The 144,179-nt window shown below is 38.4% G+C and overlaps 2 protein-coding genes across 6 annotated transcripts; one reads left to right on the top strand and one right to left on the bottom strand.

The window, feature by feature from the left end:
* The first annotated feature begins 37,858 nt into the window (after nt 1-37,858).
* RNF146 (ring finger protein 146) lies at nt 37,859-54,490 on the top strand. 3 transcript variants are annotated; one of them, XM_047759114.1, is made up of 4 exons: nt 37,859-37,967; nt 44,668-44,775; nt 50,032-50,106; nt 52,734-54,490. In XM_047759114.1, the coding sequence occupies exon 4, from the start codon at nt 52,735-52,737 to the stop codon at nt 53,812-53,814; it is 1,080 nt and encodes a 359-aa protein (XP_047615070.1). In that variant the 5' UTR covers nt 37,859-37,967; nt 44,668-44,775; nt 50,032-50,106; nt 52,734; the 3' UTR covers nt 53,815-54,490. The 3 variants fall into 3 exon arrangements, with proteins under 3 accessions (XP_047615070.1, XP_047615054.1, XP_047615061.1); XM_047759098.1 differs by lacking the exon at nt 50,032-50,106; XM_047759105.1 differs by lacking the exon at nt 50,032-50,106 and having other exon boundaries at nt 37,861-37,967; nt 44,673-44,775.
* A 2,053-nt stretch (nt 54,491-56,543) lies between these two features.
* On the bottom strand, nt 56,544-121,288 carry ECHDC1 (ethylmalonyl-CoA decarboxylase 1). Of its 3 annotated transcripts, XM_047759069.1 has the most exons (7): nt 121,063-121,288; nt 112,625-113,177; nt 84,898-85,116; nt 82,135-82,277; nt 74,605-74,657; nt 70,403-70,483; nt 56,544-57,034 (listed from the first exon to the last, which is right to left on the bottom strand). In XM_047759069.1, exons 2-7 carry the CDS (start codon nt 112,641-112,643, stop codon nt 56,626-56,628), a joined length of 924 nt encoding a protein of 307 aa, XP_047615025.1. In that variant the 5' UTR covers nt 112,644-113,177; nt 121,063-121,288; the 3' UTR covers nt 56,544-56,625. The 3 variants fall into 3 exon arrangements, with proteins under 3 accessions (XP_047615025.1, XP_047615033.1, XP_047615042.1); XM_047759077.1 differs by lacking the exons at nt 112,625-113,177; nt 121,063-121,288 and adding an exon at nt 102,485-102,546; XM_047759086.1 differs by lacking the exons at nt 74,605-74,657; nt 121,063-121,288 and having other exon boundaries at nt 56,906-57,034; nt 112,625-112,852.
* Nucleotides 121,289-144,179: the final 22,891 nt, after the last annotated feature.

Raw genomic sequence — 144,179 nt, 5'->3', positions numbered from 1 at the left:
AATATAGAATAATATTTATATGTTCTTTATTTTATTTATTTATTCCTATTTATTCTTTCTTACTTTTATACATATGTATTTATGGGGCCCTTTGCCCAGAAGCCTCTGGAGAGTCTCTGTGTGAGACATCCCTAATCATGCAACTCAGTCCAAGTACTGCCCAATAAAGCTTGTTCTGTGTTACTGTCTCTTGAGGGCATATTTTTTTTTCCTTGAGGAGCCACCAATTCCTTTTAATCTGGGCAATGGCCCTATAATACTTCTTTCAGGATAAAACTCAATCTTTTTAGCAGAGCATAAAAGAGAATTCACCATCTGGTCTATTTCTCCAGCCTCACTTCTTGCAGATACTTTTCTTTGTACCTGCTACAATCCAATAGAACCTTATTAATTGCATTTTTCAAATGGCCATATTCTGTCTCATGTTTGTCCTATGATAACTTCTTTATAGGAATAATAAAATAATAGCCCAAATCAATAGAAAAATTTAAGTCCACCAAGGTTAAGAAAAGATTAGTTGACTGTTTATGCTGTATTTCTCAGAGGCTCATCAACAATCATTCATTTATTCCTTCAACAAATATTTAGCATGTACATATTCTATGCTTGGCATTATTCTAGGTAGATCAGTGAATAAAATTAACACACACACTTTTACTTGTGAAGCTTCATTCCAGAGGGGGATGGGATGGCATTTGGTAATTTTAAATAGATTTCAGAGAGGATTTCAGGGAAGTAACACTTGAGTGAGTTTGAGATTTTACTCAAGGGTGAATGGGGAGCCATTGGAAGAGTAGAGCAGAGAAGTGCCATGATCTAACCAATATGTCAGCAGAATCACTCTAACTTCTGCGTTGAGAATAGACTTCACAGGACCAAGAAAAGGGGAGGCAGCTGAGAAAAGATGTCTTAGAAGAGAGTGATAGCAGCAGAGCCAGTGATAGAAGGAAAGATCCTGGAGTATTTTCAAACCAGAGTTACCAGATTTGCTCGTAGGCTGTAAGTGGGGTGTGAAAGAAACAAAGAAGTTAAGAATGACTCCACTACGTTTTGGTCAGAGCAACTAGAAAATTGGGGCTATTAACTGTGATGGGGAAGACTATGAGGAATGTCTTAGCATTTACTCTCTCTCTCTTTGAGTTTAACCTTTCTCCTTAATGAACAGTGATTTTTTTATTGTATATCAAAGCTTTGAAAACATACACTGCTCTCTGGAGAAAAAAAAAATCCAAACCAAGCAAACTCTTCTCAAATTGTACAGTGAAATAATGACAAGTTGGGTGGATCAGTGTGTTCTAGATACTCTGATATTCCATATGGTCTAAAAGTACAGTACAATCCAAATTGCATCCATAATAAGTGAGTCACACACAGGAACTGTTTTGCAAAAAAAAAAAAAAAAGATTTGCAAAAATACAACATAAATACCAGGGTGGAGTTTAAGATTTATTTTTTAAAAAATCTACTTTTCTTTAGTTTTGTTTTCCTCTTCATCCTCTCCTCTATTAACTGCTCTTCTGTCATTCTTTTCTCTTTTCTCAAACTACTTTTTTTCTTGATTTCTCTTTTACCTATTAAATTTTCAAGGCATTGGTTTTATGCTTAAGTTAAAATGTGATTTCTCGAGTATGTGTGGATTAAAGCTCATCCAAATTCATCATTTTATTTTCATCAGCTTCTTTCTATTAGCAATGCAAAAAGACTCAATTCTACTACAAAGCTTACCTAGTAACAGAGGGGCACTGGTGATTCTTTTCTTTGAGCATAGGTAGAATAGATATCTGCCTTACTATTTGCTCAAGCAAAATACACACACTGTTTTAAAAATAGTCTCAGGATGAGGATAATCAAATATTTATGTTAGGTTGAGAAAAAACATAAATTTTAAAGGCAGAAAATTTGAAAACTGCACATTACATCCTGTAAACTGAGTTGGGGCAAGTCATTTAACCTTTCTGAGTCAGTTTCCTCAGTTGCAAGGCATCATTCTGTAGTTTTTGTCTTTTTGTTTTCCCTTTCATCTTACCTTCTTCCACTTTCTCTCTCCACCTCTTCTCTCTTTCCCTTCTTTCCTTCTTTCTCTCTTCTTTTCCTCCTTCCATTATTCCTATTATACTTCATACCATATAGAATTTCGGAGTGATTTCAATAAATACATGCCCAATAAAAAAACAGAAAAATGAAAATAGGAATAGAAAGCCAAGGTTAGCAATAAGCAATCTAAAGAGCACCAACAGGGCTGTAGCAGTTGATCTCTAAGCAATTAAATGTTGAAAAGATTTACCTTAGGTTACTATACTTTGATTAGAATTAAGATATCCCATCAGGAGTTCCCGTCGTGGCGCAGTGGTTAACGAATCCGACTAGGAACCATGAGGTTGCGGGTTCGGTCCCTGCCCTTGCTCAGTGGGTTAACGATCCGGCGTTGCCGTGAGCTGTGGTGTAGGTTGCAGATGCGGCTCGGATCCCGCGTTGCTGTGGCTCTGGCGTAGGCCGGTGGCTACAGCTCCAATTCAACCCCTAGCCTGGGAACCTCCATATGCCGAGGGAGCGGCCCAAGAAATAGCAACAACAACAACAACAAAAAAGATATCCCATCAACACTGTCAGCTGGATAAAAGCAAATACACCACTTTAGGGAAGTGTTTGCATCCTCAATTCTTAACCAACTCTATCATTTGCACGCACAATGGAGATATTTCCAGTCCTAATACAGTCTTTCTAAAACTCTCCTTATTCTTCTATGCATTTCTTAGATGGGTTAACAATGGTAAGTTGTTTAACCTCTCTGAAATCAGTTTCATTATCTGTAAACACAAAATAAAAATAAATAAATCATGCATTGCTGTAAGAATGAAATAATATATATGAAAGTGTTTGTAATAGTTCTCGATTACTATCTAATGATATTGCCACAAAACTAGAGGCTTAAAACAACCCACATTTATTACCTCAAACTCTCCAGGGTGAAATGTCTGGGCATGCCTTAACTGGATCTACTTCTCAGGGTCTCTCATAAAAGTGCAGTCAGGGTGCAGGTCATGATGCTGGTCATGATGCTGTTCTCGTTTGGAGCTCAGAGTTCTCTTCCAAGCTTATCCATTGTTGGGAGAATTCAGTTCCTTGCAGTTGTAGGACTGAGGTACCCATTTTCTTTTTGGCTATTGGCTGTGAATCAAGAGCTGCCCAAAGTTCCTTGACATGTGGCTCCCATAATTAGTTCACAATGTAGACGTTTGCTTTCTTCTAGGCCAGTAGGAATGTATCTATTGATGTTTCTTATCTATTTCAAAAGCCCACCTAATTAGGTGAAGCTCATTGAGGGTAATCTCCATTTTGGGATTGATAAATCAACTGGTGAGGAACCTAATCATTACAGTGATATGCGGAGTTGCTGTCTTGGCGAAGTGGAAATGAATCCGACTAGGAACCATGAGGTTGTGGGTTCAATCCCTGGCCTCACTCATCGGGTTAAGGATCCGGTGTTGCCTTGAGCTGTGGTGTAGGTTGCAGAGGCGGCTCGGATCCTGCGTTGCTTGTGGCTGTGATGTAGGGAGGCAGCTGTAGCTCTGATTAGACCCCTAGCCTGGGAACATCCCTATGCCGCAGGTGCAGCCCTAAAAAGACCAAAAAAAAAAAAAAAAGGGGTGTGATATGCCATCATATTCACAGTTTCACCCACAGTCATGAGGTGGGAGTTTTACAAGGTCATTGGTCATTTGGTTTATCCTAGAATTCTGCCTGTTGTAGCATACCATAACACCACCCACAAAAGAAACTACTAAAACAAGATCTTATAAAATGTGCAACTTGGTGTACTCTCTTTGGCACTTACACTAGAATTTGACTATAATAATCAGTTCAGCCTGGATACTGCTATAGAACAGTATTACCTTAATTATTTCACAGATTCATAAATTTTTGCTTTCTTCATTTATCTCTTTCATTCATTTAGCAAATATCTGTTGACTACCCACTGTAGGTGAGGAAAAGTGCAAGGTACTGGTGACATAGGAAGATAGGCATAGTCTCAGCCTTCACAGAACTTAGAGAATGAGACAAACAAAAGCCCCAAACAATAAGGAAACAAGTAGATATAATATTTGCTAATCATGGTAAGAGCTTTTAGTCATTAAAGGGCTTTTAGCAGGTCAGTGACATTATCCAGATGGTATTTAAAGAAAATGGCATCGAATATTATTAAAAGATCGAAGTTCATCCAGCTTGACTGGCCCATTCATGACATGAGAATTTGGAACTTTTCACAACACATAAAAATAAATATGTTGGCATTAGGAAGAACTCAAGCCTCTTTCATAAGCCTTCCTTAAATTCTACTCACAATGAAGAATAACTCCAGTCTAATTTAATTCAAGCCTCAGAACTCTATATAGGGCCACAGTCCTAATGGGGAAACAAAGATATGCCTCCCCCAGTTCTTTCACTCAAGTCCCTTCTTTAATCTCTGGATATCCTTTCCAGTAGATATGATCTCAATTGGAATTTTCTCCAACTGGAATGGCTCATCATTTAAGATTAGTTTGGTTGCACATAACACAATAACATTGACTTAAACAAGAAATAAGTCTTTTTTTCAGTCTTCTGTTTTTAAAAAAAAAAAGCCTGAGAATATGTTCCAGGGCTGGTATGGAGGTCCATGATGTCATAGACCCATGTTTCATCAACTTCAGCTCATATCTTCCATCTCATGGTCCAAGGGAATGGATCAAGTTCCCCGGGACAAGGGAACAGTCATTTGAAAAGAAGGAGGCTTGAAGAATAAATGGGGCAAAGAGCATATGCCAATTGGCCATTGAGGAAGGTTTTTTAGAAGCTGTAAAAACAAAAACAAAAAACAAACCTACCAGAAAATCTTCTGCTTATATATCATTCACCTCAATCACATGCCATACTTAACGGCCAGGAAGATTATAAAGTGGAGCCTTTTCTCCAGGTAGCCATATTTCCAACTAAAATCCAGGGTTTCCATTATAAAAAAGACAAAAGGGAATGAAAACTGGAGTAGGCAACTAACAGTCTCTGCCATGTGGTCTAAGCCAAGACACAAATTTGAGTGGAGCAGGCAAAGTCCTCAACTTTTGGCCAGTTTTTTGGGGGCCCACTCAGGGTAAACCAGTCTAGATAAAATAGGTGCTCCACCTGGGCCAGTCCCATCTACTAGCATTACCAATATAGAATTTGAAGTTGAAGCCCCAATGAAGACTGGTAGAACAATTTTTTACATGTTAAAAAAAAAAAAAAAAGAACGATTGAAAGTCAGTGTATCAGTCAGGATTCTATCACATAAAAGTAACAGAAATCCACCTTGAACTAATTTAAGCAAAAAGGAAGGTTTTATTGCAAGGATATCTGTCTAATGTTCAGAACTTAGAAAAATACTGACCATCAAAGACTTTGGAAGAATAGAGGTTGAACTAGCCTCAGGAATAAACCAGATACTGAAGGAGTCTACTGTACCTGGAAATACTCTCAGAACATTTTCCCTACTTCTCACCTCTGTTTTAGAAGGTGGGGGTCAGCTTTATTTTCCTAGGTTTCTCATTATTGTCAATATGTAGAATGTCTCCTGACGACTTAGTTGCGTCACACTGTTTCTGACCAGAGAGGAGATAGAAAGAGATTAAATTCTTAGAAAAAGACTCTGATTTTCCAGTTTGAGAAACATTCCCATCCAGGGACCAATCACTGTCAGCCCTCAAGAGAACCAGGTAGATGAAAGCAGGAATGAAGAGGAGCCGGACATGAAGAAGGAGGAAAGCTACTGGACAAATAAACTCAACAGAAGTCTACTAGACTTGGAGCTGATATACTAAAGCTTTGGAAGTCCTGCACATCATTTCCAACAGTAGAGTGAGAGGCAAAAAGGGAATAGATGTTTCTGTATATATTTTAGAATTTTAATATTTACTCAGGAACAATTTGTGAATAAGATCCATTTAAGGGACTTTTCATTTCTCTCGGGTAAAAAAAAAAAAAGGATGTTCTCAATTAAGAAAAGAGGTTGATTTTGCTTAGTTTTATAGAAAGAAAACAACTTTCAGAAGCTATATTTCTGGCCTCATAATTGAACTAGGTTATTAACTGGTGTATGTTGCATAACCCTCGCTACTTCTTCCACCAGTTGCATAAGGAAAGCCAAGGGAGCTCCCTTGAGTGCATCTCCCAGCCAACCCCAAAAACACAGAGTAAGGAATCTAACCAGCTCTGCCCTGTGCCTTGGGCCAAATGCTTTCTTGGTTTTCTGTGCTTTCTTCCAAATTGTTGCTAGATGGTATGCTTTCCTTGACTCCAAGAGTGCTGACATTCAAAATTCAGATTTAAACTTTGGAGTAAAAGCAAAGAAAGCAAGTAGGTCTTCCACTGGACTTGGTCCTAGGCCATTTAGGAAAAATTAGCCAAGTCAAAAGAATTAGGGTATGGTCTAAGCTAGTCCAGCCACTGAAGCTTTCCGAGGGAGTTTGGAACCAACCCCAGATAACAAGAAATAAAGTGTTCCTTTGTTTGTTTGTTTCTGTGCTCATTTTTTGTTTATTTGTTTGTGGGTGTGGGTACCTGTTAAGAATAGAATGAAAGTGCTTGGGATGCTCTGTCCTGGCTAGCCATATCTCTTTTCATAAAAATCACTTGCAGGTCACACATACATATATATTCACATTCACATATACATGTACTTTTTTTCCCCCCTGCTTTTCAGGGCTGTACCCATGGCATATGGAGGTTCCCAGGCTAGGGGTCTAATTGGAGCTACAGTCGCCAGCCTGCACCACAGCCACAGCAATGAAGGATCCAAGCTACCTTTGTGACCTACACCACAGCTCACAGCAACACAAGATCCTTAACCCACTGACCGAGGCCAGGAATCAACCCCGAAACCATATGGTTCCTAGTTGGATTCGTTTCCACAGCACCACCACGGGACTCCCACACAGTCATACATTTTATTTCAACTAAATATATATGGGATTCTGATGTACTAATATCATGAAGTTCTAAAACAGACATTTAGTTTTTTTATTTTTTTTACTTTTTAAATTTTTTATTATAGTTGACTTACAATGTTCTGTCAATTTCTGCTTCACAGCAAAGCAACCCAGCCATATATCCATATGCATTCTTTTTTTCACATTATCCTCCATCATGTTCCATCACAAGGGATCAGATACCGTTCCCTGGGCTACACAGCAGAATCTCATTGCTGACATTTAGTTTCTTTTCACTAAGGAGGTTATGAGATGCCCTTAGCCACTGTAGATGAGGATATACAGTATATTACTGCTTAAATCAGAGATCCTCTTATATTCTCTTCTGTGGCTGTGATAGTTTTATGAGGTCACCTACATTGGGATTTTTGTCTTTCTTATTTAAAAGCCCTCATTACTATTTTCAGAGTATCTTCATTTTTTTAATATCTACATGTTCAAATTTTACTATCAGTGGATTTCTATGGAGAATTGACTCCTCTAATTTGTTCCAGAAAATAGTTTCAGCCCGCTTTACTTCTTAACCTTGAAATACTCTCTCTCTCTCTTTTCTTTTGCTTTCCTTGTCTATTTCTTTTTTGGATGGATGGTTGCATGGATCGATGGATGGATGGATAGCTAGTGGACGACTAGGAAGGTAGAGAAGGAAGGAAGGAGGAAAAGACTGAGACTGAGAGAGAAAAAGAAGAAAGAAGGAAGGAAGGAAGGAAGGAAGGCAGAAGGGAGGAAGGAAGGGAAGGAAGTTCTCAGAGAGCCTTAGCATTATGTTCCACAAACATTGGCAAGAAGGATTATCTCCAGATGGGTTGGTAACAACTTTGATATTGACTAAAACCTGAATATTATGTATGACCTGCCCTGTGTCAACACTAACCCAGAAGTTGAAGACGTATCTACTTAACAGTTTCACACACAACAATGTAGAAGTTAAGCATAGTTAAGGAGTTCCCGTCGTGGCGCAGTGGTTAACGAATCTGACTAGGAACCATGAGGTTGCGGGTTCGGTCCCTGCCCTTGCTCAGTGGGTTAACGATCCGGCGTTGCCGTGAGCTGTGGTGTAGGTTGCAGATGCGGCTCGGATCCCTCGTTGCTGTGGCTCTGGCGTAGGCAGGTGGCTACAGCTCTGATTAGACCCCTAGCCTGGGAACCTCCATATGCCGCAGGAGAGGCCCAAGAAATAGCAACAACAACAAAAAAAGACAAAAGACAAAAAAAAAAGAAGTTAAGCATAGTTAAAACTCAGCTTCCTTCTCTTTTGTCAGAGGATAAGCACAAAGGCAACAGATTTACAGGAGCCCCAGAAATGACAAAAAGAGGCTCAGAAAAGAGAGACTGAAGCTGCCAGGTACAAACTTTACTGCCTTATTGCTTGGCTTTTTCTGTGATTTAGGGATGATTCACCGAAATGTTTTGCAGGGACTTTGAGGTTAATGGTCCATTTGGCACCTCTGAAATCAAGGAATCAGTAAGAGATGGCACCTCCCTTAATTCCCATTTTTTCACAGCAGCCTGGCTCATGTCAGTGTTGACGTAAAAAAAAAAAAAGAGTACAACATAAAATTTGAACATTCTGTTTTACTCAGTTGATTTTCTGAGGACTTAAGCCCCTCCTGGATCACTGTGAGGGACAGCTCCAAAGAGGTAGGGGAGCAGCCAGGATATACAGGAGTTTTGCAACAAAAACCAGGTGGCCAGGACCTCCAAAGATTACTGTTTATTAAAGAAAACAGACCTCTCAAGTTAATGAATTTATTGCTTTTCTTTGTATGGGAAGATGGGAGAGTCTGGGCTCACTGAAATCATTCCTTTGATATGCATCTTAGCTCTCTAGGGCCAGTATCCTATTCTTGCCCATCCTGACTCCCCTCCGGTGCACCTTGGGGGGTGGCCGCAGTGGCTGAGGGCTCCACAGTGGCCACCCCCATTTGTCTCCCTGTTGAGTTCCCTCAGAGCTCACCACTGGGGAGTGATATTGGCTAGTGGCTTGATGGTTGCAGCATCCTTTGTTGGAGTGACAGGCAACAGTTTTCATTCACATCATAGAGCCCATTACCATCAGAAGTTAGCATCTCATTTAGAAGTCTCGTTGACCTGAAACTATTAATGAGCCTGTGATAAGTGTTAACCTTGAGGTGACTCCTCCTCTCTTCCTTACACATCATTACTTGTGCCAACTTCTGCATATAATTATAAACACATGTCTCAATTGAGTTGCAAATAGACTGTAGTTACTATTCTTAGAAAACTGGAACTAGTGTCTAATTTAATCAGCTATAAACTGTGTTGTCATGACACAAGACATATAGCATCCAGATGTAGAAAATGCCACCTGCTGTGTGTTGAAGCCAACACTTACGAGGAACTAAAATTTCAAAGTAAATTCGAAACAACCCAAATTTTATCACTAAAATGTTGTCACTCCCATTTCCTGCATGTTGATATGTGTAGGGCTGAGGACATTCTTAGTGCTCTGCCTAGATCTCCTTGGATCCCCACTACCATCCCTGAATGGCCCTCTGCCCATTTCTGGCCTGTACCTTTGACTCTTTTGAAAACCTTCTGATGCCAGCTGAAGCCTTTTTGCCCAGACGCTTGGAGCAAAGGAGTCGAAAGTGTCTGAGAACTTATGTACCTCCCACGGCCCCAGCCCTTGGCCAATTACTTACTGACACAGAAATATGAAGACCGAGCTCTTTCCCCCTCTAGGCAGGACAAAGGTTGAGGTGAATTTTATATTTTGGAGAATTTGACCATCCCCCAAATCAGCCTGAGGCTCCTCCCTGGCTTCTTTTGAATCCCTGTCCTGCTAACATTGCTCCCTTCCTGGAGTCTCCTGAGTACTTCCTTTATGAATCACATGTCTGGGAGCTGCTTTGCTTCTGAAACACCTGACAATATACTGTCTTGGATAGAAGAGAAAATGATGAAATTGGAAATGGCCTGTCAGAAAATGCACAGGGCTCCATGTATATACACAGATCCATCCTTCAAAGGAACACAGTCTGTCAGATGTGTCACTCCAAAAAAAAAAAAAAAAAACAAAAAAAAGGATTGAAATTTCTCCACAAACAAGGCCTGAGTAGGGAATCGGTTTTTTTTGTAGGAGGGGATTCTTTTTTATTTTTTGCTTTTTAGGGCCACACCTGTGGCTTATGCAAGTTCCCAGGCTAGGAGCCAAATCAGAGCTGCAGCTGCCATACCTATACCATAGCCACAGCAACAAGGGATCCAAGCCACCTCTGTGACCTATACTGAAGCCCACAGCAAGACTGGATCCTTAACCCACTGAGCAAGGCAAGGGATCAAATTCGCATCCTCATGGATATTAGTCAGGTTCTTAACCCTATGAGCAGCAATGGCCACTCCTGGGAATCTTGTTTATATTCTGTCACAATTTGTGCCTTAGAAGAGAGATAAAAAAAGTCAAAGTCCATATGAGCTTAAAAATTCATATATAAATTGAATTTTTGAAGAGAGAAATATATAGCAATCTACTGATCTTTTAAAATTATTAATTGGAATACTGAACTCTATGGATTTATTCTGCAAATAATAAAATTGCTACTTCAGGAGTTCCCGTCATAGCTCAGCAGTTAACAAACCTGACTAGCATCTACAAGGATGCAGGTTCAATCCCTGGCCTTGCACAGTGGGTTAAGGACCCTGCATTGCTGTGCCTGTGGTGTAGGTTGGCAGCTGCAGCTCTGATTCGACCCCTAGCCTGGAAATCTCCATATGCCACAGGTGCGGCCCTAAAAAGGTAGAAAAGAAAAAAATTGCTGCTTCAATTACTTTCCAGAGAAAGGTGAAAAGCAGAGCAGGAGAAAAACAGGGGACAGGGAGTGGAGACAAGGAGAGATAGTGAAAGTCAAAACTTACAATCATGCATATGTAGAGAGTGTTTCTTATGGGTCAAATATCATTTGATGTGCCTACATATTTGTATATGTACGCAGATATACATACACAGATACGTGTGTGTATGTAGGTATGTATTTATCCACCCAACAATTCTATGATTGGTACTATTATTATCTTCATCCTTCAAATGGGAAAACTGCAACTCTGAGATGCTAAGATATTCGTCCAAGATCTTTCCACAGTAGGGGCAAAGCTGAGATCTGGTCCCAGGCAATCTATCTCCAGTGTCTGTACTCTAATCCACTATGCTATACTACCTAGGAGAGGGTGAGACAAATAACTAGAAAGTCGCAGAGACAGAAAAGGAAAAAATGGAAAGTTAATTAAACATGTAAAACCTGACTCATTCATAAAGATAAAGGGTTGGGCAGAAAGGTATCAGCAGAGAGAAACACACACATCCCACAGTGGCAATGGGAAATTGATATAAAAAGATTCACCTTGTAACACAATCACAGTGAGGGTCATACACACTGAAAAGGTATGGGAGTTCCCTGGTAGCTCCGTGGGTTAAGGATTCAACGTTGTCACTGCTGTGGCAAAGGTTGCATCCCTGGCCCAGGAACTTCCACATACTGCAGGTACAGCCAAAACAAACAAACAACAAACAAACAAACAAAAAAACGCATGTACACTTTCTAAAGACAGACCAATACACAAAAAAAAAGGCAGAAGAGGATGTACAGTTAAACAATTATACAGACTCAGGAAGAATGGGATGGGCCAGTTAAAGGAGACTGAAAACATAATTCAGGCAGATGTGCCTTTACCTAATGCTGGAATGGCCATTCCATTAGGGTAGCTAATGTCCATTCTCCTCTCTCTATCTGAGAAGAGAGATGGTCCCTTCAAATCACACCCTAAATGGGAAAATGAAGTTCAAGATTCAGAATATCCATTTGTTTCCATGATCTACTGCTGTGTGAAAATGACTCCAAAATTTAAAACTTAAATGGCTTAAATAGTAACTATGTTATTAGATGTCATCATTTTGTGAGTCAGGAATTGGCGCCTACTCAACCGAGCAAGTGTTTTGCTCCACAGGGTGCTGAGTCACTGTTTTTCATCTGGTGATGGGGCTGGGCTGCACTGTGTAAGGTGGCTTTGCTGTCATGCTTCACATCTTACACAGTCAGCTGGAGGGCTGGGCTCAGCTGGACCTCTCTGTCCCTCTCCATGCATTCTCAGCCTTTCCCACGTGGTCTCTCGGGCCGTGTAGTCTGGCTTCTTATTTTGTGGTTTGTGGCTTCAGGAGACCAAAGCTGAAGCTGCTAGTCTCCTGAAAGCAAGGTCTAGAACTGCCATAGTCTATTTCACTGCCCTCCATGAGTCAAAATAACCTCATGCCAGCCCAGATTCCAGAAGAAGGCAGGTAGACTCTACCTCCTAATAGAAGGAGTGTCAAAGAATTTGTGACGGTCATTCATCTGCCACCACATTCAAGCCGAAATAGGCCAGTAAGGCATAGACGTCTGAGAATCTAGCAAAGGCTCAAGCCTTGGACATTTTCCAGAGGGAATTGTTACGGGAAGCTAGAGTTTAAGAGCAGAAAATGTCTCTGAGATAACTAGTGAACCCAAAGGTTAAATAAATATGGAAAAGAAAAGAAACAAAAGTGTGGTTACAGTCACATGCTTTGTTTAGAACTAACTAACCACACTGCATTACTTGGTCCCCAAAGTGGTCTTCACGCTCTAGGTCATATTATCTGTTTGCTTATCCATTCTTCATGCATAAGAAAATTTAAAAAGTATTATTGTTAAAGAGAATAAATAGATTTAAAGGTGCCTTTTTGTGACTGTAATGACTGCTTAGTGTCATTTCTTTTTTTCTTTTTTTTTTTTTGTCTTTTTGCTATTTCTAGGGCCACTCCTGCGGCATATGCAGGTTCCCAGGCTAGGGGTCTAATCGGAGCTTTAGCCACCGGCCTACGCCAGAGCCACAGCAATGCAGGATCCGAGCCATGTCTGCGACCTACACCACAGCTCATGGCAACGCCAGATCCTTAACCCACTGAGCAAGGCCAGGGATCGAACCCGCAACCTCATGGTTCCTAGTCGGATTCGTCAACCACGGTGCCACGACAGGAACTCCCACTGCACCATGACAGGAACTCCAGCTTAGTGTCATTTCTTAATTATTCTCAGTGTGTTTAAAAGTAATACACTTTAAAAATGTGTGTAGTACTGCTAAAGAAAGTTCTAATAGGTAAGTTGTCTTCTAACACAGAAGAGAATTTAAAATAGGTCCCCATATCTATTTTGTATGTTCCCTTAGTCTGGCATTTTCTATTTCCTTTAGTACCAGAATCTGGTCACCAAATTATAACATATTGTTTCCTCCTCTTCTCTGTACCCTCAAGTTAGAATTAATCTCTTCCTCATCCGCCTCTGTTTTTAAATGGGTTATACTGTGTTTCTCTTTCTTCCTTCCTTCCTTCCTTCCTCCTTTTCTTTCTTTCCTTCCTTCCTTCCTGTTTTCTTTTTGTCTTTTTAGGGCCTCACCTGCGGCATATGGAGGTTCCTAGGCTAGGAGTTGAATAGGAGCTGCAGCTGCCAGCCTATGCCACAGCCACGGTAATATCAGATCTGAGCCCCATCTGCAACCTACACCACAGCTCATGGTAATGCCGGATCCTTAACCCACTGAGCGAAGCCAGGGATCAAACCCATGTCCCCATGGATACTAGCTGGGTTCATTACCACTGAGCCAGGAGAGAAACTTCCATGTGTTTTTCCAAGAAATATTTTAACATCTTTATTTGACACCTTATTTAAAGTTCTTTGTGTTTATGCCTGCCTCTTTCACTTGGTAATGAGTACATGAAAGACAGAAGACCCTGAACTTATGTTCAAAATACAAACAAAATGCAAATCAAGAGACTTTGTACATAAAAGTTACTCAATGAAAGGGATTAAATTTGCTAATGCATGCACATAAACCAATCATGCACTTCATTAACCAACCAAAACCAGATGATAATATAGAAGAATAACTACTAGCTTTTTATAGCAACAGAAATAATTTTTATGATGGGCTATTTAAAAGACTGGGGTATTTCTGACTAGTTTAAATCCAAAAATAACATCATCTAGTGTCCTATAACATAGTTGCGGCTAGTACAATTTCTAGAATTTAGACCAGAACTTCTCCAAGTGTAATCTGAGGATCAACAATAGCATCCTGACCTCAGAACTTGTCAGGAATGCAGATTACCTGGCTTTACCTCTGATCTACTGAACCAGTGTCTCTGGATACAGGAATCAGGAATCTATGTTTTAACAAATCCACGGGGTGATTTTGATGCACACTAAATTTTGAGAGCTACCATTCTTGGTGTTATTAAAGACAAAATTCTCAGGAGTTCCCTTCGTGGCTCAGTGGTTAACGAATCTGACTAGAAATGATGAGGTTGCGGGTTCGATCCCTGGTCTTGCTCAGAGGGTTAAGGATCCGGCTTTGCCGTGAGCTGTGGTGTAGGTTGCAGACGCGGCTCGGATCCCGCATTGCTGTGGCTGTGGTGTAGCTGGAAGAGAATTAAAAGTTCTTTTAGTTTAGCCCTTTATTTTTGGAATGAGAAATTGGGGCAACACAAAATAGGTAATTGGTTAAAATGGAAGAAACAAGATCACAATCAGAACTTTTTATTCCAGACCACCGGTTTTTTGTTGTTTTTCACTTTAACCTCCCTAAAAAAAAATAAAATAATTAAAACAATTAAAAATGTGTGTATGTGTATGTGTGTGTGTATATATATATATATATATATATATATATATATATATATATCTTAAAGTGAAAGAAAACAAAATGGCTTGGGGTTAACAATGCGTGGAATGTGAATTAATACTACGTAGAATTTGACATCCAAAATATAGTCATCATTTGTTACAAATTGTCAAATTAACTGAAAGTTATTAATTAAAAAGAAGCATGGAAAGTTTGTTTCTTTTGGTTGCTGTGAAGGAATCCTCTAGTATATGACTTTCTAATTCATTCTATCACTGAGCGATAAACAATTAGGCACTTGCAAGTACACACACAGTTAAAAACAAGGGAAATATCACTCCGGATATGCAGAGTAGCTCTTTCTCCCAATGATAGATTTTAGAAGGGCCAACATTAATGTCCTGTTCCTGACCTTAGGGGGAAATCATTTGTTCTTTTACCATTAAGTCTTAGGTTAGCTGTAGGTTTTTACAGATTTCCTTTTTCAGGTTGTGGGATTATGCTTGTGTTATTTCCTTGCTGAATATTTTTATCAGGAATAGATGCAGAATTTTGTCAAGTGTTTTTTCCATTTGCTGAAATGTTTTCAATGTGATTTTTCTTTTTTTAGCTTGTAATTTGGGGAATACATTGATTTATTTTCTGTTAAACTAGCTTTATATTCCTGAGATAAGGCCCACTTGATTATGATGTGTTATGTGTTTAATATCTTTAGGAGCTCAATTTGCTCATATTTTGTTTGCAATTTTTGTATGGAGGCATATTGATCAGTATTTTTTCTTATCCGTTTGTTTTCTTTTGTTTCTTGGAATGCTTTTGCTTAGTTTTGATATCATTTAATGATTTCTTTTGCTTTCTGGGGCCACACCCAAGGCATATGAGAGTTCTCAGGCTAGGGGTCGAATCCAGCATACAACACAGCCACATCAACACCAGATTCAAGCCATATCTGCAACGTAGATGTGAGGAAATGCCAGATCCTTAACCCACTAAGTGAGGTCAGGAATCAGACCTTCATCCTCATGGACACTATATTGGGTTCTTAATCCACTGAGCCACAACAGAAACTCCCTGGTATAACAAATGGTAGCTTCATAGAACAAGTTGGGAAGTATTCCTTACTCATTAATTTTTGAAACAGTTTGTGTGGAATTAATGCTGCTTTTACCTCATCAGCAACTGAGCCTGCATTATCTTTGTGGAAAGTGTTATAACTACAATTCCTATCTCTTGAACAGATATAAGGGTATTCAGATTATCTATTCCTGCTTGAGGGAACTTTGGTAAATAATTATCTTTCAATTCAACAATTTCCTCCCTTCCTCGTGGACTGGAATACTACATTAATGCAATCATAGGACTCACCTCACTTGTCTCCCATCTGTCAGAAATCACTGTCCCTATAGCCTTGTATACAGAGTTTTGAAAATTTGTTTCATATTACTTATACTTTTTTTCTTTGTTTCATCTGTGTGGGTAAACCCCATCCTTGTTTCTTTACCTTGGCCACAAGTAAAAGATATCCACCATCCATTTTATTAGCCTTTTCAGTGTGTACCTTTTTCTATGCTTGTATTTTAACTTATCTGCCCTTTTCTATTTAAAGCCCATTTCTTGTAGGCAGCATATAGTCAAGTTTCTCTATTAAAAAGATGTCCAGTCTGATCATCTCTGCACTTTAATTGGTGTGTTTGGTCGTTTAAACTGTGTTGAATTTTGTCCTGGCATGGTATTTGAAACATGTAAATTATATAACAGTTAAGTTACTTATAATTAGATTATTTTGAGTCTTCCCTTACACTTTATTACAGTGTGTCTATAGCGTAAAAACCAACATTTCAAGTGCTGCCTTGATATCTTTGAGCCTCTCAGGGCCCCAGAGGCCTAGCTGTGAGTTTTCCTGTTCTTATCAGGTATATCCTCCCCCCCACTGAGAAAGGCTGCCCATCTGGTTAGTTTTCCTATCAGCTCAACCAGGTGCACCGCCCAACCTAACATGTTTTACGTCATTGTCAGCCCACAAAATTATCAAATAAGCCAGTCACAACATCTCATTAAAAGCAAGGGCACCTCTTGTTACTACAAAGCTTGCTGTCCATGGCCCTTTGGGGTTACTTTGCTTCCTAGGTGTCCCTGCATGGCATATGGTATTCACTCTTGCACTGTGGGTATATGCGGCCAATAAACCTTTGCCAGTCTCCTCTGTCCATCATTTAGGGCCATGTTTTTGGCCACCTCATACTATTTAGGGTGGGGGACACCCCTCCTTCATCAACAGGATGAAAAGGAGGTCATCAGACAGTGTTCAAAACAGCCTTCAGTCTTTTTAAAAGATTTGCTTTGAAACTCTGGAAACTGTTGATTTTCAGCAAGATGTATGTGTTATTCCTTGGCTAATGTAATCCCACTAAAGTGATAATCTTCTGAGAAGTCTATCTGATGAACTTTGTATTATATGATCTTTACACGTTTGCTGTCAAGAATATGAACAATTCCCAACCCTAAGTTTTTCCTAGGAATTATTCTGCCTACTTCTTCATGGTAGTTCTTTCTATGACCCTTAGATAGTTTTTCTCTTATTTATGTGTAGATTACTTCTCAGCTAAAGCCCAAGAGATCCCTCTGAAAATCTCTGGAAATCTTTTCCTGCAGTTTTTTTTTTTTTTCCCCTCTCCAGAAATCTCACAATTCTGGCCAATTCAGCCTCCCCAAGGTCTGACTTTTTTCTCTTCAACTTAGCAAGTCTCTCAGGCTGTTCAAGTTCTTCTAATTGTTCTGTAGCATAACAATTATCTCTAGGTAATAAACTGATAAAAACATAGGTCTTGAATTGTTTATTTCCATTCTCTCAGGGGTCATAGTCTTGTGCTATTTGCTGTCCAACGTCTGAAAACTTTTATTTCCCGTGTGTCTCTTTTTGTAGTTAAGGCAATGGATGTAGGTCAAATCTGGTCCCTATTAGTTCATCTTGACTGGAAGAGAAAGTTCTAGTTAAATTTTTTAAAGTGTATTTTTAAACAAAAATTATGTGCTCATAAATTTTTAAGTAAAAGCTCATTTCCCCTTTAAAAATTCAGAGAATTTATAGATGAGTAAGGACTTAGTTTTTAAAGATTTGTTTTGAAACTCTGGAAACTGTTGATTTTCAGCAAGATGTATGTGTTATTCCTTGGCAGTGTTTCCCATCTTTTCTCAAATCTGCCTTTCAGATCTCTTGTCTTCCTGTATCTCTGGATTAAAATAAGCTCAGATCTCTTGCCCATCAGTGCCAAGTACATTGTTTTCTACCACAATCTTCACCATATTATCCTACTCAAAACTGTAAGCATTTTTCTAATGATTACATAATTATATCAAAACTTTAAAAATTCAAAATATCTCATAAACTATACCACAAAACAAATGTTATCATTAGTAGAACTATATTCTGCCTAAATTTTAAAACCCTAACTTATTTCCACTAAGAGTATGAGTCACACACTCAAAGGCATTAAACTGGGATATCTTTAGCTTCCTGTTTTTTAAGAAATTGTCAATAATTTTCTTCATTTTTTTGAATGTTGACATTTTCCAAGTGCTGTATTACATATGCTTGATACATACATAGAGAGATGATAAGTGACATAGGTTTATATATAATATAATGGCTAGGCACTTTGCATATAATACAGTGTTTGAATCTAATATAACCCTGTAAAGTACCCTCTCTTCCTTTTATAGTTAAGGAAATAGACAAAGAGATACAGTTACGTATCACAGATCTGAGATGTATATATGGTGTCTCTGTTTTCAGAATTGATCATCTTATATAAATATTTATCATATTATATAAATCATATATATAAATGGAAAATTAGAAAATATAAAATATGCATTTTTAATTTATGGAATCTTGGAAAAACAAATCACAATTCAAGCAAAAAACTTATGAATAGGAAAAGAGCTATATAACTATATATATATAGTTATAAAAACAGTCGTGAGACATCTACCATTACATCTCTTACATATTACATCACTTTTTAAACTAGTTTATTTAACTATCACTTGAATCAATACCATTTACTTAAATACCATTAGAAATATAACACAAATTGTTAAAGAAAAAATCTTCAGAAGCACAAAAGGAGTAATTAAATGCACCATGTCATTCTCAATCATGAATGGTCAATTAGATGAAAATTATAAATATAGGGTATAACTGAATAATCTCATTAATAAAATTTACATAATAGCTGTGTACTGACTAAATTCTGTAGAAATTACATGACCTTTTTAAGCACCTGTCCAATAGGAAAAAAGTTTTTGATTGAATAATTTTGCACAAGCAAAAAACTCAATAAGTGAAAACAAAAACTGATACAGAAGAACAAAGAGCAATGTTACAACTGGAAACTAAGAAAATGACATTCAAGATATATACTTCTCCTTAAAAAAAATTCTTCATAGAGAAATAAAGTCCTGAGTGCTTTCACAAAATTAGTGCAAAATAATGACAAGAAAATAGGGAGTTGAATACAATAGGCTGGATATAGATAAAAGAGATTAATAAGGCTAAAAGTTGGACTTTTTATCTTAGTTAAAAGAAATTAATGGCAGAACTAGAAAGCAGAAGAGCATGCGCAAACACGGCAAACTGAGCTGGGATGGATGTTTTCCCTCTGACTATAAAGAAAATTCTAAAGGAAACCTTGTTTAAACGACTTAGCACAACTCTCAGCTTAAAAAGAATACTCCAGGAGACATAAATATAGCAATAAAGCAATAATAGAGAGGGAAAGTGAAGCTATGTCTTGGCCCATGGAGTAGCCAACGAGATATATCTGTAGAGACTGGGATTCAAAGGCAGAGAGGAAAACTGAAATGTGATAGAGTATCTGCACAGTGGAAAACTTCCACACACTTCTCTCAGAAACTGACAGTTAATGCATAGTTACTGATAGTTAATGTTTAAATTTTTTTAAAGATGTGAGCGACAAAATTAATTAGGAACACATAGGGAATGCACATTCTTTTCAAGCTCAAATGAGACATTTTCAAAAGTTGATTAGGCTCTAGACCACAAAGTAGTCTAACAAATGCCCCCAAATGAATAACATATACAGCATTCTGTAACTACTCTGCTACAAAATAAAAAAACAAAGTTAAGCTTAAAAAATAAACATAAATCAAAATCATAATAACAAATATCTGGACATTTAAAAGAGCACAATTCTAGATAAGTCAGAATTCAAAGAAGAAATCATAATGGACAGTGTTTATTATTAATTATTCACTCATGGATTATAACTAGATTCCCATATAGCAAAACTTGTGTAATACAACCAAAACAATTTTCAGAGGAGAATGTATGGGGTTAAAATGCATATATTACAAAACAAGAAAAACTAAGAATTAATGAACCAATCATCCATTTAAGAACTTAGAAAAATAGGAGTTCCCATCATGGCTCAGCGGCAAGGAATCTGACTAGTATCCATGAGGACTCAGGTTGGATCCCTGGCCTCACTCAGTGGATTAAGGATCCAGCATTGCCATGAGCTGTGGTATAGGTCGCAGACAAGGCTCGGATCTGGCATTGCTGAGGCTGTAGCATCAGCCAGCAGCTACAGCTCTGATTCAACCCCTAGCCTGGGAACCTCCATATGCCACAGATGTGCGCCCCCTCCCCAAAAAAAGACAAGGAAACAAACAAAAAAGGAATTTAGAAAAATAATAACAGGATAAATACTAGAAATAGATAAGGAGAATAATAAAAACTAACTTCAAATATATATTGACATAAGAAACAAAGATACAAACCAAAGAATCAAATAATCCCAATTATTTCTTTGAAAAAAACTAATAAAATAGAAAAATATACAGGAAGATTAATGGAGGAGAAAGAAGATGAGTGGGAAAAGGGAGAGAAAGAGGTGGTAAGAGACAGAAAGAGAGGGAGATAGAGACATGCTGGTAAATCAACTCTCCCTGGTGAAGTAGACCCCAATTTGTAAGATTTCTGATTTTCAGAGTGTAAACATTCCCACTATTGATGATTTTAATCTACTGACCTGATGTCACCGTGTGTATGTCACATATTGGAAAGAGATGCTTCTGAGCAGGTGGTACAAGCCAGCTCCAGCACACCACTGGAGAGAAGTCACAAATAATATTAGAATTGAAAAACAGAGGAGTTCCTGTCATGGCGCAGTGGTTAACGAATCCGACTAGGAACCATGAGGTTGCGGGTTCGATCCCTGCCTTTGCTCAGTGGGTCAGGGTTCCGGCGCTGCCGTGACCTGTGGTGTAGGTTGCAGATGCGGCTCGGATCCTCCGTTGCTGTGGCTCTGGCGTAGGCTGGCAGCTACAGCTCCGATTCGACCCCTAGCCTGGGAACCTCCATATGCCGCAGCAGCGGCCCAAGAAATGGCAAAAAAAAAAAAAAAAAAGAAAAAAAAAGAATTGAAAAACATAGCACAATGTACTTTAGTGCATTTTAAATATTTAGATTTAAAACATTATAATAGCATATCCTGCATAATTCTGTCTACATAAGTGAAAATGTGGACAATTTCTTTTCTTTTTTTTTTTTTTGTCTTTTTGCCATTTCTTGGGCCGCTCCTGCGCATATGGAGGTTCCCAGGCTAGGGGGCCAATCGGAGCTGTAGCTGCCAGCCTACGCCAGAGCCACAGCAACGCAGGATCCGAGCCGTGTCTGCGACCTACACCACAGCTCACGGCAATGCTGGATCGTTAACCCACTGAGCAAGGGCAGGGATCAAACCTGCAACCTCATGGTTCCTAGTCAGATTCGTTAACCACTTCACCACAACGGGAAGTCCTGGACAATTTCTTAGAGAACTAACATTTACTAAATTGACCCCAAAGGAAACTAGACTAGAACTAGGTCATTAAGACAGTGAATTAATTGTTTCAAATTCACTTATTACTTAAGAAAACAAAATAAAACAACTTGGCCCATAAGATTTTAAAAATGAATTTTACCAAATACTTAAAGCAGTAGTTTTTAAAGTAGAGCCCTCAGAACACAAGCATCAGCATCACCTGAGAACTTGTTAGAACTGCGAATTCTCAAGTTCCACTTCGTAGCTACTAAATTAGCAATTCCGGGTGTGAGGCCAATGAATCTGTCTGTATACAATGCATGCTGAAGTTTGAGAATTTTGTTTCAAGGAAAAGATCAACCTAAAATTGTACAAACTCTTTTAGAGGACAATAAAAACAAAAATTCCTCTCTAAGTGATTTTGTTTTATAAAGCCAGTAAAGCCTCCAAAATCAGACGTAAAGACTAGAAGAAAGAAAAGTTACAAGCTAATGTCACTTGGGATAAAAATCCTCTAAACAATTAACAAATGGAATCCATGAATGCTTGTGTGTGTTTGTCTCTGCATGCCTTGACTAATTCGAGAATAACAGGAAATCTCCTTACTGCATTTGCCACACTAATAAATTAAAAAAGTACCACACGATGATCTCTATAGGTACAGAAAGTATTTCTGCTAAGCTTAAATATTCATTCATGATAATAATAATGAGCTCAGCAAACTAGGAATAGAGATTTTTTAACCATATTGGAATTATCTATTAAAAACCTTCAATAAACAAAATAGTTTGAGAAAATCATAGATTTTTTAAAAAGCTAAGAACAAGAGGAGTTCCCATCATGGCTCAGTAGAAATGAATCTGACCCATGAGGTCACAGTTTCGATCCCTGGTACCGCTCAGTGGGTAAGGATCCAACAGTGCCATGAGCTGTGGTGTAGGTTGCAGACATGGCTCAGATCTGGCATTGCTGTGGCTCTGGTGTAGGCCGGTGGCTATAGCTCCAATTCAGCCCCTAGCCTGGGAACTTCCACATGCCACAGGTACAACCCAAAAAGCAAAGCAAAACAAAACAAAAAAATAATAAAGAGAACAAGACAAAGACACCTGCTATTACCACTCTTATTCAGTATTGTACTGGAGACTGTATCTATGCAATAGAATAATAAAAGAGATAAGAGGAGATCAATTAGAAAGAAAGAAACAAAGGTCATTTTTAAGTGATGTTATTATAAATACAAAATTTTAAGACACTTCATAGACTAATCAATAAATTTCAACGATGCTATTAAGTATGAGATCACAGTGCAATCAATAGGATTCCTCTGCAATTACAAATTTTCTTATTTATAGTAACTTAAAAAATTTTAAGCCACTCAAGAATAAATCTAACAAAATAAGCAAGATATACAACCCTAAGGATATGGTAATGTAAACACTAAATAGATGGAGAAGATAGAATGTGAAAAGGATAAAAGATATATATATATATATAATATGTGTGTATATATAGTATGTATATTTGTTGTTTATCTGAACTTCAAAATTAACTGAGCATCTTGGGTTTTAGGGGTAACCCTATGTTAATTCATCTACTGATCCATTATAACTCAAAACAATCCCAATAGGATTTTTAATAGAATTTAGAAATAATCCTAGAAGTCATATGGAAGAGTAAAACATGCAATATATATAAATACGAAAATGGTTTTTCCAAGAATAGTGAGTAAAGAAAACCTAGGAGTTCTCGTCATGGCTCAGGGGTTAACGAATCTGACTAGGAACCATGAGGTTGCCGGTTCCATCCCCAGCCTTGCTCAGTGGGTTAAGGATCCAGCGTTGCCGTGAGCTGTGGTATAGGTTGCAGACGTGGCTCGGATCCTGCATTGCTGTGGCTCTGTTGTAGGCCGGTGGCTACAGCTCCAATTCTACCCCTAGCCTGGGAACCTCCATATGCCTCAAGAAGCAGCCCTAGAAAAGGCAAAAAGAGAAAGAGAGAAAGAAAGAAAGGAAGGAAGGTAGGAAGGAAGGAAGGAAGGTAGGAAGGAAGGAAGGAAGGAAGGAAGGAAGGAAGGAAGGAAGGAAGGAAGGAAAAAGAAAGAAAAGAAAGAAAGAAAGAAAGAAAGAAAGAAAGAAAGAAAGAAAGAAAGAAAGAAAGAAAGAAAGAAAGAGAAAGAAAAGACAGAAAGAAAGAAAGAAAAAGAAAAGAAAGGAAACCTATACTGCTCCTGTGTTTCTCCTTTACTCTCACATTACTATCATACTCACAATAGTTCTGACACCAGCTATGTGGAGGTTTTCCGCACACCAAGCAATTTTGTGGCACCACCTGAGTGTCCTACAATTTAACTCAATTCTGACACTATCTATGGAGAGAGCATCTTATGCCACAGGTTAAGGGCTCAGTCTCACAAGGCTACCCTCCTTCTCAGATGCCAATAGCAAGTCCAGGATCCAAATTGTCACCTGTACTTCTGACTGATCAGCTATAAATTGGAGTTCCTATCACCACCTCCCCAGGTTCAATGGCTTTTCTAGAGCATCTCGCAGAATTCAGGAAACAATTTACTTACTGCTTACCAGTTTGTTATAGAAGAATAGGATAAAGAATACAGATGAGCAGCCAGATGGAGGAGCGGCATAAGGAAAGACAGTGGGAAAGAGTTTGGAGCTTCCAAGCTCTATATAGGCACACCACTTTCCCAGCACCTCCACTTTGTCCAGTGATCCAGAAACTCCCTGAAACTGATAGCTTTGGGAGTTTTATGGACACTTCATCAGGTAGCCATGATTATCAATAATTTAATTCCAGGCCCTCTCCCTTTCCTAGGAGACAGTGGATGGGGATGAAAGTTCCAAGCTTCTAATCATATCTTGGTCTTTCCAGTGACCGGCCTGCATTGATGACCCCACCAAGAGTCACTGCATTAGAATGAAAGACAACTGCTATCACCTAGGAAATTCCAAGGGATTTAGGAACTCTGTGTCAGGAACAGGGGTCAAATACCAGATGTTAGAACAAAGGATGCTCCTAATTCTCTTATCATTTAGAAAGTTATAAGAATTTAGGAGATCTGTGCCAGGAACCTGGGAAAATTGTGCTATATATTTCATCTCCTACTCTACTATTGAGTAGGAAATTGTATATATGTACATATACATGTATATGTGTTGTATTATCTCATAGATAGGTTTTTGCTTTAGACCTGTGATTAAAGAGAGTAAAGAGATACAGAGACATTTTAAAGAAGTCTAACACAAAAAGGAGTGTCTTTCCCAAAGATAAACAAAAAATTTTCACCCAAAACCCAAAAAAAAACTCAGCCCTGATTATACGTGCATTCACCTATTCATTCCTACTAGGTGATAAAGATAGGGGAAAATAGGAGTTCCCATCATGGCACAGCGGTTAACGAATCCAACTAGGAACCATGAGGTTTCGGGTTCGATCCCTGGCCTTGCTCAGTGGGTTAAGGATCCAGCATTGCCGTGAGCTGTGGTGTAGGTTGCAGACGCGGCTCGGATCCTGCGTTGCTGTGGCTCTGGCGTAGGCCGGTGGCTACAGCTCCGATTCGACCCCTAGCCTGGGAACCTCCATATGCCACAGGAGTGGCTCAAGAAAAGGCAAAAATACAAAAAAAAAAGGAAAAGAGACACTCCAGAGCACTGGTCATTACTTTCACTCATATTCTTCTCTGTCCATCAGGAACGCAAAAAGTGCTTTCAATGTGAGGCAATAGAAAGCAAAAATGAAAGCACTATAATTTGAAAATGAATCATGACCATCATTTCACCTCAGTAACAATGTTCTGGGGCTGATCTAATCATAGCCTTGTCCTGTGGATACATCCAGCATCTCTAGAGAAAAGCAGACCAGATGGGTGTTGGTAAGATCAGTGTAGGATTCTATGTTCGAGATAGATGCAATTGAATCACAAGAAACTTAAAGGAAAAAAAGCATACTTTCATAAAAATGCAATCATGTGTAGAATTTGTATCACTTAGGATTCTTTAGGTCCAAGAAACAAAAGTCAGCCTAGCCTAACGAGCACAGAGGAATATTTTGGAGGACTGAAGAATGTGACATCTTTACACAATCTCAGAGTCAGTCTCAGAGAAGTCAGAGGCCAAAGTTTCTATGGGGAAAATGAAGAAGAATGGACAGTCACAGCCAGATGGAATTGATCCATTCCAACTGTTTTTTCCACCTTTTTCCACATTCTGCATGAGCTTCAAATTCCAAGGAGAGGAAAGGATCTGATTGCTATAGCTTGGGCTGCATGTCCATTCCTTGGCCAGGGAAAATGGGACATCTTGATTGATAATTCCATGGTTGCATCCAATAGTAAAGGAGTGGTTTTCCCAATGTAAGTTCAGGGCACCATTTCAAAAGAAGGGGAAATGCATTTTTGGCAGCCGTAAACAACAGATGTCCACTGCATGACTGAATAACACAGGTTTTGGGAAATGTACCAACCTAGAACAACATCGTGATTGCAAGTCAAACCTTGGTGGAAGACCATGACTTTCTTTTTTTTCTTTTTTTCTTATTTTTTTTTAGAGCCGTGCCTGCGGCATATGGAAGTTTCCAGTCTAGGAGTCAAATTGGAGCTGCTGCAGCTGCTGGCCTAAACCACAGCCACAGCAACACCAGATCACCAGAGCTATGTCTTCAACCTATACCGCAGCTAGCAAAAGGCTGGATTCTTAACCCACTGAGTGAGGCCACAGATCAAAACCACATTCTCATGAATACTAGTTGGATTCGTTTTCCCTGAACTGCAATGGAAGCTCCAAGACCATGATATTTTTAGTGAGAGAAAGGATTTTTTTCAAGATCTGTCATTTTAGAAAGTGGCTAATAGTCGAGTAGGAAATGAAATAAGCCTTGGTCTGTGAGAGGAAGGGTCTTTCTTCACTCTCTGGAGCTGAAGGCATGATGTTGACACCAAGATGGTATCCTAGAACTACTCCAGCCTTCGGTGGCTGCTGGGAAATCTCTGTTGTGTGAAGTGCAACAGCAACAAAAACAGAAACAGATAAGCTGCTTTTTGGAGCTTCCTGTATCCATGACGTAGCTGCAGAATTCTTCCATGTTATGGAACTTACCCCTGAGCTAGTGATGGATAATAGGTGCATGGCAAAAAAAAAAAAAGCAAAAAGAAAACAACCATTCCCCTGCCACGACTGCCCTCTCCCACAACAAAACAAAGCAAAAAAAAAGTCGCTAGTCATTAGGACTGCAGAAGTTTTTTCTTTCTTTTCTTTTTTTTTTTTTGGCTTTGTTTGTTTGTTTGTTTGTTTCTTTCTTTAGGGCCACACATATGCGGCATATGGAGATTCCCAGACTAGGGCTTGAGTCAGAGCTGCAGCTGCCTGCCTATGCCACAGCCACAGTACCAGATCCCAGCCCGTTCTTTGACCTACACCACAGCTCACAGCAACGCCAGATACTCAACCCACTGCGTGAGGCCAGGGATCCAACCTGCGTCCTCATGGATGCTAGTCAGATTCAGTTCTGCTGAGCCATGATGAGAACATGCAGAAGTTTTTTCTTTGCTTAAGATCAGGATGGGGTTTCCTCAGTGGTGACCAACAGACTGTCTGTGGCCAGCAGAGCTACACTCAAGAGAATTATCAGCTGTAACAGCATAGAAACCAGATGAGAACGCTCTAGTGAAAGAAACTACTTAGTCCAAAGCAAGCATTAAGTGAAAATCCATGTAACCATTCTTTCAAAATTAGATACATATAAAAGACTATAAACACGCTAGAAACTAGAAACACACATTTAAGTAAAATATAAATATGTGCATTTAAGTATTTGTATAGATAATAAAGAGAATACATATGTCACATAGGAAATAATTGCTGCTAATATTTCCAACAGTTTTTCATTCCCCCTTTAAGATATTTTTGATGTTACAGAAGAGTGCCATTGTTATGGCATCAAAATTGTTCTTTTCCTGTGTAATTTCTTCCATTTCGTTTATGCTTAGAAAGTGCTTCTCTGCAAAAGACCAGTGTTGTGGTGTCTATAATTCACTTTAAAGAACTTGAGCTTAGACAGTTTGCTATTATGTATGTGCTACTTGGCTTAATATACTCATTATGTGAAGTTATTTGCCCTAATTAGAATTTCCCATCCAAATGATGATCAGTTAGCACTCAATCGGAAAGGCCGCACTCCAAAGACTCCGAGTGCTTCAGCTAGTTTGTCTCTAATCACCACCAGAATTTTCGCTAATCCATGTATGAATGGTAAAAAAGAGTTTTTGTTGGTGAGATGGATTTTTATTGATGAAAATAATGGCATTAGAGATATGTACATTGGATAAAAATTTCAGGGATACTTCCTACACTTGCTTAAACAGTATATAAGAATTTAGGGAGTCCTATATCCTGTTGGCTTAGGGATGACACCAAGACTTGATCCCTAATGAGATGTTGTGTCCACTTTCTAATAAAAACTGAATAGATGGCTATTTGTGGGGAAGAATTGGGTCTGAGAACTGCTTTCTCTATAATCTGATATTACAGAGGTTATGAGGAAGCAATTAATCTTCACTCACTTTTAACCCTTGGAGGTTACAATTTATTAACAAGAATAATCTAAGAGTTAGGACAACCTGTGTTTTCTTCTAATTTATTTCATGATTTCATCATTCATATCTAACTCTTGATCCATCTGGAGTTTTTAATCTCAAATGGCTACAGGACTGGAGCCCCTTGTACAAATGTGGGAGGCCAGCTGGTGTAAAACAGGAGGTAGGAAGAACTGTGCCAAATTGCTGAGCACCAGGAGGGCCACCGGTCCTCTGTTCCTGCCAATTGCTGCCATCTGGGAATGTGGTTCCAGTGTTGCTATATCTCCCGATTTCTTTTTTCTTCCCAAGTGTTTTTTCTTTTTTGAACATTTATATTTTGGTGTAAATTTTTCTGATTTTTAAAACATGATGCAACAAACAGTATACATTTGTGGCCCAATTATGGTACAAGGGTGGCCAGTTTTCAATCTTCGCTTTAATCTAAGAGGTGGGGAGTTCCCATTGTGGCGCAGTGGTTAACGAATCCAACTAGGAACCATGAGGTTGTGGGTTTGGTCCCTGCCCATGCTCAGTGGGTGAAGGATCCGGCATTGCCATGAGCTGTGGTGTAGGTCGCAGACGCGGCTCTGGCGTAGGCTGGCAGCTACAGCTCCGGTTGGACCCCTAGCCTGGGAAATTCCATATGCTGCGGGAGCGGCCCAAGACATGGCAAAAAAAAAAAAAAAAAAAAAAGATAAAATAAATAAAAAAAATAAAAGTCTAAGAGGTGGAGAGATGATTTTTTTTTCTCCAAGTATGCAATTTTCCCCCAAACTGTTGATAACTCAGGCTTTCATTTTAAAATCATATTCTTCCTTCAGCAAACACTGTACACTTGTCTACTAGTAGCTATTATTTCCTGCATATTTGGGTAAATTTAAGACTAATTTGTCCATCTTCAACATCCTTCAGGTTTTGACTTAAAATTTTAATTTCAAAGTAAATCCTCATTAATTCAAAATTGTAAATAATATCAATGAAATAAGTAATTTTTAATATTTTAATAAAATATTAATTTAACATATTTATTTTGTATCTACATATTTGACTTAAGGTTTTTCTAGTTTTAAGAATTTTATAATTTATTCCTTTTATTCTTTCTAAATGTATAACTGAATAAGCGGCCATCATTTTCTGGGCTATAAAATATCTTATATAACATGGAGAATTGCTATTTGTTGAAAGTTTTAAAGAGTTCAACATTGAAAATATCATGTCTTGGAACGACTTTCTGAAGTTCATTGGATGTATCCATGATCATTGGATACATGTCTTGTGATTCTCATCATTTTTATTTTCCTAAAAAAGTGTTTTATTTATTTAAGATTTTTGTTGTTACCAACTATGTGCCTCTGTTCTATAAGCTTTAGGCTGTAAAGACACACAAGGCCCCTCTTCTCAAGGAACAGACATTCTCAGAAGCAAAAAAAGACAAGACATAAAATTTTTAAACATCTAGTAATGAAAAATACCTCTGTGATATAAAGAATGACAGGCTGAGGAATGTTGGAGAATTATGAGAAGTTAAGGCTCTTAGGAAGTGACAGTTAAGGCTGAGACATCATTGACAAGAAGGAATCACCAAAGATCTAGGGGAAGAAATTTGTCCTAATCCATTTGGGCTGCTATCCCAAAATACCATGGACTCAGTAGCTCATACAAACAACAGAAATTTATTGCTCACAGTTCTGGAGGCTCTAAGTCCAAGATCAGAGCACCAGCATGGGTGGGTGAGAGCCCTCTTCCAGACTGCAGACTCTCCTTGCAGCCTCACAAAGTGGAAGGGTTAGAAAGCTCTCTGGGGTTTCTTTTGTAAGGGCACCAATCCCTCTGACAAAGGCTCCACCTTCATGAGCTAGTCTCCTCCCAAAGGCCCCATCTACTAATAACACCTTAGTGAATTTAGGATTTCAGCATGAATTTTGGGAAGGATGCAAACATTCAAACCATAGCAAGAGTTTATGTGGAAAGCACAGTTAATCCAATGAGTAGGAAGAATTTCCACATGTGCAAAGATGGTATGTTCCAAGTTATTCATGTCACTGAAATTTTCAAATGTATTATCATAATGTTAGTAATAACTTCATTATATACGGCTGCTTTTCTTTCTTATTCTTGATAATAATGCTTATTTACATTTTACAACTTTCCTTAATAAAATTTGCCCAAGATTTATCTATTATATTGTGAATTTGTTTTTAAAAAATAAAAACTTTTGAATTATAATTCTACTTTGATTTTTATATATAAGATTTTATCCCTCTAGTTTTATGTCCTTTCAAAAATTCTTGGAGTTCCCATTATGGCTCAGTGATTGGCCAGTCCGACTGGGAACCATGAGGTTGGGGGTTCAATCACTGGCCTCATTCAGTGGGTTATGGATCCCGCGTTGCTGTGGCTGTGGTGTAGGCCGGTAGCTACAGCTCTGATTAGACCCCTAGTCTGGGAACTGCCACATGCTGCCAGTGTGGCACTAGAAGAGATAGAAAGACCCCCCAAAATTCTTTGTTTTGTTCTTTACATTTATTTATTTATTTATTTATTTTCTTTTTAGGGCCACACCCACAGCCTATGGAGGTTTCCAGGCTAGTGGTTGAATCAGAGCTGTAGCTGCTGGGCTATGCCACAGCCACAGCAACACAGGATCAGAGCTGCATCTGTAACCTAACACCACAGCTCATGGCAATGCCAGATCTTTAACTCACTAATCTAGCCTAGGGGTTGAATCTGTGTCCTCATGGATGCTAGTCAGACTTGTTTCTGCTGAACCACCACAGAAACTCCCTGTCCTTTACTTTTATTAATAAAAAATTTTAAGTACATGAAATTTTCTGAGTTTGGTTTTGCCCACGTTCAAAAAAAATGCTAAAACATTGTGTTCCTGTTTTAAGACTGTTACTCTTGTTTCAAGATTTAGCAATTTTACTTTGAACTTTGAAATGATACAAATTTTTCCCATTTAATACTATGTTATTAATACTGTTTAATTACATTATTATCAGGAAAATATGGTCAACAAATTTTTGATTTGAGAAATTTATTGAAATTATACTTTGTAGTCAAAGTATACCAATTTTTTTTCTTCTTTCTCTGTTTGGTAATTATTATATGGATATTTGGATATAAGGGATATCTTCTCTTGCCAATATAAATTTTATTGTATATCCATAGATTCAGCCTATCTTGTAATTTCTCTTTGTCATTATCTTTTTTTAATCTATGTACTCTTTGGAAGATTGAGAGACGTGTCGATTTTGCAAAAAACAGGTTGTTTTTTTTTTTCACATTTGCCTTATATTTCTATCAGTTTAGAAGGGCTGTGAAAGTGTGAGAGCCATACGAAAGTTTGTAGCTAGAGTATGGGACTGTATGTTGCCAAATCTAAGAGCCATAGCATGTATCGAGTTGTTTCTTGTTTGAAATACTGCAGGAAAAAATAACTCATACTTAAAATATAGGGCCTATATATGAGCTCACATAATTGAGAAGTTCAGAGAAAAGATAGGCTTTCAATGTGCTTCAGTGTGTTTCAGTGAGGTCTCTGCCATTCTCAGTCCTGTTGTCCTCCATCTATTATTTCACCATCAGGCTGGTTTTCCTCATGGTAACAGTATGGATGAGGCAGCTCAAGTGAGAGCTGCACTTGGTGCCACTGAAAGGAGCAGAGGGTCTGTATTTTAAACCTCTCCGTTAAAGTCCCAGAATTTCACGAGATAGCACTGACTTGGGTCAAATGCCTACATCTTCCTTCATATTAGCCTGAGGCTGCTATGTCTTCACTGATTTCATCTAGTTTACATGCTCCACTTATAAGAATGGAATAGAATTTCCCAGAATCTCACGAAGTCTCTATGGATATCAAGGACAATGTGGAAGAACAAAAGAGGAAGTTCAATTCTTTCTTTTTTTCTAAGATTTTTAATTTTCTAGGAGTTCCCTTCATGGCTCAGTGGTTAATGATCCGACTAGGATCCATGAGAATGCGGGTTTGATCCCTGGCCTCACTCAGTGGGTTAAGGACCCAGCATTGCCATGAGCTGAGGTGTAGACAGCAGATACGGCTCAGATCCCTCATTTCTGCGGCTGTGGTGTAGGCCAGTAGTTGTAGCTCTGATTCAACCCCTAGCCTGGGAACTTCCATATGCTGCAGGTGTGGCCCTAAAAAGCCGAAAAGGAAAAGATTTTTATTTTTTTAAATTATAGTTGATTTACAATGTTGTGTTGATCTGCTCTACAACAAAGTGACCCAGTCATATATAAATATATATCTATATGCATATACATATACGTTGTTTTCTCACATTATCCTCCATTATGTTCCATCACAAGTGACTAGATATAGTTCCCTGTGCTGTATAGCAGGTGGGAAGTGCATTTCTAGTCGGAGTAGCAGCTAATTCCTTGTCTGTTGATGTCCAGCCTCTGGCATTTCTATATTCTGCTTTGTATCCAAGGGAGTTGGAAAAGTCATTTTCCAGAATCCATTGACCCTTGTTTCCTACCCAGTGGGAGGTACCTATATGAAAGTGGAAGGAGGGAGGGAGAATATGATTCTTTTCTTGTCCCTGGCTGTGGCAGTGGTGGGATAAGCTACTGCTGGTGGCCATGAGTTCTTGGATTCTGTAGCATCAGTGAGCATATGGGCTCCTGGCTTCCTACTGCAGCAGTTCATACAGAAGGGCTCTAGCAGCCTCCAGGAGTATATGAATAGGCTCCTGGGAACATCAATAGCCCTTTGTTCCTCTAACCTTAGGAGAGTTAGTGAGTTTCTGCGGTTACTGATTTCAGAGTCTCCTCATCTTCCTTTTTTAGGTCTTCAAAAGACATTTTGCAGCCAATTCACTGCATTAAATTCCATTTGTTTGAAATACTTAAAGAGGTTTCTGCTTTCCAAACAGGACTCTAACATGTTTTACACCACTGTAAAAAATATGTCAAGTTTCTAGGTTATAACAATATTAACTAATATCATTGATAGGCACATAATATCATAAATAAATAAATAAAAATTCAAATATATGTAATTATAAAACCATTTAACATTGATTTCCTAAATCCTAACCCATTCGAGGAAATGTGGCATTGCAAAACGTATTTGCTGCCTGTATAACTGTAAGTTATTTCCTTTATGTAAGAGGATACACTGTCAGTTTTTATTAAAATAATAATCTTGCTTTAAAATAATAAACAATTCTGTCAATAAATTAAATAGGCATTTCTTCTTACCTTTCAATACTACACTCAATGAGGTCATGTCTAATGAAACAAGCATGGTCTTTGGAGATAACATGGTAGCTAATATCATCAACAGAAGACATCTAAAAATCAATACGTCTATCATATAGATATACAATCAGGGTTAGGAAAGTCATGTTTGCCTTTATAGTCAAACTATAAAATCTGACTCAGTGACTGTTTTATGTCAGACTATTTCTCAGGCACACAATTGTCATAATTCTGTTGTAGCTTCTGGGGCTGCAATAGAAAAATAAAAATTAGTCAAAGAGAGAACACTGATTATCACATTAGATAAAAGAAAAACATAAGAAAATCTGTCTAACTAATATTTACAAGTAAATTTTTTTTCTTTTTTTTTTTTGTCTTTTTTAGGACTGCGGTCATGACACATGGAGGTTCCCAGACTAGGGGTTGAATCAGAACTGTAGCTGCTGGCCTACACCACAGCCATAGCAACGTGAGATCTGAGCTGTGTCTGTGACCCACACCACAGCTCAGGGCAACACTGGATCCTTAACCCCCTGAGCAAGGCCAGGGACTGAACCTGCATCCTCTTGGATCCTAGTCAGATTCGTTTCCTCTGAGCCATGACGGGAACTCCTATAAAGAAGTTCTACTAGGAGTTCCCCTCGTGGCTCAGAGGAAGTGCACCCGACTAGTATCCATGAGGATGTGGGTTTGATCTCTGGCCTGGCTCAGTGGGTTAAGGATCCGGTGTTGCCGTGAGCTGTGGTGTTGTTTGCAGATGTGGCTCTGTTCCTGCCTTGCTCTGACTGTAGCATAGGCTGGCAGCTGCAGCTCAGATTTGACCCCTAGCCTGGGGAACTTCCATATGCCACATGTGCATAAAAAGCAAAAAAAAAAAAAAAAAAAAAAAGCAAAAAAGAAAAACACAAAAAAGAAAAGAAAAAGAAATTCTACCAAAAAAGTATATATATAACTTGATTACTGTAAGTACAATATCAAATGGTAGGACAGAGACCAAGCTATGTAGCAGCTCTTGGAGCAAAATCTTCAGCTGAAAGATTGTTTTCCAAAACTTCCCCTTGGATTTATTTTTATCATCTGCTAGCTATAATCACTGGTGCATTCCTGAATCTGGTTTGTTCTGTTTCCAGAAACATGAGAAAGTTGTGTCCACAGTGATTAGATGATTGCTGGCATGTGGGAAGAAATCTAGCTTAGGGTTGGTGCATGAAACTGTCCCAGACTATTCTGGACTATTCTAGAACTATATCTCTCAAACTTTTTGGTCTCAGGACCACTTTATACTCTTAAAAATTAGAAAAGGCTCAAAAGAATTGTTATTTATAGATGTTAACCCACCAATATTTACCAAACTAAAACTGAGAACTGTTTGAAATATTTAATTTGTTAAATTCATAAAATTAATACATCAATTAAAATTAATTCATAAAAATCATCACATTAATGTTAAGCACATAAATATTTTCTGAAAAATAACTATATTTTTCAAAACAAAGTTAACTTGGAAGTATTATTTTATGTTTGTTTTTTTTTGGGTTTTTTGCTTTTTAGGGATGCACCTGCGGCATATGGAGGTTCCCAGGCTAGGGGTCAAATCGGAGCTGTTGCTGCTGGCCTACATCACAGCCACAGCAACGCAGGATCTGAGCAGCATCTTCGACCTACACCACAGCTCGTGGCAATGCCGAATCCTTAACCCACTAAGCAAGGCCAGGGATGGAATCTGCGTCCTCATGGGATGCTAGTCAGATTCGTTAACCACTGAGCCACGACGGGAACTCCCAGTATTATTTTATGTTTTGCAAATCTATTTAATAGCTGGCCTAATTAATATGGCCAAATTCTAAAATCTGTCTCTACATTCAATCTCTTGGTATATCATGCATCATGTAGCCTCTGGAAAACTCCACTGTACTAAAAAGAAAGAGGGAAAAATGGCGGGGGGGGGGGGGACAAAGAAGCTAAAGTCTTTGTAGGTATTATTATCCAAATCATTTTTACCTCTGGGATCTTCTAAATGGATCTCAAGGACCCGCAGGGAACACAATGAAACACTCTGAAAACAACTGCCCTAGACTTGCTACATCAATGGCTTTCAAAACATTTTCCACTGTAACACATGATGTTTTTTCATGCACGTTTTCATAGATGCTTTCAGATACTAACTAAACAGAAAAAATATTTGATTATTCAATTAACAAATAACATCAAACATTTTTATATCTTGGGAGAATAGTATGGGAAGGAGGGGGTGCCTGGAGGAGATGTGTGGTATTCACAAACACATTTTATATGCTTTTAGGAAATAGGCAGTAAGTTATGATTTTTTTCCTCCTTTTTTTTTTTTTCTTTTTGGGGCTGCACATGCGGCCTATGGAAGTTCCTAGTCTAGGGGTCAAATCAGAGCTGCAGCTGCCAGCCTATGCCACAGCCACAGTAATGCAGGAGGATCCAAGCCAAGTCTGTGTCCTACACCATAGCTCACGGCAACACCCAACCCTTAACCCACTGAGCGAGGTCAGGAATCAAACCTGAATCCTCATGGAGATTAGGTGGGTTCATCATCGAGCCACAATAGCAACTCCCAGACAGTAGGTTATGATCAATGAGCAATTCCTAGCAGTCTGTTGTTAACTCCTGTATCTTTGAAAATAGAATGCCAATGACAGTAACACTGTTACAAAGATGACTTGAATCTGTTAGGCTCCTATTTATTTCTTTAAGTAAACCATTTGGAAGTTTGGGTGTTTTAACAATTACTGGAAACCAATTGCTTTTCAGACAATTCTGTCAGTATGGAGAGGTGCCCTCCTCTCTCATAGAGAGCAGCTCATCCTATCTTTCAGGTGGCCGTTGCAGTGGGGTGCATAACATTCCATACACTTGATTCTCCTCTTTTTGTATAAATTGCTGACAAATAACATTTTTATTCATTTCTATATTATTTAGTAAACAAAGGTATGTGCACATATTCATTCAATCATTCAGGATATTTACAGAGAGCCTCTCTGTGTCAGATACTATTATGGAAGTTGGAATACAAAATAGAACCAAAATCTTGACACTGAGAGATTTATATTCCAGTGTGGAGAAACACACAATAAAGTTAAATAAAGTAAGTCATCCCCTACATTGTGCTAAGTATTAAAGAGAAAAAGGGGAGGAAAGTCAGAAATGTTGGGAATGTGGAAATGTCATGATTTAAAATAGAGTGTCAAAGAAAGGCCTGAGTGAAAAGATGGCATTTGAGCCCAGGGGGAGGAAGCCACTATCAGGAAGAGCGTTCCAAGCAGGAGAAACACTGCAGAGACTGAGGTTGAGAAGGTATGTAGAGTTTTCTTTGAACGCGAAGCTAAGCAAACACTTTGTGAAGTCAAGGAGGTAATGGAGGGGAGTCGCCATTGTTAAGGACTTTGTTTTTGGCTTTGTTTTGGGAAGCCATGGGAGACTTCGAACAGAGATGTATATGATCTGTTTTTTTTTTTTAAGTTTACTCTGCCCTCTGGGTTAGTAATAGAATCAAAGGAAAGCAAAGACAGAGGCAAGAAAACCAGTCCCTGGGCCATTGCAATAATCCAAACGAGAATTAATGTAGATTGTAGTCAGATGTTCAATGTGTTTTGAAGGAAGAGCCAACAGATTCCTTGCAAAGTGAATATGAGACGTAAGAGAAAGAGAGAAATTAAAGATAGGTTTGACCAAGGAAAGATGGAGCCATTCACTGAAATGACTAAGATTATGAGGTCTGGCTGAGAGTGAGAAGCCTGGAAGGGCATTTTAGTGGGATTCCTGTTAATTCCATTCTTGCACTCTGATGGAGAGATATGCAGATAGATAGGTAGACAGAAAGAATAAAAGAAAATGTACATATTTCCCCACATATTTCTACATATATAAGAATGCTGAACATTTCCCAACCTTGAATAACCAGCTAATGAGAGGTCAAAATGCAACAGCATTGCAACTAAGAAGATACTGGCAAGGAATGTCGAAAAAGATATTCTTTTAAAGATAAAAGGCATGCTCTTCTACATTTTTCATTTTACGACTAAGAAAATACAATCAGTTCTTCCAGCTTCCTATGACCTAGTCTAAGAAAAAGAGGCCCTAAAGGAAAGATTGCTCAACCACTCAGACGAATAAATTGGAACTTCCTAAAGGACTTTTTTAAAAAAAATTATTTATTTATTTTTGGAAAAAGAAGAAGCAGTTTTGCCAAGAACTCATCACCCCCACATCCAGTTAGGCACCCAAGGGTTTCTTCTGGGTCTTGAAGTTGGGTTTCTCAGCAGCACCACCTACTGGTCCAGCATCTTACTGCCTCGGCCCCAAATCTCTCTGGTGGTCCTTCGTCCTTTCAGAGTTCTTCAGCACCTAACTACATGAAAAGCAAAATATAAAGCAGTCAAAAAGATCCAAGCAGCAAAACTGCAAGGCCCCGAAGGTAGCATAAGGGAGGAACGAACCCTGCTGAAAGCTTCAGGGCTCGCACTTGGGGAAATAAGCCGGGGCGGGGCTGGCGCGAGCTCCCCGGTGCGCGGCGCTGCTTCCGCCTCGCGCGTCCCCGCCCCCCGCGACGCGACCAGCGGTCACGTGACGGCCGCGCGCGTCCCCGGCCGCTGCGGGATCCGAGGCCGAAGAGAAAGGACTGCGAGGCGGCCGGCTGTGGCCAGAGAGGTGGGAGTCGGGGAGGAAACCCTCGCGGGGGGTTAGGGTGAAAGTCAGCCACTCTGGGATCCTAACTCGGGGAGACTAGTGATAGCTCGCGGTGTCACTTCCAACCGCGACGCACTCCGGGTCTGCCCTGCGCTTAGGGCCTGAGAGGGGCGGCGTTGGGGTCAGGGGCCGGTACGTGGGTGGACGCCCTTGGGCCGGCGCGGCCGCGGCTGTTGCGCCGAGGCAGGATGGGACAGCTCATCGCTTCCCGCCGCCCCCACCTTGGCCGCTGTCACAGGCAGGAAGACAGTGACGAGCTCTGCGTTGCCCGCGGCTGCCGCAGCCCCTGCCCTGGGCGACCGCCGGTAGCTGGTCGCGGCCGGGGTGCGAGAGGCGGAGCAGCGGCCATTACTGCGCAGCCTCTTCCTTGTCGCTGCCTTGTCGCTGTCTCTCCTCAGCGGTGGTGTCAGACTCCTACCCGAGGACTTTATGGCTTTAAGATTTAGGGGCGGCCATGGTTTGAGGGGTATCCTACTTCCTGTTTCCCATGCAGAGGCCTCTACCCGGGCCTTGGGTCAGGGCGTATAGTTCCTGCATTTTGTCTTTTTCTGGAGCATGTTTGGCTGCTTTTTCTTCTCTCTTTCCCTCCTTCTCCTGCTGAGTTTCTGGGTCTTGCCTAATACGACAAGCAGTTCCTTGCCTTATCCTGGTTAAGCCCAGCGCTGTTACTAAAGCATCGGAACTGTTAAGACATCTCTAAGTACCCGTTGGGCCTCCAAAACCTTAGTACATTTTAAAAGCGGAGGCTGTTGCTTTGTTCTTCTGGTTGCTGGGTGCGGAATTCTCTCCCTACCCCCCATCCTGTCTGAAAGAGTACGAATCTTCCATTGTTGTTCTATTTTATTTTCCTTGGGCGTCTAGAGAAAGGCAGAAAAATTGTTTTGAGTTTACATCCACAACTGGCAACTAGATCTTTTTTTCCTTGATATCTCTTTTAGTATATTTTTATTTCTTTTCCTAAGTGCCATTTTAGTAAGCACTTCTCAAGTTTCAGTAATATTTTTGTAATATTCAAACTGTGGAATTGAGAAAAGCTATCCAGGAAATGATAGAAAAACAGTTTGTCTATGTATGATTGACATTTCAGGTGCCCCGGTGGACCCCTTCCCCTGCGATGTGTGTACTTATAAAACAAGATGTGAAAGTATGACATTCGCATTGAAAGCAGTATGTACTTAAAGAAACTGGAAGACTTAAGACTTTTCGGGTTTTTTTAATAAGGAAATCTGTATTTAGACTTTTTAAAAGACATAGCATATAGGACAGAGGAAGACATTGACCTACACAAACGACAGGATTTATGATGTTGGCTTTGCTGTTTTTTTGAGCAGCAAATGTTTGTATTGAGTGTCTGGTGCTTTAAAAGCACATGAAAATAGGTCAAATAAATCTAATTTTAAAGGGAAAACAGAAAGAAAAACCACTCTAGGAATAGATTTCGGATGTGTTTAAGTTGTACACCTTAAATTGGAGCATTTGGTTAAGCCCAGTCTTTGATTTAGAATTTATGCTTCAAATAGGCCAATGTAAGTAGTGGGCAAAATGAAAATAATAGTAAACATTCGTGGGATTTTGATATCTACTGATTAAAAACTTGGTAGAATTGTAATCATCAGGGAAACAAACTTTTTTTCTATTAGCTGGTCATAAGACAAGAGGAAGAAAAGAAGAAATGGGTTGGGGGGAGTTTTTTTAGAGGACATATGTCAACTGGTAAAGTATTTTGTTTCAGCTTTCATCAACTTGAATTAACAGAAGCAGGGGGCAGTTTTTTTTTTATTTATTTTTTATTTTTTTGAAAGGATCTAAAAATTATTTCTTGACTTAATAAAAGAAAAGATAGTATTAAATCTTTTCACAATATTGGCTTGCTTAGAGAATATTGTTTTATGAGTTAGCAGTTTACTAGCATGAAACACCTGACACACTGTTGAGTATTTGAAATGCTTTTTCCCCCCAGTGTTGGTAGCAGCAGACACTGAACCCTTTCCATTCTCTTGCCTGGTTTCTTATTGAGCCTGAATTTATGCAACCAGCTGGATTAGAAACAGTCTTTGTGAATATAGATACCACCTTATTTACATTCTGCTACCTGCACTTATTTATGGACTGTTTAGTGTTCATGGCTTATTACTTTCTGGGTTAATTAAAATAAAACCTGTTGTTAAATGGCTGTTAGTTAAAGTATTTAGGACTATGAAAGTGTGGAGTAGGGTGAAATAACTAAGACATGGAGTTTTGACTTGACCAAGGTCACACAGATAATTGGCAGCAGAGCCTTTCTTATTTACAAAATGGTTTCAGTCTGTGCAGCTTCTGTTTGATGTGATTAAAAGACAGCATTTGTTCACATTTGCCTTTAATGTTTTGTTCAAATGCAAAGCCCACGTTTTGGTACGGAAATGTAAAGGTTTAATGCTTATGTATGAAGGTTGTGAAGCCCAGAGATTGCCATACAGTGATTTTTTTTTTTTACGAGTTCTATGGAGCGATGGAAATAATTCTTTAAATTCCTTAAAGTATTGGACCCCTTTTAGTTGAAATGAGTTCTGTCTGAAGACATTTGTTTCACAGTATGACGTATGCTTTCTGTAAGCTGAGTTTTAACAGAAGATGAGAAGGAAAACTGAAAATGCAGACTTTAAGGCATTTAGTTACATCGCTCAATTTGGGGCTCTTAAGAAATAATAAAGATGTATTTGCTACATTATACCTGAGCTCTCTCTCTCTCTCTCTGTCCCTTCTTTTACTGGTCCTTTCTTTTTCTTTTTTTTTTTTTTAATTTTTTCTTTTTGGACTTTGTACACCAAAAGTTGTAAGGTTTGTAGAATTTTTTCTATTCTATCACTGAGGTCTTTTATATAGAACAGTCTGTTTTATGTATTTTGAGTAAAATAAGGACTTTTTATCAAACGTTAGCTGTTAATAATTGGGAAAATACTGAAAATCTTCAAATCTTTATAACTTGTTATTTTAACTGTTATATGCTTATCTTTTTCCTTGATTAGTTCTTTTAAAAGATAATAACTTATTTGAATCTATAATCTAAAAAAAATAATCTTGGTTTTCTGTAACTGACTTGAAAAATGGAATTGTAATTAATCCTAGATATTTTCAGAGAAAGTAACAGTAGGTGAAAATAATAGGAGTGTGAATTCATTGAGTTGCCACAAATTATAAATAATACCGTGTTACTTCATTTTCATGTATACTTATTTAATTAGTTGAGTGGGTAAATGATTTAAATTCACTGATAATCTCTAAAACCTTATATGTTTTAGAATTTAGTCTGCCATTTTTCTTTAGAATTGTTAAGAGGCAGAATTATCTAGTTTGAAGTCTCTTCTCTTTTTATGTTAGCTTCCCAATAGGTTGTTTCTGTATAAACTGCCCCTTAAGAAGCAGCCTTAACCTATTAAACTTAATTGGTATTTGCATGTTAGAATATATATTGAGTTTGGTGTATAGTTTATAAATCGTTGAGACAGGAGTTATGTATGTTTGAATTATTTATGTTTGCCAAGTTAATTCTGGCCTGTAGTTAGGATTACACTATTCTTTTATCTTTGGTTAAAAGTTAAAAGCCTCCCCCTCCTGCCATTTTTAAAAAAAATCTTTTGTTTCAAACATAGACGTTTTCTGGGGGCTTCTTAAAACATGACTGTTCTATTATGTGCCATCCCTTATGTTGTGCCCAATTGGCATTATAATTCTCAGAGGCTGTAATTGATGGACCTGTTGGGTAAAATATGGACCTAAACCATCATTTTTGATCACAGCAGAATGTGCAATTTTCTTTTTTATCTGTGCCAGCAAAGATGTGAGTAAAGTAATGTAGAGTTCATTTTCTTTATTAATTCTTGTAGTAAATTTGTTGTCGTTGGGAAAAAAAAATTCTCCATATGCAAGACATGCTAAACCTGCATTGTGCCCTATGGTAGTCACCAGCCACGATGGAGCTATTGAGCAAGTTATGTGGCTAGTCTGAATTGAGTTGTGCTGTAAGTAAAATACACACTAGACTTCAAAGAGTGTACACACACATATGGGAGTGTAAAATAGCACATAAATAATTTATATTAAATACATGTAGAAAGGTAATGTTTTGAATATATTGGGTTAAGTAAAACTGTTCTTCAAATTAAATGTGCCTGTTTCTTTTTATTATTGTTAATGTGACTAATAGAAAATTTAAAATTACGTATGTTAGCTTGCATCATGTTTCTATTAGATATGCTATTCTAGATCTTTTCTTTTAGATACAGAGCACATTGAGGAAAATTTTTTTAGAGATATACTTGAATTTGAATCCCATTTCCCAGTATTGATAGCTTTATGATTTGGGAGTTAAATCCTTGTGGGCTTGGTTTTCCTCATTTATAAAATAAATGAGTCATTTTGTAAATGAGTCATTTTGAGGATTCGGTGATATCATGGGTCTACTAGTGCTTCCTAAACTTTATTATACATGTGAAGTACCTGGGAGATCTGATTCTGTTGATAGGGAGTCGGACTTCATATACTTTGTAAGGAACTCTCAGGTAATGTTGATGTTGCTGGTTGGAGACCACAGTTGTCATAGGTAGGAACTAGATTACTACATAGGTTTTAGTTCATTTTCCTCCCCCCAACATTACCCATTTAGAGTCAGCTTTAATATTTAGCCGTGGGGTATAGGAATTGGAAAATCTCCTTAGCTTGCAAGATTTACTAAAATTGGTTTTATTCTTGGATTTTTATCTGCATTCTGGATAATTCATTGCCAATGAATAATAGCTGGGTAAATGATGTGCTTGTCAAAAGATATAGCATGAATTTTATATTTGTAAATGTAGTAACTCCTGTAAGATTTTAGGTTGTTTATAGACAGAATTTAGAACTTAGATATCTTTATATCTTTTATGGATGGGTGGTGCCTGTTCACAGTCAGAACTCAAATGTTGTGTTATGTGAGTAAATAAATTTAGTTTTTAATATTTTACTTCTCTCAGCAGTTATTTTAGGTTAGTTTTTTTTTTCATTCGTCCAAGAAATATCAATTCATCAGCAATACTTGATTGGCAGTTTACTAGCCACTTAGAGATATAAGGAGTCCTTATCTTCAGGGAGTTTATGGTTGCAGTGCATGTGATAAATTCAGTAATAGAAAATTTATAAAAATATAGAGGAGGGAACAACTTTTTGGAGCTAGAGAAAGGTGGTATCATTCATAAGCCTTAAAAGAGAGGGAGACTGTACCAGACAGGAGGAAGTACAGAACTACAAAGGGAAATTTGGAGAACTGAGTAATTTACTATGACTAGAGTATTAATCTGTGAGAGTGGCTGTGGGAAATAAATAAGACTAGAGAGCTATTTAGGTTTCAGGTCCTTAAGGCTTTTGGATATTGTCCTAATGAGCTCTACCTTTATAGGCTGGAAAGCTCATATAGGGCTTCAAATATGGAAGGTTCAGTTTTCTTTTTAAGTGTATCACACTCACAGACTTAGTTTATTTTCAAAGTGGATGATACTGAAGCAAGATAATCTGTCTGAACTGTAGTCCAAGAGATGATAAAAGTCTAAACTAGGGCACCAGCAATGGCAAGAGAGTGTAGGATTTGGGGATTAATAGATGCAAACTCTTACATTTAGAATGGATAAACAGGAGGGTCCTACTCTATAGCGCAGGGATCTATATCTAATCTCCTGGGATAGACAATGATGGAAAAGAATATTAAAGAATGAGTGTGTGTGTGTGTGTGTGTGTATATAACGTATGTATATATATGCATACCTGAGTCACTTTGCTGTACAGCAGAAATTGGCACAACATTGTGAATCAACTAAATTTTAGTTATTTTCTTTTTACCACCACACCTGTGGCACATGGAAGTTCCTGGGCCAGGGGTGCAAGAAATGTGAATTCACCAACTTTGTTCTTTTTCCAGATTGTTTTGACTGTTTGGGGCTATTCACAATTCCGTATGAATTTGAGAATTGGTTTCTTCATTTCTGGAAAAGAAAAAAGGCTATTTGGAATTTTGATAAGAGTTATGTTGAATCTGTAGATCATTTTGGATAGTTCTGTCATCTTCATAGTCTTAATAGCCTTCAATGCATGCGCACCAGTTGTCTTTCCGGTTTTCTTTCAGCCATGTTTTAAGTTTTCAATATACAAGTCTTTCACCTCCTTGTTTAAGTTGATATCTTATATTTTATTCTTTTAGATGCTATTATAAATGGAATTTTTTTCTTAATTTCCTGTTTGGATTGTTGACTGCTAAATATAGAAACAACTGACTTTTGTGCATTGAACTTAAAACTCGCAGCTTTGCTAAATTTATTAGCTTTAGTAGCTTTCTTGGGGGTTCTTTGGGATTTTCTATATAAAGAATAGAGAAAACTTTACTATCTCTGAAAATAGATTTGGCTTTACTTCTTCCTTACCAGTTTGTTTGCCTTTCATATCTTTTTCTGGTATAAAGTGAGCTGGCCAGAACTTCCAGTAAAGTGTTGAATAGCAGTGGTGAAAACAGGCTTCCTTGTTTTGTAATTTTTCCACTTTTAAGATAAAATCTGCCACTGAATTTTGTTAAATGAAAGAACCATACTAATTGACTGATTTTCGTGATCTTAATTAGTCTGTAGGAAAGCTGATTCTGAAATTTTTTCTTTTGCAGCACAGGATGATCCAGCAATGGAAGAGAAAATACTGCAAACTGACTGGTTGCTCATGAACATGATGGTTTATTTTTGTGACAGGCATCTGTGGGATCTGTAATAGAAATGTAAGTATGGCATCATGATTTTTCCAAAGCTTCAGTAAATTGAGAAGATTGGCATAAATCAAGTATCTGTCTTTTTTAGTTCTAATTATTCAAAATGAGCATTTTGTATTGACTTTTAGATCTTTGCATTGTCAGTTTTATTCACATTAAAATATTATCAATGTAGATTTCCAAAATTCTCTTCATAGGGAAAGATTTTTATAAAAAATGAAGCTGAAGACAGAAATTTACTCATGGAAAGCTAACTTGAAAAGATCTCCAGGTCTTCTAGGTTCTACTTTCTCTTTACATAGTAATTTATTTAAGTAATCAAGTTAAGCAGACAGTACCAGCCTTTATAAATAGGAAGGACTTATGGGTTATAAAACATTAGTTATTAAAATTTTGTTTCACTAAATTGATTTTTTTAATTTAGTACATTTTTGCATTTTAATTCATATTAGATTCACTTTAGTACCCAGCTTTACTAGTTTTGTTTTCTTATCAGTTATTCTTTGTGAAATATGTTTTAAAATGTTAAGACTATCTTGATCTTGCCCATATTGAACTTCGTTTTGTTATTGAAGAAGCTTTTTTACGTGATGAACATCATACTTCCATCTTCCATGTTGATAGGAACAGTATCCAACTTGACATCACTCATGAAAAATGCAGTGAACGTTTACTTTTAGAGTCTTGGTGATTACACTGTTTAAAATACTTGACCAAAGAGTGACCCTTGTAGATACTATTTCACATGTTCTCCCAGTTTCACATGTAGCTATTGTTGTCTACTTTTCCAATATGATGCTTTGATTATATGCTCCCATTAAAAGCATAATCATATCATTCTTAGTGTTGAGAATGAGACCAATAAGCACTTTTCTTTAAAATCCTGTCCATATGTGGGTTTTTTTGTTTCGTTTTGTTTTGTTTTTGCTTTTTAGGGCCACACCCAGGGCATATGGAGGTTCCCAGGCTAGGGGTCAAATCGGAGGTATAGCTGCTGGCTTACACTACAGCCACAGCAAACCAGGATCCTAGCTGAATCTGCAACCTACACCGTATCTCACTGCAACACCAGATGCTTAACCTACTGAGTGAGGCCAGGGGTCAAACATGCAACCTCATGGTTCCTAGTTGGATGTTTCCACTGTGCCACAATGCACCCTGTTCATATGTTATCTATTATATACATGTAGATCAATACACACACACACGCACATATATATATACACATGTTATAAAGATAGACAAACTTGTATATAAATATATATACTTTTAAATCCTATAGGTCAGATAGTCTAGGTGCTGGCCATCAAGAAACTAGACTATAGATTAGAAAGACACATTTATAATAATTATAAAGGAGCAGAAATACTATATTTGAGGCATCAATAAAATGCTTTAGGATTTATTCCATTTGAAGGCTTTAGAGTGAACAGGAAACCTTTTGGTTTGGTCTCAAAGAATGAATAGAATTTTAACAATCTGAGAAAATTGGGACTTATTTTTCAAGCCAAAGGAATGGGGAAGGACACAGCTGCCTAAATATCAAGGTATCTTAGGGAAGTCAGGGAGTAATCCTGTGTATGGAGTAGGAAATAGAGACTTCAAAGTTGGTAAAGGGAATGGGTATTTCTTTAGTACCTACTATATTGCCAGGTACTTACTGGGTATTTTACTTGGATTATTGAATTTAATCACAATAGTAGTAATCATTTACTGATGAAGAAACAGAACTAGAGGGATGAAGTCATTTTCCCTGGATTACTGTTTACCAAATTTCTCTGAGAATAATCTGCTAGGACACTTGTTAAAAATAGATTGAACAAGTCTCTTAAAGACTTTAACCCAGATGTGTCCAGATTTCCAGGGGAGAGCACACCAGCTAATTCTTAGCTTCAGAGAATTTTTTTTCTTTTTTGCTTTTTAGGGCCGCTCCTGTGGCACATGGTAGTTCCCAGGCTAGGGGTCAAATCAGAGCTATAGTTGCCAGCCTACCCCACAGCCACAGCCATGTGGGATCTGAGCCAAGTCTGTGACCCACACCACAGCTCATGGTAACACTGGATCCTTAACCCACAGAGGGAGACCAGGGATCAAACCCATATCCTCATGGATACTGGTCAGATTCATTTCTACTGCGCCGCAACAGAAATTCTCAGAGAAATTTTTTTTTTTTCTTTTAAAAAATGGTCAAAGTTTTGAGGAAGATGATTTTTTTTATTTGTTTTGGTGACACCCATGGCATTAGAAAGTTCCCTGGGCCAGGAATCGAACCTACACCATGGCAGTGACCCAAGCTGTTGCAGTGACAATGCTGGATCCTTAACCTGCTGTACCATGAGGGAACTCAACTTTGGTTTTTTTTTTTTTTTTTTTTTTTGGGAAGATCTGTACTTACCAAAAGGTGTTGTGGCATTCATTTTTAATGTTTGTAATTTTTATTGTTGTCAAAAAGTTCTTTCGTACTATGTAAGCTGAATATCTTTTTCATTTATAATAATTTTATCTTTCCTTTACTTAGATGTCTTTAAGATTAAACAAAATCTGAATACTTGGAGATTTCCACTAAATCTGCCCATATCTGTCTATGTTTTGTCTTGTTGAAGAGAAGGCTTAGCATTAGTGGACATTTATTTGTCTTTCAGAAATATTTTACATAGTTTAGAAGAAGAAAAGGATTTATGATTAAAAGTTATAATATCACATTGAGTTCAGTTAGTAAAAAAAAGTCGGAAAATGAGTGATATATTTATTATGTTCTTTAGCATAGCTGTACTAACTTTATTACAGATTCTTATATAATAAATTATTCTTATTTATGAACAATAAGAATAATCATGAAATAAACTCCTTTTTTCAAAACAACTTCTGAGGCTTCCTAAGACATTTATTAGTTGGGGAATACCTCTCTCATTAGCATTCTCTTTATTAAATCTTTGCTCTATAAAAAGGAAAGAAAAAAAGCATTTCTTTACTCACATATTGGTATGATCCTCTGTATACATTTGGTCTCCAACCTATTTGAGGATCATTGACATTATGCAAAACAAATTGTTTTATAGATTAAAATTTTAATAAAAATAACCTTGAAGTGTGTCTTATAGATAGGCAGGCTAGTGGTTTGGGTTGCTTTGCCTTTATCTTGTTGTATATCTTGATGGTATCTTGTCCACTGTATTTACCTCAGAATTAAGTAAGAAGTATTTACTAAGTTTTTCTCCCCATTTCTTAGTTGGTAATAGACTAGGAGTATACTTGATGGGCTAAACAGAATCAGAATTTGAAATTTGCTATGGCAAATTGATAGTTAAACGTGCTTCAGGTGAAATATTGAAGCTTTAATTGTCTTGTGTCTGTTTTCTGATGAAGGTTATCCAACTTGTCTTCATTCTAATGAAGGAAAATAACCTGCCCAAAATGAATTGTTTTGCCTTTTTAAGTGTGTTGGTTTTTATAATTCATGTCTTCCCTTGGGATGGCTATAATTGCTTTTTTTTTAATTTAAAAATTGTATGTTTAGGTTTATTTAAGCATGCAAGAGTAAGTCAGATAATACATTGATCATATTGAACAGGGTGGAGAGTAATTTTTTAGGTTGAAAACTTTGTAGATAACTGCATCTAATGGAAAAATTGACTTTTGGGGTCAATTTTATTTAAAACAATTACAACAGGGTTTGGGTTTAAAAGTGTGTTGTTCATCTAACTTCCCTGTTGGATATTTTATTTACATATCACGAGACTTTTTATTTTCCTTCTTTAAATTTGAAATGTATTGGCCTTTCCTTTGCCCAGAACATACTGAGGTAGTTTAGGATGTGGACTTACCGTAATGAGATGTTGCTTTTGTTTTTCCAAAGTAGTGATGAGCATTAGCCCATTTCAGCATTTTGCCTTATGGTTAGAATCAGATATCTCTTTACTCAGTTGAATTATTACTTTACTCAGTTAAATTATTATTATTATTATTATTATTGGATGGAGGGCTTTCCTATTTTCTTTCTCTTAATTGGGCCTTAAATAAATATGGAAATTTTTTAAAAAAGATTTTCAAGAATTTCATTGACAACTGATTTCTTTAACTTAATTTGAAAGAGATGACAATATATGTATTAATTGTTCTCCCTTTCTACAGCTAATTTTAGTTCTTTATGTTACCAAAGTGTTTAAAGTTATATTGAGATTTAAATGTAGCAATAGGACCTGACAAATTAAAAGTAGGTCCCTTACAACTGTTTTCAGAGTTGTTCTTTTCCTGAGAATGATCTGTATGTATGTAGCTTTTGCCATTAAACAGAAAAATGAGAAGCAAAATTCAGTCAACAAGTGTTTCTTATGTACTCTGTGGCAAACATGTATTAGATCTCTTGGAAGAGGTAAGTGTGAGTCAAAACATGAATTTTTCTCATTTTACTGATGAGTCCCAGAAGCATGGTGTGAGAGTGATTTTTTTTTTTCTTTTAAATATCTTAAAGATATAGTGAGCACTGCTTATAGTATTCGGCTGAATTTGAAAGTAGTATATATATAGGAGTTCCCATAGTGGCTCAATGGAAACGAATCTGACTAGCATCCATGAGGACACGGGTTCAATCCCTGGCCTTGCTCAGTGGGTTAAGGATCGGGCGATGCCGTGAGTTGTGTAGGTCGCAGACATGGCTCGGATCTGGGATTGCTGTGGCTGTGGTGTAGGCCGGCAGCTACAGCTCTGATTCAGCCCCTAGCCTGGGAACATCCATATGCCATGAGTCCCGCCCTTAAAAAAAGGAAAGGAAGAAAGTAGTATACATAAACTTTTACCACAGTGTAAGATTACCTGGGGTAGACATAATTACGCTGTGTCTTTTGCTAAATGACAAGTGAAATATGTGGTATTCTTCCTCTTGCAGTTTTAGAAAGTACTAAGATTTTGTATTTAAATACCTATGAGTTTTGAGAGCCTAACAAAATTTGTTGTGCCCAGCCAGTTCTTTCTAGAGGATATGAATTGACCAGTTGAGAAGCATATGCTTTCCAGTTTTAACTTAGATCTTTGAAGGCAAAAATTTATCTCAAAATACTTTGAAGCTCCTGTAATGCCTTATATCAAGAGGTCATATGGGTTGCCTTAAGGCTCATCTTAGGTTATGAAAAAGTTGTATTTTACTAGGTTCTGTAACCTAAAGTTTCTGGTAAAGGAGATGATTGGAAATGAAATTAAAAGTCGAAAAAAAGAGCATTTCATAGAGATCAGTTCTTTCCATTGAGACTATGTTGCTTCCTTTTCTAGATAAGTGCAGTCTTTTCAGAAACTTATATCATTTTGAACCTTGTCTAACGAGGAACCAAGGACACAGAAAAAGCAGTAAGAGAATGGATTGTTGTTTGATTGGATGTGCTGTGATAAAAGCCTGAGAGATAAGCATAATCATTTTTACTGATTACACTTTTTTAACCATTGGACAAATTTTTGAGTGCCTGATCTTGGGGGGGGGGGGAGGGCGGAGCAAAGATCCTTATGGTGATTAAATTCTAAATATTCCATATTTTAAATGGTAGAATCAACTAGAGAGATTGACACCCATTTTAAGCAGCAGTTAATTAATGGTTTCCAGTCTCTGTGAGATCTTCACCTCCATTCTCAATCTTTCATTTTTCACTGGTCTATCCCTCTAGTGTTTTCTCCCCCTTTAAAATATCTGTGGTTTCCTATTACTATGGAATAAAACCAAATCAGATGTTTCTTTACAAGGGCACGCACAATAAAGCTTTCAGTATTTGGCACCTGGTTGCCTTTTCAGCTTTATTTCCTGCTCTTTCTTTTGCTTATGTGACTCAGTGTTTTGCACATGTCTCTGACTTGAATCTCTACTCCCCAGCCTCCTGCACCCCACATTTTCCTTTTCAAACCTAGGTCCATCCTCTCATCTTTCTCATCATTTTTACTTGTAATAAGTATCATAACACATTTTGATTATTGCAGAAATCAGGTCACATTATGATTATTTGTTTGCTTGTATGTTTCCTTATTTAACAGACTAGGTATGTATCTTACTCATCTTTAGATCCATCAATACTCAGCATTGTATATGGGCCTTAGTAGTACTTTAATCTGTGTTTATCTGAATCTGTATGGTGGAAGTTCCAAATTTTATGTCAGTGTTTAAATTTCCATACATTCAGTTTAATAAATTTTGTCTTTTTTCCTCTCTCCTTCCTTTTCCGGGCACCTTCAATATTTGTGTCATTTTCTCCTCTGATCTTATATGATTATAACATTTGTTGAGCTTTAGTGATTATAGAGCTTTTTCTTTTTGGGGGGTGAGGGGAGTGAGTGGCTCTTCCCACCTAAGTTTTATGAAGTCATGGAAGCTTTCTCAAGAGAGATGTAGGATGGGTAGTAGTTTGTCCATGGGGAGTGTGAGAGGTAAGAAGTGAAGAAATGTTGCTTATAGAGAAAACCTATTGTTAAAGGGAGTTGCCAGTGTGGCCGGCAGCCTGCCTGATCAAGGGCAAGTTTGGTGTGAGGTAAGGCTGGCATGGGAGCTGGCATCCAGACCATGCAAGGCACTTAGATCCTTGTCTTTAACCTGAAATTAACTTTTTAAGCAAGGGGTAAGGCTGGACCAATTAAAAGGCATATGCAGTAGTTTGATAAACAGTGTTTACTTGGTGACTATGGAAGGGTAGAGGTGGACAGTTAGAAGGACTCATGGGATATTTAGGAGATGAAATGTAAGACTTGCTGTGTTTTTTTGTTTTGTTTTTTGTCTTCTTGCCTTTTCTAGGGCTGCTCCTGCAGCACATGGAGATTCCTAGGCTAGGGGTCTAATTGGAGCTGTAGCTGCCAGCCTACACCAGAACCACAGCAATGCCGGATCTGAGCTGTGTCTGCGACCTACACCACAGTTCACGGCAATGCAGGATCCTTAACCCACTGAGCAAGGCCAGGGATTGAACCCGCAACCTCATGGTTCCTAGTCGGATTTGTTAACCATTGATCCATGACAGGAACTCTTGCTGATGTTTTGGATGGAGAAGGGGATAGGAGAAGGACAGTTTCAGTAATGGATTTTTGGCTTGAAAAAGCAGATGAATAGTGGTGTCTCGGGGAGGGCATTTAGGGAGTAAGAAAGAAGGAAAGAGATCATAAATGCCATTTGTGCCTTCAAGACATCCAAGAAGAGATCTGAAATAGGGAATTAGAAGGTATACATCTGGGCTAAAAGATGAGACCTGGGCTGGTGATTATCAACTTGTGAATCAGTAGCAATTGAAAAATAGATAACAGTTGAAACCCTGAGTATAGATGAGATTATCTTGAAAGAGTATAGCAAGAAGGGTACATATATGGTTTAGAAAAAGGCAGCAACAACAACAAAAAAGGCCATTAGAAGTGTTTCACAGACAGGGAACAAGAAGACTAACCAGTGTTTTTAGATTACACAGCAGGGAAAGGGAACTTCGGGTATTTCAGCTTTAGTCTTGACTTCATATGGTCTACTTGTCAGGTACCAAAAGTACATTAATACATTTGCAGAACTGCACTTGGTAATACCCTAAAGGGCTACAAAATCTGTCACTTTGTGCAATTGTAATCTGAATTACTTTTAGTCATTTTCTGTTTCTCTAACTACTTTCTGATTGTAAAAGTCTGTCTAGGTGGACTACATAAAGTCTTTTCATTTAGTTCTTATAGATTCTGTGAGTGAATAGAAATGGTATATTTATTTCAAATCTATAGTTTGGTTGTATCTTTATTTTTGGCTTGAATTTTCATGCCTCATTGCTTGCATAAGTTAAAACTAACACAAATCAAAAAGGTTTTTCTATACAACTTAAGAGTTTTTTCTCTAATTTTCATATCCTCATTGACTAGGACGTGACTTGCATACAACAGGTGCTTAATAGTGTTTTCTGAATTGTTGAATTAAGATATTAGAGAAGATGAAAGAAGATTTTAATGTTGTGTGTATTTTCTCATTTTCTCAGGATGGCTGGCTGTGGTGAAATTGATCACTCAATAAACATGCTTCCTACCAACAGGAAAGCAAACGAGTCCTGTTCTAATACTGCACCTTCTCTAACGGTCCCTGAATGTGCCATTTGTCTGCAAACATGTGTTCACCCAGTCAGTCTACCCTGTAAGCATGTCTTCTGCTATCTGTGTGTGAAGGGAGCTTCATGGCTTGGAAAACGATGTGCCCTCTGCCGACAAGAAATTCCTGAGGATTTCCTTGATAAGCCAACCTTATTGTCACCAGAAGAACTCAAGGCAGCAAGTAGAGGAAATGGTGAATATGCATGGTATTATGAAGGAAGAAATGGGTGGTGGCAGTATGATGAGCGTACTAGTAGAGAGCTGGAAGATGCTTTTTCCAAAGGTAAAAAGAGCACTGAAATGTTAATTGCCGGGTTTCTGTATGTTGCTGATCTTGAAAATATGGTTCAATATAGGAGAAACGAACATGGACGTCGCAGGAAGATTAAGCGGGATATAATAGATATACCAAAGAAGGGAGTCGCTGGACTTAGGCTGGACTGTGATGCTAATACCGTAAACCTAGCAAGAGAGAGCTCTGCTGATGGAGCGGACAGTGTATCAGCACAGAGTGGAGCTTCTGTTCAGCCTCTAGTGTCATCATCTGTCAGGCCCCTGACGTCAGTAGATGGCCAGTTAACAAGCCCTGCAACACCATCCCCTGATGCAAGCACTTCTCTAGAAGACTCTTTTGCTCATTTACAACTCACTGGAGACAGCACAGCTGAAAGGAGTCATAGGGGGGAAGGAGAAGAAGATCACGAATCACCATCTTCAGGCAGGGTACCAGCACCAGACACTTCCATTGAAGAAACCGAATCAGATGCCAGTAGTGATAATGAGGATGTATCTGCGCCTGTTGCACAACACGCCTTGACCCAACAGAGACTTTTGGTTCCTAATGCAAACCAGACAGTATCTGATCGATCTGATAGATCAGGAACTGATCGATCCATAGCAGGGGGTGGAACAGTGAGTGTCAGTGTCAGATCTAGAAGGCCTGATGGACAGTGCACAGTAACCGAAGTTTAAATTTTAAGTTTTCAGATCCACACTCAAGGTAAAAATGATTATCTGTAAATTTCTGCCCACGTAACATTATACTCATCCCTAGTAGTGCATTTTGGGAGTTGGGGTGGGAAGGGGTGTGGGAATGATAGACCTGTAATTAAAATGTCTAACATGTCTCTGTTGAGAAATTTATTTAATATAAGGAACTTGGGTGTTAATAGTTGAGAGCTGTTTAGTAATAACCCAGTTTTCTTGAGGTCTGTTTATTTTTTAGTTTTTTAAAATATCTTCATTCTTTTGGCCAGCGTGTGTATATTATCTGTGCATTAACAGTCCTCATCTGACTCGTGCATTGTGTCATATTTTTCTGCATGGACTGACATAAGACCATTACTAAAATTTGGCACTATGAGATGTCTGATATCAGTATGAACAGGAAGCTTAATTAATGTGAGAATAGATGTGAACTTGGGATTTTTAAAATAGATGAATAACAACTATGTAATAGTAAAGTTACTGAAATGGAAATGTAAAGAACACAGCTTATAATTTATGTTTCGGAATCTTGTCTGTAACACACTTCATGGCGTTCCCATAGGCTTTGCTGTCTAGTCCTTGTAGTTTGAGGTTTCTTTTGATCCACATTTTTTTTGATTACAGACTTTATAATTTAATAAATACTAGAGTTTATCAAAAATAATCTGTCTCTTGTTTGAGTCTGGAAGTGGATGGAAACATTTTGACATTTGTAACTAAAAGGTACTGAAAAGGTTCGTGGTTTTAATTAGTGGTGTATTCAGCTTTAATACTCACCTTCTCAGAAAAGTTTGATTTCTTCATAGAGAATATTTAAACAGTCTACAGGCAATGTTCATGGAATAAATATGTATGGAAATAAACCTAAAGCCTGTGAGACCTAAATGTCTTAAATAACTGAGTAGATGCCATATATATTTTAGATTTGCCTTGCCAGTCTTCACTAATGGCCTAACACTAATGTGAATTAAATGGTAGGCTTATTTCTTTTTCTTTTTTTTTTGTCTTTTGTTTTTGTTGTTGCTATTTCTTGGGCCGCTCCCGAGGCATATGGAGGTTCCCAGGCTAGGGGTCAAATCGGAGCTGTAGCCACTGGCCTACGCCAGAGCCACAGCAACGCGGGATCCGAGCCGCGTCTGCAACCTACACCACAGCTCACGGCAACGCCCGGATCGTTAACCGACTGAGCAAGGGCAGGGACCGAACCCGCAACCTCATGGCTCCTAGTCGGATTCGTTAACCACTGCGCCACAATGGGAACTCCATTATTTCTAAACAGCATTAGTAGACACAAATTGACAAAAAATGTTGTAGAATCTATGGCAAGGTAGGAAGCGTTGGGTTAACTTGGTAATCCAGAATTTGGTTCTGAAGAAAAGTAATGAGTTTGTCTTCCATATTAAGTCAAAACAGCAGGCTCATGTTGATGAAGCATATGCAGGTTATTTTAATATGATTTTCAAATTGAATGTTATAACAACATATAAACTGTCACTACTTAAAAGTTATATTTTACCTCTTGTGATAGGTTAGCATTATAACTTACTTTTTTGACTTATGCTTTTTAAAGTCTGAATTATAGAGATCCATAAAAGTTTGAGTTGTACATTTTTATTTATTTATTTTTGTCTCTTTAGGGCTGCTACCACGGCATATGGAGATTCCCAGGCTAGGGGTCCAGTCGGAGCCATAGCTGCCCAGCCTACGCCAGAGCCACACCAACACCAGATCCGAGCCCTGTCTGCAACCTACACCACAGCTCATGGCAACGCTAGAACTTTAACCCACTGAGCGAGGCCAAGGATGGAACCCGCAACCTCATGGTTCCTAGTCAGATTTGTTTCCACTGCGCCACAACAGGAATTCCTGTGCATTTTTATTAAATTTACTTTTAAAAGACAGCTAGTTATAAAAGAAGGCTAGCCACTCTTCAGAAAAAAATAGAAATTTGGTGTAAAATGCAAATGTATGTTATAGGATGCTTCATGAATCTTTGAAGTCTTAGGCAGTTTTTATGTAAAGTTAAACTGAATTACTACATGAATTATAGTACATTACTAGTTTGGAAATTATGGAGCAAACAAATGGACTGGTTAATTTTGGAGACTTTCCATATGGAGGCTATCATTGTTTAGTAGATAATTTTAAATAGAAATCTAGTAATTATTTAAAAGAAGGGCCATCCTCCATGAATTGTGTGTGTGTGTGGCCACAGCTGCAGCATGTGGAAGTTCTCTAGGCCAAGGATCAAACCACCACAGCAGCAGCCTAAGCTACTCCAGGGACAACACTGGGTCTTTCATTGCCATGCCACAAGAGAACCCCATGACTTTTCTACTCCAGCTGCTTAGAGCAGAAGATCAGATCTTTGCATATTTGCTTATCCCCTGAACCATCTCCACTTTTGTTTTCTAAGTGTCATGAAGTTATTTTTGTAAAGTATTTCCAGGTAAGATAAGACAAAGACTTTATTAAAAATAACACCAGGAATAAGTTTTGTGTAGTTTTTCCTTTTAAAAACTGGTCTTTGGTTATAGCTTAAGAACTATTACGGGAATTTGGGAATTGATCATTTTTAAGCCAAAAGTGTTTTACAGTTTAGATAGATGTTTCACATTACTTGGTAAGTGCCCAAATATACTGAAAATTAGGCCAGTGAGCTCAGACATTAATACAGTTGTTAAAAACCCAAATACTAATAGTAGCCTTCAAAGTAGTTGTGACATTCACATTTAATATTAACTTCTATACGTATTAATCATTGGAGTTTTACTTAGAGTACATATTTTTTTAAAACTATTTCTTAAACTTTCCTCTCCTAGCAATAGCCTCTAAATTGGCAGGTCCACCCCAAACTGTACCTAAAAGATCTCTTTCCATCTGCAATGCCTCCTCTAAACAAAGCTCTCTGCCTGAAGAAATGGATTTTTTCAGAGCTCTAATTACTTCTGGTGGCCCTTTGATAAACTGCTGTAGCCACTCTCGTGCCTCTCTGAGACACTCAGTTTCATCTGAAGATTGCAAGACCTCGTCAGCAATTCCTATGTGTAAAGCTTTTTCTGAATCAAGTCTGAGGGCCCCGCTTAACACTTTAAGAGCTTGTCTACTGCCGATTATTTCAGCCAGTCGTGCAGCACCGCCCCAGCTTGGTATTATGCCCATCTCCCTGTGGACAAATCTGATTTCACTCTCGGTAGTCATTAATCTGCAAAAGAGGAAAGAAAAAAATTATATATGCTTTAGTCATAAAGTACCTATTCATAATCTGATCTGAAGTCTCCATAGATCTTTATGTTACATTAAAAACAATGTTAAAAATCTGGCTAAGTATAGAAATCACTTTACTACGCAGTACTTAGGATGTCCTCTTGAAAACAAAATAGTCTTTCTGTGCTTGTTTATCTTTTACTAATATTTACCTTATATTTCTAAAAACCCAAAATGTATCTTTTTTTTTTTTTTTTTTTGCTTTTTGCCATTTCTTGGGCCACTGCTGTGGCATATGGAGGTTCCCAGGCAAGGGGTGGAATCGGAGCTGTAGCTGCTGGCCTATGCCAGAAGCACAGCCATGTGGGATCAGAGCCGGGTCTTCGACCTACACTGCAGCTGATGGCAACGCCAGACCCTTAACCCAGTGAGTGAGGCCAGGGGTGGAACAGGTTGATTAAGGTGCTGAGCCATGACAGGAACTCCCCCAAAGTGTATCTTTCTAAAAGTGAATGGTGGCCTAATGAGAAAACCTGGATTAAAGTGAAAATGTGGGAATAGGAAATGTTAGGGGATGTGTGTGGATGTGTGGCTGGGGGTGGGGGAGGGCGGCAGGGGAAACATAGTTAAGGTCAGTAGTCCTCGGGAAGGAGTTCCCGTTGTGGCTCTGTGGACATGAATCTGTTTAGTATCCATGAGGATGCAGGTTTGATCGCTGCCCTTGCTCAGTGGGTTAAGGGCTGTGATATAGGTCACAACAGTGGCTCAGATCTGGCATTGCTGTGGCTGTGGTGCAGGCCTGTGGCACAGCTCTGATTCAACCCCTAGTCTGGGGACCTCCATATGTCCTGGGTGCAGCCATAAAAAGGCAAAAGAGAAAAAAAGAAATAGTCCTCGGGGGGAAAAATCTTTTTTAACTCAGGATTGATTATCCAATCTTCCAACAAACATTTACTAAGTGCTACCAATGCCAGGCAGTCAAGGTGCAGGACTATAATAGCAGTGACCAAAATAAAATCCCTATGTTCAATTTACATTCCTATTAGGAGAGAAAGACACTAAACAATATAATGTCAGTGGTGATAAATGTGATGAAAAAACGTCGAGTCAAGGGACTAGAGAATGAGGGAATGTGTGTTCAGGGCATGCTATTTTTGATGGAGATGAAGGCCTCAATATTTTAGTGGCTACCCAAGTGAGTGAGCAATGCAAAATTTTGGGAGGAAATTCCAGGAAGAGGGAATTGCACGCGCAAAGGTCATGAAACAACTGCTCAGTATCTCTGAGGAACAGGCTAATGTAGCTGAAATAGAGCCAGCAAACTAATGGGGGATGAAATCAAAGTCTTATAGGCACTTAGTTGGAGGTAAGATTTTATTTTTAAGCTATTTAGGAAGAGGTTGACCAAAGGAGGAGTAGTTATTTTGTAAAAGTTGCTCTAGCACTGTATTACAAAGACTATTTAGCATTTAATAGCATACCAACTGCTTAAGGAACTTTGGTGTTAACTAATCCTCAGAACAACCTTAGGAGGTACAGTAGTATGTTCATTTTATGGAGGGAAACAGAGGCAACAGAGATTGAATAGCTCACTCAAGGCCATGCAGCTATAGCAAGGACAGAATTTTAAACTTAGCTTCATTGTGTGTGCTCTTTACATACAATCTTTAACTAGACTAGCGTGGAAGCAGGGATACCCTTAAGAAAGTTGATAATGGTTTGAGTTGGACTTAAAAGGAGTAATTTCCTAAAGCAGGGATTCATTTTCCCCCAATTTGGGACTTTTATGAATAGGCTGATGAGTAAGCAAGGTGGAACAAAAAAAGAAACACAGATTAGTGGGCATAGCCATCGCATTTGCCAGTTAAATGTTTGTGTACTATTAATGGCCTGCATAAAGCTATGCTGTTTAGGGAATGCAGCCTATAAGCTTTATTTTGGCTGCAGGCTTCAATGCATTCACTGTTAAAACCTCCAATTTGAACCAAAGGGCAGGTGTGAATTTTAATTTTTTAAGAAAAATCATGGCTTTCAAACTACTCATTACAAAAATGAAGACCTAAAGTTAGTTCTGGTTTTCCAAAGTGTTCAGTGCTCAGCTGCAGGTGGTTTGGCTTTTCTTTTTTTTTCTTTTTCTTTTTTTTAATCACCAAAAACAGCAGACTCTGAGTCTTTGACCCTTTAATCAAGAGAAATATTCCAGTAGAGAATTCTCACAAAAGCCTATTTATTAACCCACTGGGAAAGAGAATTTTCTCTTCACAGCTGTGAATTCCTATAAGGAAAAATCTGCCTTAATTATGGACATTTGCTTCTAGATAACCATGAAATAGTATTTTTCAATAAATACTTTTTAAATGGGAGGGGAGAAAGAATGAGTGTCTTAAGAATCTGAATCTAGCCCCAAATTGTGAAAGGAGTTATAATAAACAAAAAACAAGGTCAAAAATAAGTAGAATAGAAATTACAGTAATGTCTTAATAGAGTTGGAAATATGAGTATTGTTATACTGAACACAATCCTATAAAACTTCACACAGAATAGATGTGTCACAGTTCCTATTTATATCCTGGAATTGACACTGATCGCTCAGAGCTGTGCCTACAATATAGAAAAGGATTATGTCAGGATAAATTCATTTAAAATCAACTGAATACGTTTGGTAAAGTCTTGATGGTGGGATAATGTAGATTAGCTTATGACAAAAGTTGAATATATAAGCCTTTTTATATTTGCAATTATTTTCTTCTAAAGAATGCTTATCATTTTTATGTGTTTTTTTTCCTTTTGCCATATTTTACAAGGTGAGGTATGACTTTATGAATCATATTTTATAACCCTAAAAAATCCTGAGGTAATCTTTGTAAAAATACCTGTTGTGATCAAACTGACATTCATTCTTTATATGTTATGCCAAGGGTGTACCTGTGTACTGATACACATAAACTAATATAACCAAAAAATGTATTAAGTGACCAAAAAACACAAGATAGTTTAGTCTAACAATGGGAGAACTATGCACTGTTCATGTGGTAACCTTTAACAAGACTTTTTATTAATCTAAAAGTTAAAGTTTAAATGTAAAATTTTCAGTGGTGATAACGAGAATTTATGAAGAAAACATTGTATCAAGATATATACAAAAATAGAAACTGCTTCCTGATAGCCCTTTTAGATAATTTTTTTGTCCTTTGTCTTTTTATTTTTATTTATTTATTTATTTTTGCTTTTTCGGGCTGTACCCATGGCATATGAAAGTTCCCAGGTTAAGGGTCCAGTTGGAGCTACAGCTGCTGGCCTATGTCACAGCCACAGCAACAACAGATCTGAGTCATGTCTGTGACCTACAACACAGCTCAGGGCAACACAGGATCCTTAACCCAGTGAGCAAGGCCAGGGATCGAACCCACAACCTCATGGTTCCCAGTCGGATTCATTTCCACTGTGCCACGACAGGAACTCCCATTTTAGAATTATACACTAATTACTGCTAGAATTTAGATGCCTTTACCTGGCACCACCTGAAATGTAGTTTATTGCAAGGGATAATCTATTAGTCTATGTAGAAAACTAGAAGACCTAAATCTTAAGACTCTGAAGCCTTATAGCAGACTCATTTATAGAGCCATGTTAAACTGTTATTTTGACAAGTAAAAGAATTATTAAGGGTCTTATGACTATTAATAAGTGTCATTATTCGCAAGGTTGAAAATTTCCTGTGACACTTTAGGAGAGCAAAGAAAAGGAAATTAATCAAATGTGGATATACGCAGTGTTCTGGTATGGATGCATCAGTGTTGTAGGAAAAACAACTCATAACTTAGGAGAGAGTATCACCTTTGCGAGATGTTGCAAAGTCAATGTTGGTACCTGAAGGGATGGTTCACGATGCTACTACTAGCTAAGTCATCAGATTTAGCTATAAGTTGTAGGACTTTGAACAAATGTATTCAAGAAAAATAACTTTAAAAATTATTACAAATTTTACTAAAATAGGCAACATTTTGGCAAAAGATTACAAAAAGATTTTTAAAATGTGTATCATAAAAGAAAGGATACTTTTAGTGAACTCTGGTGAAGTTAGAAACATAAATAATTACATTGGAAGAGAGTACAGCTTTGATGTGAAATGCATGGATATAAACTAGACTGTCTGGCTTGGTCACTAGACTGGCTTCATTTTACACCTTGTAAAACACATAAAAAAAGAGATACATGGTATAAAGAGGAGGAGGAAGAGTAGATGACTTAACATCTCTGGGCCTCAGTATGAGCTTGTTTATAAAGCAGATGTAATGATAGTACTTATGCCATAGAATTATGAGTATTAAATGAGTTAATATATGAAAGTTTGCTTAGAACATATATATACACACCACTGTTCCTTTAAATAGAATCCTAGAGGAATCGTGTTTATGTATGTTTTTAATAAAACAGTTTGAAATCTTCTACTTCAGCCACATCTATAGAACACAGTATGTATACCTTAATTTGGAATATATACATTGTATGTATTTGTAGTCTCACAGTACCTGACATATTAAACTCTTATGTGTACTAGCTTTTATTATTATCAGGTTGGCTGCATTAATAGGTAACTCACTACAAATAACAGTAGTGTTTCTGCTAGAAAGACATTATAAAGTTATTTCCTGGACTAATAAGCTCACTCAGTCCTTAAAGTTTGAATGTATAAAGAGCTATATTTTCAGTGAAAGCCCAGCAAGTAATGGTATACCATCCTTCCCTAATATCTGTCAATGAAGACTACAAAATAATACACAATTTTTAATTTCCAAATAAAGGTAGGAATAATACTGTGGTCTGTTATAGATCTGGCTGAAGCAGAAGATTCCAAGTTGATTAAAAAAAGCCACATACTTCTCTAAGACTAACTCAAGGAATATAGTGCAATATAACTAAAAGCATAAATATTTTAAAATTTTAAAGCATTCCTGTTACAAAATTAAATAACATGATACATAAATTTAAAGTCTGGAATCATTGATTTAAATAAACTTCAGGATCAGGCACTGCTGGTTCCTTTACATGGTGTAAGAACAAAGCAAATATAACAATGCAAACTGTGGTGACATGAGGAAATATGGTACATAAAATTCTATAATAGCAACAGCATCTCTGACCACAAACAATACTTTAAAATCATGCCTTGGAGTTCCTGTCATGGTGCAGTGGAAATGAATCCGACTAGGAACCATGACATTGTGGGTTCGATCCCTGGCCTCGATCAGTGGATTAAGGATCTGGTGTTGCCCTGAGCTGTGGTGTAGGTTGAAGACGCGGCTCAGATCCCGCATTGCTGTGGCTGTGGAGTAGCTCCGATTCGACCCCTAGCCTGGGAACCTACATATGCCACAGGCGTGGCCCTAAAAAGCTAATTAAATAAATAAATAAATAAATAAATAATAAAATCATGCCTTGAAAACAGACATTTATTTGCACATGTACTTTCCTGGTACCTTCTTCCTCCAGCTTTCTATCTGCCATCACATCACAAGACAAATTATAAAAAATTGCAAGAGCCAAAGTTTCTACCCATGGGTCACCTTTCTGATTTCCTATGGTAGTACAGTGAGGGAGAGTCAGACAGGAAAATCTTTTGAGAATATCAAGTCTGATTTTAATATTCAGTTAATAATCTTAGTATGCTCAGAGGTGGATTTTCTTGATATCACAGGCTCTAAAGTAAGAATTTCCACATCACACAGTGATAACTACTAAACAAAAGCAACATGCATGGGCAATGTGAATGCTTCCTGAGGTGGATATCTCATATTCAGAGTACAGGCACTGCCACAGCAAAAATGGAATTTGTCTTTTAGTAACTCTGAGATATGTTGATTTGTGTGTGTGTGCACATGCATGTGTATATGTGTCTATGTGTCTATGTGCAAGTGTGTGTTATGTATATTTTGTATTTTATTTATTAAGTTGGTATTTTAAGAGAAGGGAGACCTATAGTAGCTCCCTTGGGACAAATATGTTTACAGCTCCCTTTCTTTGTAATACACTTTGAACGAATGGGTAGCATCTGGAAATGCTAATACCTTTGGCTGAGGGTTATTTATACTCATGAAAACAATGTTAGAGACTGAAAACAAATTAGGTAGGCAGGTTTTAAATTGCATAATTGAGAATTTTATTTCTCTAGGGAGACAGAGGAATAAAAATGTGTTTTTCATCCAGTGTATAAACAGCTAAATCCTTGATACTCCAAAGAAAAACAAAAAGAAAGGACAGACAGTTCACACATACACACGCACTCAATGAACATATAAAAACATATGCCTCTCCATATACTTCTAAACTTTTAAAAATACAAATTAAACAATTTTTGATTATTAAAATTAGAAAAGATCTTTTAAAAGAGTAAGAAAGGATGCTCTCAAAAAGATACTGATATACTGCTGGTGGTAATATAAATTGGAAGAATCTTTCCTGGAGGATGACTTGGTACCATATATCAAAAACCTTGAACATTTTCACCGTCTTTGACTAAATCCTTTAACTACTTAATAAGTAGTAGGATTTGTTCTAAGGAAATAATCCAAAAAAAACAAAGCCTTATGTAAAAAGCAGTTATCAGAGCATTAATCATAATAGAGAAAAATTAGAAACAACCAAAGGAGGATATTTTAGTATATCCATACTGATGAAATATTTTAACTTATAAAATTCATGTTTTCCAAGTGCATTTAATAATATGAAAACACTCATTAAATATAAACTATGTCACATAATCCTACTTTTTAAAAAATAGAAAATTATACATCTTTTCTTTCTTTCTTTTTTTTTTCCTTTTTTTAGGGCCACATCCGTGGCACATGGAACTTCCCAGGCTAGGGGTTGAATCCAAGCTGTAGCTGCCAGCCTACACCACAGCCGTAGCAACGCAGGATTTGAGTCAGATCTTGCAACCTACACCACAGCTCATGGCAACACTGAACTCTTATGTGTCTATTTTTAAAAAGTGAAGAAAGCACACCATAATGCTAATGCTAATTATGTTTGGATGATAACAACTTTAATTTTTACTCTATACCTACCTGTATATTTTTTAATGATTAATAGTAAGGCAGGCTTTATTTTTATAATACTTAAAATATTTTTTAAAATAAATATTTTCAAAATAATCTAGAACCTTGTTTTTCAATGTGTGGTCTGTGGACCAGCTATATAGCATCATCTCAGGCTTCACCCCAGACCTATAAAATAAGAACTGCAATTTAATAAAATCCCCAGGTGATTCATATTCACCCAAATGAGCACATATCCTCTTAAAATCAGAAATCACAATATATATTTTAAAAATAACATCACCTGTATTATTTACTATTGATGTTATAATACAAACTTAATAGCTTAAAAAACATTATCTCAGTTCTGAATGTAAAGAGCTCTGACAAGTAAGTGCAATGATCCTGCGGTGGAGGAAAACACTGCTATAATGGACATTATTGCCAAACTGACACAATTAAAATGTGGGTAATATACAGATAAAAGAATGACATCAATGTTAAATTTCCTGCATTTGACAGCTGTGCTGTGGTTATGTAGAGTACTCTGGTTATTAAAAAAGAATATATATATTTGTGTGTGTATTTAAAGGAACAAAAAGGTAATAAGATATATGCAACCTACTCTCGAATTTCTCAGAAAAAAATATTATTATATATTACACACACAAACAAACACACACATGACAAGCCAAAAACAAAAACAAAATAGCAAAATGTTGGCGTTCCTGCTGTGGTGCATCAGGTTAAGGATCTGGGGTTGTCTCTGATCCCCAGCCTGTCACAGTGGGTTAAGGATCTGGCATTGCTGCAGCTGTGGCTCAGATTCAATCCCAGGCTCCGGAACTTTCACGTGCAAGTGTGGCCAACAAAGAAAAAAAAAAAAAGGAAAATATTAAAAATTAGTAAATTTAAGTGAATGGTATAGGGAAATTCTCTGTCCATTCCAGGATTGGTTCCAGGACCCTCCTGCAGATATCAGATCCTCATATAATGGTGTAATATTCCTATGTAACCTACACACATCTTCCCATGTACTTTAAATTATCTTTAGATTACTTATAATACCCAATACAATGTAAATGCTATGTAAATAGTTGCCGGCATGTGACAAATTCAGGTTCTGCCTTTTGAAACTTTCTGGAATTTTTTCCCCAAGTATTTTCAATCTTTGGTTGAATCCTGGTGAATGTGGAACTCACAGATACAGAGGACTGATGGTACTTCCAAATGAAAAATGCAATTCTAGTTTCTCTCTTATACCAAATTTGGCAGCCAAAACCTATTAGACATTTAATTAAACTGTTTAAATGTTTTTGATTGCCAAAAGTTGATGCTGAAAAACCAAGCAGTCTGAGTTTGTCATTTTCTACTTTCTAGGGTAATTCTAAGATACTTTCTTTTCTCTCCCCTTTCCCCTACTCCTCCCCTTTTTTTTTAAGTGATTTGACATAAGACAGAAAGTAGAAGCAAAGAATGGGTGCTCTAAGTACCTCGTAAAGCACATTCTGGAATCTCAATAATTACTCGATAATACTATAATTACACTTAAAATAATGTTTGTATCAGTGAACATTTATAAATTTGGTGTATACGGGAACTACTATTAATGTTTTCTAAAAAGTAAACAAAAATTGCAAAAGATACCATTTACAAAATGTAACTACTATTAATGTTTTCTAAAAGAAACAAGTTTATAAAAGGTAACTTAGAATAACAAAGTTGTCAATTTTCATCAATGATCAAATAGGAATATAAAAGTTAGTGAAAAATATGGCAACTATCTTCTCTATGTCAAGCCCACATGTGGTAGGTAGCATGGCCATTAAGATGTCCATGCCTGGAGTTCCCGTCATGGCACAGTGGAAATGAATTCAACTAGGAACCATGAGGTTGCAAGTTTGATCCCTGGCCTCACTCAGTGGGTTAAGGATCTGGTGTTGCCGTGAGCTGTGCTGTAGGTCTCAAGATCTGGCTTGAATCCTGTGTTGCTGTGGCTGTGGTGTAGGCCAACAGCTGTAGCTGATTGGACCCCTCGCTTGGGAACCTCCATATGCCATGGGCTGTGGCCCTAAAAAGATAGAAAGACCAAAAAAAAAAATGTCCAGGCCTTAATCCCCGGAAGTTGTGCATATGTCACTTTTTATAGCAAGAGGGATTGTGCAGATATAATTAAGGTTATATACATCAAAATAGGGGGATTATCCCAGATTATCTGAGTGGGCCCACTTGAAGCACATGCGCTCTTAAAATCAGAAAACTTTCTCCAGTTGGAGTCAGAGAGATGCAGCAGAGGGTGAGTTAAGAAAGATTCAAAGTATGAAAGGAACTTAACCCACTGTGCTGAAGGCGGCCACATGGGGCCACACGGTAAACATGAGAAGGAATGCAGGCAAAGACTGGCCCTGACTGACCGGCTCATAGAAAAACAGGGACCTCAGACTTAGAACTGCGTGGGACTGAGCTCTGCCAGCTGTAACCAGGATAAACCTGGAAGTAGATGCTCCCTCAGAGTCCTCCGAGCTCCATCCCGCCAGCATACCAATTTTGGCCTTTAGTTTAGAGAAGCCAGTTGAGGCCAGCCAGACTTCCAACCTACACATCTGTGAGATAAACTGATTTTGTTTTAAGCCACTAAATTTGTGGTAATTTGTTATGGCTGCACTAGAAAACTAACACTCAGATATTTTCTTAATTTATATTTTATTCTAGACATTTTAATTAATCAAGATAAATTTTAAAATTAGAAGCAAATGATTTTATGACAGTTCTAGCTTTTTATTTCCTCATCAGTTTTGTCACTAAAGGGAAACATAATGTTTGAGTGACTAGATTCTGAGCCCTATGGAATGCCAATTTTTAATTTCTAAGATAATGTTTTACATTAGAAATGTTTTTAAAAAGCTATTTTCTCTAAGAATGTTTCACATGAATATTATGACTCAATTGAAGGCAGTTTAGTACAAGGGCCTATATGTGCCAAGTAGACCTAAGTGTTTCTGACATATTAATTCATTACATGTTTTATCAGCTGGTGCTCAAACAGTTTGGGGGCAGGGAGTTGGGTGATGCTAGATAGAATGTTGCATGAGCTCATTTCTTTGGAATATTTATACAAAGAGTATTTCTCATCTTCTGAAATAGTTTTCACTGGTAATAAAAGAGCAGCAGGAATGAAAATGTCAGTTGAGTGAATTCCAGGCCATTCTCTAAGGTAAGAAATTTAAACAAGCTAAAAAGAGCCAACAACCTAAGATAGGAACTTATCCTTTCAACAGAATGCTATGAAAGCTTTTGGTGTTCTTTGGAACAAGAAGATATTTTCAGAATATAGTTTGTCACAGAAGCTAACTGAGGGTACTGATAAAGCTGGGGGAAAACCAGCTAGAGTAACTTGTATTAATTTATCACTACCTTGGTTGTAACTGTGGCTAGTAATGTAGTTCAGTATACAATCCTATTAGCCTTTAATTTTTAATCCCTTTGCATTTAATATATAGATTTAAAAAGGGTGAATAGTCTAGGACAAAGTTTTTCTCACTTCTGTTGCAAAGTATCAGTTTCAATTTTTTAAAAATTTCTCATCAGTTGTAAACCAATAATTTCTAAAATATAATAAAACTGTAATACTAAAAAAAAAAAAAAAAAAAACAAGAAAAAACCCAAGACATAGAAGTTCCTTGAATGGAATGCCTAGCACAAATAGGTAGTAAACATAGGTTTAATGAATGACTCTCCTGAATGCAATATGAGGGTCTGTAGATGCCAAATAGTTGGTCCATAAATGAATACATCTTCATTGGGAAAGTGAATGTATCTGCTATGTTACTGAATATAACTGATGAGACCGGTACCCTCAGACATCTCCTAATCGAAAGAACTAAGTATTCTATGATGTTCTAGGACACATCATACTTCTTTCATCTAGAGAACAATACAGGAAGGTAAATTAGCAGTATTAAAAAACTAAGGAGTTCCCATTGTGGTGCAGTGGTTAACGAATCCGACTAGGAACCATGAGGTTGCGGGTTCGATCCCTGCCCTTACTCAGTGGGTTAAGGATCCGGCGTGGCCGTGAGCTGTGGTGTAGGTTGCAAAAGCGGCTCGGATCCCGAGTTGCTGTGGCTCTGGCGTAGGCCAGTGGCTACAGCTCCGATTCGACCCCTAGCTTGGGAACCTCCATATGCTGAGGGAGCAGCCCAAGAAATGGCAAAAAGACAAAAAAAAAAAAAACTAAATAAACTCTAATTTTTTTTGTGATTTTGCCTTTGTCCTATACCCTAACTACACCTAAACACAGGTCAGGAATGAATATAAAGAATGATGGAAAAGTCTACTAAATGCTTAAAGATAAAAACCAGACTTTATGTTAAAGGGGAGGGTACACTTTCTCCAGAGTACATTTATAAAGTTTTAATTTGCACTTTTATGCACAGGATTTTTAAGTGTAATAATGTACATTCATATATAGCTTAGAATTCTTTATAAATATATTTAAATATATACCATATATGTGTGTGTAAATGTGTGTATGTGTGTGTACACATGTATTAATTTTTAGGGCCACACTTGTAGCATATGAAGTTCCCAGACTAGAGGTCAAAGGGGAGCTGCAGGTGCTGGCCTATACCACATCTTGTGGCAACACTGGATCCTTAACCCATTGAGCGAGGCAGGGATCAAACCCTTATCTTCATATTGTTGGGTTCTTAACCCATTGGGAACTCCCATATTTTATATATTATATATATAATTACATATAAATTATAAATTCCATAATTACCTGTATTTCAGGGTAACGTAAGAAAAGCATTTAATCTTTTCACACAGAGAACATTTTATGTTTAGTCTCATACTGTCCATAAAGCCAATGACTGCTTCCTCCTTACAAAATAAAATAGCTTCCTAATGCAATTTGCAGTGATGACAGCAGAGGGCATTATCAGTGAAATGGCCATTTTTCTTCATGTACAAGAATCTTCCTCAGTTAGTATTAATTTTCCAAAAGGCTGCAATCTTTGTAAATTGTCTTATACACCAAAATTATTTTAAAATCTTGATTTATGTGAATATAAAGTGATATATTTCAACTTATAAATTGAAACCTGAGTCAAAGAAATTTTTAAAAAGAAAAAAATAATATAAAATGTTACTACTCTGCATGAATTAGTTTACTGAATCTTTCTTTATAGTATTTCTAATATCATATGATATCATTCATATGAAGTTCAAGAAGAAAAAATAGAGTATATTGGCTATAGAATAGTTATCTTATAAAACTATAAATCGGAGTTCCCTTCGTGGCTCAGTGGTTAACGAATCCGACTGGGAACCATGAGGTTGCAGGTTCGATCCCTGACCCTGCTCAGTGGGTTAAGGATTCAGCGTTGCCGTGAGCTGTGGTGTAGGTCGAAGACTCAGCTCGGATCCCGTGTTGCTGTGGCTCTGGCGTAGGCCAGCAGCTGCAGCTCCAATTAGACCTGTAGCCTGGGAACCTCCATATGCCGCAGGAGTGGCCCAAGAAATGGCAAAAAGGCAAATAAATAAATAAATAAGTAAATAAAACTATAAATGAAAGTGAGAAAGTAATTATAAAATTCAGAGTAACAGTTTCCTATGGATGGAAATAAAGGGGCCTGTGGGGGGCTCAGGAGTGCTAATAATGTTCCAATGCGTGACCTACAGCATGGTTACATAAGTTCCTATTTTGCAGCAAGTCATTAAACTGAACATTTATGTTTTATACACATAAAACCAAAATGCAGAAAGCCTTATCAAAATTACATTATTCCTGCAAAATACTGCTATCCAATACTAAAAAGAATTCTAGGGATTGAAGGGTTAATTAGTCCTAAATAACCTTCTCTAATATTATTCCCTAATCAGCCCAAAATCTCCACAAAGTTATTACAAATCTCAGTAAAGATAGGAAGTGTATCTCAGAAAAACTTATTAGTAAGAGGACAACGATAGCAGTCTCTTTCTCTATTTTATTTCTTCGTCTTTTTAGTTGTTTACTTTTCTTCATATAATTCTTCTGAACCTTAAAGTTTCATATATTTCCTTGGTTTCCCTCCCAGGGACTTTGCTAATATGGATTTGATTTATCCAAAATCATTTTGTATTAACTTTTTGAAATGCATAGTAATGAAGTAATGATGGAGTTATTCTAGACTAAAATTACCTACTTTAATGATTAGCAAAAAGAAAATATTCACTAATTGATTATACTGTTTAAGAATATATAAAATATTTATATTCATGCAAAAAATAAATTTGAGCATATATTAATTTCATTCATGCAAGGAGTAATAGAATTTTCATCCTACCTGAAATCACATGCTGTAGTAAATTCTGCTCCTCCACCCAGTGCCCAACCTTGAACCAGTGCAACACTTATTAAAGGAAGTCTGCATATTGAAAAAGGAAAAATGGATATTAATATTTTTAATGTGCAAATGTTATTTAAAAACTTAAGAATGCAGTAGAAACAAAACTACTGAACTATGTAATAACAATCAAACTTCATAGTAGAACCATTAGCCTGTATGTCATGAGAAGCAAAACAATGTAATAATGAAGATATAATAATTCTTCATTTAAATTTATCAATACCCCCCCAAATCACTACATATTTTTAAAACTATAGCCATTTTAATTTTCTTCCAAATAAACAGATGCTATTTTACAATGCAGGTGTACCTCATTTCACTGCACTTCACTTCATTGTGCTGGATTACTAGGCTTTGGCTAATAGCTAAGTTGTGAATGCAAAAAAAAGTTTGCGAATGAAATTACGTGTTACTCCAGTGACCACAAGAATGATAAGAAAGCAAAATGACCTTATGGCTAATAGGAGGAAAGTTTATTGGTCTGTATACAAGATCAAACCAGCCACATTTCCTTAGTCCAAAGCCGAATCCACAGTGAGGTCCTAACTCACTCTCTTCAATTCTCTAAAGGCTAAGAGAAGTGCAGAAAATGCAGAAGAAACATTTGAAGCTATCAGAGGATGGCTCATGAGGCTTCAGGAAAGAAGCCATCTCCATAATATAAAAGTGCAGGAGAAGCAGTAAGTGCTGATGTGGAAGCTGCAGCAAGTTATCTAAAAGATCTAGCTAAAATCATTCATGAAGATGGCTACACCAAACAGCAGATTTTTGAAGTAGATAAAACAGCTTTACACTGGAAAAAGATGCCACCTAGGACATTCATGGCTAGAAATAAGTTAATGCCTGGCTTCAGAGCTTCAAAGGACAGGCTGACTCTCTTGTTAGGGGGTGATGCAGCTGGTAGTTGGTTGAAGCCAATGCTCATTTACCATTCTGAAAATCCTAGAGCTCTTAAGAATTATGCTCAATCTACTTGCCTGTGCTCTATAAATGGGATAACAAAGCCTGGATGACACCACATCTGTTTACAACATGGTTTACTGAATATTTTAAGCCCACTAGTGATCTACTGCTCAGAAAAAAAAAAAAAAAAAAAAAGATTCCTTTCAAAATATTACTGCCCATTGACAATACCCCTGGGTCATTCAAGAGTTCTGATGGACAAGTACAAGGAGCTTCATGTTGTTTTCAACATCCATTCTGTAGCTTGTGGATCAAATAGTAATTATGACTCTCAAGTCTTATTATTTAATAGATACATTTCAGAGTTCCACTGTGGCACAACATGGACAGCATCTTGGAAGCGCTGTGATGAGTGTTTGATCCCCAGCCCAGCACAGTGGATTCAGGATCTGGCATTGCCACAGCTGCAGCTGTGGCTTGGGTCACAAAGGTGGTTTGGATCTGATTCCTGGACTAGGAACTCCATATGCCGTTGGGCGGCCAAAAAAGAAAAACAAAACAACAACAAAAAAGAAATACATTTCATGAGACTGTAGCTGCCATGGACAGTTATTCCTCTGATGGACTGGGGCAAAGTAAATCAAAAACATCCTGGAAAGGATTCACCGTTCTAGATGCCATCAAGGACATTCATGATTTATGGGAAGAGAGCAAAAAACATCAACATTAATAGGCATTCGGAAGATGATTCCAAACTTCTTGGGTAACTTTAAGGGGTTCAAGACATCAGTGGAGGAATTAACTGCAGATGTGTTGGAAACAGCAAGAGAGCTAGAATTAGAAGTGGCACCTGAAAATGTGACTGAGTTGTAGCAATTACATGATAAACCTTAAGAGATAAGGAGTTGCTTCTTATGGATGAGCAAAGCTAGTGGTTCTTTTGAGATGGCATCTACTCCTGGTGGAGTTGTTATGAAGACTCTTGAAATAACAAAAAAATATTTAAAATAGTAAATAAACTTATTCAATAGAGCAGCAGCATGGTTTGAGAAGATTGACTCCAATTTTGAAAGAAATTCTGCTATGGGTAAAATGCTATCAAACAGCAGTCTTATGTTACACAGAAATCATTCAAGAAAGAGTCATTGAGAGTTCCTGCTGTGGTGCAGTGGGTTAATGATCCAGCTTGTCTCTGTGGAGGTGCAGGTTCAATCTCAGGCTCAGTGCAGTAGGTTAAAGGATCCAGTGTTGCTGCAGTTGTGGCATGGGTTGCAACTCTGGCTCAGATTCAGTCCCTGGCTCAGGAACTTCCATGTGCTATGGGTGAGGCTGGAAAAAAAAAAAGAGTCAATTGACACAACAAACTTTACTATTCTTATTTTAAGAAATTGCCATAGCTACCCCAGCCTCCAGCAACCACCACCCTGATCAGTCAGCAGCCATCAACAATGAGAAGAGACTTTCCACCAGCAAAAAGATTACAGTTCACGGGAGTTACAGATGATGGTTAGCATTTTTTAGCAATAAAGTATTTTTTTAATTAAGGTATGTACATTGGTTTTTAGATATAATGCTATCACATACTTAATAGATTATCATATAGTGTAAACATAACTTTTATATGTGCTCGGAAACCAAAAAATTTATGTGACTAGCTCATTTCAGTATCACTTTACTGCAGTGGTCTGGAACCCAACCCACAGTATCTCCAAGGTAGGCCTATATACAGCTCCTAGAACTTCTCAGCAGCTGGCAATCAAGAAAAATTCAATGTGATATTGTCTTAGTCCATTTTTACTGGTTTCAAATTACAGATGGAAAAATTAAGGCTGTATCCAAAAGGAAGAAATGTGGTACAGAAGATTGAGCTCTAAAACTGTGTTTTTATAAAGGTGCCTATCAAAAATCTTTTCATTACTTTGTGAAATGATCCAGAGACTAAACCTATACAAAATAATGGTTCTGAAGTAAAAGTAAGTATTCACTTTTTGTGTTTGAAGACCCGCTTTGCAGATGTATGTATTAAAGGGTAAATCTAAAATGTTTTGAAAGTATAGAATTTTTTCATAGGTCTAACCAAAATGAAAAGGTACAGGTCTAAAGTAACTGAAAATTTCATAACACACAATGGCTTCCAATAAAAAGGATTGTTTAAAAAAAAATTTAAAGATTTCCTAGAGTTCCTATCATGGCTCAGTGGTTAACGAATCCCACTAAGAACCATGATTTTGTGGCCTTGCTCAGTGGGTTAAGGATCTGGTGTTGCCATGAGCTGTGGTGTAGGTTGCAGACACGGCTCAGATCCCACATTGCTGTGGCTGTGGCGTAGGCCGGCGGCTACAGCTCTGATTGAACCCCTAGCCTGGGAACCTCCATATGCCGCAGGTGCGGCCCTAAAAAAAAAAAAAAAATTTAAAAAAAATTAAAATTTAAAGATTTCCTTAAGAAAAAGTCAGATGTAGTAGGGAGAGGCAGGTGAACAGCAGCTAAGACAATGAAAAAAAATTTTAGAATAATAATGTTGATTCCATTTTTCTTTCTAGACTCTTACATACAATGTGCACCAAAATATGGTGGTGTCCAGTTAATAAATAAATAAATAGGAAATATGAATTTCCTCAGTTGTCATAATTTTAAAATCATTTACATTTTGAAAATGAAATATGGGCTAATCAGCCCAATCATGTCATAGTTTGTAACCCCAACTGCATAATGACAGGTCAAGAAGAATTTTCTCCCTTTTCTTCCTCTTCCAGGTGCTATGTAAATCCATCCTCAGAAATCCATAAAATCCTTCTCTAATAGGTAATTATTTTTCTTTCTCCTACGGATACAGACCACTTCACTATACATTCTTCTAATTTTGAATATTAGATAATCTTTATGTGTCATCTCTTGGTCAGTGTTATTTTGCTCTAGTATCAGTATTTAACTTTATCATGTCTATACCTAAATACAGCTAGCTTATACTGAAATATAATATAAGTTCTTTAGGGCAAAGTGCTACGTCTCAACTTCTTTTATCTCTCATGTCTCTTATTTTTAAAGTAATTGTATATACTTCACTAACATTTAACGATGAGCTGTCCTTCATGGCACAAATAAACAGTTCACCATTAGAATAAATATAATTAGAAAATAAGTGACTATTTTTTTTAACTACTGCAAAACACAGAATAATGAAGTTCTGTTTTTTGTTTTTTAGAAATTTTATCTTAAAAATAAAGATACATTACCTCATAAATCTTGTTAAGGTGTTTTGCATGAACATGCATACAGCCATTCCATCCTTTAAATATGAATAAACACATAGATATAATGCAAATACATAAAAAATTTTAAAGAAACATTTCCACATTTTCAGGACTTAAAAAGTAATAATGCCAAAAATATAACAAACTTTAAAATTATGTTTTCATTTAAAACTTTTAATATAATAAGATTTTAAGAAATGCTTGAACAAGCTGAGAACAGTGGCAAGTAATTCATTTTTGTTGGGTTGGGGTAGTTGAGAGGGCTTCATAGAGGAGAAGGGGAGATGGCATTTGCTAGGTCTAGATAATAAGGTCACTGAGGCTAACAAAATGCCTCCCTTATCCTCAGAATGGAGTATAATGTTTTGCATATAGTATGTGCTTGTTGAAGTTAACTGAATCAGATGAATTTGAGATGGAGAACTATAAAAGCAGTCAATGAATGGTAGAAGCCAATATGTTGCAAACTTCCTAACTGAAAGCCTTTATCAGGAAGATCAGTCTACATTATAAAATTGATGAGAAAACTAATACAAGCACAAAGAGGAGGTTTAAAACTAGACTAATTTATATTCTATTAAAAATTTGCCCTGTAAAGCCTGTTAAATTATCTCAATAAAGTTACTTTAATGGGCCTATTTTCTTTTTTCTTTCTTTCTTTTTTTTTCTTTTGAGGGCCGCACCTGCAGCATATGGCAGTTCCCAGGCTAAGGGTCAAATTGGAGCTGCAGCCGCAGGCCTATGCCACAGCCACAGCAATGTGGGATCCCAGCCGCATTTGCAACCTACACCATAGCTCATGGCAAACCCAGGAGCCGGGCCAGGGATCAAAACCGCATCCTCATGGATACTGGTTGGGCTGGTTACCACCAAGCCACAATAGGTACTCCCAAAAGGCCTATTTTCTATTACTAAATTTTAGAGTACTTAAAATACTGATGGAATTATCTAGAATTACAGAAATGAAAGTGAAGCAGGTATTAACCAGTATATTATTATAATTGTCATTCAAAAGATAAAATTCACACTAAATTTGTCTAAAAGCAGTATGGAATAATGGTAAACACAAATTCTAGAGCTAAACTGCCTAGGTTTGAATCTGGGCTCCACAGCTTAACAGCTAGTTTGAATGTGGGCAAGATATTTAACCTCTCCTTTCTGTGCTTCAGCCTCCTCACCTGTAAAATGGTGCTAATAATAGTATCTATATCTCATTAGGGGAGTTAGGAAAAATTAAGTTAGAACATGGAAGAGCTTAGAACAGTGCCTGACAAACAGTAATAGAACAAGAATGTTATCTATCATTATTATCATCAATATCAATAATAGCAAACAGATAAGTATGGCTTGGCTTTAAATGTGTCATAGACATTAAAGCATACTAGTCAACATGATCTAGGGAGAAGAAAGAATTAATTTATTAAATTTGTTCCCTAAAGCCATGAACCACCAATGATTAAATGCTCAGGCCCCTTCCTGGGTTACAGAAAGAAAATTGTCCAGTGACAGAGAAACCCTGACTTGTGATAGAATAAACTAAGAGAAAGGAACCAATGAAAAGCTAGACCTGCTCTGATGAATGAAAGCTGGGAGCTGAGAACTTAAAAGAAGTTTTGAGAGCTGTTGCAAACAAACAAAAAAAAGAGCTGTTGCTTCCATCCTATCTGAATGATCCCATGAGACCCAACCCTCCTTCTCCAACTCCTCAGAATAAAAAAGGTGAGACACATGATGCCCAGCCTAAGTGCCAAAGGGAACTATCAACATCATAGTCACTCTAAGCCCTATTTATCCCTCGTGGAAAAATGCCCGCCTGCGAACACATATTATCCTAGAACCATAAATGAGCCTTTTTCCCAAGTGCTTGTATGCATTTATTAATTTCCTTAAACTACATGGAAGGTTTTAGAGAAAATTAATACACCTTGTCTATAAATTAATAAGGCTAAAATGGAACTGTACAATAGTAGTAGCAAAAGCAAAGAAGTTAGACAAAAACTTTGAGGTTGATGTGGAAATTTAGGCGACGAGAAATAGGGGGGCAACAGATTGGCAGAAAAGTAACCTGGGAGGTCAATGGACAAAGGAGGATATCATCTGCAAGCTAGATTAAGGGTATTTAGGTTCCTAAAATGCCAGACTTTTCCTTGAGGCATTCACTGAAGAGTAAGCAGGTTTTTACTTCCCCATATCTTGAAGCTTCTAATTGGATTTTGATTATTTCTGCATTCTGAAAAAAAGACTTCTTGTAGTTGGCAAAACATCTGTAACATCAAATTCAAATCTTATAAATGGGTTAATACCTACACTAGACTTTTTCCTATTTTATTCTTTTTTCTCTCCCATAACTTTTCAGGGCTAATGCTTGTGTTATGCTAATTTATCTCCCTCCTTGAACCTTCTCAACCAAGCCTGGTAGGAACAGCTGGAGCTCTTTTCCTGCTCATTAAACAAAGGATACCAAACTGACACCAACCTTCCAAAAGACCAGGTACATAAAGAAGAAAAAAAAGTAAAGGAGTTCTTTTGAGGCACCCTGGGTTAGGATCTGGCATTGTTACTGCAGCAGCTCAAGTCACTGCTGTAGTGTGGTTTGATCCCTGGCACAGTAACTTTTATATGCTGCAGGCACAGCCAAAACAAACAAACAAAAAGTGGAAAGATAAGCAAATATAATACTGATGGCTGTTGATAGTATTATGAGTATATGAGGGTTTCACCATATTAGTCTCTCCACTTTTGTTTGTATTTAGTAATTTTCATTAATAAAATATTTTTCAAAACTTTGAAAAAGTGGAATTCCCTCCATGACGCAATGGGTTAAGAATCCGACTGCAGTGGCTCAAGTCACTACAAGTTGTGGGTTCGATCCCCTGCATGGCATAGTGGGTTAAAGAATCCAGCATTCAAAGCCCAAATGGATAAAATAACCTCAGAGAAATATGTGATGAAAATCACAGCAGTGCAATAAATTTGTACTGCAATGAAAAACCATGAAATAAAATACGATCTTCATATAAAAAAAAAAAAAGAATCCAGCATTGCTGCAGCTGTAGCTCAGACTCAGTCCCTGGCCTAGGAACTTTCATATGCCATGGGTGCAGCCATTAAAGTACAAAAAAAAAAAAACAAAAGAAAAAAAAACTTTGAAGTATAATGGCAAAAACATCAACATAATTAATTATCTTTCTTTAAAAAGCCATTTTTTGTTGTTGTCTTTTTAGGGTTGCACCTGTGGCATATGGAGGTTCCTAGGCTAGGGGTCCTAGCTGGCCTACACCACAGCCACAGCAACTCAGGATCCGAGCTGGGTCTGTGACCTACACCACAGTTCACAGCAACACCAGATCCTTAACCCACTGAGCAAGGTCAGGGATCAAACCTGCAACCTGTGGCTCCTAGTCGGATTCGTTTCCACTGCACCATGACAGGAACTCCTAAAAAGCCCTTTAAGAGTCACTTTCAAATATCTTATAATTAGAAGAGACAGTAATCCAATTACTAAAATCATCTTTTCTTCAAGTTATCTCATCATCCTCAGAAAAACAAATTCACCAAATAAGTAAATGCTATGATGCATCTGCAACAATAAAGAGTAAGATAAAGAAGAGCCTTGTAGGAGTTCCCGTCATGGCTTAGCAATAAGGAACCCAAATATTATCCATGAGGACGAGGGTTTGATCACTGACCTTGGTCAATGGGTTAAGAATCTGGCATTGCTGTGAGCTGTGGTGTAGGCTGGGAGCTACGGCTCTGATTTGATCCCTAGCCTGGAAACTTCCATATGCTGTGGGTGCAGCCCTAAAAAGACAACTAAATAAATAAATAAATAAAGGTCAGGCAGACAGACAGAAAGAGAAACAAAGAGAAAAAATGAAAGAAGAGCCTTGTAGAAAGGCTGTTTGTAACTTAAAATCACGTCAAGCATCTCAGAGAATCGCTCAGCTGTGAAGGACAGATAGATGTGTTTATATGTGCAGCTGCAACTCATACGCATGTATGAGCCTTAAGAGTTCTGAGGACATTAAAATTTCAGTTTTGACATATTTATAGTTATTTATCAGGCATATGTACTCTATATGAGAAATGGAAACAGTTATCAGGAACTTTATGTCAACTGTTTCTAGTTCTTGCTAATTTTAAAATCATATGACAAATACACCCCAAACTTTATACATATTACTATTTCTTAATATTTTCCAAAAGACAGTTGACTCAAATTGTTTAATGCTACATATTTCCTAAAACCATGACTAGGGAGATTTCATAAAAGTACAATAAAGGATCCATCTACCCAAGAAAATGCTTTAAATAAATAAGGAATTTTATAATTCAATGGTGTTCGGTATATTCACAATCACCACCACCATTTTTTTTCTTTTCCTTTTTTTTTTTGTCTTTTTGCTATTTCTTGGGCCGCTCCCACGGCATATGGAGGTTCCCAGGCTAGGGGTCAAATCGGAGCTATAGCCACTGGCCTACGCCAGAGCCACAGCAACGCGGGATCCGAGCCGTGTCTGCAACCTACACCGCAGCTCACGGCAAAGCCGGATCATTAACCCACTGAGCAAGGGCAGAGACCGAACCCGCAACCTCATGGTTCCTAGTCGGATTCATTAACCACTGCGCCATGACGGGAACTCCTAAATAAGGAATTTTAAACACCAATCTGGGCTCTAAGCATACACATTGTAAAGCAGAATCACAATTCCAGTTTTATTTTTAATGAGACTGGCAGATGTTCATAACTACAAATGATAGACACCTGCAGGGCTATTTAAGCATTGGGGCCATACCACCCAAGTTCTCAGCTGTTGATCAAAAGTCAATCTAAGGAGTTTGGGATTAACATACATGCCACTATACATGAAATAGATAAGCAACAAGGACGTACTATACAGCCAGCGAGCTATATTCCATATTTTATAATAACCTATAAGGGAAAAGATTAAAAAAATATATCTTTGTGTGTGTGTTAACTGAATAACTTTGCTGTACATCTAAAACTAACACAGCATTGTAAGTCAACTATACTTCAATTAAAAAAAAAAATTTGTTTTTAAAGTCAGTCTTGGAGTTCCCATAGTGGTGCAGCAGAAATGAATCTGACCAGGAACCATGAGGTTGTGAGTTTGATACCTGGCCTTGCTCAGCGAATTAAGGATCCAGCGTTGCCATGAGCTATGGTGTAGGTTGCAGACATGGCTCGGATCCCGCATTGCTATGGCTCTGGTGTAGGCCGGCAGCTACAGCTCTGATTAGACCCCTAGCCTGGGAAACTCCATATGCCACAGGTGCAGCCCTGAAAAGACAAAAAGACAAAAAAAAAAAAAAGAAGTCAGTCTTACTCTATTGCAGGCATTAAGATAGCAGATTACTTGGAGAACCCAAACTGGGAAGAATAAACTTTACTAAGTGATCCCTTATCTGAAGTCTGAATAAAAATGACACATAATTTCCCACACGATTTATATTAGACCCACAATATCTATATGAAACAATTAAGCATGTTTCCACTCTTAGCTTTCACATATATAGGGAAAAAAATCCTGGCCACATGATCTAAAGAGATAGAAACAACCTTTTAACCAGAAGAAAGCAAAATAACCTTTCACATTTTTAGGAATTTTTTTTCTTTTCTTTTCTTTTTTTTCCCGCTGTTTAGGGCTGTGCCCGCGGCCTATAGAGGTTCCCAGGCTAGGGGTCCAATCCTAGGTATGGCTGCTGGCCTATGTCACAGCCACAGCAACTTGGGATTCAAGCTGGTCTGCAACCTACACCACAGCTCCATGGCAACACTGGATCCTTAAACCACTGATCGAGGCCAGGGATTGAACCCACAACCTCATGGTTCCCAGTTGGATTTGTTTCCACTTCGCCACAACGGGAACTCCTAGGGATATTTTCTTATCTGACTCTATGGTCAGACCACTCAGGATGGCTAGCCTCCTGCTCTCTGTACATCCCTGATCACCAGTGTCTGTTTCACCTACACCCTGATCACCAGTGTCTGTTTCACCTACACTCAGGATGGCTAGCCTCCTGCTCTCTGTACATCCCTGATCACCAGTGTCTGTTTCACCTACACCCTACTCACCTGACTGACCTTACTACATACTTACCCCAGGCCACCGCTACTATTTGTTCTCATCTAAGGGTTGGTGAGAGCCGTACCCCTCTGCTAGTTTCCCCATTAACTGATAAGCCCTATAACTGATAGTTTCCCCTTCTCCCTGGAGAAGACTGCTGCTATGTTCTGCCCACCAGTCCAGGACCTTGCTTCAGACATTTAAGTTCCCCTCATCCAATAAACTGCTGGTGTCTCTCACTGACTCTGGGCTCTTTCTTAGGTCTTGAAGCTGGGTCAATACAGGCCTTGCAGGCCTGCAGGGTACAGCCCAACACTAACTTATACAGACCTACAATAATTTATTATCTCATTCTATCTTTATAGTGCCTTCTGTGAACAAAGTAAGGTGCCTTGCAATATAATCATTCTAGAGATTGATTACATAGAAAATTACAATCAAATGACTTGCAGGTCATGTAGCTAATTGTTAGTAAAGCTTGGGCAGGAATCCATGTATAAAGACATGCAAGTTCTCTAGCCGTTCAGATGTATTACAGATTTAAGTCTAGTGGTGCTACAAATTATGGATCATCATGGGTGATGTTTGTTAATATCAAGATCTTTAAAGTAAAAATAATAGCTACCTTTTTTCAGACAGTATGCTAATAGGCACTTTATATACATTGTCTTGAATCCTCACAATAGCTCTGAGAAATACACAGTTCTTATTTATAGATTAGGAAAATAAGACTTAGAATAAATGATTTGCCCAATCACATGGCCAGAAACCAAGCATTCAAATACAAATCTATCAAAATTACCAAAAAAGTGCTCTTTCCTCACATATTATGCAAATAGACATCATATGCTACATAGAGAGGTATGAGAGTTGTATACTAACATTAAAACAGTATTACCTATATAAAGCAATAAATACTTTTTTTCCCCTTTTTCATCTCTCTCTTTTTTTGGGGGGGGTGGGAAAGTCTAGAGGATGTTAGTAGAGAAAGAAAGACAGATTCCTTGGAGGAATTATGACGAAAGATGATCAGGATTTCTTTTTGATCATAGTAATTCAAAGTTAAATTTTTAAATTGTTACCATTTATTAAAGCCTACTATGTGCCAAAGCTATGCTAGGTACTTTATGTATATATATTTCATGTAAAATTCCTTCTCATGAGATGCTTTGTGACTTCCACTTAAAAAATTCACATTCTTGCTAGTTTTAATAGTGGACTTTTTATTGATAATCCTTCTATCCTTCTTATGCCCCACCATGGACTTCATACTATTACAACCTAATCTTTAAGAAGAAAACAAAAACCAGTTTTGGGGAAGCTATTAAAGAATATCTGTCATCATAATAACCATATAAGTAGAATATAAATATCTCAGCCATTGATGCCTGACAAACATGGAGAATGCATAATCCATACTTGCCTCTGGAGTTCCTAGTGCTTTCACAGCATTCAGATCAGATCCTGAGGAGAAAGTATTTTTTGCCCCATAGACAATGACACCTTTCCCCTCTGTCCAATTTTCCAACTCAATCACTTTTTCCAGAAGCTGCAGCATCATAACACCTGTCAGAGAGGGGAGGGGTGATCACAAACACATAAAATATTGGAAAAATAGAAATAATTTAGGAAACATAAATATCAAACAAGGCTCTTAGGTCACAAATTTTACAACTATTCACTGAATGTCTATCAAATACCTATCATGTGAGTACTAAGAAGTATATGCAGAAGAGGAATGCATGACAATCTCTACTTTAAAAGTTTATAATTCGTGGAGTTCCCGTCTTGGCGCAGTGGTTAATGAATCCGGCTAGGAACCATGAGGTTGCGGGTTTGATCCCTGGCCTTGCTCAGTGGGTTAAGGATCCAGCGTTGCTGTGAGCTGTGGTGTTGGCTGCAGATGTGGCTCGGATCCCATATTGCTGTGGCTGTGGCGTAGGCCAGCGGCCTCAGCTCCGATTGGACCCCTAGCCTGGGGACCTCCATATGCTGCAGGAGCAGCCCAAGAAATGGCAAAAAGACAAAAAAAATAAAAAAAATTAAAAGAAAATAAAAGTTTATAATTCGTTAGTGAACTTAACTCTCTCTCCCTCTCCCTCCCTCTCCCTCTGCCCCTCTCCCTCTCTCTCCTTCTCCTTCTCTCTCTTCCTCCATCCTTCCCTCCCTTAGTTAAGAAGTTACATAAATATGTGGTTAGGTAGAATTATGTATGAGAAATCTATACCAGTAGTTAAACTAATCTTTTTGACTTTGTAAACACCATGCTGTACAGTAGGGGAAAAAAATATATATAAATATATATATATAAATGATAAAAAAAAAAAAGTTGAAATGGACCTTAAAGAGTATCTCAGGTGATCTTCAAACAAGAACCTTGAGAGTTGTGTGGTGTGGGGCTCATTCATCATGACCCAACCCAACCCAACCCCATTACTCCAATCAAAGCAGCTCTGTTTATATTAGTATTAAATATAAGGCATCAAATTAACACTTGCTTTCATTTGAAAAAAAAAGTTTTACTAATATGAATTATGAATTGTAGCTACTCAGTAGTAAGTTAAAACTAATATTAATCTAGCCTAAATCACGAGAGCAATCTCACCTTTCTAATTTTATTTTTCGTAGGCTAATATAAAAACTTGATTTTATTCTCTGAACCAATTGAAGATATGGAGCTGCACTGTCCAATAAAGAAGCCATCACCCACATGCAGCTATTGAGCACTTGAAACCCAGTTAGTCTAAACTGAGATGTGCAATAGTGTAAAATATACATCAGATTTCAAAGACTTGGTATGGAAAAAAAAGAAAATAGCTAATTAATAATTTTTTATATGTCACATGTTGAAATATCTTGAATATACTGAGTAAAATAAAATATACTATTAAAATTAGTTTTACCTTTCTTTTTCCTTTTTTAAAAATATGGCTACCAGATAATATTAAATTATATATGTGGCTGACGTGTGTCTTGCTTCTACTAAAATATGCATTAATAGATTAAATATACATTAATAGAGACATCTCTGAATTCTGTGGAATGTAAAGTTCTCCTGTGTTTAAAGATCCACCATGGATCATTTACAAAGTTATGTTATGAAATTTTGTTGAGATATTTTTAAACCTCGTATTTCAAATGCTACTACAGGAGTTTCCATCGTGGCTCAGTGGAAACAAATCTGACCAGCATCCATGAGGACGCAGGTTCGATCCCTGGCCTTGCTCAGTGGGTTAAGGATCCAGCATTGCCATGAGCTGTGGTGTAGGTCACAGATAGAGCTTGGATCTGGTGTTGCTGTGCCACGTCATAGGCTGGCAGCTACAGCCCGGATTGGATCCCATGACTGGGAACTTCCATATGTTGCAGGTGCAGCCCTAAAAAAAAAAAGAAAAAAGAAAAAAAATTGAAAAAAAAATCAAATGCTACTACAAAATATAATTGCCCCCTGTGAAGTAACTGATAAATTACTTGGCCAAAATTATTTGAAAACACGAGTGCTGGGGTAGTCAGCAAGGTTACTCATTAGCTCTTGTATAATATCATGGTAGCATAATTCAAATTTGAGCTTTGGCAAAAAATTATCAATGATCATATGTCCTGGATATTGAGGTCTCTTATATATAAAATTCTTATATGCCCAGAGAGCTGCCGAGCGAATAGAAGGTATTTACCTGTATTTCAGAGTTAGAAAGGGGACAATGAATAGGCAAGAGCAATATTTGCATTGATTATTGGAATTACATGGTTAAAATGGCAGTCTTATTTCATATTTAGAAAAAAAATTAAGTAACTTTTTTTTTCATTTCAGGCTTTTCTCTTTCATTTTTAAAACCTTAGAAACACCTTTCCCTTTGTCTCCCAGTAATATTAGCTGAGCACAAACAAATGAAGTTATTAGGCAGTTAAAATTTCAATGGAAAAAATAAGCAAGATTAACTGGATGGTTTCCCTTTTATCAACATCTGTATTCATGAATTTTTAAAAAGCATTAAAATATTCACAATTAGTTAAAAAAAAATTCCTGGTTCATATGATAGTTTGTTTTGTCTTGTTTTGTTTTTCAAGTTCCCACAAAGAGTACCATGACTTTCAAGAATTCTGTCAACAGAATAAGGAAAAAAAAAATCACAGGATAGAAGATTAGATTTAGTATCATTCTTTAACAAAAGAAAGATCGCTTTACCTGAGAAGGCATTCATTTTACTTGGATTGTTCAGAGTAAGAATGCCAAGGCCATTTTCTTCTTTCTGGAGGTCAACAGATCCACCAGGAAACTGCTGAAGTTTTTTTTTCACTTCTTCCTCATGGAAGCCATGAGAGGTATTATAAAGTGACAATCCTATTTGATGTAGAAATTTTGTCCTTATAGGAACAGGTGAAGTCTTTAAAAGACTTGCCATTTCTGGAAAAGAGAGAAATGCATGCAGTAGTCCAGATAAACAGACATTTTCCTAATATTATACCTGAATAAGCTTTAGTGAGAGAACTTTCTGTTTGGGAGGACTTCCCTACTTCTAAAAGAACTCCTTGAGAAGTGTATGGAATTGCTTCCTTCCCCTCTTCCCAAACAAAATAATTCACACTGTATATCATTTCATTATATGGAAGATGATAACATAGTTATAGTGCCTTTACTGAGATCCAACACACTAAGAGGATTTAGAAAAATGTTGCTGTTCTATAATTAGCACCATCTTCTGCCTCTGGTAGTCCTCCTCATGACAGTAGTTCTTCTGTCCTCCTAACTACATCTAGTAAATTCAGTCCAAATGTCCCCTTGGAAACAGTCTTTATGCAGAGAGGCTACAAGACAGCCCCGCTCTCTAATAGAAGAGTTATTCTTAGTATTATCCTTATCTTAATGCAATGCTTTTATAGAAATAGCTGGAAGGAGTCCTGAGGAAAACGGGGAGAGAAACAGGAATTGATGTGTGTGATTTCTGTGTTCCCCAAAGTTCTGTCATTCTTCTCACTTTATATATCTCATCTCTGGGTAATTTCCTATCTGCCATATGCTTTTTTTGCTCTATGTAAGTATTTTTGTTGACATGAAACATACATTCTGAAAATTATACAAATTATAAGTTACAGTTCACAGAATTTTTCCAAAGTAAATACATTCAAGTAAATAGCACCCAGATCAAGAAAGAGAACATAAGCCTTAAAAGATCCACCTTTCATTGTAGCACTTTTTGGTCGTGACTCCAAATAAGGATAACAGCTATCTTGACTTGAAATACACAAGATTAGCTTGCTTGCTGTTGAACTTTATAAAAATTGAAAAATATCATATATATTATTTTGTGTTTAGTTTCATCTATGTTTGTGACACCCAATACCATTAATATGTGTAATTAGATTCTAAAGAGTCCATTCTTTTCATTGTTGTATTTTATTATACGAACATAGCACAATTCATCTATTCTAATGTAAATAGACATTTGGTTTTTTCTGGGTTTTAGCATTATAAGTAGAGTTGCTGTGAACTTTTTAGTATGTGTCTTTCATGTCACTATGTATGCTGTTGACTAAATCTAGAAATGGAATTACTGGGTTGGCAGTAGTTGGCTAATACTGATTGTTAAACACTGAAGAACTTTGCAAGTTGTTTTTTTAAACCATTGATAGCTTGAAATTAACCATGGTGAGATTACTAGGAAACTCTGCATATCAATCTCTCTCTCTTTCTCTCTCTTCTCTCTCTCTCTCTCTCTCTCTCTCTCTCTCTCTCTCACACACACACACACACACACACACACACACACACACTACTGAGTACACTGGGCATAATGATAGCATCTGTTCATTCGTTCTACTTAAAAGAATACTGCCTAAGCATTTTCTAAAATGGTTGTACCAATATAAACTAGTACTTCCACAGCTAGTGAACATTCTAGTTGCTCCACAACCTTGTTATCACTTGCTAATGTCTCTTTCCTCCTTTCTTTCCATTTTAGGCATTCTAGAGAATGGTCTGTCATTGTGGTATCACTTAGCATTTCCATGATGTTGAATGAAGTCAAGCTCCATTTTTATATGCTTATCTTGCATTTGCATACCATCTTTTATAAAGTGACTGTTCAAATTTTTCACTGATTTTTTTCTATTTATTTGCCTTTTTATTACTAATTTGTTGACTTTCTTTTATTCCTTTGCCTATAGTTTTTATTAAAACCTGTAAGACATGAATTCCCATCATGGCAGAGTGGTTAACGAATCCAACTAGGAACCGTGAGGTTGTGGGTTCGATCCCTGGCCTTGCTTAGTGGGTTAAGGATCCGGCATTGCCGTGAGCTGTGGTGTGGGGCGCAGATGTGGCTCGGATCCCGCATTGCTGTGGCTCTGGCATAGGCTGGTGGCTACAGCTCTGATTCGACCCCTAGCCTGAGAACCTCCATATGCCACCTGAGTGGCCCAAGAAAAGGTAAAAAGACAAAAAAAAAAAAAACCCTGTAAGACAGCAAATCCTACATTTCTATCTCCAGTTGAGACCTTATGCCTGTGTACTCCTAACTCAAACAAGTCTATTTTGTTAGTCCTCACCTCTAGATGTACCACGGGCTTCTCAAAAATCACTGTCTAAACCTGAACTCATACTTCGAAAACCAGTTAACTCCTTCTTTACTCCTTCCCTTAACTATCCATAGTATCATCACCCCAATAAGCCACAGCAGAAAACCCAATTTCCTTCCCCTCCTTCATTTTTCATACGTGACCTACATGTAAAACATTTTCTTCTTTTTTATTGTTCCCATCCTTTATTTCTTCTACTACTAATATAGTTCAAACCTCATCACATAACATCTGGACAAATACAGTGGTCACCAGTCAGTTTCCACACTAGTCCTTGAAATCAGAGCTGTCTTTTTAATCCAGTCAGGTTACTCCAAATTTAAGGTTTCTCAATAGCTTTCTATCAAAAGGATAAAATCCAAAGCTCACTCTGATTTGGCCTCTGCCTATGCCTTGAATCCCCTCTCTCATGACTTTTCTACCCACAGTCTACATTGGACACCAAACAACAAATTTACCTTATTATTTTACATTGTTACCTCCTCCTATGTCTTTCCTGCCTTGTTGACCTAGTAAATACCAAATCATCTTTAAAAACTAAATTCCTAAGTTTCCTCTTAAAAGTGATTTCCTGGAGTTCCTGTCGTGGCTCAGTGGTTAACAAATTCGACCAGGAACCATGAGGTTGGGGGTTCGATCCCTGGCCTTGCTCAGTGGGTTAAGGATCCGGCATTTCCATGAGCTGTGGTGTGAGTTGCAGAAGCAGCTTGGATCCCCCAGTGGCTACAGCTCTGATTCGACCCCTAGCCTGGGAACCTCCATGTGCCGTGGGAGTGGCCCAAGAAATGGCAAAAAGAACGAAAAAAAAAAAAATGATTTCCTAAGCAGAGATAATCATTCTCTTTATCCTAACCTAGTATTTATTCCATTTTTTTACATTTTGCACATTAATTTTAATTTTATTTTTAATTTGTCTTTCTTACTAGATGGGAAGTTCCTTGAGAGCAGTTCTCTGAGGCACATACCCTCTGTCACTAGGGCCTTGTACAGTGCTCAACACATAAAAAGTACTTAATAAATACTTGGTGAAGAAAATACAGGAAAGTGAAAAAATAAGTCATCAGGTTGCCAAAGAGAATGCCGTAATATTGTTTTATAGTTTCAGAAAATATCTCTAATATGTGAGTTACAAAATGGTATCAGGAACAGACGGAGAACAGGGTATCATAAAGAAGCTTGCAATATAATCTCTCTTTTTTCCTACTTTAAATTGCTTCACCTTCAAATAATACCTTTGTCAAAGTGTCTCAGCAGGATACCTGGATAAGTATCTAAAATATGCAGTAGAATGCAATCCTTTAAACTGTAAGACCTTGGGAATAGTATTTCAAATTTCATCACTAGGAGTTCCCACTGTGATGCAGTATGTTAAGAATCTGACTACAGCCACTCTGGTTACTGCAGAGGTGCAGGTTTGATCCCTGGCCTGGTGCAGTACGTTAAAGGATCCAGCATTAGCAGCTGCGGTATAGGTCACAACTGCAGCTTGGATTCACTCCCTGGCTCGGGAACTTCCATATTCCATGGGTGAAGTTATAAAAAAAAAAAAAAAAAAAAATTCCTCCCCACTAAGGTGATTTATAAAAATAATATTGAGGAAACCAAGATGTTTCTTAAATATTATCAAGGAGGCTAAATAAAATGTAATTCATTTACATAAACAGTGACCCACTGACAAAAAAGATAGTAGGTAAGGTGCCTGTTGTCTTAGAAAACAGTATCCGAGGAGAGAGGACAAGATAGCAGAGGAGTAGGGAACACGCTCGCCCTCTCCCACAAACACAACAAAAAAAGCACATCTACAGAATAAATGACTCGCACAGAACAGCAACCAATCGCTGGCAGAGGAACCTAAACTCCAATAATGGCAAGAAGTTCGTGACATTACTGGGCAGAACGGGAGAAAAGAGGAGAGTGAGAGAAGGTGAATCCGAGCGGGACGGGCGCTCCCGAAAGGGAACTGAGGAGGAGAAAGGGATCCCGCACCCTGGAAAGTCATCTACTCGGGGGAAAGATCAAAGAAGAACTAGAACTGAAGAAACCACAATCAGAGAGCAGTCACTCAAATAAGCCAACATACAGACTTAATCATGAACATGCTTCAAACAAAATAAAATTAAAAAGAAAAAAATAAAAAAGAGTCATCAAAACCATAAAATGTGGGCAAAGGATGTTAGGAAATAAATAACCCTTTTTGTCTGTTTGTTTGTATGTTTCTCTTCTTAATTTTAATAGAGTAATGAAGTGTTTGAACTTACAGGACCATCAGGCTAAAACACACAATTATGGGAAGGGGTTAGCATACTTAAAAAACAGGGCAACCACAAGCCAAAACCAAATATTGCATTTGCAAAAAATGAAAAAAAAAAATACACTCAAGCAGATAATAACAGGAGACCATCCAATCGAAAAAAATAAATAAATAAAAAGAAAGGAAGAATGGAGAAGCATAGAATCAACTGGAACACGAGGTTCAAATGGCAATAAATAATCATCTATCAATTATCACCTTAAATGTCAGTGCACTGAATGCCCCAATCAAAAGACATAGAGTGGCTGAGTGGATAAAAAGGCAAAAACCTTCAATATGCTGCCTACAAGAAACTCACCTTAGGACAAAAGATACATATCGATTGAAAGTGAAAGGGTGGGGAAAAATATTTCACGCCAATAGACAAGACAGAAAAGCAGGAGTCGCAACACTCATATCAGACAAAATAGACTTTAAAACAAAAGACATAAAGAAAGACAAAGAAGGACACTACTTAATGATTAAGGGATCCATCCAAGGAGAGGATGTTACTATCGTCAACACATATGCCCCAAATACAGGAGCACCCAGATACATACAACAAATATTAACAGACATAAAGCGGGATATTGATGAGAATACAATCATAGTAGGAGACCTTAATACCCCCCTCACATCCATGGACAGATCCTCTAGACAGAAAACCAATAAAGCAACAGAGATCCTAAAGGAAACAATAGAAAAGTTAGACTTCATTGATATCTTCAGGACACTACATCCAAAAAAAGCTCATGGAACATTCTCAAGAATCGACCACATCTTGGGACACAAAGCTAATCTCCTAATAAATTTAGGAGCATAAAAATTATCTCAAGTATCTTCTCTGACCACAATGCCATGAAATTAGAAACCAACCATGGGAAAAGGAAAGAGAAAAAACCTACTACATGGAGACTAAACAACATGCTACTAAAAAACCAATGGGGCAATGAGGAAATCAAGAAGGAAATTAAAAACTACCTTGAAACAAATGATAATGAACACACAACCTCTCAAAACCTATGGGATGCTGCGAAAGCAGTGCTCAGAGGGAAATTTATAGCAATACAGGCCTTTCTCAAAAAAGAAGAAAGATCCCAAATTGACAACTTAACCCTCCACCTAAATGAATTAAAAAAAGAACAAAAAAGTCCTAAAGCCAGCAGAAGGAAGGAAATTATAAAGATCAAAGAAGAAATCAATAAAATAGAGACTCAAAAAACAATAGAGAAAATTAATAAAACCAAGAGCTGGTTCTTTGAAAAGGTGAACAAAATTGACAACCCCCTGGCCAGACTCACTAAAAAGAGGAGAGAAAGAACCCAAATAACCAAAATTAGAAATGAAAAAGGAGAAATCACAACGGATACAGCAGAAATACAAAAAACCATAAGAGAATACTATGAACAACTATACGGCAACAAGTTTGACAATCTGGAAGAAATGGACAACTTTCTAGAATCTTACAGCCTGCCAAAACTGAATCAAGTAGAAACAGACCAACTGAACAGACCGATCACTAGAAATGAAATTGAAGAGGTCATAAAATCACTCCCTACAAATAAAAGTCCAGGACCAGATGGCTTCACAGGTGAATTCTATCAAACATATAAAGAGGAATTGGTGCCCATCCTCCTTAAACTCTTTCAAAAGGTTGAAGAAGAAGGAATACTCCCAAAGACACTCTATGATGCCACCATCACCCTCATTCCAAAACCAGACAGAGATACCACCAAAAAAGAAAACTATCACCCAATATCATTGATGAATATAGATGCAAAAATTCTCAACAAAATCTTAGCCAACCAAATCCAACAACATATCAAAAAAATTATACACCATGACCAGGTAGGGTTCATCCCAGGTTCACAAGGATGGTTCAACATACGCAAATTAATCAGCATCATACACCACATTAACCAAAAAAAAGTCAGAAATCATATGATCATCTCAATAGACGCAGAAAAAGCATTTGACAAAGTCCAACATCCATTCATGATCAAGACCCTCGCCAAACTGGGTATAGAGGGAACATTCCTGAATATAATCAAAGCCATTTATGACAAACCCACAGTAAATATAATACTCAACGGGGAAAAACTGAAAGCCTTCTCACTCAAATCTGGAACAAGACAGGGATGCCCACTCTCACCACTGCTCTTCAACATCGTTTTGGAAGTCCTAGCCACAACAATTCGACAAACAAAAGAAATAAAAGGCATCCATATAGGAAGAGAAGAGATCAAACTGTCACTGTATGCAGATGACATGATACTATACATAGAAAACCCTAAGGACTCAACCCCAAAACTCCTTGAACTGATTCATAAATTCAGCAAAGTAGCAGGATATAAGATTAACATTCAGAAGTCAGTTGCATTTCTGTATACCAGCAATGAAATCTTAGAAAAGGAATACAAAAATACGATACCTTTTAAAATTGCACCTCACAAAATCAAATACCTCGGAATACACCTGACCAAGGAGGTAAAGGACCTATATGCCGAGAACTATAAAACTTTCATCAAAGAAATCAAAGAAGATGGAAAGAAATGGAAAGATATTCCATGTTCCTGGATTGGGAAAATCAATATTGTAAAAATGGCCATCCTACCCAAAGCAATCTACAGATTCAATGCAATCCCTATCAAATGACCCATGACATTTTTCACAGAACTAGAACAAACAATCCAAACATTTATATGGAACAGCAAAAGACTCAGAATCACCAAAGCAATCCTGAGAAACAAAAACCAAGCAGGAGGCATAACTCTCCCAGACTTCAAGAAATACTACAAAGCCACAGTCATCAAAACAGTGTGGTACTGGTATCAAAACAGACAGACAGACCAATGGAACAGAATAGAGAACCCGGAAATAAACCCTAACACCTATGGTCAATTAATCTTTGACAAGGGAGGCAAGAACATCAAATGGGAAAAAGAAAGTCTATTCAGCAAGCATTGCTGGGAAACCTGGACAGCTGCATGCAAAGCAATGAGACTAGAACACACCCTCACACCATGCACAAAAATAAACTCCAAATGGCTGAAAGACTTAAATATACGACAGGACACCATCAAACTCCTAGAAGAAAACAGAGGCAAAACACTCTCTGACATCAACATCATGAATATTTTCTCAGGTCAGTCTCCCAAAGCAATAGAAATTAGAGCAAAAATAAACCCATGGGACCTCATCAAACTGAAAAGCTTTTGCACAGCAAAGGAAACCCAAAAGAAAACAAAAAGACAACTTACAGAATGGGAGAAAATAGTTTCAAATGATGCAACTGACAAGGGCTTAATCTCTAGAATATATAAACAACTTATACAACCCAACAGCAAAAAAGCCAATCAATCAATGGAAAAATGGGCAAAAGACCTGAGTAGACATTTCTCCAAAGAAGATATACAGATGGCCAACAAACACATGAAAAAATGCTCAACATCGCTGGTAATAAGAGAAATGCAAATCAAAACTACCATGAGATACCACCTCACACCAGTCAGAATGGCCATCATTAATAAATCCGCAAATAACAAGTGCTAGAGGGGCTGTGGAGAAAAGGGAACCCTCCGGCACTGTTGGTGGGAATGTAAACTGGTACAGCCACTATGGAGAACAGTTTGGAGGTACCTTAGAAATCTATACATAGAACTTCCATATGACCCCACAATCCCACTCTTGGGCATATATCCGGACAAATCTCTACTTAAAAGAGACACGTGCACCCGCATGTTCATTGCAGCACTAGTCACAATAGCCAGGACATGGAAACAACCCAAATGTCCATCGACAGAGGATTGGATTCGGAAGAGGTGGTATATATACACAATGGAATACTACTCAGCCATAAAAAAGAATGACATAATGCCATTTGCAGCAACATGGATGGAACGAGAGACTCTCATACTGAGTGAAATGAGCCAGAAAGACAAAGACAAATACCATATGATATCACTTATAACTGGAATCTAATATCCAGCACAAATGAACATCTCCTCAGAAAAGAAAATCATGGACGTGGAGAAGAGACTTGTGGCTGCCTGATGGGAGAGGGAGGGAGTGGGAGGGATCGAGAGCTTGGGCTTATCAGACACAACTTAGAATAGATTTACACAGGAGATCCTGCTGAATAGCATTGAGAACTTTGTCTAGATACTCATGTTGCAACAGAAGAAAGGCTGGGGGAAAAATGTAATTGTAATGTATACATGTAAAGATAACCTGACCCCCTTGCTGTACAGTGGGAAAATAAAAAAATTATAAAAAAAAAAAGAAAACAGTATCCAAGAATAACATCTTGATGCTATTTTTCCAAGGGAAAAAAAAGTATCCTAACACGCTATGGTAAATGATGTGATGGGACCTGCTTCCAAAACTACCATAACTTTACTCTATCATTTGCTATCAAACTCCATAATTAACCCTCCTTCTTTCCTACTGGAAAGAGCTCTAATTAGTAAATATGAAGGTGACAAACTGGTATTTCTTCCGCATTTTATGAGCTTAGTTTGGTTATCAGAAAACAGTCCATAGTATTTAGTCATTCATGGATGAAGGAATAACTTTTTAAAGCTTTAATTCTAAAATACCCCAAAATTATTTCTTAAAATAGAGAAAACAATAAAACAGATACCTGTCCCTCATTTATAACAGATGTTAACATTTTCTCATATGTCCTTCAGCTCATTCTTTTCAAAAAACCTTTTCTGGAGTTCCTGTTATGGTTCAGCAGTTAATGAACCTGACTAGTATACATGAGGATGCGGGTTCAACACTGGTCTCACTCAGTGGCCTTGCCGTGAGCTGTGGTATAGGTCACGGACACAGCTCAGATCCTGAGTTGCTGTGGCTGTGTTGTAGGCCAGCAGCTATAGCTCTGTTTCAACCCCTAGCCTGGGAAATTCCATTTGCTGCAGGTGTGGCCCTAAAAAAGCAACTAAATAAATAAAAATTACAAATAAAAAATTTTTCATTTCCAAAATTTTCCAATGTTCACAAAAGTAGAAAGAACAGCATAGAGAACTTTCTTCTTCTGATTGTGACAATTATCAACAATTTTGTAATCTTGTTTCATTAACCACTATCTCACAACACATACAATGTATTTCTGCCTCTCCTGAGTACTTAAAAGAAAATTTACAGGATAACTTTTTTTTTTAATTTGTCTTTATGTCTTTTTGCCTTTTTTGCCATTTCTTGGGCCTCTCCCGAGGCATATGGAGGTTCCCAGGCTAGGAGTCCAATAGGAGCTGTAGCCGCCAGCCTACGCCAGAGCCACAGCAACGCAGGATCCGACCGCGTCTGAGACCTACACCACAGCTCATGGCAATGCCAGATCCTTGACTCACTGAGCAAGGCCGGGGATCGAACCCACAACCTCATGGTTCCTAGTTGGATTCATTAACCACTGAGCAGGATGGGAACTGCAGTATAACTTTTAAGTGTCTAAACACACAAGGCTGAGATCTAGGACAAGTGGCAAGCTAGGTAAAAAGCCCTCTGAAGCCCTGCCTAAAGACATCTTACTTAGGCACCTTAACTATAACAAATTCTTTGAATACAGATGTGACTTAACCCAAAGATGGAGCTTAGCACTCGAATTTAGTAGCGAGTAAGATCTGTTCTTAGAACCCCTCAGTATTCAACTTGGAAATACATCAGTAAGTACATTTTCTTAGAATTATTCCTAACAACTACTGGGGTTATTCCTAATGAGGTTAAGAGTTAAAGGATCCAGAGTTCCCATTGTGGCTCAGCGGAAATGAATCTGACTAGCATCCATGAGAATGCAGGTTCAATTCCTGGCCTTGCTCTGTGGGTTAAGGTTTCAGCATTGCCGTCAGCTGTGGTGTAGATTGCAGAAGAGGTTCAGATCTGGCGTTGCTGTGGCTGGTGCTATAGGCCATCGGCGACAGCTCTAATTCGATCTCTAGCCTGGGAACTTCTGTATGCCATAGGTGTGGCCCTAAAAAGACAAAAATAAATACATAAATAAATACATAAAATAAGAGTTAAAGGATACTATCCAGAAGCAAATTCTTTTAGGCTCATATCAATTCATTCCTAAAACTTACAAAGAAAGAAGCTCTATTTATTGCAGCTTAAGTTGAGTAGATCTAGGCAATGTCTCCCCATTCTGGAATAAAAATGACTAAAAATTAAAAAGAAAATATACGGTCAAAATGGAAAGCATGCCAAGCTCTCAGGTGCATAGGGGTAAGCAAACAAGTGTTTGTTTATAACAGAACATGTCCACTATTCTCTCTCTCTTCTTTCCCTCTAAAAGAGTCACCAGTTGCCTATAGGCATGGTTATCCAAATTATCTACCAGTAAGGAATAATAAAAGCACTGGGGACATACTTTGGGACTATAAGTAATACTGTGATAAACAAAACTAATAAGCAACCAAGGAAATTCATCAAATGTTACAAGTTGCAAAATAAAATAGCCAAGTGGTCTGTTACCTTTAATATCTTCATCCAATGCCAACCCGAAAACCCTTTTCTAAAACTCATGGAGTATCTTTACTTGTACACCATTTTCCCACCCACTGCCAGTCCTAGCTGTCAGATTAGAAAATGATGCAATAAAGATGATAAGTTCTATGGTGTTAACTTCTTTTAAGGTATCAAAAGCCTCTTGAAGACCTAGCAAAGCTAGAAAGAATGATTATCAAACAATAATTCTGCAACATTCCAGGACATTTTCAGTTAACTCAAGAGATACTGAAGGATTTTGTAAATAACTTTCAAAATGAATAAAAGAATCTAATTAAAACAGAGAAATAAATAATGACAGTAAAGGCAGAATAAATCTATGTTACAGGTGTTCACACTCCTTAAATTAGTGCAATGAAAGGTATCTTATTGGTACTACATGAAATTATTGGGCAGATGGGAGAATTACAGGATACTGTGAAACTAAAGAATAAGAGTAATCTCTAAAAGTCAATAATTATTATCATACACTTAAATAATAAATTATTTAATTTTAAACAAATGACTCATTTGAAATATTTTTTCTGCTATGTTACTGCATATTATTCCTCATATTTACCTTACTTCTTTTCTTTGCATAGCTCCAGTTCTCAAAATATAAGCCTAGTTGGAAGATATATTTCCCCGCTTTCCCAGAGGAGGGTAAAATTTCTGTCTATGGAAAGGAAGCACTTCTGAACTTATGGTCCTAAGACATCTAGCATCACTAGAAAATGAGCTATTCTGGTCAAACTATCTCTTCACCTGAAAGCAAAACTGTCCTAGGCAAGGATAAATCCACTTGTTGAAAGCTTTTTTGCTCTCAAGTACACAGAACTGTAAAGTTAAATATTTCAATTAATTTTAAGGTATTTCAGTTAACTTTTAGACATTGCTAACCATATATCTAAATATACACCCCTAGAAGTATAAATCTACGTGTACATTTTCACTGAAATTGAAAATATTTTTAAAAAGGTAGCTTCTCAGGACTTGAGCATGAACCTAAAAAATGAACTTGAAGGGGAAATAAAGTGATGAAGCTGGAAAATTTAGGTCTATGTGAAATGGAAGGGGTGAAAAAAACTTCAAAATTAAAATATTTTTACTAATTAAGAGGTATGAGATGTTTATGAAAAAAACAGGGATTTTGGAGGCTTCCTAAATTATCAATCAAATGTAAATATTTCTTAAGATTTCTTAGCTAGTGGAGAAAATCTACACTAAAAATTTCAAGTTATTAAGAAATAACAAGCAATGAGGCTAGCTTAGCACTAAATGAAATAAATCAGCATATAAAACTGATATTCTCATGACAAGATGTATGAGAGATGTGCAAGCTCCAGCCATTTGCATAAAAAACCCTCCCATCCCCAACAACTGTTCTTTCTTTTTCATCTCCCCTTTCACTATCGTTAGACCTAAGTTCAGTGATCAAAGTCTGTGGGAAAAATAAGGAAATATATCATTCAAAATGAGTCTGGAAGCCTTCTTTTTTTTTTTTTTTTTTTTTAGGGCTACACCTGAGGCGTACAGAGATTCCCAGGCTAGGGGTAAATTTTATCATGAAGTCTAAGAATTTTCTATAGGCAGAAATGGATTCAAAGATATTAAATCTGTGCCTAGGATTATGATACTTTATTTCTCTTCATTCTTTCCAAATTTTAACATTCTAAGCAGAAGTAGAACAAAAATCAAGCAACGTTCTAGTTCTACTGGAGAGTAACCAAAGGAAAAAGTAAACTTAAACTGGCTTTTTTTTTTTTTTTCCAGGGCCACACCCATGGCATATGGAAGTTCCCAGGCTATGGGTCAAATTGGAGCTACAGCTGCCAGCCTAAGTCACAGCCACAGCAATGCAGGATCTGAGCCATGTCTGTGACCTACCCCATAGCTCATGGCATGCTGGTTCCCCAACCCACAGAGCAAGGCCAGGGATCGAACCCGCAGCCTCATGGATACTAGTCAGATTCTTTTCCTCTGTGCCACAATGGGAATTCCAGATCCGCTTTTCCTTGCAGTCAGTGTCTTGTGACCAAAATACTTACCATTTGTGGGGGTTTTAAATGATTTTTATTTTTTCCATTATAGTTGGTCTGCAGTGTTCTGTCAATCTCTGTTCTCTCTCTCTCTCTCTCACACACACACACATTCTTTATCTCACATTATCCTCCATCTTGCTCCATCACAAGTGACTAGATATAGTTCCCTGTGCTATACAGCAGGAGCTCACTTCCAATCCACTCCAAATGCAATAGTTTGCATCTACTAACCCCAGCTCACAAAACCGAGGGGGCTATAGAGAGTCAGAACACAGTACATCCAAGTGTGCTTTTGCCCAGAGTATGTTCTAGGCATGTTTTGCCCCAAGGGATAAGTCATACATAGAAGAGACCACTCAGTGGAAAATTCAGTTGAGGCAGAGGTCTTTTCCACATTGACCATAACTTCAGTATGAAAGAAATGTGCCAAAGAAACTTAATGAGAACTGAGATGGCTATTTAAAATAAATAAATTTGCCTATATCTTCCATAGTATTCTGTTTAGAGAAAAGAAGAGTTAATATCAAAAAAATAATAATAAGGGGGGTAACGCTTATAAACCATTAGCATTTTTAAATACTATGGAGAGATAATAGAATCAATGAACACATCTTCTCTCATTGTAGAGTATGTCTCTTCTGTCTTCATACATTGCCCCTCCCTCCAATATCCAAAACAAGGTCAATTAGTTTAGACATCATCAGTTCTGTATCTCCTCACATTTTTTTTTTCCAAGCAAGCAAAGTCTTTACTACAGGAAAGCAAATACCTCCCAGGACAGCTGGGGGTGGGGGGGAAGAGTCCCCCTCTCTATTGTCTTAAAAGGGTTTTTATCCCTTAAAGATGAGAAGGTACCCACGTGGAGTCCAGAAAGATGTGGTTTTCTCCCACTGGCCTTGCCCAATTATCTATATCAGTCCTCGCCCAATAGGGGTCCTAGGGGTGGAAACGTCCGTAAGTCTTTCCCCTTTTCTTCCGGTAAACTGAGTCACAGGGGGCTAGGGATTAATGTCCATCTGGGTGTAGGTACACTCTCTATAGTAAACAAGGCCTGTGGGGATGTCACTCCCTGAAGCCCTTAAGCTATAAAAGTTAATCAATAAGCCATATCAAAGAACCAACTGAGGCCCATGCTCCTACACTGACTACCTGAGTTATTCTGCCTCAATTCCCCCTTCTAGAGTTGGAGACTGCAGAGGGAAAAGGGGCAACCACTCTGACTGATTCCTGCTGAAAAGGGGGGTCATCAGGGGAAAGCAGTTAGGTCCCCACTCGTGGGACTGTCGAGTGGGCTTCAATGCCTTACATTGGGTCCTTCTATCACCATTTGAAGGTTGATAGCTTTTAACTGGGATGTAATGAATCAAAAAATACAATTAATTATAAGGATCCAAATAAAAGGATCAATGATGACTATGGTGAGCAAATATTTCCACCAGGAGGAGGAAGTCAACCAGTTCCAGAGGGCAGCTTGAAAACCTGGAGCTGGATCGGACATCTTATGAATCTGCTGCCAGAGATCTTGCAGGGAATCAAGACATATTCTGTGAATAATCAGGAATATAGACACAACATTCAGATTTTGTAATAGCACAGCTACCTCCTTGAGCTACAGTGAGTATATCTAAGACCGTTCGGTTTTGTAGCACTACTTTTCTTACTTGTTGTTGTTCCATATTTAGGGTAGAAATAGCTTCTGCAGTATCATTAAGAGCTTGTCAAGGGAGTTCCCGTCGTGGCTCAGTGCTTAAGAATCCGACTAGGAACCATGAGGTTGCGGGTTCGAGCCCTGGCCTTGCTCAGTGGGTTAAGGAAGGATCTGGCGTTGCCATGAGCTGTGGTGTAGGTTGCAGACGCAGCTTGGATCCCACGTTGCTGTGGCTCTGATGTAGGTCCGGCGGCTACAGCTCCAATTCAACCCCAGCCTGGGAGCCTCCATATGCCACGGGAGCGGACCAAGAAATAGCAAAAAAAAAAAAAAAGAGAGAGAGAGAAAAAGACAAAGAGTTGTCGAGTAAAATTAGTTAAGGCTTCCACCCTCAGCATTATGTTGGTGGTTCCTAATGAAGGCACAAATGTCGCTGCTAAGTAATCATACCAGTGGAACACTGATCTGGTCCATCTAGCATGTGAATAGGGAAGGTTGGCTGGTGCTCTGCTCAGAGTTTTCATAATGTTGCCATGAGCAAAAGCCAATCCCATAATGCAGCGCCCTACCCATCCTGGGGGCAGCCAAGGCCACAGATTAGTTCCACATATCCAATAAATCGTACTCAAGGATTAGATCCCCAATCTGCTCCAGGCTATGCAGGAGTCTTATCTGGATTGTAGTGACCTGGATGATTTGTAAACAATATCTCCTTCTACTTAAATCATTATAAATTTAAATATTTATGTAACTAGTATTTTTGCCTCATTGGTCTTTTTTTTTTTTTTTTTAATTTTACTTTTAAGGGACACACTTGGGGCATATAGAAGTTCCCAGGCTAGGGGTCGAATCGGAGCTGTAGCTGCCAGCCTACACCACAGCCACAGCAACAAGGGGCCCAAGCCATATCTGTAATCTACACCACAGCTCACTGGCAATGCCAGATCCTTAACCCACTGAGAGGGGGCCATGGGTCCAACTCACATCTTCATGGATACTAAGCCACAATGGGAAATCCTCATTGGTCATCTCTGATACAGTGATTTTTTTTCCACAGAAACTTTATAATAAAAACCTCATGTATTCTCTTCTCTATGAATTCCACTTTTTTTTTCTTTTCCTTCTCCCTCCTGTCCCCCTTCTACTACTAACTCTCCCTTCTTTTCCTCTCCTCTCCTCATATGCCTTTGTCTCTGCCACTGAATAATGCCTGAAAAACTCAAGAGCATTGCATAAGCCTATTAAGTTTGCTGACCTCAAGTTTAGGAATCCAATTCTTAAAATGTTTTAATAGCCTGTTATGTGTACTTTCATCCCAATTCTAAATTCAGAGACTAAATTAGACAATACTCCAGTGCTTAGAGTCAAGGTGTAAACCACCATTAAACTACAATGTTATCTCAAAGTACAAGTGAACAAACAAGGGTTAAAATTCAAGTTTTTTAATAAGCATGCAGTTAAGCAATCAACATTTTGGATTTGTTCCAGAATCTTAGGCAACACAAAGGTTGTAAGGCACTTACCATTTAATAAACTTTCTGTAGGATAAAACAAACATTTATAAGTTGTCCCAGGAGTTCCTGCTGTGGCTCAGTGATTAACAAATCCGACTAGGAACCATGCGGTTGCAGGTTTGATCTCTGGCCTTGCTCAGTGGGTTAAGGATCCGGCGTTGCTGTGAGCTGTGGTGTAGATTGCAGACGTGGCTCAGATCCCACATTGCTGAGGCTCTGGAATAGGCCAGTGGCTACAGCTCCGATTAGACCCCTAGCCTGGGAACCTCCATATGCCATGGGAGCAGCCCAAGAAATGGCAAATAGACAAAAAATAAAATAAAATAAAGTAAAATAAAAGTTGTCTTGTAGGATACTTTGCTGTCTCACCATAAGCAGATTTAGCCCAGCTGAACAAGCTTGCACCACATCACGTGAAAAAAGAAAGAGAAGAGAACCCTGTACACATCTGAGATCACAGGTTTTACTTTCTCCTTTTTTTTTTTAAGTTCTTCAAAAGTGATCAGATAGTTCCCCTCCTGCACAAAGACTAAGCCAGCTGTTCTCTTAGAAGCCATATACCATTTTACCAGGTGTTGGGATTGTTACATCCAGAAAATTAATACAAACAAATACTTAATAAGAAAATAATTAGCTCAACACAGGAAATGAACAACAAAAAAATTAGAACTATTCTATTTTGCACAGTCAGAATATGACTTGTTTGTCACATTTTAATTTGGTTTTAGGCTGTCATTAATACATCCTTCTAGTTTCATTCAATGCCACACATCACCCCTCCGCCTCCCAGCCAAAATGAACTTCTTTCAGTTTTTCATTTCCTTCAGGTTTTCTCTTCATTCCAAGCCTCTGACTATGTGATCCCCCACCCGTTACACCTTCCTCTTCCTAATTCCAAGCTTCCTCTTTAATACTCTAGACTATACAAAATACTTTTACTGTATGCTCTCACATTTCTATGCTTCCTTAATCCTCACTCACATGTTCCTGTAATTCTTTAACCAAATCTTCCCACTAGATTTAGCTCCAAGAGAGCATCTGCAGTGCCTACTACAGTACTTGACAAATAATATTTGCCAATAATAAATAGGCACACAAGGCTTAAGGATCTGGCCACAAACCAACTCGTATTATTACTACCTTATTATTACCTGCTTATTATTACCTTACTTACTTATTATTATCTTACTACCCTGCTTATTATTCCCACCACTCACTCTGTCTCAATTCCTTTCGTCTTTGCCAGCTGGTCTCTCTTCTTGGAATGGTGATAGCTGCCTGTGCCCCAACCCATTTATATCTGCTCAGCTTTCAGGTCAGACCAATAAAGTATCAAGAAAGGATTGGCTGTTTTATCACCAGGCAACATATTTCACAACATATTTCACAATTATATCTTTCCCTCAAATTTTACTTCTCTCAAGAGAGTGCTGGGTCTTCACAGAAGGAGTCTTCTGCTTTCTCTACCCATACCCCCTTTATCTCTATACTTGCAGCACCTGCAGCAACAGCTGGTAAACAGTGGACCCCTCAGATGTGGAAATAAAGAAAGGAGTGGGAGGGGGGTGGGGAGGGGTAGATTGATATAGTTTTTTTCTTGTTGGAGAAGGAAAATTTTTTTCTCTACCCATCTATGTTCTTCTGGTTGGTCTAAGAATTAAATTATTATGAGACAGATTAACAGGAGAAAATAAGTTTAATTACATATATATTTATCTATATCCATATATATACAGAAATAGATACAAATATAGATACGAGGACCCCCACAAGGAAAATGAGACCCAAGGAAAATTAGGCAATTGGAGTTTGAATGCCATCTGAGAAGGAGAAGGGGGGGAATAAGGATTAGAGACCTCAAAAGGGGAGGAAGGCAATTTACTGCCAGGTGGAAAAACAAAACATTTGTTAAACAAATGTTCACCTTGCCATGCAGGACACAGAGGGGACTCTGGTCTCCAGGTCCTGCTGAGATTGCCCTCCCACACTCAGTCCACTGGGTGTCGCTGATAATAATTTCTCTCCTGGACCAGGCCCTTCATCTAAATTCTCTCAGACAGTTAAGGGGGAAAGGGTAAAGATAAAGTCTTCCTGAGTCTTCTGTTTCTTACAAATAATCAGCCTAAAATAATCCTCACGCCAGAGAGACACATTTTGGGGTAGCGAATTTTGCTCCCCTACACTCTTCCAAAGTCCTTACAGTCTTTTCAACATGAAAGTAATTTAAGTACTCTGTGATTTTAGTCCCCAACACTTATGATCCTAACATGTGCATGAAGCACTAAAAGGATTATTGAGGATCAAAAGAATTCTAGAATGAAAGAACATTCACCAACAATGAGTTAGTGATTTTTGTTGTTGTTGAAAAGCTGGCTGCATGAAACAAATGACACAAATTTTATTTAAGCAGGATACTTTAATATAGGTAGTAAGAAAGACAATTATGGAGATCCCAGGGATTGGTAACTACTGTTGAAATAAATCTCTAGGCCCAAAATGGAGTTGCTCCTGCCAGGGGTGCCACATACACAAATAGAAACTTAGACAACTTGCATTGGATAATTGCCTGTGAAGGCTTTGTACTTTCTGTGAATACTCACTTAGCATTTGGCCCAACTCCTTTGGAATTGGCTGTGCTAGTATTTGACGTGCAGAATGTTTAGGAATTTTTCTTTTGCTCTAGGGAAAAAACCTAAGAAATGGGATTCTAGTAATCTAAATGTTGGGAACCCCCCCCCCCCCTTTCCTCAGGCACCCTGGACAGAGTTATATTTTAAAACAGTAATCCCTTCCCATCACACTTCAAATAAAAAAAGACAACACGTCTTCTGAGGCCTCTCTTTCCCCTCTTCCATTTTCCTTGTCTCAGGCCCTGCCGCCAGGGCCAGTTTCCTCCTTCCCTTCTCCAAGAGAGGCACTAAAATGGTTCAATTAGTGGAAATCTCTACAACAGGTTCCTGCCTCTGGACCTATGCCCCTTTTTTAGGCCCTTTGAAAGATACCCACCCTTCTCTCTTTAGTTTCCTCTGCCCCTATTCATTTATTAGGCCAAGACTTTTTAGAAATGTATCATGCTGGGATTTCTTTCTCCCCACAAAAGGAAATAATTAATAATTCTAGCATTTGACAGTAGATATATTACAGGCTTCAAGTCCCCTTCAAGGAAATTAAACCCCAAAAGCCTCTGGCCATGTCCTTTTTTTTTTTTTGGTCTTTTTGCCATTTCTTGGGCCGCTCCTGGGGCATATGGAGGTTTCCAGGCTAGGGGTCCAATCGGAGCAGTAGCTGCCGGCCTATGCCAGAGCCACAGCAAGGCGGGATCCGAGCTGCATCTGCAACCTACACCACAGCTCACAGCAACGGCCAGATCCTTAACCCACTGAGCAAGGCCAGGGATCGAACCTGCAACCTCATGGTTCCTAGTTGGATTCGTTAACCACTGAGCCACAACAGGAACTCCCTGGTCATGTCTCCTTGTAATGCCCCTTCCCCCACTTTGGCCAGCCTGGGCTGCTCACTCCCTGCTAGAGAAGGAATGTTGCCCACTCCTCACCCTGCCTCTATATAACCTGTTCCCCATGCAAATGAGGTGGCCTGCCCAAGACCAATCAGATCAAATTGGGTCTCCACTCAGGTCCACATTGTGGGGTGTAAGAGTGGACTCACCATGGCAGAGTGAGTCAGGCCCTCTTTTTAACCTGCACGCATGAGAGTCCTCACTCTCCTTTTCTGAAAATGTACTTTCACTTTAATAAATTTGCTAAACCTCCGCAATTCAAAGCTTTGCTACAGCGAGACAGGGACCCAGGAAACTGTGACTATTTTTGGTGCTGTGATTCAGATCATCTTCCGCCTCCCATGAAGACCCACTTAAGGTAGGGATCTTTGCTTTCCAGAAAGCTCAAGGATCAACCATGTTCTGATTCCCCTCTATGACTCTATGATTTTCATCTATGCATGGGGCATGGGAAGGGGAGCGTATGGGACCTCTACTGAACTTTTACTGACGGGGCTGAGATTTTTTTTTTTTCCTGCCACCATCTCTGCTTTGTCTGCCTAGCCTGCCAGGCTACCGGGTCTCCACCAGCTAAGCTGCAGGACTCCCTTCGCTCCTGTGGAACCCGGCCAGGCCTGTTCCCGGGAATTGACCCGCACCTGGCCCACACCGGTGCTGCACCAGGAAGTGGGCCAGCCTATTGGCATCGGCTCAGCAAGAGCAAGGGGCGTGTCACATCTAGAGCTGCAGATTGCCTGCCTCAGACTATAAAAGTACTGGCTTGTTTGGCATAGCCTGTGAGGTCTGGTGGATGAAACAAATCCAAGTTCCTGCGTAGGGGAAACTCAGGCTGCAGTACAAGTGTTGCTGTTTTTTCCTTTTTTTTTTTTTTTCTGGGCAGGAATGGCTGGGGGTGTCTAGTACCAGTCAATTCTCTCAATTCCCTCTGCCCTCCTACTCCCCCCAGCAGAGGGAAGCTCAGCAGGAGTCTCTGGGCAAATTAAAAGCAACTTAGCCTGTCTGCAACTGTAGTTTGCACCTTCTTTTCCCTTTTTTTTCCTTTCTCTCCCCCTACTCCTCTGTCTAGAACCCTCTGTGAACTGTGAACTGCTGTGGAAGCAAATGAGGAATTCGGGTCAGGGCTACACTCTGATGTATTCCGAAGGCCCCCATAGCTCACTACCTTAGTAACTGCTGCCTCTTTCCCGCAGCTTTCTCTTTGTGTTACTGTCACTTTGCCTTAAACTCACCGTTCCTGGGCTGTTTTATTTTTTCATTATTTTGTTTTATCTTTTAAGTTGACATATGAAATGAGCAATTTAAACCATTACACTCTGTTGAACAAGATATTCACACAAGGAGTTCCATCATGGCTCAGTGGTAACAAATCCAACTAGTATCCAGAGAATGTGGGTTTGATCCCTGGCCTTGCTCAGTGGCTTAGGGATTCGGCATTTCCTTGAGCTATGGTGTAGGTCACAGATGTAGCTCAGATCCCGTGGCTGTGGCGTAGGCTGGCAGCTGTAGCTCCAATTTGACCCCTAGCCTAGGAATTTCCCTATGCCATAGGTGCAGCCCCAAAAAGACAAAGAAAAAAAAAGAAGAAGAAGAAGAAGGAGGAGAAGAAGAAGAAAGTCACATGATTAAATGGTGATTTGGGAGCATAAACCAGTTTACAGAATGAGTGGGAGTAACTAGATGTGTTGTCATAAATTTGAATATGGGTATGTGATATTGCACTAATTCTGAATAGGGATATATGATATTGCAGCCTTCCAAAGTTGGCAGCTGCAGCAGCTTGTGTAGATCCCTGATAGTATCTTTCTTAAAGTCAGTCATTCGGGCATGAGTCTATCACATGCCTTATATTGTCTCCAAGTATTTAGTTACTTGCTAGTTCTCAAAGAATTTAGCAATAAACTGAAGAGAAAATTGTGTTGTTTACATACATAACCAAAAGAGGTCCAGGGAGTTGCTTTTGCCATTGTGGCTCAGTGGTAATGAACCCCACTAGTATCCATGAGGATTCGGAGTCAATCCCTGGCCTTGCTCAGTGAGTTAAGGATCCAATGTTGCCATGAGCTGTGGTGTAGGCCAGGGGCTGAAGCTCCAATTTGACCCTTAGCCTGGGAACTTCCATATGCTGCAGGTGTAGCAAAAAAAAAAAAAAAAAGTCCAAAACACTTCGAAATTTGGAGGAAGGGTAGGCAACTACTGAAGATACATGGAAGAGAGTGCAGAAGGTGACATTTATGCATTTCGGTGCCGTGACTAATATGTTGACATAAAACAACACTTCTTTTCTGCAGTCGCACTCCACCCTCAGAAATGGCTATGGGCATGTAGTAGGAGATGAGACTCTGCAATGACATGTTCAGTGGCGGTAGGCAGCAGTGGGCTTAAATAAGCAATTCTATTAATATTTATTTGAATTTCATATTGAAATTCCGTCACATACACCTCCCCACACACACACGTGTGTACATTTTCAATTATCCTTGGTAAATTGGAATTTACTCTGAGGCTAAACCATAGAAATACTTTATTTAAGTCTCCTGAGAGGACAGGAAGGAGGAAGCTGGGAGGGCTGAGACTAGGGTATGTGACACTTGGTTCTCATATTCTGTAGGAAGGAAAAAAGTTTCCCAAGACCTAGTCTTTCTCATCTTTTTCTTACCCAGTTGTGTTGTGGTTGCTCATTCGTATGTATAGTGTTTCAATGTATGTTTACATACAACTTAGTGTAAAAATACCTTTTATGATGATAACCATCGTGCCAGAGCACAACCCGAAAAGTTAATACGCTGTAATATTAGCATGTCAGTGCCTAGTCCACTTTTTAACTGCTGGCTAAATCTACAAATATCAGATTGTCATTACTTTAGTCATTTGATTTTTCATGAAATATACATATCCAGGAAGTTCCCACTGTGGCTCAGTGGTAATGAGCCTGACTATTATTGTCCATGAGGATTAGGGTTTGATCCCTGGCCTCACCCAGTGGGTTAAGGATTGGGTGTTGCCATGCGCTGTGGGATAGGTCACACATGAACCTCGGATCCCGTGTTGCTGTGGCTGGGGTGTAGGCTGGCAGCTGTAGCTCCAATTCAACCCCTAGCCTGGGAACTTCCATATGCTATGGGGTGGCCCTAAAAAGCAAAAAAAGAGAAAAGAAATACATATCCAGTTATTCTTCTCCTCCTTCACTTGACTCACTCTTAATTAAACTCCTTTTCTTCCATATCGTGTTTTGCAGTCAAGACGTTTCAGTATGACTCTTCTGAGAGATTGGCTCAAAATAGCTTTCAATCTTGAAGCACATAAAATTGTCTTAATTACTTAATTATTTTTTTTGCATTTGTATAAAAATTCCAAAAGACTTTTTGAACCTTAAAAAGTATTTTGATCCAACTTGATTTCTGGATAAGTCACCAGTCGTCCCTCTAAAGAGTTTGAATGTCCAAGAAAAAAACAATTGAGAGATATTCTCTCTTCCATGTGCTTCCCTTCTCCCTCTCTCTTTCTGACACTTCCTTCATGCCTAGGTAGTAAAAGAGATTCCCTGGTATCCTCCTATCTATTTTTATTTTTTTAAATTTCTTTATTTATTTATTGTCTTTCTGCCTTTTCTAGGGCCGCACCCATGGCATAAGGAGGTTCCCAGGCTAGGGGTCTAATCAGAGCTGTAGCCGCCAGCCTACGACACAGTCACAGCAATTCGGGATCCGAGCCGTGTCTGCGACCCACACCACAGCTCACGGCAATGCCATATCCTTAACCCACTGAGTAAGGCCAGGGATCGAACCCAAAATCTCATGGTTCCTAGTCAGATTCACTAACCACTGAGCCATGACGGGAACTCCGGCAAACATAATTCTTATTTGATGGATTAAAACTTTCCCTGGCTATAGGGATGATGCCCTCACAAAAAATGATTTAAAATGTGTTTTCCATCTGGGGTATACTTTCTATAATCTCCAGTAATCAAGACACCTGTTTCACCGGACAAATCATATAAGCCTTAAATTTTTTTCTCACAGACTTCTTAAAACTATCTCCAATACTGTCATCCTCAATCATCAGGCAAGATCAACAAAACTGATAAAAAACTGGACTTGTACAGAACAAAATTAATGACATGGGGTAAAAACTACTGAGTACAATTATAATTTTGTAACATTTGTTTGACATATTACTGGCTTTTGACCTTTATTTTTCAAATAGAAAAAACTTTCCCTTCAAGTTACTTAATGAACTGCAATAATTCGGTGATTTACATCTGTGAGTAAGATTAAAACATTTTTCTTTTTTTTCTCTCTGCCTGGTCCTTCCAAAAATTGGAGACCTCTGGGTTCTGCAGCCTTATTAGGTAAATAAAAACTGTCTCCTGAAATGTAAATAATACCTGCTCTGACCCTGACCATAAATATGAATTTTCTTCTAAGGTTACTGAGTCTAGTGTTTACTGTCTAAAAACCCACCCCCGAATGGTTCTTTGTTGCTATGCTACATTACTGTAAAATTTAATCCAACTATTAAGAAAATACTCTAAGTGCATTTTTGAAGCTGATTGCTACAATCTGTGTTTGGGGGAATATCAGATACCCTGTGATAACCAGGTGCTATATGTGCCGGGAAAGGTATCATTTGAAAGACTGTCTCCAACCTAGATAAAAGGTTTCCTTTCAGGTATTATCCTCATGCCCAGAGAAATTTAAAAATTAATTCTTAAATTTATATTTCTCTCTTAAGAAGGGCCTTGCATTGGACAGGTCCATAAAGAAAACTACTAACTCCATGCTCAGGCCTTAAAATAGTGTTCAAATAAGAAAAAGAGAGACACCAACACCAGGACCAAGACTACCCCAGAAGTAGAGAGCTATCCCAAGACTGCCAGACCTGACCATATGGTTACTTTTCTTCTTGGTTTCTTTTTGTTTTACACACAAATCAAAGTTCTCTATCATGGACACGATCCTATGTAAATTTTAAAAATCAATTCAATTGTTGGGTTTATAGTCAATTACCTACAGCTAGTACTTCTGATTTACTTTGGTGGGTTTCTTCCCTCCATGGCCCTTATTAGTCAGCCCTTTGGTAATTTATTCTAAGAAAAATGTAATTCTGTAGAGGCCACTATTGACATTACTATGGACAAAGCCAGTATATAATTTCACTTAAAGAACAGACAAAGCCAGGTGAACTGGGATATACTGGGCTGCATTTGGTAAAACCTCTTAACCTAAATTCCGATTTATAACTTTTACTAATACTACCAACTATATTATTTTCTATTAACTGTTTTTACAAAATTGTTATTTCTTACATTGCCAAATTTATAATTGAGTCTCTAAAATAAAACATAGTTCCATATGAGATCGGTGTAACTCTAGATATGAGAAAACGCGATGAGAAGGAATAAAATTCCTGGACCATAACAGACTAATAAGACAGGGGGTCCAGAGACTTTTGGCTACTGTTAATAATAGCACATTGAGTGGCCTGTCAACGAAATCTTTGCCAGATCTGGGAATGAGCATTTCTAGCACCATGGGACAAAATGGTCACGAAATGCCTCCTCAAACTACGGTCAAATTTATGACCATGGGGAGTCCTGTGAAGTGGAGATGGACACTTGGCATTTGTCTCTACACGGATTAAATCATCATCTCTGCAGCTGCTGACCCTCAACATCCCCTGAGAGGAGTTCAGGGTGGAGATCAGGAATGAGGCACGGAAAAACTGATAGAACAGAACTTCAGATAGTTAGATGTTTTCAGGTAAAGATGTTTATGAGCCCAAAATTCTTGCATCTTCTCATATCTAGGAAAACACTAAGATCATTAACAGTGACATCTGCTTTAGCCATTTAGGAGAAAAATAAAAAGACAAAATAGAATAGCTGTGGTTCTAACATCCAAGGTAATACCAGACAAATGTTTATAGTACTAAGAACTTAAGGTTTACACACACTGGATGCTACCAGCCATTCTCAAAGCAATATCAGCGGGCAGCTAAGAGCTGCAGCCTTACATTTTCAAGGTCCCCTCTTATAACAATGAGAAGATAAAAACATATAATGACTAATAGCTCTTGTTATTTGTAAGTCAATATCACATTAACAGTTAAAATCTATTTAGATAAAACTAGACAACTACCTACCAGCTACAAGTCTCCCCAAAGAGCCAGGTCCAAATTGGGTTTCAGGCCTATTCAAAAAATTTCTTTTGTCTATTAACATTCAAACTGTCACTTCTCCAATTATTTCTGACTGGGTCTGTTACACCTACACTAAATATATAACTACATTAACTACATTAAATATATAACTATGTTTCTTTACAATAATTCCCTTACTGATCTAAATAAAGTCTTTTAAAAAATAATTTTGGGGGAGTTCCCATTGTGGCTCAGTGGGTTAAGAACCCCACTAGTATTCATGAGGATTTGGGTTCAATTCCTGCCCCACTCAGTGGGTTAAGGATCAGGGGTTGCTGGAAGCTGCAGTGTAGACTGTAGATGTGACTCAGATCTGGCATTGCTGTGGCTGATGTGTAGGCAGGCAGCTGCAGCTCCAATTCAGTCCCTAGCCTGGGAACTTCCATATGCCGAGAGTGCAGCCCTAAAAAGACAAAAATAAATAAAATAATTTAGGGACTTTCCAGAGGGCCCCTGGGACTTCTCAAAGGACTATTTCTTTCCTCTTATAAAAAGGGAGATGTTGGAGTTCCAGTAGTGGCTCAGCAGTTAACAAATCTGACTAGCACCCATGAGGACACAGGTTCAATCCCTGGCCTTGCTCAGTGGATTAAGGATCTAGCTTTGCTGTGAGCTGTGATGTAGGTGGTATAGGTCGCAGGCATGCTCAGATCCTGAGTAGCTGTGGCTGTGGTGTAGGCCGGCAGCACAGCCCTAATTTGACCCCTAGCCTGGGAACCTCCACATGCGAGGGTGCAGCCCTAAAAAAAAAAAAAAAAAAAAAGCCAAAAGGGGGGTGAGGTTAGATGTTAAACTAATACATTTTATCTTCAAAGAAATTCATGGAAAAGATCCTGATAAATACTCCAGAATGCAGGTGTTAGATAACTTTAAGATACTACACACAACTGTATTTAAAGGACCCTTGTTTCCCCCTTCTTTAAGAAAATTTCTTCACGACAAAGGTTAAAACACTTTTCTTTTTCCCCACCTGATCCCTCCAGAATTCAAAAACTGAATAAAGGAAACCTCATTTAAGAGTTGGGAGGCCAGAAGGGAGAACCTTCACACTCTACCACAGGAAGCATCAATTACTCCATGTTAATTACATACTCCCACAGGAAAGCATCCTTTACAGACCCGACGGGGTCTGTTTAACCAGCAACCTAGCCTACGAGAAACCACCACCTGAACTCTCACTTTCCACCAACAGACTTCCTTCAAAACAACCACTCCCAACTTCCACTTTTTCTCTATAACAGCATGGTCCTCACCTCTGTTGAACGGATCTATGGCTTTGGCTATGTTCCCCTGTCCCCAGCTGGAATGCCTCTTCTATTCCCAAATAAGCCAATTTTGCCGGTAAAGGAACCGGATCGTTTGCTTTTACCCTAACAGCGTCATGCCTTTCACCTCAGTTTGCAGTTCTGCAAAAAAAGGAGACGGCCCACTTCAAGACAGTCCGAGATTAAATTTGTTTTATCGCCAGAATTCTTTAGCCTTTTTTTTTTTTTTTTAACTGCTGACCACAAGGCCTAGAAAGTATTCAGCATTTAAACAGGTGCATTGAAATCGCGCCTCCCTATTCTTTCGAATGTTCATGACCTATTTCTCCACTTTCCCGGGAAAGTTGGACTCATCTTTTCCCATCACTCTCCCTCACCTGGCAAAGGCCTTTGCATCCCTCAGTACTGCGTCCTGGCGTACTGACGTATTGACGGCAGTGAGCTTGCGTGGCGGCTTCGCGCGGGCGGCTGTTTGCAATTCGTGTGGAGAAGAGCTATAAAGTGGTTCTCTCCTAGAAGATATGCGCTATTCAGTCCTCACCGACACAGAGTCCTGGAGGACCCAGTGGCGCCAACTTCCCCTTCCGCTCGGTCGCACCCCGCCCCTCATCCCCTCAGCTGCCCCCATTTCCACTTCCGCTAAAATCCTTCTCGCTTCCCCGCCCCTGCCGCCCCAGGTCCCTTAGCTTCTCCGCGTCCTCTTTCCTTCCTCGCTTCTGCTTTTTCTCCCTGGGGACCCTACTGCGCTCCCGGCCTGGCACCCCCCAGACCCAGAAACCCCGCCCCTGCCGCGGAGTCTCCTCGCTGTGACAGGTGCTCCATCGTCGTGTCCTGAGTGAACCTGGAAGGCGGACTCCTGTTCCATGAGCTTTGAGGTTTCCCTTCTGCTCGTCGGGAACGGATGCTCCTAAATCCTGGCTTATTTTCCGGCTCTCATGTAAAAGTGTAAAGAGTGGAGAAGAAAGCCAATTTAGTAGAATTTCGAAAGGGGAGGGGCGAGAAAGTTACCAAGTCTGCCCGTTCTTAAACATTTCTGCGTTATTGAGCGGAAAGAGGTATTTTTGTCTTTTTTTTGGTGGGGGGGACAATACTTAGATACGCTCCTAGTGTGATATTAGCATTATAACGCTCAACAGGCATAAAATTCTTTGTCATTTCCTATTGTATAGTGCAGACAGAAAGTTCTTTGGAAGGTAGCTGGAAAGGGGGCTCGTTTTTTTCTCCAAGATTGATTGAGATTGTTTTGTGAAGGAGGAGGAACTGAAGGTAGAGCTTAATAAATAAAGGAATTGGAACTAGAATTAGTGGCAGGAACAGTAGGTGCCAAGGCACTGAAAGCAGGGGTGATAAGCAGGTTTTAGTGTACCAGAATTTGTGTGGTAAGAAGTAGGAAGCAAGACGAATAATAGGAAGAAGTTCTAATTATAAGTATTTAACTACTATTTAATATGTGTGCACTGAAGTTTGGCGCTTAATATCAGCCTCTCCATGGAGTAAAACATGAGGCACTGCAGCTGCTGACGTGCAGCACCCCATGAACTCCGAAGACAAAGAGTGAGGCACTCTGTGTGCTGGGAAAACTGAAAGAACAAGTCTTCAGAGAGATAACTTTAGAAGATTTTATAAGCCTAATTCTTGCATCTCTTCATATCTCAAAAAACACTAAAACCCTCCTATGATGAGTTATGTCTATAACTAGTAATAACCTTCAAGAGACCAGCAGCAAACATCTGTAAAATGTGTGTGTGGCTGCAAGCACTTTCCCCTTCACCTTATAACTTTTATCTTGATAGTCCCCCCTTTTCCTCTTTGGGGTGGTATTTTAGAACACTCTGAAATACTGCTTCCTGAGCTGTAATTAGTGGACAAAACAAAAGATGCCACTGTCTTCTGTGAGAACAGCCACTCCCAAGGGGGGGCCAGTGAGCCCTGAGAGAACTCAGGAAAGAAACAAACAGGGTTGGACCACAGCTGAGGTGCATATCAAAAGAGTGATTCCAGAAAGCCCAAAACTTTACATCTTCCCAGAGAAACTAGTGTTCTGTAAATCTTCTTATGTAACTCTGGTTATCTGTAAATCTTTTGTTCCTACTACCTTCCATTTGTTGCAAAACTCAAATATCCTAGCTTCTTTCGCCTCCTCAGAGCAGTTTCTCCAGGCTACTACTCCATCCCCGGGCTAAGTCCTACTTTCACTCCAAATAAAACTTAATCCTCAACTTACAGGTTGTAATTTTTTTTAATTGATGTATGAAGTGAGCAATTTAAACCATTACACTCTGTTGAACAAGATATTCACACAAGGAGTTCCATCATGGCTCAGCGGTAACAAATCCAACTAGTATCCAGAGAATCTGGGTTTGATCCCTGGCCTTGCTCAGTGGCTTAGGGATTTGGCATTTCCTTGAGCTATGGTGTAGGTCACAGATGCAGCTCAGATCCCGTGGCTGTGGCGTAGGCTGGCAGCTGTAGCTCCAATTTGACCCCTAGCCTAGGAACTTCCCTATGCCATAGGTGCAGCCCCAAAAAGACAAAGAAAAAAAAAGAAGAAGAAGAAGAAGAAGGAGGAGAAGAAGAAGAAAGTCACATGATTAAATGGTGATTTGGGAGCATAAACCAGTTTACAGAATGAGTGGGAGTAACTAGATGTGTTGTCATAAATTTGAATATGGGTATGTGATATTGCACTAATTCTGAATAGGGATATATGATATTGCAGCCTTCCAAAGTTGGCAGCTGCAGCAGCTTGTGTAGATCCCTGATAGTATCTTTCTTAAAGTCAGTCATTCGGGCATGAGTCTATCACATGCCTTATATTGTCTCCAAGTATTTAGTTACTTGCTAGTTCTCAAAGAATTTAGCAATAAACTGAAGAGAAAATTGTGTTGTTTACATACATAACCAAAAGAGGTCCAGGGAGTTGCTTTTGCCATTGTGGCTCAGTGGTAATGAACCCCACTAGTATCCATGAGGATTCGGAGTCAATCCCTGGCCTTGCTCAGTGAGTTAAGGATCCAATGTTGCCATGAGCTGTGGTGTAGGCCAGGGGCTGAAGCTCCAATTTGACCCTTAGCCTGGGAACTTCCATATGCTGCAGGTGTAGCAAAAAAAAAAAAAAAAAAAGTCCAAAACACTTCGAAATTTGGAGGAAGGGTAGGCAACTAGTGAAGATACATGGAAGATAGCGCAGAAGGTGACATTTATGCATTTCGGTGCCGTGACTAATATGTTGACATAAAACAACATTTCTTTTCTGCAGTCGCACTCCACCCTCAGAAATGGCTATGGGCATGTAGTAGGAGATGAGACTCTGCAATGACATGTTCAGTGGCGGTAGGCAGCAGTGGGCTTAAATAAGCAATTCTATTAATATTTATTTGAATTTCATATTGAAATTCCATCACATACACCCCCCCACACACACACGTGTGTACATTTTCAATTATCCTTGGTAAATTGGAATTTACTCTGAGGCTAAACCATAGAAATACTTTATTTAAGTCTCCTGAGAGGACAGGAAGGAGGAAGCTGGGAGGGCTGAGACTAGGGTATGTGACACTTGGTTCTCATATTCTGTAGGAAGGAAAAAAGTTTCCCAAGACCTAGTCTTTCTCATCTTTTTCTTACCCAGTTGTGTTGTGGTTGCTCATTCGTATGTATAGTGTTTCAGTGTATGTTTACATACAACTTAGTGTAAAAATACCTTTTATGATGATAACCATCGTGCCAGAGCACAACCCGAAAAGTTAATACGCTGTAATATTAGCATGTCAGTGCCTAGTCCACTTTTTAACTGCTGGCTAAATCTACAAATATCAGATTGTCATTACTTTAGTCATTTGATTTTTCATGAAATATACATATCCAGGAAGTTCCCACTGTGGCTCAGTGGTAATGAGCCTGACTATTATTGTCCATGAGGATTAGGGTTTGATCCCTGGCCTCACCCAGTGGGTTAAGGATTGGGTGTTGCCATGCGCTGTGGGATAGGTCACACATGAACCTCGGATCCCGTGTTGCTGTGGCTGGGGTGTAGGCTGGCAGCTGTAGCTCCAATTCAACCCCTAGCCTGGGAACTTCCATATGCTATGGGGTGGCCCTAAAAAGCAAAAAAAGAGAAAAGAAATACATATCCAGTTATTCTTCTCCTCCTTCACTTGACTCACTCTTAATTAAACTCCTTTTCTTCCATATCGTGTTTTGCAGTCAAGACGTTTCAGTATGACTCTTCTGAGAGATTGGCTCAAAATAGCTTTCAATCTTGAAGCACATAAAATTGTCTTAATTACTTAATTATTTTTTTGCATTTGTATAAAAATTCCAAAAGACTTTTTGAACCTTAAAAAGTATTTTGATCCAAATTGATTTCTGGATAAGTCACCAGTCGTCCCTCTAAAGAGTTTGAATGTCCAAGAAAAAAACAATTGAGAGATATTCTCTCTTCCATGTGCTTCCCTTCTCCCTCTCTCTTTCTGACACTTCCTTCATGCCTAGGTAGTAAAAGAGATTCCCTGGTATCCTCCTATCTATTTTTATTTTTTTAAATTTCTTTATTTATTTATTGTCTTTCTGCCTTTTCTAGGGCCGCACCCATGGCATAAGGAGGTTCCCAGGCTAGGGGTCTAATCAGAGCTGTAGCCGCCAGCCTACGACACAGTCACAGCAATTCGGGATCCGAGCCGTGTCTGCGACCCACACCACAGCTCACGGCAATGCCATATCCTTAACCCACTGAGTAAGGCCAGGGATCGAACCCAAAATCTCATGGTTCCTAGTCAGATTCACTAACCACTGAGCCATGACGGGAACTCCGGCAAACATAATTCTTATTTGATGGATTAAAACTTTCCCTGGCTATAGGGATGATGCCCTCACAAAAAATGATTTAAAATGTGTTTTCCATCTGGGGTATACTTTCTATAATCTCCAGTAATCAAGACACCTGTTTCACCGGACAAATCATATAAGCCTTAAATTTTTTTCTCACAGACTTCTTAAAACTATCTCCAATACTGTCATCCTCAATCATCAGGCAAGATCAACAAAACTGATAAAAAACTGGACTTGTACAGAACAAAATTAATGACATGGGGTAAAAACTACTGAGTACAATTATAATTTTGTAACATTTGTTTGACATATTACTGGCTTTTGACCTTTATTTTTCAAATAGAAAAAACTTTCCCTTCAAGTTACTTAATGAACTGCAATAATTCGGTGATTTACATCTGTGAGTAAGATTAAAACATTTTTCTTTTTTTTCTCTCTGCCTGGTCCTTCCAAAAATTGGAGACCTCTGGGTTCTGCAGCCTTATTAGGTAAATAAAAACTGTCTCCTGAAATGTAAATAATACCTGCTCTGACCCTGACCATAAATATGAATTTTCTTCTAAGGTTACTGAGTCTAGTGTTTACTGTCTAAAAACCCACCCCCGAATGGTTCTTTGTTGCTATGCTACATTACTGTAAAATTTAATCCAACTATTAAGAAAATACTCTAAGTGCATTTTTGAAGCTGATTGCTACAATCTGTGTTTGGGGGAATATCAGATACCCTGTGATAACCAGGTGCTATATGTGCCGGGAAAGGTATCATTTGAAAGACTGTCTCCAACCTAGATAAAAGGTTTCCTTTCAGGTATTATCCTCATGCCCAGAGAAATTTAAAAATTAATTCTTAAATTTATATTTCTCTCTTAAGAAGGGCCTTGCATTGGACAGGTCCATAAAGAAAACTACTAACTCCATGCTCAGGCCTTAAAATAGTGTTCAAATAAGAAAAAGAGAGACACCAACACCAGGACCAAGACTACCCCAGAAGTAGAGAGCTATCCCAAGACTGCCAGACCTGACCATATGGTTACTTTTCTTCTTGGTTTCTTTTTGTTTTACACACAAATCAAAGTTCTCTATCATGGACACGATCCTATGTAAATTTTAAAAATCAATTCAATTGTTGGGTTTATAGTCAATTACCTACAGCTAGTACTTCTGATTTACTTTGGTGGGTTTCTTCCCTCCATGGCCCTTATTAGTCAGCCCTTTGGTAATTTATTCTAAGAAAAATGTAATTCTGTAGAGGCCACTATTGACATTACTATGGACAAAGCCAGTATATAATTTCACTTAAAGAACAGACAAAGCCAGGTGAACTGGGATATACTGGGCTGCATTTGGTAAAACCTCTTAACCTAAATTCCGATTTATAACTTTTACTAATACTACCAACTATATTATTTTCTATTAACTGTTTTTACAAAATTGTTATTTCTTACATTGCCAAATTTATAATTGAGTCTCTAAAATAAAACATAGTTCCATATGAGATCGGTGTAACTCTAGATATGAGAAAACGCGATGAGAAGGAATAAAATTCCTGGACCATAACAGACTAATAAGACAGGGGGTCCAGAGACTTTTGGCTACTGTTAATAATAGCACATTGAGTGGCCTGTCAACGAAATCTTTGCCAGATCTGGGAATGAGCATTTCTAGCACCATGGGACAAAATGGTCACGAAATGCCTCCTCAAACTACGGTCAAATTTATGACCATGGGGAGTCCTGTGAAGTGGAGATGGACACTTGGCATTTGTCTCTACACACGGATTAAATCATCATCTCTGCAGCTGCTGACCCTCAACATCCCCTGAGAGGAGTTCAGGGTGGAGATCAGGAATGAGGCACGGAAAAACTGATAGAACAGAACTTCAGATAGTTAGATGTTTTCAGGTAAAGATGTTTATGAGCCCAAAATTCTTGCATCTTCTCATATCTAGGAAAACACTAAGATCATTAACAGTGACATCTGCTTTAGCCATTTAGGAGAAAAATAAAAAGACAAAATAGAATAGCTGTGGTTCTAACATCCAAGGTAATACCAGACAAATGTTTATAGTACTAAGAACTTAAGGTTTACACACACTGGATGCTACCAGCCATTCTCAAAGCAATATCAGCGGGCAGCTAAGAGCTGCAGCCTTACATTTTCAAGGTCCCCTCTTATAACAATGAGAAGATAAAAACATATAATGACTAATAGCTCTTGTTATTTGTAAGTCAATATCACATTAACAGTTAAAATCTATTTAGATAAAACTAGACAACTACCTACCAGCTACAAGTCTCCCCAAAGAGCCAGGTCCAAATTGGGTTTCAGGCCTATTCAAAAAATTTCTTTTGTCTATTAACATTCAAACTGTCACTTCTCCAATTATTTCTGACTGGGTCTGTTACACCTACACTAAATATATAACTACATTAACTACATTAAATATATAACTATGTTTCTTTACAATAATTCCCTTACTGATCTAAATAAAGTCTTTTAAAAAATAATTTTGGGGGAGTTCCCATTGTGGCTCAGTGGGTTAAGAACCCCACTAGTATTCATGAGGATTTGGGTTCAATTCCTGCCCCACTCAGTGGGTTAAGGATCAGGGGTTGCTGGAAGCTGCAGTGTAGACTGTAGATGTGACTCAGATCTGGCATTGCTGTGGCTGATGTGTAGGCAGGCAGCTGCAGCTCCAATTCAGTCCCTAGCCTGGGAACTTCCATATGCCGAGAGTGCAGCCCTAAAAAGACAAAAATAAATAAAATAATTTAGGGACTTTCCAGAGGGCCCCTGGGACTTCTCAAAGGACTATTTCTTTCCTCTTATAAAAAGGGAGATGTTGGAGTTCCAGTAGTGGCTCAGCAGTTAACAAATCTGACTAGCACCCATGAGGACACAGGTTCAATCCCTGGCCTTGCTCAGTGGATTAAGGATCTAGCTTTGCTGTGAGCTGTGATGTAGGTGGTATAGGTCGCAGGCATGCTCAGATCCTGAGTAGCTGTGGCTGTGGTGTAGGCCGGCAGCACAGCCCTAATTTGACCCCTAGCCTGGGAACCTCCACATGCGAGGGTGCAGCCCTAAAAAAAAAAAAAAAAAAAAAGCCAAAAGGGGGGTGAGGTTAGATGTTAAACTAATACATTTTATCTTCAAAGAAATTCATGGAAAAGATCCTGATAAATACTCCAGAATGCAGGTGTTAGATAACTTTAAGATACTACACACAACTGTATTTAAAGGACCCTTGTTTCCCCCTTCTTTAAGAAAATTTCTTCACGACAAAGGTTAAAACACTTTTCTTTTTCCCCACCTGATCCCTCCAGAATTCAAAAACTGAATAAAGGAAACCTCATTTAAGAGTTGGGAGGCCAGAAGGGAGAACCTTCACACTCTACCACAGGAAGCATCAATTACTCCATGTTAATTACATACTCCCACAGGAAAGCATCCTTTACAGACCCGACGGGGTCTGTTTAACCAGCAACCTAGCCTACGAGAAACCACCACCTGAACTCTCACTTTCCACCAACAGACTTCCTTCAAAAACAACCACTCCCAACTTCCACTTTTTCTCTATAACAGCATGGTCCTCACCTCTGTTGAACGGATCTATGGCTTTGGCTATGTTCCCCTGTCCCCAGCTGGAATGCCTCTTCTATTCCCAAATAAGCCAATTTTGCCGGTAAAGGAACCGGATCGTTTGCTTTTACCCTAACAGCGTCATGCCTTTCACCTCAGTTTGCAGTTCTGCAAAAAAAGGAGACGGCCCACTTCAAGACAGTCCGAGATTAAATTTGTTTTTATCGCCAGAATTCTTTAGCCTTTTTTTTTTTTTTTTTAACTGCTGACCACAAGGCCTAGAAAGTATTCAGCATTTAAACAGGTGCATTGAAATCGCGCCTCCCTATTCTTTCGAATGTTCATGACCTATTTCTCCACTTTCCCGGGAAAGTTGGACTCATCTTTTCCCATCACTCTCCCTCACCTGGCAAAGGCCTTTGCATCCCTCAGTACTGCGTCCTGGCGTACTGACGTATTGACGGCAGTGAGCTTGCGTGGCGGCTTCGCGCGGGCGGCTGTTTGCAATTCGTGTGGAGAAGAGCTATAAAGTGGTTCTCTCCTAGAAGATATGCGCTATTCAGTCCTCACCGACACAGAGTCCTGGAGGACCCAGTGGCGCCAACTTCCCCTTCCGCTCGGTCGCACCCCGCCCCTCATCCCCTCAGCTGCCCCCATTTCCACTTCCGCTAAAATCCTTCTCGCTTCCCCGCCCCTGCCGCCCCAGGTCCCTTAGCTTCTCCGCGTCCTCTTTCCTTCCTCGCTTCTGCTTTTTCTCCCTGGGGACCCTACTGCGCTCCCGGCCTGGCACCCCCCAGACCCAGAAACCCCGCCCCTGCCGCGGAGTCTCCTCGCTGTGACAGGTGCTCCATCGTCGTGTCCTGAGTGAACCTGGAAGGCGGACTCCTGTTCCATGAGCTTTGAGGTTTCCCTTCTGCTCGTCGGGAACGGATGCTCCTAAATCCTGGCTTATTTTCCGGCTCTCATGTAAAAGTGTAAAGAGTGGAGAAGAAAGCCAATTTAGTAGAATTTCGAAAGGGGAGGGGCGAGAAAGTTACCAAGTCTGCCCGTTCTTAAACATTTCTGCGTTATTGAGCGGAAAGAGGTATTTTTGTCTTTTTTTTGGTGGGGGGGACAATACTTAGATACGCTCCTAGTGTGATATTAGCATTATAACGCTCAACAGGCATAAAATTCTTTGTCATTTCCTATTGTATAGTGCAGACAGAAAGTTCTTTGGAAGGTAGCTGGAAAGGGGGCTCGTTTTTTTCTCCAAGATTGATTGAGATTGTTTTGTGAAGGAGGAGGAACTGAAGGTAGAGCTTAATAAATAAAGGAATTGGAACTAGAATTAGTGGCAGGAACAGTAGGTGCCAAGGCACTGAAAGCAGGGGTGATAAGCAGGTTTTAGTGTACCAGAATTTGTGTGGTAAGAAGTAGGAAGCAAGACGAATAATAGGAAGAAGTTCTAATTATAAGTATTTAACTACTATTTAATATGTGTGCACTGAAGTTTGGCGCTTAATATCAGCCTCTCCATGGAGTAAAACATGAGGCACTGCAGCTGCTGACGTGCAGCACCCCATGAACTCCGAAGACAAAGAGTGAGGCACTCTGTGTGCTGGGAAAACTGAAAGAACAAGTCTTCAGAGAGATAACTTTAGAAGATTTTATAAGCCTAATTCTTGCATCTCTTCATATCTCAAAAAACACTAAAACCCTCCTATGATGAGTTATGTCTATAACTAGTAATAACCTTCAAGAGACCAGCAGCAAACATCTGTAAAATGTGTGTGTGGCTGCAAGCACTTTCCCCTTCACCTTATAACTTTTATCTTGATAGTCCCCCTTTTCCTCTTTGGGGTGGTATTTTAGAACACTCTGAAATACTGCTTCCTGAGCTGTAATTAGTGGACAAAACAAAAGATGCCACTGTCTTCTGTGAGAACAGCCACTCCCAAGGGGGGGCCAGTGAGCCCTGAGAGAACTCAGGAAAGAAACAAACAGGGTTGGACCACAGCTGAGGTGCATATCAAAAGAGTGATTCCAGAAAGCCCAAAACTTTACATCTTCCCAGAGAAACTAGTGTTCTGTAAATCTTCTTATGTAACTCTGGTTATCTGTAAATCTTTTGTTCCTACTACCTTCCATTTGTTGCAAAACTCAAATATCCTAGCTTCTTTCGCCTCCTCAGAGCAGTTTCTCCAGGCTACTACTCCATCCCCGGGCTAAGTCCTACTTTCACTCCAAATAAAACTTAATCCTCAACTTACAGGTTGTAATTTTTTTTAATTGATGTATGAAGTGAGCAATTTAAACCATTACACTCTGTTGAACAAGATATTCACACAAGGAGTTCCATCATGGCTCAGTGGTAACAAATCCAACTAGTATCCAGAGAATGTGGGTTTGATCCCTGGCCTTGCTCAGTGGCTTAGGGATTTGGCATTTCCTTGAGCTATGGTGTAGGTCACAGATGCAGCTCAGATCCCGTGGCTGTGGCGTAGGCTGGCAGCTGTAGCTCCAATTTGACCCCTAGCCTAGGAATTTCCCTATGCCATAGGTGCAGCCCCAAAAAGACAAAGAAAAAAAAAGAAGAAGAAGAAGAAGGAGGAGAAGAAGAAGAAAGTCACATGATTAAATGGTGATTTGGGAGCATAAACCAGTTTACAGAATGAGTGGGAGTAACTAGATGTGTTGTCATAAATTTGAATATGGGTATGTGATATTGCACTAATTCTGAATAGGGATATATGATATTGCAGCCTTCCAAAGTTGGCAGCTGCAGCAGCTTGTGTAGATCCCTGATAGTATCTTTCTTAAAGTCAGTCATTCGGGCATGAGTCTATCACATGCCTTATATTGTCTCCAAGTATTTAGTTACTTGCTAGTTCTCAAAGAATTTAGCAATAAACTGAAGAGAAAATTGTGTTGTTTACATACATAACCAAAAGAGGTCCAGGGAGTTGCTTTTGCCATTGTGGCTCAGTGGTAATGAACCCCACTAGTATCCATGAGGATTCGGAGTCAATCCCTGGCCTTGCTCAGTGAGTTAAGGATCCAATGTTGCCATGAGCTGTGGTGTAGGCCAGGGGCTGAAGCTCCAATTTGACCCTTAGCCTGGGAACTTCCATATGCTGCAGGTGTAGCAAAAAAAAAAAAAAAAAAAGTCCAAAACACTTCGAAATTTGGAGGAAGGGTAGGCAACTAGTGAAGATACATGGAAGATAGCGCAGAAGGTGACATTTATGCATTTCGGTGCCGTGACTAATATGTTGACATAAAACAACATTTCTTTTCTGCAGTCGCACTCCACCCTCAGAAATGGCTATGGGCATGTAGTAGGAGATGAGACTCTGCAATGACATGTTCAGTGGCGGTAGGCAGCAGTGGGCTTAAATAAGCAATTCTATTAATATTTATTTGAATTTCATATTGAAATTCCATCACATACACCCCCCCACACACACACGTGTGTACATTTTCAATTATCCTTGGTAAATTGGAATTTACTCTGAGGCTAAACCATAGAAATACTTTATTTAAGTCTCCTGAGAGGACAGGAAGGAGGAAGCTGGGAGGGCTGAGACTAGGGTATGTGACACTTGGTTCTCATATTCTGTAGGAAGGAAAAAAGTTTCCCAAGACCTAGTCTTTCTCATCTTTTTCTTACCCAGTTGTGTTGTGGTTGCTCATTCATACGTATAGTGTTTCAGTGTATGTTTACATACAACTTAGTGTAAAAATACCTTTTATGATGATAACCATCGTGCCAGAGCACAACCCGAAAAGTTAATACGCTGTAATATTAGCATGTCAGTGCCTAGTCCACTTTTTAACTGCTGGCTAAATCTACAAATATCAGATTGTCATTACTTTAGTCATTTGATTTTTCATGAAATATACATATCCAGGAAGTTCCCACTGTGGCTCAGTGGTAATGAGCCTGACTATTATTGTCCATGAGGATTAGGGTTTGATCCCTGGCCTCACCCAGTGGGTTAAGGATTGGGTGTTGCCATGCGCTGTGGGATAGGTCACACATGAACCTCGGATCCCGTGTTGCTGTGGCTGGGGTGTAGGCTGGCAGCTGTAGCTCCAATTCAACCCCTAGCCTGGGAACTTCCATATGCTATGGGGTGGCCCTAAAAAGCAAAAAAAGAGAAAAGAAATACATATCCAGTTATTCTTCTCCTCCTTCACTTGACTCACTCTTAATTAAACTCCTTTTCTTCCTTTTCTTCCATATCGTGTTTTGCAGTCAAGACGTTTCAGTATGACTCTTCTGAGAGATTGGCTCAAAATAGCTTTCAATCTTGAAGCACATAAAATTGTCTTAATTACTTAATTATTTTTTTTGCATTTGTATAAAAATTCCAAAAGACTTTTTGAACCTTAAAAAGTATTTTGATCCAAATTGATTTCTGGATAAGTCACCAGTCGTCCCTCTAAAGAGTTTGAATGTCCAAGAAAAAAACAGTTGAGAGATATTCTCTCTTCCATGTGCTTCCCTTCTCCCTCTCTCTTTCTGACACTTCCTTCATGCCTAGGTAGTAAAAGAGATTCCCTGGTATCCTCCTATCTATTTTTATTTTTTTAAATTTCTTTATTTATTTATTGTCTTTCTGCCTTTTCTAGGACTGCACCCATGGCATAAGGAGGTTCCCAGGCTAGGGGTCTAATCAGAGCTGTAGCCACTGGCCTACGCCAAAGCCACAGCAATTCGGGATCCGAGCCTCCTCTGTGACCCACACCACAGCTCACAGCAACACCTGATCCTTAACCCACTGAGCAAGGCCAGGGATCGAACCCAAAATCTCATGGTTCCTAGTCAGATTCGTTAACCACTGTGCAATGGTAACTCCCTCCTATCTATTTTTAAAAGACAGTGTAATCCCCTGTTGGCATTAGTAAAAAAATAATAATAATTTTTTTTCTGTTTAGGAATATAATGTTACTGAGCATGTGTGAAAAATTTAAAAAAAAACAAAAGCCTTCCCTATTGCCATCACACAGAGATAACTGCTAATATTAAAGCATATTCTAAAAATATAAATTGATATATTCTATCTGTAGTAACATCTATATCTGATGGCCACATGTAGAGATATATATAATGGAATATTATTCAGCCATAAGAAAGAAAGAAATCCTTCCATTTACTACAATATGGATGGACCAAGAGGGTAATATGCTAAGTGAAATAAGTCAGAAAAGGAGAAATACTGTATGATACCACTTATTTGTGAAATCTAAAAAAGCCAAACTCGTAGAAACCTAGACAAAAAGATGGTTACCAGGAGCTGAGACATGTGGAAAATGGGGAGATATTAGTCACAAGTTACAGAATTTAAATTATGTAATTTGAACAAACCCTAGAGATCTAATATATGGCAGGATGACTAGTTAGTAAAACTGTATTATATACTTGAAATTTGCTAAGAGAGTAGATCTTAAGTGTTCTTGCCACACACGCACAGACACAAACTGTGAATGGATGGATGTGTTAATTAGCTTGAATGCGGTAATCATATCACAATGTATGTTTCTATCAAAGCATCACATTGTATACCTTAAATACATACACTTTTATTTGTCAGTTTTACTTCCATGAACCTGAGGGGGGGAAAAGGAAGTAGGATAATGACACCTTCAACTATTACTGTTGAATTTCTTTCTCTAAGTCTATTTCTCCTTTCATTTTTGTTCAAATTTTCTTCCTGTATTTTGTGGCTCTAATTTTAGGTAAATACAGTGTTATGAATGTTTTATCTTCTTAAGGGTGACACTGTTATCATTTTTAAAGTCTCTCTTTGTCTCTTTGTAGTATTTTTAAAAGTGCACTTTGCCCTATATTAGCATAGGCATTCTAGCTTTCTTATTGTTACTATTTATATGATATATGTTTCCATCTTTTTACCTTCGACCTATATATATGCATATATACTTATAAAGTTTGTCTACTCTATAAAACATATACTTGGTTCTTATTTTTTATATCCAATATGACAATCTCTGCCATTTTACTGGATTGATTAATTCATTCATATTTACTTTTTGTTTTCTGTCTCATGTCTTTTTTCCTTCATTTCTTAGTTTTATATTAACACATGTTTTCTCTTGTTACATTTTTTCCTCTTACAGTTCTTTTCCATTATTTGAGGGTTATTTTCATAATGGTTGTTCTAGAGTTTGTCACCTACATCTTACCTTGTTAGAGTCTATTTCAGACTTATAATAACTTAATTCTAGTAACACAGAAGTATTACACCCATATATTTCTTTTTTCTGCCTTTTGGCTCCATTGTTACTACATATATTGCATTCATAAATGTTAATGAACCCCACAACACATTGTTGTACATGTTAATTTAACTCGTTGCATATCTTTTAAAGAAGCTGAGAGAAGAGAAAATATATAATTGTGGAATTTATTATATTAACCTTCTTGTTTATCATTTATGGTTTTCTTCATTTATCCTGCAGATTTGAGTTGCCATCTAATGTCACAGTCTTACTCCAATATAGCTTTGATCTCACAAATCTCCTGTGCTATTATTGGCAAACATTACATTCCTATGTGTTATAGGCCTACCAATACACTTATATATCTATTGTTTTATATAATTGCTTTTTAAATCAACTAAGAAAGGGGAAGTAATATGCTTTTAATGTTTCATAATTACATAATTATCTTTATCAGTATCTTTTTTCTTTTCTTTTTTTCATATGGTTTCCAGCTACTGTCTGAAAGTCCCTTGCTTCCACCCTGAAGAAGATCTCTTAGTATTTCTTGTTAGTCGAGTTTCTCTTACAATGATTTTTTTTTTCAGTTTTTGTTTATCTGACATTGTGTTTACTACAACTTCATTGTGCTGCTTTCAAATTTTTCTTTTTAGACAAAGATATCTTTGGACAGAAATGTCTTTGAACATTTGACTGTCATGTTTCTGGGTAGCTCTCTTTGTATTTTTCCTACTTGTCCTTTGTTGAGCCTTTTGGATGTACACATTAATTTTTTTATCAAATGTGAGAACTTTTCAATATTTCTTTGAATAAGATGTTGTGCTTTTATTTGTTTACTTGCTTCTTTCTCTCCTTTCTCTGCTTTGGTAATCAATTATGTGTATGTTTGTGAGCTTAAAGATGTTATGCATTTTTCTGAGTCTCTGTTAATTTTTTTCTTCATTCTTTTATATCTCACTGTTATTTTTGATTATATAATTATCAGTCTTTCTTTATGTTTATTGATTCTTTCTTCTGGCAGTTCAACTCTATGGTTGAGCCCTGTAGTAGTTTTTCTTTTTTTGATTATTTGTATTTTCAATTTGAGAATTTCTGTTTATTTCTTTTTTATAATTTCTTCCTCCTTTTCTTTCCTTTTTTTTTTTTTTTTTGCTGCACCTGAGGCATATGGAAGTTCCCAGGCTATGAGTCAAATCAGAGTTGCAGCTACAGGCCTATACCACAGCCAGAGCAGTACCAGATCTAAGCCACATCCGTGACCTATACCACAATTTGTGGCAATGCCAGATCCTTAACCTACTGAGTGAGGCCAGGGATCAAACCCATATCCTCACGGATGCTGTGTTGGGTTCTTGCCTGCTGATCCACAAGGAGAACTCCTCTTTCTCCTTTTTGAGATTCTCTCTTTGATGAGACGTTTCATTAAGCCTTCCTTTAAGCTTGATTTCCTTTGATTCTTTGAAGATATTTGTGATAGCTGCCTTAGAAACCTTCACTATGGTCAACTTCTGGATCCCCTCAAAGTTTCTGTTGCCTGCTTTTTTTTTTTTTTAAATTGTGTGTATATCACACTTTCTAATTTCTTTGCATGTCTATGTTTCTTTTTTTTTTCTTTTTTTTTTTTTTGTCTTTCTGTCTTTTCTAGGGCCACACCAGCAGCATATGGAGGTTCCCAGGCTAGGGGTCCAATCAGAGCTGTAGCCACCAGCCTACACCAGAGCCACAGCAATGCCAGATCCGAGCCGAGTCGGCAGCCTACACCACAGCCATGGCAATGCTGGATCCCCAACCCACTGAGCGAGGCAAGGGATTGAACCCGCAACCCCATGGTTCCTAGTTGGATTCGTTAACCACTGAGCCCCGACAGGAACTCCTATCTTATTTTTTTTTTTTAACTTTACATTTTAGATAATATATTGCAGCAACTCTGGCCATGATTCTCCCTCACTCATTTGGTTCTTATCATTGTTTGCCTATTTATTTGTTCAGCCACTGGTGCTGCTTTTTCAGTTTGAAGGCTTTGATGTTGCTCCTGAGAGGGTACATTCTTTTGCAAAGTTACCTGGGATGACAGTTGTTTTAGCAGAGCTCTCTTTGACTGTGTCTTCCCCAAATCTCTCCCAGATGTTAGACTCCTTTAATTGCTGGCTGATCTGCTGTATTGTTTTATAGTGATTGTGAACATAAATTTCCAGTTTAATATAATTATATTTGGGCCTCATTCTTGGGGTAATTTCTTTTCTTTTTTTTTTCTTTTTTTTTTTTGCCATTTCTAGGGCTGCTCCCGCAGCATGTGGAGGTTCCCAGGCTAGGGGTCTAATAGGAGCTGTAGCTGCCGACCTAAGCCAAAGCTACAGCAACTTGGGATCCAAGCCACATCTGCAACCCACACCACAGCTCACGGCAATGCTGGACCCTTAACCCATTGAGCAAGGCTAGGGATCAAACCCACAACCTCATGGTTCCTAGTCTGATTCGTTAACCACTGAGCCACAACAGGAACTCCTCTTAGGGTAATTTATGAAGCCAGTGTACGAAGATTTCTCTGACCCAGGAGTGATTTTTGTAGGAGTGATTTTTCTTTCTCCCTGTTTCTGGCAAACTTGCTGGCCAACGTTTTTTAGCTTGTCACTCTCACTCCCAATAAACAGCTCCATTGTTTCTAAGAGCACCCTTAGGTTTTGCCTTTCCCACACTCTGTTTCATATAAAGTTAGTTCATGTGGTAGAGCTCTCTGTTAGTTCATTTGGTAGAACTCTCTGTTCTAAAGGCTTACCTCTCTCCCTAAGAAAAAAAATCTCTGAGCCATGGAACTGGGAGTAGGGACTTCTTTATGAATGGTATCCTTCCTTTAGAAGGAGGGTGCTATGTGAAAGCAGGAGTCCCTAGTCCTCTTGGCTTGCCTCTCCCATAGTGGACCCTCTATCTCCAAATGAGCTATGTGAGAGAAATCAAAGCCCTAGTCTTCTCAGACTATCATACTTGTGTGAGAGCCCCTGGCCTATGAATAGAGGCTAGATGAAAGAAGAGAGCCTTTGACTTCCCTTGTAGTCAGCTGTAATTTAGCCTCTGCAAAATATAGCTGCAGTATTTGATAAAAACTGGCATCCTGTCCCTTGCATAGCACTTCAGAGGAGACAGAGCCCTGTGTTCTTGGTTACACTTGTCTGGAATGAAGTTTCTTTCATGCTGACCTGGAACAAGGGAGGGAGCAGGCTGTGATTCAAGTGGCTCAGATTCTCACTGTTCTTTTTGAATTGTAGTAGATTTTATTTAATAAATGTTTCTGTGTTTGTTGTATGTCCCATGCCAATTTCCAAATACAGTAAGTAATTGTGGTTTTTTAAAATAATATTTACCAATTATGCTTATTTGGCTGGGGAATGGGTCCATGGAACTCCTCATGCTGCCATTCCAGAAGTGGGACTCCTGAAATTGAGTATTTTGAGAAAGCAGCTTTAATTAAAGTGGAAATAAACAATGCAAACAATTAAAAACTCAAAGGATGGTAACAAAGTAAAGGCAAAGGCTATCTACCACTCTTATAGTTTTAATGCAAAGTAGGGTAGCTATAAAGTCATAGACAAGAAATACAAGAGTCGAGTTTTCTTTTTGTAAAAAATAAAGACGATCTCTAAATAGTGTATGGATTTTAGCATTGAAAGTAGATAAGAAGTAACATGGCTGGACAAGGAGAAAAGACAACTTTTCTCCCAAGTAAGCAAGGATGGAAAAGCTAACAGCAGAGGTCACCGCTGTTAAAAGATATTTTTTTTGGTGAGGAGAAAGGTGTGGTAATGTGTCTGTTTTGAGATGAAAAACAAAAAAGGTAAAATAAATTATGAGATCTAGCTTTAATCTTCTCACTAAGGCATTAATTCCCAAAAGTGTATGCCCATTAAAATTTCCCAGTATCTTTTTTTCCTTTTTTTCTTTTTTGGCCTCCCTGTGGCACATGGAGCTCCTGGGCCAGGAATTAGATCCGAGCCACAGTCTCTAAGCTGCAACTCTGGAAATGCCAGATCCTTAACCCACTGTGCCGGGTCAGGGATTGAACGTGTGTCCCAGAGCTGCCAAGACACCACTGTCAGCAGGCGCTCCCCCAGTATCTTTTTTATGCCTCTTTCAGAAGCAGACCTTCACCCAAGCATTCACTTGCCAGCAGTTATTGAAAGTAGCTGGAACACATATGAAGTGATAGAAGAAATGAAGCAGGTGTAATAAAGCAGGATACCACAGTGAAGAAATGGAGCCTGATCCCCAGGGAAGCTGCAGAAGACAGGTAAAACAAGCATACAAGAATTGTCCCATCCAAGGAATGACGAGAACTGGAGTATTTATGCTCCCTCATCAGCAAGTCATTTCTTGGCACTTCTGGCCTGCTGTAATCTCCAGCAAAGTGAGTTCAGACAGCCCCAAATGTTGGAAACCATTATGGATATTGACAGTGCCAATAGTACATAGGAGATTTTCCAAACAAACCTCTCTGTGCTCTTCTCTTCCTTTCACCCACTGCCTTGAATTTTGATTACTTCTGTATATGGCACAATTGGAAGAGGGGCATGTGTCACTTTCATAAAGTGGTTAATAGCCTCAACGTATTGGTTAAAGACCATAGAAGTTAAATGAAAAAAGTTTGCATTGGGACTGAACAAGGCTGTGATGGGACTGGGAGACCAGAGGGGAGGAAAAAAAGTACCTTTTAAGGTATCCTTGGGAAATATGAATGTGAGTCCACAGAAATGAATTAAAAGTTTCCCATGGAGTTCCCCCTGTGTCACAGCAGGTTAAGGATCTAGTGTTGACTCTGTGGCAGCTCAGGTGGCTGCTGAGGCACAGGTTCAATCCCTGGCCAGACACAGTGGATTAAGATTCAGCATTGCCACAGCTGTGGTGTAGGCCACAGCTGTAGCTCAGATTCAGTCCCTGGCCCAGGAACTTCCATATGCCAAGGGTGTGGCCAAAAAGAAAAAAAAATTTCTTGGAACTGAGGTGAAAGTGCAAGAATTCATATGATTCAGTCAGCATCGTCTTTGACATATAGGAACATTAGATGTCCTGAGGAAAAAATTAAAGATTATGAGTGTGGTAATTATCAAGGTACTTGATTTTGTAAGTTGGTGGAAGGTTAGAGTCTAGGGACAGAAAAGTCCTGGGAAAAAGGGTAGAGTTGAAATGTGGGAGCATGGAATTAGGCTAAATGGAAAGGTAAGAAAAGCCAAAAGGGGCTCTACTGTACTGAAAGGATACAGAAGGGGAAAGGAAACCAGAAATCATATGATGACAAAGAGTAAATGCAATGAATATGAGAAGAAACAGCAGGAAGAAAGGATTATATCAAAGTGGAACCTTGAGATTTAACCTTTGAATTGGAGCAATTCAGAGCTCTAAGATTGTGACTTAAATGAAGCAGAGAGAAAAGACTTTGGAAATATGGAACTTGAACTTGAGAAATCATGAGTCTAGGCTTTCTGATAAATAATTTATACGTGTGTGTGTGTGTGTGTGTGTTTAGTGGCAAGAAATGAAAGGAAAAAGGGAAAAAGAAAATTCTCAGCCTAGTATTAAAGGTATAAAAGGAATTGATGTGAGATGTTGGAATGTTTCATAACCAGGAGATATTGCAGTAAAAATTCAGAAAATTATGCATCACATATCAAAATTATTTTCATATTTGACACAGAAACATAATCTATTTTATTTAGTATTACCCACAACCTATAGTCTCTCTGATTCACACAGAAGAAATTCAACCACTAATAAATTCTTCTTTAGTTTAAACCATTATTTCAAGATTTCAAAATGGAATAAAAACTTTTTGAATTTTATGGCAGGCACCCATAAAACATTTGCTCCAATATGGAAACAGTAGGTTCAGTCTTCCAACCATAAAGACATATTGGGAAGCAATCTTTAATTTACAGCAGCAGCTATCAACAACTTAGTCATTTCAGAATTACCAGTTAAGCAGTCAGTTACTAAAATGAAGCCTGCATATCAACGTAATTTCAGGACATTTCTTGTCCTAAGAGGCCTTGATCTAGGCACTGAAGATCAAACAGGGAACAAAAGAGACACAATTGCAGATGTACAGGAGGAGGAGATGGCAAACATAGAACAAATAGTCAAAAGCATGATTCCTATTGAGAAAGAAAAAGGGGTTTCTTCACAAGTTTTTAGTTTGTTCCAAGTGACTGTAAAAATGAACATGAGGATTGGCATGCAAAAACAAATAATTTTCTTTTTAACACTTACCTACCTGAATTCCAAGTAAATAAAGTACACACACAGTCTTACTTAATGATTTATAAGCATAATAAAAATGACTTCTGATTGAGCACCTACTATATATCTAAGTGGTTAACATGCATTAACTCTAATTGATGGCAGTACCAAAGCAGGCAGTTGCTATTTTCTGTGCAAGCATAATTTTAAGCCTTTACTCTCCTACCCCTAACCAGCTTGCCACCCCTAAGCCTGATATCTGGAAATCCTTGCAGCACACCTCAAGATAGGTATTATTAATTTCATTTTATAGATGAGGAAACTGAGGTCAAGTTGAGCAAATAAACTGCCAAAGATCTTATGGCTTGTAATGACAAAAGATAAAAGTTGAACCCAAATATTATGGAGGGTTTTCTTTATAGTGCTTCATAATTGCTACATTTCTCCTTTCTATTTATACTGAGCTATGTATATTAACAAAAAATTCCCCCTCCATTTGGTTTCTTGTACCATTTTTAGAGCTTCTTCTACCTCATTTTTCTCCTTTATTCAGATTTACATCTGAGCAAAAGGAAGGAAGAGTATTTTAAGACTGGCATTTCTGCCAAACATTTGCATTTAAGCCAAACATTTTTGACTGTGTGGCTACATAGCCAGGCTGATGTAGAGGTAGGAAGTGAGTAGAGGTTCAAAGCTGCTATCCCCAACATTAGGTTAGATATTTCTAATTCTCTATATTTTCTGTTCAGGTCCTGGGCCAATTTGTCCTCATATATCTTTCTTGGTCTGCTCTATTTAGCAAAAGGCTGAACTCCCGTGCCAGTTGGTTTAGTTCCAATGGTAATTACTGTAGAGGAAATGAAGGGTGGAAGATGGCAGCCATGACTTTTTCCCATCCCCTTGCCAGTGGTGTCATAATCCGTGGTGTTTCATAATGTGACTCCAACTCCTACCAGGTGACCCTGGCCCCTGTGCTTTCATTATGCTGCTCTGTTTTTTGTTCCTTCAGACTGCAGTGAGGAGATAAACAGTTGCTATTGTTGCTTGCTTCTGGATAGCCTCACTGTCCTCTATTGGGCTTCTCTATCTTTCTATCACCTGTGTAATCACTCCTTTGCAATAAATTCCTGCTGTTTTAAACACTCAGGTGGGTTTTGTTTTCCTGATTTGTGAATATATATATATGGGTTTTTTTTTCCTTTTCTTTTCTTTTTCAGGGCTACCACTGTGGCATATGGGAGTTCCCAGGCCAGAGGCTGAATTGGAGCTGCAGCTGCCAGCCTACACAAAAGCCACATCAAGGCGGGATCTGAGCCACCTCTGCGACCTACACCACAGCTACACAACAGCTCTCGGCAATGCTGGATCCTTAACCCACCAAACAAGGCAAGGGATCAAAGCTTCATCCTCATGGATACTAGTTGGGTTAATTATCACATTGGTGGGAACTCCCTTTCTTTTCTTTCTTTATGAGGGCAGCAAGGGGGCATCATCACTGGGGGAGGAAGGGAGTTGTCAGTCTTTTGTTTGCCATGATTTTGAGAAAGTAACCTAGTTCCCAAAGAAATTAAGTGGGAGAAAATGAAGCAATACTCAAAGTAAGCAAAAATCACTTAGCATCAAAAAACAATGAGCTGAAAATGATCTCTGTGTAAAAAAAAATCGCACAACATTTCTATTAAACATGTTGAACTATTAAAAAAAGAAAGAAAGATGTTACAAAACATTAAATATTCTTCGGGAATCCAGATTCTCTTATGTCAGTAATATATATGAAATGCTACTCTGGGGTGTTCTTATGCTCAACTTAGATAAGGGAAAGAGAACTTCCAGCTGTTGTCTAAATTTAAAATATAGGCATGTCTTATTTTATTACCCTTCACTTTTGTTGTACTTTGAAAATACTGTGTTTTTTCAGAGTTCCCTTTGTGGCTCATGGTTAACGAACCCAACTAGGATCCATGAGGATAAAAGCTCCATCCCTGGCCTCGATCAGTGAGTTAGGGATCCGACATTGCTGTGGCTATGGTGTAGGCTGGCAGCTGTACTTCCAATTCTACCCCTGTCCTGGGAACTTCCGGATGCTGCTGGTGGGCTGTAAAAAGCAAAAACAAAGAAAGAATCTACTGTGTTTTTTACAAAATAGAGCAAGTCTATTGCATCTCTGTATTGAGCAAGTCTATTGGCACCATTTTTTTCCAACAGCAATTTTTCATTTGTTTTCTCTGTCACGTTTTGGTAATTCTCACAATATTTTGAACTTCTTTATTATCATATTTGTTATGGTGATCTGTGGAAAGGAATCTTTGATATTACTATTGCCAAAAGATTACAATTCACTAAAGACCCAAATGATAGAATTTTTTAGCAATAAAGTATTTTTTAATTAAGGTATGACCTTTTTTATGAGACTGCTGCACTACCTACTGCATTAACAAGACACCTTGGTATGTCCCTTTTTAGACATAATGCTTTTGCACACTTAATAGACTATACAGTGTAGTATAAACAGAACTTTTATATGTTCTTGGAAACCAAAAATTTATCTGACCCACTTTATTGCGATATTTGCTTTATTGTGGTGGTTGGGAACCAAACCTGCCATATTTCCAGCATATGCCTATATCCACACAAATTAAAATAGGTGAGCTACATAGAGCCCAGAGAATAGCACACCTACAGCACAGAACATACAAACAGCCCCAGTGTATAGCTATGGTGGTTTCATTCAGAACAGGAGAAACGAGAGTTGAGGGCTGTCGAAAATAGATTATTTAGTTGTATATTTTGTTGTTTAAGTTGCAGTTTTTAAAGAGTGTCCACTACATATTTACCACAATTTAACTCAGCCAGACAAACATGAACAGATTTAAAGAAAGTTTCTAAGTAATGTAATAACTACTGGCTCTGCTTTTAACTTCCAACACAATCAACAATTTTTTGAATATCCAGATCATAGTACGTGATGGCAATTGGGGTGCTTTTTAGCTTGAGTGTGTGTGTGTGCGCATGTGTGTGCATGTGTGTGTGTGTATCACAGAAGAGAGATTTAAAAGGTGAGTCTCTTGGAGTTCCCTGGTGGTTCAGTGGGTTAAGGATCGAGTGTTGTCACTGCAATTGTGCAGGTTCAATCCCTGGCCCAGGAATTTTCAGGTGCGACCCCCCCCCCCCCAAAAAAAAGCGTCTTGCAGATAAAGGCAAGGGATAAGTTATAGGATAAATTCTCACTGGTGTGTGTTTGTTAAGCTAAATGACAGCACAATCAAAGACATTGGGACTTTGTGATCCTTTTAACCTTTAGGAGTTCCTCACAGAGTGGTTATGGGCATCAAGTGAAATAGTGTCCATTGAAATGCCTTGTGAACTGGAGTTTCTTTCCAGGTGTTATGAGGCCTGAGAGGTGAGGGGAGGCCAGGAAAGAAACTAGTCTCCAGGAAGGATGCCCTTTATGCTCCAGGATTTGGACTTGTTTGAACAGTATAACCTCTATGTTCCTGAAACTGAGTAAGCACAGCCATATATCTGTTACTTGGGCTCTGACAAGCTCTGGAAAGAGAGGAGAGGCTGCATGATATGTGTGGATAAGTTGTGGCAGAGTGGAAAAGAGGAAGCAGAACAAGATTTTATTCTGAAATGGTGACTTAGCATTTCTCCTCGACCTACAAGGCAGTAGGACAATCCCTCCTCTGGGTTCATCCAGCATTTAGTCCATCCCCCCTCCTCAAGCACATATAGTATTCTGAAGTCTGTTTCTCCCATCCCATCTAGGTATCTTGAGGGCTTGATAAATACTTGTCAGAAGAATAGAAAGACTATTTAAAATACAGTAGTTTCGGAGTTCCAGTCGTGGCACAGTGGTTAATGAATCTGACTGGGAGCCATGGGGTTGCAGGTTCGATCCCTGGCCTTGCTCAGTGGGTTGGGGATCTGGTGTTGCTGTGAGCTGCGGTGTGGGTTGCAGACGCGGCGTGGATCCCACGTTTCGGATCCCACGTTTCTGTGGCTCTGGCATAGGCCGATGGCTGCAGCTCCGATTCAACCCCTAGCCTGGGAACCTCCATGTGCCGCAGGAGCGGCCCAAGAAAAGGCAAAAAGACAAAAATAAATAAAAAATAAATAAATAAATAAAATACAGTATTTTCATGACTGCTAAAACTATAAATTTGGTAGCCAGGATCAACATTAATAGCAGAATATAATGCATATTTAATTATTTCAAAAACTGTGATTAAACGTTTCCTCTTTTTTTTATAGTTGCTTTGCTAGAGATAAGCAACATGACTTACCTGCACAGTCTTTGGTCTTAAGGAACTACAAATGTAGTAATAAAGGCAATTGATTGATAGTAACAAATGATACCAAGGTAGGAAATCATTGAGAACTTTAGGGGTGTCATGTGAACTGAGTCTTGAAAGATTAGAGTGTTTTACTAGGCTGGGTGAAGAGAAGAACTTTTCTGGTAGGGAACAGCATATACAAAATACAGAAGTATGCAATATTGTGGTTCGCACAGAGAACTGGCAATAAAGCTCTATAGCTAAAGAAGGAAGGATGTATATATCTGTATAACTGGGTCACTTTGCCATATAGCAGAAATTGACAGAGCATTGTGAATCAACTATAATAAAAAATAAAGAAGGGAGAATAACGGACACCTCAATGTCTATTAGGCTGCCTGCATGTCTCTACTTTTCTTAATTACAGTTGTTGAGGAATTTAGAGTGTGGTAGACTGAATTATTAACCCTATTCCTTGTCTCTCCTTGTACACACCCTTTCGCCATTCCCTCTCTAAAGCAGATTATCTTTCCCAGCTCCATTACTTTGGCCAAGGGGATGTGTGGGAAGAGCCTCTCTTGATTAGTTGCTGCCGCTTTTGCCGGAACCCCAACATGAGGATGCATGGAACAGAGTCACACCATTTGACCAGTGGATCCAGAAGTGAGATAAATGCTCATTGCCTCCACCACTGACATTTCGTAATTCCCTTTCCTGCAGTGTTATTACTATGGTTAGCTGACACGTGGGGGATCAACCCTTAAGATCTCTCATTGCAGGCTAACTTCAGAATCAATGGAGAAAGAGATAGGGGGAGGAAATTAGGCAGATAGACCTACTTTGAAGGATGAGGCTTAGGTGTATTTGAACCCTGGCTTCATAATATCGACCCCTGGATCACACAGTGTTCCTGATCCAGCTAAGGTACATGTGGTGCACAGAGGCTACTTTTTCCTTGGAACTCTGCCAGGAGGAGAGGAGAATGACTGAATTTGGAGGCAGATCTCCAAAGCAGAAGGTTAGTGTTTAAGATTTGGCCCTTTCACTGCTGCAGCCCAGCTCAGTTCCCTGGTCTGGGAATTGAGATCCACACCAAGCTGCCATATACTGTGGCCAAAAATAAACAAATAAATAAGTAAATAAATAAATAAAAAAACCTTACTCTTTTTTTTGGCCATGCCTGTGACATGCAGAAATTCCTGAAAAAGGGACAGAACCTGTGCCACAGCAGTCACCCAAGTCACAGCAATGACAATGCCAGATACTTTTTTGTGGAAACTCCCAAAAGCCTTACTTAAAAAAAAGGCAGACAGCTAGGAATGAGATAGGCAAGTCTAGCTCCCACGCTCAGGTTTACCCATAAGATAGTTTCCATCTAAAAGACCAATTAATGTCTACTTTTCATAATTCTATTAAAGTTAAATTAAAATAATAAAAAAGGATCAATACAATGCATGATATAGACTGTGCTCAATAAACATCCTTGCCCTCTTTCCCTACCCTATCCTGCCTGTTTTGGATCTTTATTCTCTCCTTTTCTCCTCTTCCTTTGCACTATTTTCATGTCCCTCCATCTTTCTAACTCCACTCTAAATTAATGATAATATATCAACTCTATGCTACTTTTCTTAATTTACAAAGCCAATGTATGGAACATTGATTTCTTTCTAGAAACATAAGTCAAACTAAGTTAAATTTCCTTTAAAAACTGGTCTGTATATCAATTGATTTTCACTTGTTGGGTCATTGGCTCTTAACTGTTAAACCCTCTAGCCCTTCAGTATGTTAGTCAAAAATTTTATGGGTTTTCTATTTCCACTTGCGATTTTCTATAGAGGACAGTTTGTTTTTGAGTTTATTATATTTTTGGTTTCAAGTCTTTGCAGATATTTATATATCAGAGCAATATGTAGGTCACTCAATAATACTGTTTTTACTGTTTTAGGAGTTCCCTTTGTGGCTCAGCAGGTAACAAACCCAACTAGGATTCATGAGGATATGGATTCGATCCCTGGCCCTGCTTTGTGGGTTAAGGATCCAGCATTACCATGAGCTGTGGTATAGGTCCCAGACACAGCTGGAATCCTGTGTTGCTATGGCTGTGGTGTAGGCTGGCAGCTGCAGCTCCAACTCAACCCTTAGCCTGGGAACTTCTACATGCTGCATGTGTGGCCCTAAAAAGCAAAATAAATAAATAAATAATAAACAAACAAACAAACAAAGCTGTTTTGTCCCCATTTTCAAAGCTTATCTTTTTTGGTGAAATTTAAAAATCAAAATTTTGTCATTTAGGAAATGAAAAAAGAGAAGAAGTATGCAAAAGGTCAGCACAAGGTCTAGGTGAAGTAATTAATGGCTGGATAGAACGAAGGAAGGAGAAGAGGGAGAGAGAGAGGGATGGAGGAAGAAAAAAAGGAATAAATCCAAGGGCAGTTATTTGTCAGGGTGATATAAACATGCAAGGAATGAAAAAAGCCTATCTGTTATGAAAAAACAAAGAGGCGACCAGTCCCATTTGCCTTAGAGCCCTGTGAAACCTGAGCAGAGCCACGGGCAGCCTACAATGTGATGGGGATGGAAGCACAAAGAACACTGGATCCACCGGCTATGCAGAGAGTCTGTGGGAAGATGATAAATATGAAACTTCTTGGCATTCCCCGATTGCTCAGTGGGTTAAAGATCCGGTGTTCTCACTGCTGTGGTTCATGTCACTGCTGTGGCACAGGTTCGATCCCTAGCCTGGGAACTTCCGCATGCCCTAGGTGCAGCCAAAAAAATAAAATAAAATAAATAAATATAAAATGTCCGACTCCATCTACACTTGTTTCCAGCTTATTTATGGCTTTTGGCCATGAGAGACAATGAGGTATGGAAAAACCTAAATAATTTTAAACCTTTATATACCAAAATGGTTTAGGAAGACAAAATAATTTTTATAGTTGAACAGTATGAAAATTTCAGCCTACCATCAACACTTACTCTGAAGGCTCTTTATTGGGGTGAAATAATTTTTAAGATTTGGGGAAAGTACATTTTTGTTCTGTTAATGGTTTTTTGAGCATACAGTGGACCTTGGTCCTTCTCTCTTTTATCTTTCCTTTTGCACAAACTCCTGTATTGGAGGCCTGCAGTGTTCTACACATTAGTAAAGAGAAAGGCAGAACCATTCGTTCATCCCTCAACAGTAATAACATTTGCTTCTTTTAAGGACCTGCTTCTCTGATCTTCCCATATTTAGTAAAGCAAAGAATAGCAGAGGGGGATACATTAATAACACTGGCAGGTTTATGCAGCAAAGCCTGAATGTGCAAAAGGAAGAAAAAGTGTGGATACGGTTTTGCACTTTAAAGGATATTTTGGAAACTTTTTATCTGAAATATTGTGACAGTTTTTTAGAAACATACTCCTGACAATAGTAAATATTAATTTCCATTGTATGGGTCTTTTGACTTGATCTCTGGTCTGTGTGGTAGGCTTGGGTTTATTCTGGTATCATCAACTGGCCTAGGATTATGGGGTAAACATTTTTCTTGCCCCTCTCTTGGCCGTAGTAGATGGAGGGGGTTGTGGTCTGCTTTATTTCAGTGAAGTACAAGCCTTCCCTTTCCTCTTGTCTAAGTAGGAAAACTTGCAGCCATCATGCTGAATATCCATCCAGGTGGTACTCAGAAGTGTTCTCAGATGAATTTACTTACTCTGCAGCCAGAGCCAACTCACTCAAAAATACCACTGTCGTCAATACCTGAGCATTTAAACTTTTATCCAGCTTTTCCAGTTGTTCTTTGTTAAGAGATAGCCTACAGGAGTTCCCGTCATGGCTCAGTGGTTAAGGAATCCGACTAGGAACCATGAGGTTGCGGGTTCGATCCCCGGCCTTGCTCAGTGGGTTAGGGATCCAGCGTTGCCATGAGCTGTGGTGTAGGTTGCAGATGCGGATCGGATCCCAAGTTGCTGTGGCTCTGGCCTAGGCTGGCACTTGCAATTCAACCCCTAGCCTGGGAACCTCCATATGTCGTGGGAGCAGCCCTGGAAAAGGCAAAAAGACAAAAAAAAAAAAAAAAAGAGAGAGAGAGAGAGAAATGGTCTACAGTAAAGAACTTTGTTAATGTCAGAAGTGGGAACACCACATAGATATTAACACATGGAAAAAAATATCTTTTTATTTTATTCTTTCAGGATAAATAGATGTTGGATTTTATTGAATTTTGTTTTGGCTTCTAGTGAGATAAAATTTTGGCTTTAATTTATTGATTGAATTAATTATATAAATAAATTTTCTAATATTAAATCATTCTAGTATTTCTTAATTAGAGTTTATAACTTTTAGCATATTACAATTCACAGCTTAATTTTTATTTATTATAAGAATGTATATTTATAAGGAAATTGATGCTATAATTTTTAAGTAAAATTAGAGTTTAAATAAAATGCATATTTTATTTCCTGGATGAAACTGTAGTGAAACCTCTGAGTTTTAAATTTTTAAGTGATTGGTTTTTTGTCGTTTATACTTGTACTATTTCATTGGTTTTATTGCATTGTATTTGGAGAGTGTGTCCTATGCCATTTATGTGTTTTGTAATTTGAGATTTCCTTTGTGGCCTGATAAATACTCAATTTTTGTAAATTTTCCATGGTTATTAAAAAATAAGTTCTATCATTTGTAAGGTAGAAGTTTGGAAAGATTAATACATTTTATTAATTGCATTATCAAATTACCTTCATTATAATTTCTACCTACTTTATAAAGGACTGAAATCTGTTTATATTTCTATTACTATTATGTTTTGGGAAACATTTTCCCTTTCAATTAAAATAGTTTTGATATCATATATTTTGAAGTAATTTGTTTAGTATATATAGATTTCTTCATAAACACACATACATACACACACGATTCATTGTGAATATGTATATATATATTTATTGTCTTTTTGGGGGGCCGCACCAGCAGCATATGGAGGTTCCCAGGCTAGGAGTCAAATAGGAGTTGCAGCTACTGGCCTACACCACAGCCACAGCAACACCAGATCTGGGTCGTGTCTCAAACTACACCACAGCTCACAGCAACGCCAGATCCTTAACCCACTGAGCAAGGCCAGGGATTGAACCCAATTCTCATGGATACTAGTCGGGTTGGGTTCATTACCACTGAGCCACGACAGAACTCTTCATTGTGAATATTTATCAATGTAAAATAACTGTCTTAATTCCATTAAGTGAAATTTCCTTCAATTATTTTCTTTCTGCCAATTGTAATATCACTTCTGTTTTAAAAATTATATCTATCTGATATGTTGTTTCTGAAAAACACGTCTGTTGGGGTGTTTATAAACTTAAACTGATAGCATATTTTGTGCTGGGGAAAGGCTTTATGTATTGACACTGTTATTCCTAAAATTTTGATTTTACTTAGAATATCTTGTTTCATACTTTCTTATCAGGCTTATTTTCTTTGTTTTCTTTCTTTTAGTTTGTACTCATTCCTTTTTTTTTTTTTCATAGAATGTATTTTCTAAAAAGATCCATTCTTTCATAGGACATTATAAATATTGCTGTGGGAGTTCCCCTCGTGGAATCTGACACGGAACCATGAGGTTGCATGTTCAATCCCTGGCCTTGCTCAGTGGGTTAAGGATCCAGTGTTGCCGAGGGCTGTGGTGTAGATTGCAGATGTGGTTGGGATCCCACATTGCTGTGGCTCTGGCGTAAGCTGGCAGCTATAACTCCAATTGGACCCCTAGCCTGGGAACCTCCATATGCCCTGGGTGTAGCCCTAAAAAGCAAAAAAAAAAAAAAAAAAAAAAAAAAAAAATTGCTGTGAAGGAATCAAAACTTCATGTAGTTGAGTAACTCTTTCTGCCATAATCATCCACACAGTATAAAGAATTTAGAATTTGAAAATAACATCATTCACAAACTAGTAGAGGAATCTTTAAATGACCATATCAACCTTTACCTGGCACTTTAAGCTGAAGTTTTATCAATATCTCATTTTCTATAACACTGAGGCAAATAAAAGCTGATTAGAATAGCCCTGCTTTTACTGTTTCCAAATATCATGCCCATGTTTCATTAACCAAAATAAGTAGGGAATATTTAAATATAATTAAACAGTATTATTTTAAAATATGTCAAAATATTTCAATATATTTAAATATAATAAATATTTACATGTAAACTGTTTTTAACATTCTCTATATTCTTAAGTATAAAAATAGTGTTAGGACTCTTAAAAACTTTCTCAGATGTAAGAAATGTTTATATATTAAATCATACATACAAATTTATTTTGAAATATGAGAGAGAGCTAAATGACTGAGCATGTGGGGTGCTATGAAACAGCAGTGGGAGAATTCAACTTTGCTGTTTATCTTGGATTCAAACTTCTGGGTAACCTCTATTTCAAAATAATTGAAATAATGTTATCTGAGAATATATCTTGGTTATTCCAGTGAGTCTAGGGACTGGAGACCACATTCTAGAAGAGAAATATTTTGCCCCAAGTATGTATGACATATTTTCTCTTGTTCTTTTCTACCAGAATCAGATTTTTTTTTCTTACTTTTTTTTTTTTTTGTCTTTTTGCTATTTCTTGGGCCGCTCCTACGGCCTATGGGAGTTCCCAGGCTAGGGGTCGAATCGGAGCTGTAGCCACTAGCCTACGCCAGAGCCACAGCAACGCAGGATCCGAGCCGCGTCTGCAACCTACACCACAGCTCAAGGCAAAACCGGATCATTAACCAACTGAGCAAGGGCAGGGACCGAACCCGCAACTTCATGGTTCCTAGTCAGA

Source organism: Phacochoerus africanus, chromosome 2 (genome assembly GCF_016906955.1).
Source record: "Phacochoerus africanus isolate WHEZ1 chromosome 2, ROS_Pafr_v1, whole genome shotgun sequence".
In the NCBI taxonomy this organism is placed as follows: domain Eukaryota; kingdom Metazoa; phylum Chordata; class Mammalia; order Artiodactyla; family Suidae; genus Phacochoerus; species Phacochoerus africanus.
Note: the sequence above shows the minus strand (reverse complement) of the source record. Positions and strands in the feature narration are given on the sequence as shown.

What these genes read in the sequence shown, in the direction of transcription:
- ECHDC1 (XM_047759069.1), bottom strand. An exon ending in ACCTTAACAAGATTTATGAG is followed by an intron (nt 70,484 to 74,604) that starts GTAATGTATCTT and finishes TTCAATATGCAG; the next exon opens with ACTTCCTTTAATAAGTGTTG. An exon ending in ACTACAGCATGTGATTTCAG is followed by an intron (nt 57,035 to 70,402) that starts GTAGGATGAAAA and finishes CCTCTTTTGCAG; the next exon opens with ATTAATGACTACCGAGAGTG.